Here is a 135,746-nt window from a genome sequence, read left to right on the forward strand (position 1 = left end):
AAGCTACTATTACGATTATCATGATAATATTATGTTATTGGCGCACACGCCTGTCAGCTGTGTGACTCTGGGCAAAATCACAACTTCTCTGGGCCTCAGTTCCCTCATCTGTAAAATGGGGATTAAGACCGTCAGCCCCACGCGGGACAATCTGATTACTCTGTATCTACCTCAGTGTTTAGAACGGCGCTCGGCACGTAGTAAGCGTTTAACAAATAGCATTATTATAATATAGCACAATGAGAAGACAGTAATGTCTTTACACTACAGAATGTGTTATAGAATAATAATGCTGATGGTATTACCTGGTGATCTTGTATTTGCCCCAGTGCTTAGAATAGTGCGTGGCACATAGTAAGGGCTTAAAAAAACCGTCGTTGTTATAATAATATAACACTAGAATGATAGTAATAGTAACGATAATAATCTCGTATTTACCCCGGTGCTTGGCACGTAGTAAGTGCTCAAAAATACCATTATTATGATTTAACATCATCATCATCGTCGTCTTGTATCGATCCCAGCGCTTAGAACAGTGCTGGGCACAGAGTGAGCGCTTAACAAATACCAACGTTATTATTTATAATTATTATTATAAGCATGTTAGAATGTATTAGAGTAAATATAATTAATAATGGAGTCAATACAAGATGATGACGATGATGTTAAATAATAACGGTATTTTTAAGCACTCACTCTGTGCCAAGCACTTACCGTGGGCAAATACAAGATGATTGTTATTATTATTATTATTCTAGTGTCATATTATAAGAAGCATTTTTTTTAAGCGCTTACTATGGGCCAGGCACCGTTCGAAATACATAAATAAATACGAGATCATCGGTGCTTAGAACGGTGCCTGGCCCATGGCGCTTAAAAAACATCCCATCCTCATCATGACGATGGTTAATACTGTCATTATATAGCACTAGAATGATAATAACGAGAGGAAGAATAATAATAACGAGAAGAAGGAGGAGAACGCCAGGGATGAAGAGTAAAGAAGAGGACGCCCGGGGGCGGCGATGCCGTCGCTGCGCCTTTAAGAAGGTCGAGGGGCGGGGTCGACAGGTGGCCACGCCCCCCGTGCGCGCCCATTGGCCGGAAAGGCCGTGGGCGGGGCGTCGGGGCCACGCCCCTCGGGCGGGGACGGCGGGGGCCTCCCATTGGTCGGCCGGGCCGTCTGTCACCGGCCGGAAGGCGGGCCAATGGGGGGGAGGGGGCGGGGCCTCCGATGAATGAAGTCGCCGGAAGCCGGAAGTCACTGAGCTCCGCCCCCCCTCCCCCCCCCACCCGCACACACACTGACACCCCCACACACACACTGACACACACTGACGGCCCGCAGGACAGGAGCTGCAGGTGAGAGGCCGGGGGCCTGGGGGCACGGGGGACAGGTGGGGCGGGGGGGGGAAGGGAAAAGAAGGGGGGGCACAAGGTGGGGGGGAGGGAAGGGGGGGCGCAGAGGAGGTGGAGGGGGCAAGTGGAGGAGGGAAAAGAAGAGGGGCTACAAGGTGGAGGGGAGGGGGCACGGGGAGGAGGTGGAGGGAAGAGAAGACGGGGCACGGGGGCGGGGAGGGGCACGAGGTGGAGGAGGAGGGGGCACGAGGAGGTGGAGGCAGGTGCACGGGGGAGGGGGGGAGGGGGCACGTGAAGGAGGTGGAGGGAAAAGGAGAGGGGCTACGAGGGGGAAGCGAGGGGGCACGTGGAGGGCAAAGAAGAGAGGGGAGGGGGCACGTGGAGGAAGGGGAGGGAAATGAAGAGGGGGCACGAGGGAGAGGCGGAGAGGTGTGAGGGGCACGAGGAGGAGGTAGGGGGTAAAAAAAGAAGGGGCGCGAGGAGGAGGCGGAGGGCAAAGTAGAGGGGGCACAAAGAGGAGGTGATGGGGGGGGAGGTGTGAGGGGCGCGAGGAGGAGGTAGAGGGTAAAAAGAAGGGGCGGGAGGGGGAGGGGAGGAAGGCGTGAAGGGCGCGAGGAGGAGGTGGGAAGGGGCACGAGGAGGAGGTAGAGGGTAAAAAGAAGGGGCGGGAGGAGGAGGGGGAGGGATGGGAGTTGGGGGGATAAAGAGGAGGCGGAGGGGGGAGGGAAGGGGGCGCGGGAGGAGGCGCAGGGGAGAAGGGGGGGCGGTGCCCCGCTCGCGGGAGCTCGTCCACGCGCGGGGTCCCGGGGGGGCCGCCGGGGAGGACCCGCCGGGAACGCTAGCTCCGGAAAGCGGTGCGGGAGGTGGGCGGTGACCCCCGACCCGGGCCCCGGGAGGCGCTCGGTACGGCGTCCCGTGCTCGCTCGATGGTATCCGTCGAGGGGTGCTTGGCGCGCGTCCGCGCCGGCACGTGTACCCGGGAGGGAGCCCTTAGGCGGAGAGGGGGCGTCGGGGCCGCCGGGGCCCCTCCCGTCACCGGCGTCGCGTCCCGCAGCGGACATGGCCCGGGCGGACGCCCAGTACGTCCTCCCCAATGACATCGGGGTGGCCGGCCTGGATTGCCGGGAGGCGTTCGCGCTGCTGTCCCCCGCGGAGCGGCTCTACGCCCACCACCTGTCGCGGGCGGCCTGGTACGGGGGCCTGGTGGTGCTGCTGCAGACCTCGCCCGAGGCCCCCCACATCTACGCCCTCCTCGGCCGCCTCTTCGAGGCCCGGGACCCCGAGCGGCTCCGACGGTCGGCCCTGCGGGAGGGGCTCACCGAGGATGAGTTTCAGGTACGCCCCGCCCCGCGGCCCGGGAGGCGGACCCCCTCCCCGGACCCCCCGCGCCCGCGCCGCCCGTCACCCGCCCGAAGCCCGTCCCTCTCCGGCCTCCCGCCCCCCGGTTTCGGCCGTCGCCTCCTTCCGTCGAGAGGCGGCGCGGCGGCGCCGGGACCCGGGGGTCGGGAGGCCCGCGGGCCCCGATCCCGGCTCGGCCGCCCGCTCGCGGGGTGACCCGGGGCGAGTCCCGTCGTCTCTCTGGGCCTCGGAGACCTTTTCTGGCAAATGGGGCCTGAGACCGTGAGCCCACCCGAGGTGGTGACGGGTGGACGTGGGGCTCACCGGTTAATCCCCGTTTTCCGGGTGAGGTCACCGAGAGGCCCGGTGTGGCCCCGCGGACAAGTCGTGATGATAACGTTGGTATCTGTTAAGCGCTTACTACGTGCAGAGCGCCGTTCTGGGCGCCGGGGGGGATACGGGGTCATCGGGTGGTCCCCCGGGAGGCTCACGGTCTCAAGCCCCGTTTTACAGATGAGGTAACTGAGGCCCAGAGAAGCGAAGTGACTCGCCCACAGTCACACAGCTGACGAGTGGCAGAGCCGGGATTCGAACCCCTGACCTCTGACTCCCAAGCCCGGGGACTGGGTCCAACCCGGTTCGCTTGTATCCGCCCCAGCGCTCAGTACGGCGGTTGGCCCGTAGTGAGCGCTTAACGGATGCTACGGTTATCGTTTCCCTCGCTGTTGTCGTCTGTCCCTCCCGTCCCGAGCGCACCCGGCCGCCCCCACCCCTCTTCCTTGGGGTTGGTAGAAGACGGGGGAGGGAGGGGGGCGGCCCGAGACCCATCCCCTCCCTCAGACCCCGGGGGTCTCGGGGCGCCGTGGCCGAAGCCCCGACTCGATCCCGGGCGCGACCGACGGCCGGGAGCCGGCCACGGAGCCCCCGGCCGTTCCTCCCGTCCGCTTCCCGGTCCTCCGGAGGTGGGGGGTGGGCCCCCGGGTGACCCCGGACCCCGTTCCGCGCCTCTTCCTCCGCCCCGGGTCGCCCCCCGGCCCCGGGTCTCCGACTCCGCCGCCCTTCCTCGTCCCCACAGGCCTTCCTGGTCTATGCCGCTGGCATCTACTCCAACATGGGCAACTACAAGTCCTTCGGCGACACCAAGTTCGTTCCCAACTTGCCCAAGGTGAGCCGGAGGGTCCGACGGGAGGCGTCGGGGGCGGTCGGGGAGGGGACTGGGGGAAGCCGCCCTCGTGGTTTCTGCGGGGAAGCGGGGAGGGGCTCGGAGAGCTCAGGCGGGACCTGGTTCGTGGGGCGGGGGTCGAGGGGAGGGATCGTGCGGGGGCGAAAGAGGAGAGTGGGGAGACGGGCTCCCTCGGTTCCTCCTCCCCTCCCAGCCCCGCGGCACGTATGTCCGTATCCGTCGTTTATCCGTCCGTGTCGATGCGTCTCTCCCCCGCCGGGGCCCGTAAGCTCCTCGCGTGCGGGGGACGCGTCTCTCCCGAGCGCTCAGTACGGTCCTCCGCGCGCGGTAAGCGTTGGGTAAATACGACTGGATGAGCGAATGACCGAAAGGGAGCGGCGCTCACCCCTCCGGGCCCCCTCTCTCCCCTTTCCGCCCCCCGAAGGAGAAGCTGGAGCGGCTGGTGCTGGGGAGTCAGGCGGCCCAAGAGCACCCTGAAGAAATCGGGGAGCTTTGGCGCACCTGCAGGGACCCCATGTTTTCCCTGGAACCCCGGCAGCGCCATCTGGGGCTGGGGGACGAGGTGAGGGTCCGGCCACGGAGCGGGAGGGGAATCGGTGGGCGGGAGGGGGCGTACAGAGGCGGAGGGATCGGCGAGGGGCGGAACGCGGAAGGAGTCCGGGGACCCGGGGCGACGCGGGGGTGGCCGGATGGGAACGAGAAGAGGCGGTGGGAGATTGAGGGGGGCGGTAAGGGGTAAACTGAGGAAAGCTGAGCCCAGGGGAGGACCGCAGGCCTAGCGGGAAGATCCGGGGCCCACTGGTGAAGGAGGGGGGTTAGGAACCGCATCGGACTGGGTTTGGGGGAGGGAGGGTAGACGGTGGGCGGCGGGGAGGAGCTATTGAGGGGGCACCCATCATAATAATAACTTTGGTGTTTGATGAGCCCTTACTGTGTGCCAGGCGCTCTTCTGAGCTTGGACACGCTCCCCGTCCGCCACGGGACTCACCTCTCAATCCCCATTTCTCGGATGAGGCAACCGAGGCCCAGAGAGGTGAAGCGACTCGCCCTCGGTCACCCGGCAGATACGTGGCGGAGCCGGGTCGGGAACCCGGGTCCCTCCGCCTCCCGGGGCTGGGCTCGAGCCACCGAACCCCGCTGCTTCACCGGTCTTCCTCCACCCCTCGTGTCTCCCCCGCACAGGGCATCACCACCTATTTCTCCGGAAACTGCACCCTGGAGGATGCCAAGCTGGCCCAGAGCTTCCTGGACGCCCAGGTGGGGACCCCTGGGTGGGAGGTGGGGAGGGGGCCGGGGAAGGGCCAAGAGGCCGCTGGGCAGCCCTCCCGAGCTCCGCCCGGCCCGCTCTCTTCCAGAATCTCAGCGCCTACAACACTCGGCTCTTCAAGGAGCTGGATGAGCAAGGGAAGCCCCGCTACGAGGTGCGGCTGGCCTCGGTGCTCGGCGGGGGTGAGTGGTCCGGGCCGCGGGGACGGGCCGAGGCCGGAGGGGCGGTGGGGCTCCCCCCCCCCGGCCCCTCGCGGGTCTTTGATTCGATCCGGTCGTGTGTGTCGAGCGCTTACTGTGCTCAGGGCACCGGGTGAAGTGCTCGGGAGAGGACGCTAGAACCGTAAGTGCCCACGGCGAGCTTACGGTCTAGAGCTTCGGCCCCCGGACGGCCGGGGGCGTGAGATGGTCTCCTCGCTGAGGGTGTTCGGAAGGTGGATAGGAGGCTACTGCGGAGTCCAGGCGGTCTTACCTATCGCGCATCTACCGCGCGTTGGGCACCGTGCCGGGGAAGCGGCAGGGGCCTGGCAGTCGGAAGGACCTGGGTTCTGATCCCGGCTTCACCGCCTGTCTGCTGTGTGACCTTGGGCGAGTCATTTCACTTCTCTGGGCCTCAGTTCCCCCAGCTGAAAAACGGGGATTAAGACCGTGAGCCCCTTGAGGGGCGGGGACCGTGTCCATCCTGATCAGCTCATTTCCACCCCGGCACTGAGTACGGTGCTTAGGGAGCGCGGAAGAAATACCTCATTATCATTAGCAGTATCACTAAGCACCCGGAGTGCGGGAGGAAGAGCAGGAGCCACCTCCGTGGCCTCAGGACTTTGAGCGTGGTTGCGGGGCGGCCGGGGGACGCCACCCTCTCCCTCCCAACCCGCTCCCAGATTCCGCTCCGGACTCCGACGTGACCCCGAAGCTGAAGAGCTCCGAGTTCAAGGGGAGCCACTTCCGGGTGACCCGAGGGGACTACGCTCCCATCCTGAAGAAGGTGGTGGAGCACCTGGAGAAGGCCAAGGTAGCCCGGCCGAGGAGGCCGGCCAGCCGGGGCCCGCCCCCCCCCCCCCCCCCCCCCCGGCCTCCCGGTCGTCCCTCCCTGAGCCCCCTCCCCGTGGAAGGAGGAGGGGGCCGGCCGGCGGCTCGAAGGGGGCCCGGGACGGCGCGGGACGGAGCCGCCCGGGGGTGGGGGGACCGCCTGTCCCCGGCTCCCCTCACCCGCCCTTGGCGTCAGTAGAGAAGCGGTGAGGCCTGGCGGATAGGGCACGGGCCCGGGAGTCGGAAGGACCTGGGTTCTAACGGGGCCCCCGCCCCGTGTCTGCCGCGTGACCTCGGGCGAGTCGCCTCGCTTCCCCGGACCTCAGTTGTCTCGTCTGTGATCCGGGGATCGAGACCGGGAGCCCTCGGAGGGACAGGGACTGCGTCCAACCTGATTATCGTGCATCCGCTCCGGCGCTCAGCACAGCGCCTGGCACGTAGTAAGGGCTTAACGGAGCGCCAGCTTCGGTCTCCCCCAACCCCGGACAGGCCTACGCAGCCAACGGCCACCAGGAGCGGATGCTGACCCAGTACATAGCGAGCTTTACCCACGGTTCCATCGAAGCGCACAAGGAGGGGTCAAGACACTGGATCCGGGACAAGGGGCCCATCGTGGAGAGGTGAGGACGGCTCCTCCTCCCCTTCCGCCCCAGCCCCGCCCTCCTCCGTCTCCCCCGTCCTCCCTCGGCGGCCCGGCCCGGCGGGAAGAGCCCGCGTCTGGGTCCCAGATTCCGGCTCCGCCGCGCGACCTCGGGCCAGCCGCCTCGCCCCCCCGGGCTTCGCTGACCGAAACGGGAAAGCGGCGGGGTCCGACGCCCGTTCTCCCTCCCCGCCTCGGATTGGAAACCCCGCGGGGGGACGGGGACCGACTCTCCCATCTCCCCCAGCGTTCGGGGCGCTCGACACGCGGGCGGCGCTTAACGGCCGTTATCGTTGCTGTCGTTACCCAGTTACATCGGCTTCATCGAGAGCTACCGTGACCCGTTTGGCTCCCGGGGAGAGTTCGAAGGTACCTTCGGTGGGCGGTGCGGATGGAGCGCTTCCCGCGGGCCGGGCACCGCGCGAAGGGCCGGGAGGGGACCGCACGACAGAGTCGGGACGCACGTCCCCTGCCCGTAACGAGCTTGACAGGCTAGGGGTCGGGACGGGACGGTTTTCTCGGGGCTGCCTCCGTTTCCCCGATCCTCAGCTTTCCCTGGACATTCCGTCCCCGTTTCCTCCCGGGGAGGATCTCTGGGTGGAGAGTCCGGGGGGGCGGGGGGGGGGGGGGTGGACGTGACGCGGGGAGAGGCGAGGAGAAAGCGATGGCTGGGTGTGGAGAGGCCGGGGAGGATTTTTGTTTTCTTTCTTACCCCCGCCCCGTCCCGGTCGGCCCCGTCAGGTTTCGTGGCGGTGGTGAACAGATCCATGAGCGCCAAGTTTGGGCAGCTGGTGGAGAGCGCGGAACAGCTGCTGAGGGAGCTGCCCTGGCCCCCTGCTTTCGAGAAGGACAAGTTCCTCACCCCCGACTTCACCTCCCTGGACGTCCTCGCCTTCGCCGGCTCCGGCATCCCCGCCGGCATCAACATCCCCAACTGTGAGTCCCTCCGTTCCGTCGTAGGTATCGAGCGCTTACCCTGTGCGGGGCACTGGACCGAGCGCCTGGGAGAGGACGGTACGACAGCAGACAGATACGTTCCCCGCCCGCGGCGAGCTTAGTTTCCCCTTCACCCCCGCCGCTGGGCGCCCCCGTCCGACTGCCTGCCGCTCCCTCCGTGCTCTTCTCGTTCCCAGCGTGTCAGAAGGATCTGGGTTCTGATCCTGGCTCTGCCACGTGTCTTCGGTGTGATCCCGGGCAAGTCGCTTCACTCCTCTGGGCCTCAGTTCCCTCATCTGTAAAATGGGGATCAAGACCGTGAGCCCCACGGGGGAAAGGGACGGTGTCCACCCTGCTTAACTTGTATCTGTCCGAGCGCTTGCGACAGTGTTTGGCACAGCGTAAACGCTTAACAAGAACTACTGTTGTTGTTATTATTATTGTCGTTCCCGGCATGCCTCTGCCAGTGAGCGGTCCACTACCCTATACCACCCCGCCCCCACCCCGCCCCTCACCCATCCTTGGCATCGATAATAAGGTTGGTATCTGTTCGGCGCTTACTATGTGCGGAGCGCTGTTCTAAGCGCTGGGGGAGATACGGGGTCATCAGGTTGACCCACGTGAGGCTCCCAGTTAATCCCCATTTTACAGATGAGGTCGCTGAGGCCCAGAGAGGCGAAGTGACTCGCCCACAGTCAGTCACACGGCTGACAAGCGGCAGAGCCGGGAGTCGAACCCATGACCTCCGACTCCGAAGCCCAGGCCCTTACCACTGAGCCAAACGATGACGTTGGTATTTGTTAAGCGCTTACTCTGTGCCGAGCACTGTTCTAAGCGCCGGGGTGGATACAGGATAATCAGATTGTCCCACGTGAGGCTCACGGTCTTCATCCCCATTTGACAGATGAGGGAACTGAGGCCCCGAGAAGTTCAGTGACTTGCCCACAGTCACCCAGCTGACAAGTGGCGGAGCCTGGATTCGAACCCATGACCTCGGACTCCCAAGCCCGGGCTCTTCCCACTGAGCCGCGCTGCTTCTCATCTCTAATCTGGGGATTGAGACCGGGAGCCCTTGGCGGGACGGGGCCGGCGTCCAACCTGATTATCGTGTATCTACACCAGTGCTTAGCACAGCGCCTGGCGCACAGTAAGGGCTTAACCAGTATCACTATTATTATTATTATTATTAATCAATAGCCCGGGTGGCCACACCACACCATCCTCTCCATCCCCACCCAAAGCCCCTCTTCCTTCCGGCCCCGACCCGGCCCTCCCGCCCTCTGATCCGGGCCCCTTGCCCTCCGCCTCCCCCAGATGACGACATCCGGCAGACCGACGGCTTCAAGAACGTCTCCCTGGGGAACGTGCTGGCCGTGGCCTATGCCACCAACCGGGAGAAGCTCACCTTCCTGGAAGAGGAGGACAAGGTGGGCGGGGCCCGGGTAGCAAGGGGGACCCCGGCGATCGATCGACTGGCTCTTCTGCCCTAATCTCTGCCCCCCGAGAGAACGGCCGTGGGGCAGACCGACGGCCCCAGTGTCCCCGTGCGCGACGACGACGGAGGGGAAGGTCGGGCGGGGGGCGGCCGGGGAGCGAGAAGCCAAGGGTCGGGCGGCTGGATCCGTCCCGAGCGGCCCGTCGGGGCCGTCCGTAAGTACGACGCCTGGCACGTGGTAAGCACGTAACAAATGCCGCAGTTGTTGTCATTTTGCCAGTCCCAGCTCTGCCAGTTCCTCGCTGTTTCATTTAACTTCTCTGGCCCTGTTTCCCCAACTGCCAAATGGGGATTAAGACGGTGAGCCCCATGTGGGACGTGGACTGGGTCCAACCTGATCGGCTTCTGTCTAGCCCATGGGAAGTAAGCACTTGATAAATACTATTTAAACAAAAACGCCAAAAAAAAACCCCCCCAGTAAAATGGGTATTAGATATCTCTTCCTCTTACTTAGCCTAGAGCACGGGCCTGGGAGTCAGAAGGACCGGTCTGCTGTGGGACCGTGGGCAGGGCACTTCACTTCTCTTGGCCTCAGTAACCTCGGCTGGGAAATGGGAATCGCGACCGAGGGCTCCGTGGGGGACGAGGACTCCGTCCAACCCGACTAGCTCGTATCTGTCCCGGCGCTTAGTACGGTCCCCGGCACGTAGTGAGCACTTTGCAGATGCCATTAACAAAACGGTATGGACTCAACTCTTGCGGTGGGCGGAGCCCTGTATTTAGCATCTGGGAGAGTCCAGTTGATGAAGAGGATACACTCCCTGCCTACAAAGAGCTCCCGATCTAATAATAGTAATAATAACTATGGGACTTAAGCACTTACTAAGTGCCGAGCGCTCTTCTAAGCACTGGGGTAGATACGAGTCACTTAGGTTGGGCAGAGTCCCTGTCCCACACGGGGCTCCCACTTTTAATCCCCATTTTGCAGAGGAGGTAACTGAGGCACAGAGAAGTGAAGCGACCCGAAGTCGCACGGCAGACGAGTGGCGGAATCAGGATCAGAAGCCAGGTCTTTTTGGCTCCCAGGCCTGGGGAGTCTGGCCAGTAAGCCGGAGGATGATGATGATGGTATTTGTTAAGCGCTTACTGTGTGCCCAAGACTGTTCCGAGCGCTGGGGTAGATACAAGGTCATCAGGTTGTCCCAGGTGGGGCTCGCAGTCTTCATCCCCGTTTTCCAGATGAGGGGACTGAGGCCCAGAGAAGCGAAGTGACTTGCCCAGGGTCACCCAGCTGAAAAACGGCGGAGCCGGGGTTAGAACCCACGACCTCCGACTCCCGAGCCCGCGTTCTCTCCGCTAAGCCCCGCTGCTCCCGGACCGCTTCTCCCATCTAACAGAGGAGATCATTCGAAGAGACGGGGGAGGTCCGGGGGAGGTCCGGGGGCGCCCCGAGGCGGGCGTGAAGGGGGTGGTGTGCGTGTGTGTCCCGGCAGGACCTCTACATCCGCTGGAAGGGGCCGTCTTTCGAGGTGCAGGTGGGCCTGCACGAGCTGCTCGGTCACGGCAGCGGGAAGCTCTTCGTGCAGGTGAGGAGGACCCCGCCCGCGGCGCCCAAAGGAGGGAGGGGGAACCCCGGGGAGAGGCCGTGACGGTCGTCCCCTGCCTGTTGCGGGCCGTTCCCGTCGGCCGGGCCGCCTCCACCTCGGAGTCGGTTTCCGGGCCTGGAGAACTCGGGTCCCGTGCCCCGATTTTATTTCTTTCTCATCTGTCAACTCACTGTGGGCAGGGGATACGTCTGTTATATGGATATTGCGTACTCTCCCAAGTGCTGAGTACGGCGCTCTGCACGCTGTAAGCGCTCAGGAAACACAGTGGACTGATTAGGATCCCCCGGCTCCGAATTGTGACTGCGGGAAGCTCCGCCCCGGTCACCTCCCCGCAGCCTCACCCGGCAGCCGATCCGACTCCCCCACTGCTCCCCGAGTTCGGGGGAGTGGGAGGTTCCCCCAAACCCTGGGGCTCCGGCTCCTTATCTCCCTCCCTCCCACCTCCAGGACGAGACGGGAGCGTTCAACTTTGACCGGGAGACGGTGATCAACCCTGAAACCGGAGAACGGGTGAGGACCGGGACGGGACGGGAGCGGGGAGGCGCAGGCGGGGAGAGACACCCCCACTGTTCCACCTCCAGAATGGGAGCAGGGGAATGAAGGAAGGAAGGAAGGAAGAAAACTGGACCCTCGGAAACCTCCCCCATCCCTTCTTCCTCCTGACTGTCAGCTCACCGTGGGCAGGAAATGTGTCTTTCTTTCTTTGAATCCTATTTCAGGAGCGCTAACTGTGCGCAGAGCACTGTACCGAGTGCTTGGGAGCGTACAGCACAGCAACAGGCACGCGCTCCATGCCCACGGCGAGCTCACGGCCTTGCCCGTTATCTAATAATAATAACAGCTGCGGTATCTGTAAAGCGCTTGCTGTGTGCCGGGCTGGATGGCTATGGGCGAATTAGAGAAGCAGCGTGGCTCAGTGGAAAGAGCACGGGCCTGGGAGCCAGAGGTCATGGGTTCGAATCCCGGCTCTGCCACCTGTCAGCGGTGTGGCTGGGGGGGGCAAGTCGCTTCGCTTCTCTGGGCCTCAGTGACCTCATCTGTAAAATGGGGATGAAGACTGTGAGCCTCGTGTGGGGCAACCTGATTCCCTCGTACACCCCAGCGCTTAGAACGGCGCCCTGCACGGAGTAAGCGCTTGACAGATACCTACATGATTCAATCGGGTTGGGCGCAGTCCCCCATCCCGCATGGGGCTCTCAGTCTTAATCCCCGATTTACAGAGAACCGAGGCCCAGAGAGGTGAAGCGTCTTGCCCAGGGTCACACGGCAGACGAGTGGCGGAGCTGGGATTAGAACCCATGACCTTCTGACTCTCAGGCCCGTGTTTTATCCACTGTCTTCCAAGAGGCCTTCCCTGACTAAGCCCTCCTCTCCTCTTCTCCCACTCCCTTCCGCGCTCCTTCATTCATCCTCCCTCCCATCCCCACAACACATATGTATATGGCCGTGTCTGTCTACGGTGTATTTATCTATATGAATGTCAGTCTCCCCCTCTAGACCGGGAGCTCGCTGGGGGGGCGGGAATGCGTCTTACACTGTACCCTCCCAAGCACGTAGAGAAGTGCTTTGCACCCAGTAAGCGCGCGATAAATACGATGGAAGAGCTGTAGCGTCGTCTCCCAAGCGCTCTGCCCGCCGCAGGTGCTCCATCCAGCCGACTGACCGCCCCTCCTCCGCCCTACAGATCGCCAGCTGGTACCGGAGCGGCGAGACCTGGGACAGCAAGTTCAGCACCATCGCGTCCAGCTACGAGGAGTGTCGGGCCGAGAGCGTGGGCCTCTACCTGGGCCTCAACCCCCAAGTGCTCCAGTAAGGGCCGGGGAGGGAGGGCGGGACGGGGACGGGGGCCTGAGGAGCAGGAAGGAGGAGGAGTCTCACGGGGTTTTGCTTGGAGGGGGCGACGACAGGCTGAGCGGCTCCATCTCCCCCTCCTCAGTCCTTGTCTTTGGGCAGGATCTTCGGGCTGGGGGGCCCCGAGGCCGAAGACGTGATCTACGTGAATTGGCTCAACATGGTGCGGGCGGGGCTGCTCGGCCTTGAGTTCTACACCCCTGAGACGTCCAGCTGGAGACAGGTAGGGGGAGGGGGCCCCTAGAGAGGAACAGGACCCCCCCCCCCCACCCTGCCCCTCCCCGGAGGGCAGGAGGACGGGGAGGAAGGGGGAGAAGATGATGATAATTTTAGGACTTGTTAAGCGCTCGCTCTGTGCCAAGCGCCGTTCTGAAACCCCGGGCCAGGTACAGGTTAGGTTGGACGCGGTCCCTGTCCCCGCGTGGGGTTCACGCTCTTAATCCCCATTTGGCAGATGAGGGAACCGAGGCCTAGCGAAGTCAGGTGACTCACCCAAGGTGGCACAGCGGACATGATAATAATGATGTGGGTATTTGTTAAGCGCTTACTACGTGCAGAGCACTGTTCTAGGCGCCGGAGTAGATACAGGGTCGTCGGGTTTGTCCCACGTGAGGCTCCCAGTCTTCATCCCCATTTTACAGATGGGCCAGAGAAGTGAAGTGACTTGCCCACAGTCACCCGGCTGCCAAGCGGCGGAGCCGGGATTCGAACCCGTGCCCTCTGACTCCCAAGCCCGGGCTCTTTCCACTGAGCCACGCTGCTTCTCTGTGAGAGAGCCGGGATTGGAACCCAGGTCCTCCCGACTCCCGGGCCCCGTGCTCGATCCACCAAGCCACGCCGATAAAATTGAGGACCCGGAACTCCCGCCGATTCTCAGCGGGGTATTCTTTCCGTTAATGATGACGGTGGGATTTGTGAAGCGCGTACCGTATCGAACACTGTACTGAGCGGTGGGAGTAGAGACGAGATGATTACACTGATGCCAGTTTACTGTTTCTTATGCCTGTCTCCCCCTTTCTACACCGTGAGCCCCTTGTGGGCAGGGATCGTCCCTATTTTTTGCCGAATGGTACTTCCCAAGCGCTTAGTACTGTGCTCTGCGCACAGTAAGCGCTCAATGAGTACGATCGAATGAATGAATCAGGTCAGACGCGGTCGCCGGCTCACGGTCTGAGCAGGAGGGAGAGCAGGTGTCAGATCCCCATTTTGCAGACGAGGAAGCCGAGGCGCGCGGGGAAGTGAAGCGATCGGCCCGAGGTCGCAGAGCTCGTTAACGAGATGTCCGTCCCCTTGATTCTGTTCATCGTGATTAAGTTGTCTTGTTTTTGTCCGTCTCCCTCCCCCCGATTAGACTGGGAGCCCGTCGGTGGGCAGGGATGGTCTCTATCTGTGGCCGGATTGTCCATTCCAAGCGCTTAGTCCGGTGCCCTGCACATAGTGAGCCCTCAAGAAATACTATTGAATGAATGAAAAGTGGTAGAGCTGGGATTAGGACCCAGGCCCTCCGACTCCCAGGCGCGGGCCCTTTCCACTAGGCCGCGTTGCTTCCCGGTACTTGGTACAGGGATCCGTGCAGAGGAACGCATTTGACGGACACTTGTTAGCAGGAGTCAGTCGCGTTTACTGAGTGCTTACTGCGTGCAGAGCACCGTACTGAGCACTTGGGAGAGCACAAAAGAGCAGTACAACAGATTCCCTGACACGGTGGGTTTCCAGTCTAGCAAGAGGTCAGGGCCTGCTGGCCACGGCCCCTCTCCTCCCTCCCCTCTCCGATCCCCTCCCTCGCCTTCGGGTTATCCCGTGAGCAAAGTGGGGAGCGAAGCAAAGCCTCCTCACCCCCTTCAAAGCCTTATTGATAATGTTGGTATCCGTTAAGCGCTTCCTGTGTGCAGAGCACTGTTCTAAGCGCTGAGAGAGATACAAGGTAATCGGGTTGTCCCACGTGAGACTCAGTCTTCGTCCCCGTTTTCCAGAGGAGGTCACTGAGGCCCAGAGAAGTGAAGTGACTGGCCCACGGTCACACAGCTGACCAGGGGCAGAGCCGGGATTCGAACCCATGACCTCTGGCCCCCAAGCCCGGGCTCTTTCCGCTGAGCCACGCTGCTCCTCTGTCCAAGCCCAGTCTCCTCCAAGAGGCCTTCCCAGACTCAGCCCCCCCTTTCCTCTTCTCCCACTCCCTTCTGCGTCACCCCGACTTGCTCCCTCTGTTCTCCCCACCCGCCCCCGGCCCCAGCCCCAAAGCATTTAAGTACATTTCTCATTTCTCTATCTGTATTGCTACCTGTCTCCCCCGCCTCTAGACTTTTAAGCTCATTGTGATCAGGGAATGTGTCTGTTGATTGTGGTAATGTACTCTCTCAAGCACTTAGTGCAGAGCCCTGCACACAGTTAAGCGCTCATTAGATCCGATAGAATTGAAGGAATGAAACATATCTACCGACCCTGCTTTATTGTACTCTCCCAAGCGCTTAGTACAGGGCTCTGTAGTAAAAAGAAGAAGAAGAAGAAGAAGAAATAATGCTGGCATTCGTTAAGCGCTTACTACGTGCAAAGCCCTGTTCTAAGCGCCGGGGAGGATACAAGGTGATCACGGGGGGCTCACAGTCTTAATGCCCATTTGACCGATGAGGTCACTGAGGCTCAGAGAAGGGAAGCGACTTGCCCAAAGTCACGCAGCCGACGAGCGGCAGAGCCGGGATCTGAACCCATGACCTCCGACTCCCCAGCCTGGGCTCTTTCCACCGAGCCACGCTGCTTCTCTGTACACAGAGAGCGCTCAATAAATACCATTGATTGAGGAGATAAAGGGCAACCAGGGCCTGGGAGGGAGGGCTGCTGAATGGTGTGGGGAGGAGAAAATAAAAATAAGCGCTTACTAGGTGCCAGCCGCTGCGTTCAGTCGTATTTACTCTACTGAGCGCTGCAGTGGATACAGGCAAGTCGCATTAAACGCGGCCCCCGTCCCACGTGGGGCTCACGTTCCTGACCCCCACTTGACAGATGAGGTAACTGAGGCCCAGAGAAGCGAAGTGACCTGCCTAAGGTCCCCCAGCAGACGAGTGGCGGAGCCGGGATGAGAACCCAGGACCTTCTGGTTCCCAGGCCTGTACTCTATGCGCTGCGCCAGGCTGCTTCTCACTAAGCGAGCCCTTCCCGTTGCCGCAGGCTCACATGCAGGCTCGATTTGTGATCCTGAGGGTCCTGCTGGAAGCCGGAGAGGGCCTCGTCAGCGTCGTCCCCACCGCCGGCTCCGACGGGCGCCCGGATGCCAGGGTCCGCCTGGATCGCAGCAAGATCCGCTCGGTGGGCAGGCCTGCCCTGGAACGCTTCCTTCGCCGACTCCAGGTAGAGAGGGCATCCCTCGAACCCCACCCCGGGCCCTCTTCCCCCGACATTTTTCCCCTGCCTCCCTCAACGGAACGCTTCCGTCGTCTCCCCTCAGTCCCCCAGGGAGGAACCGACAGGGAGAAAAATGGTCTAAAGGGTTTGGTGGTTTGGGCTCACCCCACCCCAACTCCTCTTCCACCCCTCTCAGCCCCCACCTCCTGGCGAGGGGGCCCGGCGGCCGCTGCCGCTGTGGATCGTGACCACTTTCGTCTCCGTGGAGCCGGGGCCGGCCGGCCCGGGACCGGCCGGCGTCCGAACGGCGCTCGGTACGGTGCTCTGCGCTCAGTAAGGGCTCGAGAGATGGGATCGATCGGAACGCCGGGCCGAAAATCGTACGACCCAACCGGTCCGGTGCCGTTTCCCGAAAATCGGTGATAAGTGACGGTGGTATTTGTTAGACGCTTAGTACGGTGCTCGGAAAACGCGATCGATGGAAAACGTCGGGCCGAAATAGCTCGACCTAACCGTTCCGATTCCTGCCGGGAGCCAGACGGGTGCTCCCCTTTATCGGGACCAGTACCGGGGTTGCCCCTCTGGCCGCCCCGTCTGGCGGTGGGGGAGTGTGACTTTCTCATCGCTGTAAACGGCACCACCGGCCTCCCCGTCTCCCAAACCCATCGACCGTGGCGTTCTCGACTCGGCGCTCCCACTCGACCCGCACGGTCGATCCGTCGCCAGATCCCGTCGGTTAAATCTTCACCGCGTCGCTCAAATCCTCCCTTTCCTCCCCATTCGAACAGCTACCACGTTAATCCAAGTACTTATCCTTATATCCCACCTTGATTAATAATAATAATAATAATAATAATAATGATGGCATTTGTTAAGCGCTCACTATGTGCAAAGCACTGTTCTAAGCGCTGGGGGGATACAAGGGGATCAGGCTGGCCCATGTGGGGCTCCCAGTCTTCATCCCCATTTTACAGATGAGGTCACTGAGGCTCAGGGAAGTGAAGTGACTTGCCCAAAGCCACACAGCTGACAAGTGGCCGAGCCGGGATTCGAACCCACGACCTCTGACTCCCAAGCCCGGGCTCTTTCCACTGAGCCACGCTGCTTCTCTTACTGTTCGCTGCCGACTACCGCTTCAGCCTCCCTGTCGACCTCCCTGCCTCCTTGTCTCCACTCCAGTCCACGCTTCCCTCTGCGGCCCGGATCACTTTTCTACAAAAACCTTCAGTCTGTGTGTCTCCACTCCTCGAGAACCTCCCCACATCAAAGGGAAACTCCTTGCCGTCGGCTTTAAGGCGCTCAGTCACCTCGCTCCCTCCTACCTCACCTCGCCGCCGCTGTCCTAATAATAATTGTATCCCTAACAATAATAGAGAAGCAGCGTGGCTCAGTGGAAAGAGCCCGGGCTTGGGAGTCCGAGGTCTTGAGTTCGAATCCCGGCTCTGCCACTTGTCAGCTGTGGGACTGTGGGCAAGTCACTTCACTTCTCTGGGCCTCAGTGACCTCATCTGTCGAATGGGGATTAACTGTGAGCTTCACGTGGGACAACCTGATGACCCTGTATCTACCCCAGCGCTTGGAACAGTGCTCGGCGCGTAGTAAGCGCCTAACGAATACCAACGTTATTACATTATTAGTAGTACTCATTAAGCGCTTCCTATGCGCCGAGCCCTTTTCTGAGCCCTGGGGGAGATAGGAGTTTATCAGGTCGTCCCACGTGGGGCTCCCAGTCTTCATCCCCATTTTACAGATGAGGTCACTGAGGCCCAGAGAAGTGAAGTGACTTGCCCAAAGTCCCACGGCTGACAAGTGGGAGAATCGGGGGTTAGAACCCCACGACCTCTTCCTCCCAAGCCGGCGTTCTTTCCACCCAGCCACGCCGCTTCTCTCCTTTTACAACCCAGCCCGCGCATTTTGCTCCGCGAACGCTAACCTGCTCTCTGTACCTCGATCTCATCCTTCTCACCACCGACTGCTCACCCACATCCTGCCTTTGGTCTAAAACGACGGCCTCCTTCTTCACGTCCGACAGACGATCCAAGAGGTCTTCCCCGACTGTCATCGTTTCCTCTTCTCCCGCTCCTTTCGGCGTCTCCCTTGCGTTTGGATTTACCCCCCCCCCCCTTTATATCAGCCCTCCCTTAGCCCCGCAGCACTTATGCCCCTATCCATCATTTATCGATATTAATGTCTGTCTCCCGCTCTAGACTGTCAGCTCGGCGCGGGCAGCGAGCCCGTCTGCCAACTCTGTCGTAACTGTACTCTCCCAAGCGCTTGCGATCTGCACCCCGGAAGCGCTCAGTAAATACGACCGATGGATTGACCGCGTGGGCTGGGGCTGGACCTTCTTCCCCTTCTTTCTCCCACCGTCAGGTGCTGAAGTCGACGGGCGACGTGGCCGGGGGACGAGAGCTGTACGAGGGCTACTCGGCCGTCACCGACGAGCCCCCCGAGCGCTTCCTCACCCTCAGGGACACCGTCCTGCTGCGCAAGGAGGCCCGCAAGCTCATCGTGCAGCCCAGCACCCGCCACGACGGTAACCCCGTTTGCCACCTCGATTCTTCCCCTGAGGATGATGACAATATTAATGACGATGGTATTTGTTAAGCGCCTCCTCTATGCCCAACACGGTTCTAAGCGCTGGGGTAGATAGAAGTTCGTCAGGTTGGCCGCAGTCCCTGTCTCCCGTGGGACTCACGCTCTTTTACAGATGAGGGAACTGAGACGCGGAGAAGTTGTGACTTCTTAATAATAGTAATGATAATAATAGTGACGGTCTGTGGCAAGCGCTCACTATCTGCCAGGCGCCGTAGGTACAAGTTAAGCAGGTTGGAACCGGTCCCTGTCCCCCACGGGGCTCACAGTCTTAATCCCCCTTTTACAGGTGAGGTAACTGAGGCCCAGAGAAGTGAGGTGACTTGCCCAAAGTCACCCAGCTGACAAGCGGCGGAGCTGGGATCAGAACCCATGACCTCTGACTTCCAAACCCGGGCTTTTCCCACCGAGCTACGCCGCTTCTCCAAGAAGAAGCTGCTGCCGAAGGCGAGGTGGGGCAGAGCCGTCCCTGCTGACGTCGATTTCTTCCTTCTCCCCCCTCCCAGGTTCAGAAGTCCAGCTGCTGGAGTACGAGCCCACCGCTGCCGGCCTCATCCGCTCCTTCTCCGAGCGCTTCCCCGAAGACAGGCGGGAGTTAGAGGAGATGCTCACGAGCCTGGCCCGAGCCGATGCCCACTTTTGGAAGTGCGGCGCGGAGACCGTGCCCGCCGATAAAGCCTGAGGACAGCTGCGTGGCCCCTTCCCCATTAAAGCAGTGCTGGCTGCCATTCTTGTCTGTCAGTTTTGTGGGTTCGGGTGTGGAAGCGAGGCCGCCAGATTGTGCCCGCGTCGTTCTTCTGCCAGCGTCGGCCCTCCGCGTGAATAATAACAAGGGAATTTGTGAAGCGCTTACTGTATGTACTGTACTAAGCGCTGGGCTGGATACAAACAGATCGGGTTAACAAATACCATCGTCGTCACCTTGGACAAGTGACTTGACTTCTCTGTGCCTCAGTGACCTCGTCTGTAAAATGGGGATTAAGACCCTGAGCCCCACGTGAGACAACCCGATGACCCTGTATCTACCCCAGCGCTTAGAACAGGGCCGGGCACCTAGTAAGCCCTTAACAAATACCATCATCATCATCATCACCTCGGACATGTCACTTTACTTCTCCGTGCCTCGTTTCCCTCATCTGTGCCACGTGGGGCTCTCAGTTTCAAGCCCCATCTTACAGATGAGGGAACTAAGGCCAGAGAAGTGAAGTGACTTATTCAAGGTCACACAGCAGCCAAGGGGTGGAGCCGGAATAATAATAATGCCGGTATTTAAGTGCTTACTGTGTGCCAAGCACTGTTCTAAGCGCTGGGGGAGATACAAGATAACGAGGTGGTCCCACGTGGGGTTCACAGTCTTAATCCCCCTTTTCCAGATGAGGTAACAGAGGCCCAGAGAAGTGGAGTGAGTTGCCCAAAGTCACACAGCTGACAAGCGGGCATTCATTCGGTCGTATTCATTGAGCGCTTGCTGTGTGCAGAGCACTGGACTAAGCGCCTGGAATGTACAGTTTGGCAGCAGATAGGGACAATCCCTGCCCAACAACAAGCTCACGGTCTGAAAGGGGAGACAGCAAAACACACAACAAGTAGGCATCGATACCATTGAAATGGATAAATCGAATTATAGACACGTCATTAATAAAATAGAGTAATAAATACATACAAATATACACAAGTGCTGTGGGGAGGGGAAGGGGGAAGAGCAGAGGGAGGGAGTAGGGGAATGGGGAGGGGCAGAGGCAAAGGGAGGGCTTAGTCCGGGAAGGCCTCCTGGAGGAGGTTGAGGTCCCAGTAGGGCGTTGAAGAGGGAAAGAGTTTGGTGGAGGTGAGGAGGGAGGGCGTTCCGGGACAGCGGGAGGACGTGGGCCGGGGGTCGACGGCGGGACGGGCGCGAACGGGGGACGGTGAGGTGAGCGGCGGAGGAGCGGAGCCTGCGGGGTGGGCAGTGGAAAGAGATAAGGAAGGAGAGGTAGGAGGGGGCAGAGTGACGGAGAGCCTTGAAGCCTACAGTGAGAGGTTTTTGTTTTGTGTGGAGGTTAACTTCTTTGTGCCTCAGTGACCTCATCTGTAAAGTGGGGATGAAGACTGTGAGCCCTATGGGCGACAACCTGATTGCCTTGTATCTACCCCAGCACTTAGAACAGTGCTTGGCACATAGGAAGCACTTAACAGATACCAATATCATCATCATGATTATCACCAAGGTTGTGGGCCTTGTGAGATGGAAGGATGGCAGTGCCATCCCTAGTGATGGGGAATGTGGCAGAGCTGGGATTGATAATAATAATAATAATAATAATGTTGGTATCTGTTAAGCGCTTACTATGTGCAGAGCACTGTTCTAAGCGCTGGGGGGAGATACTGGGTCATCAGGTTGTCCTGCATGAAGCTCCCGGTTAATCCCCATTTTCCAGATGAGGTCACTGAGGCCCAGAGAAGTGAAGTGACTTGCCCACAGTCACACAGCAGACAAGTGGCAGAGCCAGGATTCAAACCCATGACCTCTGACTCCCAAGCCCGGGCTCTTTCCACTGAGCCACGCTGCTTCTCTAATAATAATACTGGTATCTGTCAAGCCTACTATGTGCAGAGCACTGTACTAAGCGCTTGGAATGAACACCTTCGGCAACAGGTAGAGACAATCCCTGCACGTTGACGGGCTTACAGTCTAATCAAAATAATAAAATAATGTTGGTATTTGTTAAGCGCTTACTTTGTGCAGCGCACTGTTCGAAGCGCGGGGGGGAGATACAGGGTCATCAGGTTATCCCATGTGGGGCTCGTAGTTTTAATCCCCATTTTACAGATGAGGTCACTGAGGCCCAGAGAAGTGAAGTGACTCGCCCAAAGTCACCCAGCTGAGATGTACATCACCTTGGTTCTATTTATTTGCTATTGTTTTCATGAGATGTTCTTCCCCTTGACTCTATTTCTTGCCATTGTTCTCGTCTGTCCGTCTCCCCCGATTAGACCGTGAGCCCGTCAAAGGGCAGGGACCGTCTCTATCTGTTACCGACTTGTTCATTCCAAGCGCTTAGTCCAGTGCTCTGCACATAGTAAGCGCTCAATAAATACGATTGAATGAATGAATGAGAAGCATGGCTCAGTGGCAAGAGCCCGGGCTTGGGAGTCAGAGGTCGTGGGTTCGAATCCCCGCTCTGCCACTCGTCAGCTGTGTGATCGTGGGCAAGTCACTTTACTTCTCTGGGCCTCAGTCACCTCCTCTGTAAAATGGGGATTTACTGTGAGCCCCACGTGGAACAATCTGACGACTCTGTATCCCCCCCAGCGCTTAGAACAGTGCTCTGCACATAGTAAGCGCTTAACAAATACCACCATTATTATTGAATGAATGAATGGAAGTGGCGGAGGCGGGATTCGAACCCATGACCTCGGACACCCAAGGCGGCCATTGAGGGCAGCGCGTACCGGAAGTGACGTCCAGCGGGCGGGCAGCCCCACGGGGAGGAAGCCCCACGGGGAGGAAGCCCCACGGGGAGGAAGCCCCCCAGGGAGGCACCGGCCGGGCCTGGAAAAGAGGGAGCGGCGTGTCCGGCCGCCTCAAGGGGCGGCCCCAGAAGGGCCTCAGTTTCCCCGGGACGCGGAGGCGGGTTTCGAGGCCGGCGCCCGCCCTCGGGCCGCTCCCCTCGGCCTGCGGAACGTTGGGCAGCCGGAACCTTTATTCCCGCGCGCGAGAGGGACCCGTTAGGGTGGGACACCGCCCCCTTCCCCCTCCCCTCCCCCCCCGCGGCCTCCTCAGGCGGGAAAGACGCGCCGGTTGCCGTGGCGACGGCGGGAAGATGGCGGCCGAGGCCGCCTCAGGCTCCGGCGACGGCCGCGGGCTGAGGTGAAGCCGTTGCGGCGGCGGGAGGGGAGGCGACGGAGGGCGGGATCCCCTCAGGGCGAAAAGCTCGACCCGCCCTGGACCCCCCCTGGCCCGGGGGGAACCGCAAGTCCCCTTTCCCGGGGAAAATCATTCATTCATTCATGAATGAATGACAGCCACTTGTCAGCTGTGTGACTGGGGGCAAGTCACTTCTCTGGGCCTCAGTGACCTCATCTGGAAAATGGGGATTAATAATGTTGGTATTTGTTAAGCGCTTACTGTGTGCCGAGCACTGTTCTAAGCGCTGGGGGAGACACAGGGAAATCAGATTGTCCCACGTGGGGCTCCCAGTCTTCATCCCCATTTTACAGAGGAGGTCACTGAGGCCCAGAGAAGTGAAGTGACTTGCCCCCAGTCACACAGCTGACAAGTGGCAGATCTGGGATTCGAACCCATGACCTCTGACTCCCAAGCCCGGGCTCTTGCCACTGAGCCACGCTGCTTCTCCTGTGAGCCCCACGTGGGACATCCTGATTCCCCTGTGTCTCCCCCAGCGCTTAGAACAGTGCTCGGCACATAGTAAGCGCTTAACAAATACCAACGTTATTATTATTATTATTATTATTATTCATTCATTCAGTGGGATTTCTCCTGCGTGCAGAGCCCTGGACCAAGCGCTCGGAAAGTCCAACTGGGCAACAGATAGAGACCAGCCCTGCCCCACTATGGGCTGACCCTTCTAGAAGGGAGGAGAATAATAATAATGTTGGGATTTGTTAAGCGCTCACTACGTGCAGAGCGCTGTTCTAAGCGCTGGGGGAGCGACAGGGTCATCAGGTTGTCCCACGGGAGGTTCACAGTTAATCCCCATTTTACAGATGAGGGAACTGAGGCCCAGAGAAGTAGAGTGACTTGCCCAAGGTGATGAAGACGGTATTTGTTAAGGGCTTACTATGTGCCAAGCACTGTTCTAAACGCTGGAGTAGATACAAGGTAATCAGGTTGTCCCACGTGGGGCTCACGGTCTTAATCCCCATTTTACAGATGAGGGAACTGAGGCACAGAGAAGTAAAATCACTTGTCCAAGGTGGTGATGATGGTATTTGTTAAGCGCTTACTACGTGCCCAGCGCTGTTCTAAGCGCTGGGGTAGATACGAGGTCTTCAGGTTGTCCCACGTGGGGTTCACAGACTTAATCCCCATTTTACAGGTGAGGTACAGGTGAGACGTGAAGTGACTCGCCCAGAGTCACACAACCGACAAGCGGCGGAGTCGGGATTAGAACCCACGACTTTCGACTCCCAAGCCCGGGCTCTTGCCACTAAGACCCGCTGCTTCTCTGTGTCGCTCAGCAGACGAGCGGCAGAGCCGGGATTATAACGACGCTATTTAAGGTGTGCCACGCACTGTCCTAAGCGCTGGGGCGGTTAGCGGCAAATCAGGTTGGACACAGTCCCCGTCCCAAGGGGGGGGGGCTCCCAGTCGCTATTCCCATTTTATAGAAGAGGGAACTGAGGCCCACAGAAGTGAAGTGATTCGACCAGGGTGACCCGGCAGACAAGCGGCAGCGCTGGGATTAGAACCCATGACCTCCTGACTCCCAGCCACTACGCCGTGCCCCCCGACCCTGCGTTTTCAGGGGGTTCAGTCCCCATCCCCCTCCCCGCCGGCCTGAGGGTCCCCACTTTTCCCTGCTTCCAGCACCGAGGCCAACTCGAAATGGCTGGAGGCCCACTACGACCCCATGGCCAACATCCACACCTTCTCGGCCTGCCTAGGTGAGTGACCCGGGGACGGGCTCCTGGCTTCCGGGACAATAATAATGATAATAATAACGGTACTTGCTCATTCAGTCGCATTTATTAAGCGCTTACTCTCTGCAGAGCACTCTACTAAGCGCTTGGGCAAGTACAATCCAGCAAAAGAGTGACAATCCCTTCCCACAACGAGCTCACGGTCTGGGGTGGGAGACAGACATCAATAGAAATAAAGAAAATTAGAGCTATATATGTTAGTGCCGTGGGGCGGGGAGAGCAAAGGAAGCAGGTCAGGGCGGTGCAGAAGGAAGTGGGAGATGAGGAAAAGTGGTTGGGAGGCGCTTACTCTGTGCCACGCACTGTTATGATAATAATAATGTTGGTATTAAGCACTTACTATGTGCAGAGCACTGTTCTAAGCGCTGGGGTAGATACAGGGTAATAATAATGTTGGGTGACCTCCCTTCCTCCTCTCTCGCCCCGCTCCGGTCTATTCTTCACTCCGCTGCCCGGCTCATCTTCCCGCAGAAACGATCTGGGCATGTCACTCCCCTTCTCAAACAACTCCAGTGGTTGCCCATCGACCTCCGCTCCAAACAAAAACTCCTCACTCTAGGCTTCGAGGCTCTCCATCACCTTGCCCCTTCCTACCTCTCCTCCCTTCTCTCTTTCTACCGCCCACCCCGCACGCTCCGCTCCTCCGCCACCCACCTCCTCGCCATCCCTCGGTCTCGCCCATCCTGCCGTCGACCCCTGGGTCACGTCCTCCCGCGGTCCCGGAACGCCCTCCCTCCTCACCTCCGCCAAACTGATTCTCTTTCCCTCTTCAAAACCTTACTTAAAAATCACCTCCTCCAAGAGGCCTTCCCAGACTGAGCTCCTCTTCCCCCTCTACTCCCTCTGCCATCCCCCCTTTATGTCTCCGCAGCTAAAGCCTCATTTTCCCCTTTTCCTTCCGCTCCTCCACCTCTCCCTTCCCATCCCCACAGCACTGTACCCGTCCGCTCAACTGTATATATTTTCGTTACCCTATTTATTTTGTTAATGAATTGTACATCGCCTTGATTCTATTTAGTTGCCATCGGTTTTTATGAGATGTTCTTCCCCTTGACGCTGTTTAGTGCCATTGTTCTTGTCTGTCCGTCTCCCCCGATTAGACCGTAAGCCCGTCAAACGGCAGGGACCGTCTCTATCTGTTGCCGACTTGTTCATCCCAAGCGCTTAGTACAGTGCTCTGCACATAGTAAGCGCTCAATAAATACTATTGAATGAATGAATGAATGAATATTTGTTAAGCACTTACTATGTGCAAAGCACTGTTCTAAGCTCTGGGGAAGATACACGGTCATCAGGTCGTCCCACGTGAGGCTCACAGTTAATCCCCATTTTACAGATGCGGGAACTGAGGCCCAGAGAAGTGAAGTGACTTGCCCACAGTCACGCAGCTGACAAGCGGCAGAGCCAGGGATTCGAACCCACGACCTCTGACTCCCAAGCCCGGGCTCTTTTCACTGAGCCACGTTGCTTCTCTAAGCGCTGGGGTGGCTACAAGTTAATCGGGTTGGACCCAGTCCCTGTCCCAGATGGAGCGCTCTGTCTAAATCCCCATTTTCCAGATGAGGTCACTGAGGGAGAAGAGAAGCAGTGGCTCAGTGGAAAGAGCCCGGGCTTGGGAGTCAGAGGTCGTGGGTTCGAATCCCTGGCTCCGCCGCTTGTCTGCTCTGTGACCTTGGGCAAGCCACTTCACTTTTCTGGGCCTCAGTTCCCTCATCTGTAAAATGGGGATGAAGACTGTGAGCCTCATGTGGGACGACCTGATTACCCTGTACCTACCCCAGCGCTTAGAACAGTGCTCTGCACATAGTAAGCGCTTAACAAATACCAACATTGTTATTAAAGGAGTCGGAGGTCCAGGGATTTAATCCCGGCTCTGCCACTTTCATTCATTCATTCGATCGTATTTATTGAGCGCTTACTGTGTGCAGAGCACTGCACTAAGCGCTCAATAAGTACAATTGGCATCAGATAGAGACGATCCCGGCCCAACCACGGGCTCTGAGCAAGGCACTTGACTTCTCTGGGCCTCAGTGACCTCATCTGGAAAATGGGGATGAAGAATAGGAGCCGCGGGTGGGATCTGGATCGTGTCCCACCTGATTAGCTTCTATCTACTCCAGGACTTAGTACGGGGCCGGGCACACCTAGTAAACCCTTAATAAATGTCATTTTTTAAAAAAAGGGAATCAATCGATCGTATTTATTGAGCTTTTTGGGTGTGCAGAGCACTGACTAGACTCTAGACGGTAGGCTCATGTGGGCAGGGAATGTACCTGTATATTGTTATATTTTACTCTCCCAAGCGTTTAGTACAGTGCTCTGCACACAGTAAACACTCAATAAATACGACCGACTGACTACAAAGCGCTTGTGAGAGTACAGTATAAAACAGTAGAACAGACACAATCCCTGGCCCGTTAATGAGTTTGCGGTCTCGAGGGGGAGACAGACATTGATATAAATAAATAAGTTACAGTTATGGACAGGTGCTGTGGGGCTGAGGTGGGGGGAAGTGGAGGAATAATAATAGTAATAATAATAATTGTGGTGTTTGTTAAGCGCTTACTATGTGCCAAGCACTGTTCTAAGGGCTGGGGTAGATGCAGGGTAATCAGGTTGTCCCACGTGGGCTCCCAGTCTTCATCCCCATTTGACAGATGGGGGAACTGAGGCCCAGAGAAGGTGAATGACTTGCCTAAAGTCACATATATCCATATCCATAATTTATTTATTTCTAATAATAAGAAGAATGGTATTTGTTAAGTGCTTACTATGTGCCAAGCACTATTCTATTTCTAGTCATTCATTCATTCACTCGTATTTACTGAGCGCTTACTCTGTGCAGAGCACTGGACTAAGCGCTTGGAATGGACAGTTGGGCAACAGAGACCATCCCCGCCCGATGACGGGCTTACAGTCTAACCGATCATAGATGATCGATCGGGAGTCAGCGGTCATGGGTTCGAATCCTGGCTCTGCCGCCTGTCAGCTGCGTGACTGTGGGCAAGTCACTTCACTTCTCTGGGCCTCAGTTCCCGCATCTGGAAAATGGGGATGAAGACTGGGAGCCTCACGTGGGACCACCTGATCACCCTCTATCTACCCCAGTGCTTAACAAATACCAACATTATTATTATTATTAGTTTACAGTCTAATCTCTGTCTCCCTCTCTGTCAGCTCGATGTGGGCAGGGAACGTGTCTACGCCAGCTCGGTTTTAAGTGTCCTCTCCCCAGCGCTTAGTAGGGCGAGCGTTCCGTCGTACCGCCAGTCGACCGAGTGATCGAAGGAGTGGTCGGGTGGATTTCAGCCTCGGAGAAGCAGGTCGAATGCCACCCCGCCAGGGAGCTGCCCCTCGTAGGGGTGGGAGCCGAGGGTCGGGCTGGGGTAGTCGCCGACCCGCTTCTCCCCACCCACCCACACCACCTCTCTGTCTTCCAGCACTGTCTGATCTCCACGGGGATGGAGAGTTCAAGGTGAGTTCTTCTCCTGCGAGGAGAAGGGAGCTCGAGCTGGGCAGGATGGGGTGCTGTGGAATAAGAATAATAATAATGGCGTCGCTCAAGCGCCTACGACGTGCCGAGCACCGTTCTAAGCACCGGGGAGGAAACGAGGTGATCAGGTGGTCCCCCGTGGGGCTCCCAGCCGTCATCCCCATTTTCCAGATGGGGCCACTGAGGCCCAGAGAAGTGAAGCGACTTGCCCAAAGTCACACAGCTGACGAGCGGCGGAGCCGGCATTTGAACCCACGACCTCTGACTCCCAAGCCCGGGTTCTTTCCCCTGAGCCACGCTGCTTCTCGGGGCCTGCTCTCCCTCTTAATTAGACTGGGAGCCCCATGAAGGACAGGGACTGCGTCCAACCTGATCACCTTGGATCTTCCCCACGCTTCGAATGGCGCTTGACACATAGTACGTGCTTAATAAATACCAGAGTAGTAATGATAATAATAATAATAACAATAAACGGCACTGATTGATTTTGGTGAGGGATCCTAGTGAGGGGAGGGGGAGGACTTTTTTTCCGAGATCCCGGCGGGGGAGAAGGTCCAAAGGAGGAGCTAATTTCCAACCGGTAAACGGAGAGCGGGCTTCCGGAGGGTCTCCCCGAAGGCCGGGGAAGCCGGGCGGTAGGTCCGACCGACGGACCGGGACGACGCCAGCCCCTTCCCCACAGCTGGTGGTGGGGGACCTGGGGCCCGGGGCCCGCCAGCCCCGCCTCAGGGTGCTCAAGGGCCCGACGGTGGTGACGGAGAGCCCGCTGCCCGATCTCCCGGCCGCGGCCGTCGCCTTCCGCATGGACCCCCACGAGGCCCGGCCCCCGGCCCTGGCCCTGGCCTCGGGCCCCTGCGTCTACGTCTACAAGAACCTGCGGCCCTACTTCAAGTTCAGCCTGCCCCCGCTGCCCTGCAATCCCGTGGAGCGGGACCTCTGGAACCAGGCCAAGGAGGTAGCGGCCCGGGGCCGGGCGGACCGGGGGCGGGGCCGGGCCGGCCGCAACGGGCGGCGTGAGCGGGACGCGGCCGGGGGGGACCTCCGGACGAAAGAGCCATGTTGACACGGCGGGGGGGACGGCGGGGGAGACCCCCCCCAGGGAAGGGGGGCGGATTCTGGCCGTCGGAGGAGGGCCGAGGCGATGGGAAAAGAGGGAGAACTGTGGCCCCAGGTGGGGTTAGAGCTTTACCGTTTGCTGTTGTTTTAATGAGATGTTCATCCCCTCGATTCTGTTCATTGCCGTTGTTCTCGTCCGTCCGTCTCCCCCGATTAGACCGTGAGCCCGTCCGAGGGCAGGGACTGTCTCTATCTGTTACCGATTTGTAATTCCAAGCGCTTAGTGCAGTGCTCTGCACATAGTAAGCGCTCAGTAAATACTATTGAATGAGTGAGTAATCAAATACAAATTCAGCATTACCTTATTTATATCAATGCCCCTCTCCCCCGTCTAGACCGTAGAGCTCATTGTGGGCAGGGGGTGTGTCTACCGACTTGCTTATGTTGAGAAGCAGCATGGCTTAGTGGAAATAATAACGTTGGTATTTGTGAAGCGCTTACTATGTGCAGAGCACTGCTCTAAGCGCCGGGGTAGATACAGGGTCATCAGGGTGTCCCACGTGAGGCTCACCGTCCTCATCCCCATTTTACAGATGAGGTCGCTGGGGCACAGAGAAGTGAAGTGACTCGCCCACAGTCACACAGCTGCCGAGGGCCAGAGCCGGGATTCGAACCCATCACCTCTGACTCCCCCAGCCCGGGCTCTTTCCACTGAGGCACACTGCTTCTCCAAGAGCACTGTGTAATAATAATGTTGGTATCTGTTAAGCCCACTGTGTAATAATAAATGTTGGTATCTGTTAAGCACATGGTAAGCGCTTAACAGATACCAAACATTATTATTACACAGTAGTGCTCAATAAATACGATGGAATAAGCAAAGGGTCTTAGAGGGAATCGACCAGTGGTACTTACTGAACGTTTCCTGGTGTGCAGCGCCCTGGAGCAGGGAGGTGAGGACTTAGGCTCGGGAAGCTGGGGCCAAAGAGACGGCCCATCTGGGGTCGGAGTTCACCGAGTGCCGTCCCCCCCCCCCCCCGGTCCCCGCTCTTCCTTGTCTCATCCCAGGACCGGATTGACCCACTGACCCTGAAAGAAATGCTGGAGGGAATCCGGTGAGAAACAGAGGGGAGCCCCGCCTTTTCCTCGTCTCTTCCGTCTCCCCGCCGGGGTCATCTCGCAGCGTGCATCCCCAGCCTCTGACTCCCCCATCCGTCCGTCCCCTCCCCCACCCCCGCCGCGCCCTCCGTCCCGCTCCGACCCGCCACTGAAGCCCGCCTTGGTCATTCCGGTTCCAGGGAGAAGGCCGAGGTGCCTCTGTCCGTGAAGTCACTCAGGTAAGACCCTCCCTCAGCTCGCAGGGGGCCGAGCAGCAGAAAACCCTCTCTAGACTGGAAGCTCGCTGTGGGCAGGGAACGTGGCTGTTTTGTGTTGTAGCGGACTCTCCCAAGCGCTCAGTACACTGCTCTGCACACGGTAAGCGCCCAATAGATACAGTTGACTGGCTGACGGACAGAAAGGCTCGGGGAGAAACGGGGCCTGAGGGGGAGAGACCCCGCCGGGGACGGGGCTGGCTTCTTGGAGATGAACAGAGCCCGGGGAGAGACCCCTCTGCGCTGTAAGCTCGTTGTGGGCACGGAACGTGTCTACTAACTGTTATATTGGACTCTCCCAAACGCTTAATACGTTGCTGCTTAGAGAAACAGCGTGGCTCAGTGGAAAGAGCCCGGGCTTGGGAGTCAGAGGTCATGGGTTCGAATCCCAGCTCCGCCACTCGTCAGCTGTGTGACCGCGGGCACGTCACTTCACTTCTCTGGGCCTCAGTTCCCTCATCTGGAAGATGGGGATGAAGACTGTGAGCCTCACTTGGGACAACCTGATTACCCTGTATCTCCCCCAGCGCGTAGAACAGTGCTCTGCACACAGTAAGCGCTTAACAAATACCAACATTATTATTGTTGTTATTGCTCCGTGTAAAGTAAGCACTCCATAAATACCAGTGATAGATCGACCCCCCTCTAGACTCTAAGCTCGCCGCGGGCAGGGGATGTACCTACCAACTCTAACATATCGGACTCACCCAAGCGCTTAGTCCAGTGCTCTGCACTCAGGAAGCACTTAATAAATACCGTTGATGGATTAATTCATTGATTGAGTCCCCCTCTAGACGCCAAGCTCGCCGTGGGCAGGGGATGTGTCTACCAACCCTAACATATCGGACTCGCCCAAGCGCTTAGTCCAGTGCCCTGCACACAGTAAGCACTTAATAAATACCGTTGATTGATTCATTCATTGATTGATTTCCCCCTCTAGGCTGTCAGGTCCCTGTGGGCAGGGGATGCGTCTACCGACTCTAACGTATTGGACTCACCCAACTGCTTTAGCCGGTGCTCTGGGTTCATCGATTCATTCAGTCTTATTTATTGAGCGCTTACCGTGTGCAAAGCGCTGTACCGAGCGTCTACACAGTAAGCACTTAATACCCTCGGTCGATGGATTCTCCCTCTAAGCTCATTGCGGGCAGGGAACGTATTTACCAATTCTGTCATATTGGACTCTCCTAAACGCTTAGCCCAGGGCTCTCCGTGCAGCAAATACTCGGTAAATTCAATCGATTTGATTGTTTCCCCTCTAGACTGTAAGCTCACTGTGGGCAGGGAAGGCGACTTAGCGGATAGAGAGCAGGCCCGGGAGACAACGGGTCCTAATCCCCGCTCCACCACTCGTCTGCTGTGTGACCTTGGGCGAGTCACTTAACTTGCCTGTTTACTTGTTTCGACGTCTGTCTCCCCTTCTTCTAGACTGGAAGCCCGGTGTGGGCAGGGATGACCCCCCTTTGTCGCTGAACCGTGCTTTCCGAGCGCTTAGTACGGTCCTCCGCCCACAGTAAGCGCTCAATAAATACGACGGTGAATGAATGAATTCTCTGTGCCTCAGTTCCCTCACCCTTACCGTGGGGATTAAGCCTGTGAGCGGGACGTGGACTGTGTCCAACCTGATTATCTTGTATCTACCCCATCACTTAGTACAGTGCCTGGCACACAGTAAGCCCTAACGCATACCGTAAAAAAAAAAAAAAAGCGTGTATTAATTCTGTTCTGTTGTCGTCTTCCGAGCAACTAATCCAGTGCTCTGCGCCCAGTAAGCGCTCGATAAATAGGATGGACTGGTGGATCGGAGGGGAGTCGATCAATCAGCAGCGCACCCGGTGGGTCCGCTGCTCTACCGGACTCCCGGACGGGGTCTGAGAGGTTTCCCGTGTACAGGTTCTTGCAGTTGGAGCAGGGGGAGATGGAGAATTTCGTGGCTCAGCACAAGGCGAAGCCCATCAAACGGCAGGTGAAGCCCCCCCGCCCCGCCCCGTCCCCCACCCCTCTCCTGCTTCCTGCGGGTGTCCGGCGCCCCCGGGGTAAAGGGGTGCTTGCCTTTGCAGGCGGTGATCACCTCCATGACCGCCCTGAAGAAGAACCTCGCTGACGAGGAGGCCGCTTCCTGCCTGGTGCTGGGAACGGAGAACAAGGAGCTCCTCGTCCTCGATCCCGAGGCCTTCACGATCCTGGCCAAGGTCATTTCACTGACTCGTTCATTCAGTCGTATCTACTGGGCGCTTGCCGCGGGCAGAGCGCTGGACTTGGAGGGGGCACGATACAACACCAACGGACACGTTACCCGCCCACGGCGAGCTGACGGTCGGCGGGGCGGGGGTGGGGAGGCAGCTATTAATAGAAATTAATAAATGGCAGATACGGACGTGAGTGGCGTGGGGCTGGGAGGGGGGATAGAGCAAAGGGAGCGGGATGCAAAAGGGAGTGGGAGAAGAGGAAAGGAGGGCTTAGTCGGGGAAAGCCTCCCTAGGGCACCTACTGTACTAGTTTCCCCTCTCCCTCACCTAATAATAATAATAACTGTAGTATTGTTAAGCGCTTACTATGTGCTGAGCACTGTTCGCAGCACCTAGATACAAGGTAATCAGGTTGTCCCACACGGGGCTCCCCATCTTCACCCCCATTTTACAGATGAGGGAACCGCGGCTCAGAGAAGTGAAGTAACTCGCCCAGGGTCTCCCGGCAGATAGGTGGCAGAGCCGGGATCGGAACCCACATCCTCTGACTCCCACTAGTCCCCGCTGCTCCCTCATCCATTTTAATGTCCGTCTCCCACTGTGGACTGTACGGTCCGGTGGGCAGGGACTGCGCCGACCAACGTGGTCGGGTGGAAAGAGCCTAGAAATGGGAGTCGGAAGGACCTGGGTTCTAATCCCGGTTCCACCATTTGCTGCGCGGCCTTGGGTAAGTCACTTCACTTCTCCGGGCCTCAGTTACCTCATCCGTAAAATGGAGATTGGGACAGGGACTGGGCCAACTTGATTAGCTTGTCTCTATCCCAGTGTTTAGAACAGTTCTGGCACACGGTAGGCGCTTAACAGATAGCACAATTGTTATTATCCCCGCTGTCCTCCGCGAAGCGCTCAGCGCGGTGTCCCGCCCACAGCTGGCGCTCCCCAGATACTCTCCTTTGATCGCCCGCTCGCGGATCTCGTCCCCAGATGAACCTGCCCAGCGTCCCGGTGTTCCTGGATGGGATGGGGCAGTTCGACGTGGAATTCCGCCTCACTGCCGCCTGCCGGGACGGCAACGTCTACATCTTCAGACGGTAGGGGGGGGGGCCCGCCCCGGAGCCGGGGGGAACTGGAAGGGTTTTTGGGGAGGAGTGAGAAGTGCGTCTCGGACAGTCTGGGGGGATCTAGGAGGTTTCAGGGAGAAGGCAGAAGCGCCTCAGGTGAGGCCCTTCGGTTTGCAGAAGGCCCAGCGATAATCAGTCGAACGAAATAATTATAATAATGATTCCTGTGGTACCTGCTAAGCGCTGGCTACGTGGCAGGCACCGATCTAAGCGCTGGGGTAGGTAGAAGTGGATCGGGTTGGACACGGCCCTTGTCCCACGTGGGGCTCACACTCTTAATCTCTATTTTAATAATAATGATGTTGGTATTTGCTAAGCGCTTACTATGTGCCGAGCACTGTTCTAAGCGCTGGGGTAGATACAGGGTAATCGGGTTGTCCCACGTGAGGGTCACAGTCTTAATCCCCATTTTACAGATGAGGGAACTGAGGCCCAGAGAAGTGAAGTGACTCGCCCACAGTCACACAGCTGACGAGTGGCAGAGCCGGGATTCGAACCCATGAACTCTGACTCCCAAGCCCGGACTCTTTCCACCGAGCCATGCTGCTTCTCCATTTTACAGATGAGGGAACTGAGGCACAGAAAATAATGGTGGTAATTTGCTAAGCGCTTACTATGTGCAAAGCACCGTTCTTAGCGCTGGGGGGATGCAAGGAGATCAGGTTGTCCCACGTGGGGTTCCCAGTTTTAATCCCCATTTTCCAGATGAGGTCACCGAGGCCCAGAGAAGTGAAGCGACTTGCCCAAAGTCACGCCGCTGGCAAGCGGCGGAGTCGGGATTAGAACCCGTGACCTCTGACTCCCAAGCCCGGGCCGCGCTGCTTCTCGAGAAAAGTAAAAAGTGATTTACCCAGGGTCACACAGCAGACGTGGTGGAGCCTGGATTGGAACCTGTATTTATTGAGGATTTACTGCGTCTGATGGGGAGAGCCTAGGGGAGAGCTCGAGGGAGTGGAGCGTGCGGTGCTGGTTAGGATTACCGTTGTACCGTCGTCTCCGAAGTGCCTAGTACAGTGCTCTGCGTGCAGTAAGCGCTCAGTAAATACGACTGAATGAATGGGAAGGAATCGGGAACCCCATAAGGGGGTCTCGGAGGGCAGGAAACCTCCCTGGGCGGGGGGTGGGTGCACAGCGAGGGGAAGACTGGGTGGGGAGAGCCCCAAGGGTCCGGAAGGGAACCTGGGGCCGGGCTGGGGGGCTCCGACCTCCTGGCCCTCGCGATAATAAGAATAGTTACCCTATTTGTGGAGCGCTGATTCCGTATCCAGCACTGTTCTAAACACTGGCAGAGAGAAGACAGTGCTTGGCGCATAGTAAGCGCTTAACAGAGAAGCAGCGTGGCTCGGTGGAAAGAGCCCGGGCTCGGGAGTCAGAGGTCGGGGGTTCTGATCCCGGCTCTGCCACTTCTCTGCCGGGTCCCTTGGGGCAAGCGACTTAACTTCTCTGGGCCTCAGTGATCTCATCTGTCAAATGGGGGTGAAGACTGGGAGCCCCACTTGAGACAACCTGATTACTCTGCAACTATATCAGTGCTAAGAACAGAGTAAGCGCTTAACAAATCCCATCATTTATCACGAGAAGCAGCGAGGCTCAGTGGAAGGAGCCCGGGCTTGGGAGTCAGAGGTCATGGGTTTGAATCCCAGATCCACCACTTGTCAGCTGTGTGACTTTGGGCAAGTCACTTCTCTGGGCCTCAGTTACCTCCTCTGTAAAATGGGGATGAAGACCGTGAGCCCCACGTGGGACAACCTGATCGCCTCGTAGCCCCCCAGCGCTTAGAACGGTGCTTGGCACATAGTAAGCGCTTAACAAATACCATCATTATTATTAACAAATACCATCATTATTATAAAAGGTAATCAGATGGATCTTCCCCATCTGTCATCAAGATAATAATAACGATAATAATGATGGCGGTATTGATTAAGTGCTTACCATGCGGGCCAGGCGCTCTACTGAGCGCTGGGTTAGATACAAGACGATCAGGGTGGCCACAGTCCCTGCCCCACACGGGGCTCCCGGCCTTCGGCCCCATTTTACGTCCCATCCCCGTGAGGGAACGGAGGCTCAGAGAAGTGAAGTAGCTCGCCCGAGGTCACGCCCCGCAGACGGGAGGCAGAGGCGGGATCAGAACTCGGGTCCTCCCGGGGCCCTTTCCACTCAGGGACTCCACGCGCCCCAAGTACTGCATCGAGCTGAGCGCCCAGCCGGTGGGGCTCGTCCGCATCCACAGAACCCTGGTGGCGGGGAGCACCCGGGAGGCCCTTCACGCCTTCACGCAGAAGGTACCGGCTCCGGGGCCCCGGCCGGGTCCCCGGGGTCCTCCGACGCCCCCCGCCCCTACCCCGCGCCCCGGCCCGGAGCCGCCCGCCCCGTCGGCCCCACCCTCCCCGGTCCGCCCGACGGGACTCGGTCGCCCTCCCGGATCGGAGCCGGGCTCCCCGCCTCCGCCGACGCCCCCGTTGACCCGCAGGGGAAGAAGCTGTGGACGGTCCCCGTGCCGGCCCCCATCCTGACCGTGAGCCTCCTGGAGCAGCGGTCCAGGGGCCTGCAGGCCGTCATGGCCGGGCTCGCCAACGGGGAGGTGCGGCTCTACCGGGACAAGATCCTCCTCGACGTCATCGGCACCCCGGTGAGGCCCCCCCCCCCCCCGCCCCTCCGACTGGACGTCCCCTCTCCCCGGAGGATCCCTCCCCCGGACCCTCTTCAGCGCCTCTCGCCCTCAGGACGCGGCGACCGGCCTGTGCTTCGGCCGCTTCGGGAGGGAGGACGACACCCTGGTCGTGACCACCCGAGGTGAAAGAGCGTTCGCATTCGCACCCCCGCGGGGGCGGGGGGGGCGGGCGGGGCTGCGGAGGGCCGGGAAAGGGGAAGCGGGCCCAGACCGGGGCGTCGGGGCGGGATCGGGAGCCGAGGCCGCCAAGAGGGGGCCGAGATCCGGCCCCTCCACCCCTCCGCCTCCCCGCCAGGCGGGGGTCTGCTCATCAAGATCCTGAAGAGGACGGCGGTGTTTGGGGAGGGGGGAGGGGAGTCCGGCCCTCCCCCGGCCCAGGCCCTGCGCCTCAACGTCCCCCGCAAGACCCGGCTGTACGTGGACCAGACTCTGCGGGAGCGGGAGGCCGGCACAGGTGAGCCTCGCGGGCCGGCTCCCCTTCCGCTCCCCGGGCCGATTCCCTCCCAGCCCCCCGGCCCGGAGCCAGGGGCGGCCCGGCCGCCCCCCTCAGCGGAAACGTTTCCGCTCCCCGCCCCCCAGCCATGCACCGAGTCTTCCAGGCCGACCTGTACCTGCTCCGGCTCCGGGCCGCCCGAGCCTACGTGCGGGCCCTGGAGTCCAGCCTCAGCCCCGTGGCCGCCGCCCAGGGGGAGCCGCTCAAGCTGCACGCCGTGGTGAGCGGCCGCGAGCCCCGGGGGAGGCCACCGCGCCAAACCGAGGCGGGCGGCGGAGCGAGGGCGAGGGGCGCTGGGCGGCGGGAGCGCAGGGGGTCGGCGGGCGGAGAGTCTGGGAACCGTCGGGCTCTCGGCAGCCGGCGGAGAGCCACGGGAGCCCGAGGGTGGAGGGAGGACGGGGCGGGGGGGTGGGAGGAAGAGGGCTGCCCCGACCTCCCCCCCAGCCCCTCCTGCCAACGGCCCGTCTCAGGTTCAGGGCCTGGGCCCCACCTTCAAGCTGACGCTGCACCTCCAGAACACGTCGGCGGTGGCCCGCCCGGCCGTGGGGCTGCTGGTCTGCTTTCTGTACGACGAGGCCCTCTACGCCCTGCCCCGGGCCTTCTTCAAGGTACCGTCCCCCGTCCCGGGGGGGTCTCGGGGCGGGTCCCGGGCGGGGGAGCCCTTCCCCCAGCGGGGAGCCGGGCCGGAGAGGTGCCCCGGCCTGGGACCCGCTGCCCCTCTCCGTCCCCGCCAGCGCGATCCTGCGGGAACCCCGACCCCTGGGCCCCACGCTCTTCTCTCCCTCCGGTCCGAGGGCCCCGGACCCCGTCCCAGCCCACCGCGGGGTTTCCGCCCCCGCCGGCCCCCCGAGGGCCTCCTCCCGGCGCTGCCCTCCGACCGTCCGCTTGTATCCTAGGTGCCCCTGCTGGTTCCTGGGCTGAGTTATCCCCTGGAGACCACCGTGGAGTGTCTCAGCGACAAGGGCGTCTCAGACATCATCAAGGTGGGGGAACCTTCCCGGCCGCTCCTCCGGCAAAGGACGTGGCCGGCCCTGAGACCCCGGGCTCCGGGCGGGCCCTAGGTGCCGGCCGGCCCCCGACTCGGCCGCCCAACGGCCGGACGGCCGGAGGCGACCGCGGCCTCCGCCGGCCGGATTCGAGTCCCGAGCCCCGCGGTCGGGGCCGGGCGGGGCGGGGGGGGGGGGGCGAGCCGACGTCGGCCTCTCTCGCCCCCAGGTCCTGGTGCTGCGAGAGGGCCGGAGCGCCCCCCTGCTGAGCGCCCACCTCAACATGCCCGTCAGCGAGGGGCTGGCGGCCGCCTGAGCCGGCCGGGGCCGCCGGCCGGACGCGGGAGCCTAGTCGGAGGCAGAGAGCGGAGCCCGGCGCTCCCGTTGGAGGGCCGGCTGACCTGCGACCCTCTCCTCCGGCCAGCCTCCCCCTCCCCTGCCTGCTGTCTTGGAGGTCGGAGAGCGGGGGCTCCCCGCCGGGGCGGGCTCGAGGGAGTTGGGGTCCACCGCCGGCGGGGAACGTGAAGACTTGCCAAGTCCGGCTCCGAGCCCCCGCCCCAATAATGGTAGAGGGCCAGGCCCCCTCCCGCCTGTTTCTTCCCTGAGGAGACAGCGTCTGCCCCTCCCCCTCCCCACCGTGGACCGCCCCGGACCCGGAGCAGAGAAGCTGCGGCCGGGGGAGCTGTTCCGGGACACCGGCGATTCGAACTGGGCCTCTTCGACCCCGGCGGGGCACTGCTGCGGCCCTCTGGCTGCCCGCGCTGAGTTCTGGGCCTTCAAAACCGCCGCCCTCCCTCCGCGCCCCCGGAGAGCCAGCTCCTCGGCCCAGCTCTGCCCCCCACCTCCCGGGCACATCTGGCCGGGGGGCTTGGCCGCCCCGCACGTCGGTCTCCTCGTCTGAAAAATGGGGGTGAGATGGACCTGTGGGCCCCGCCTGCCCCGGGGACCCTGTCTGACCGGTAATGGATCCGCTGCCCGACGTGTAGTAAGCGCTTAATAAAAGCGGTACTTTAATACTGTAACGCGACGGAGCGTCTAGGAGGTGCGGTACCTCGGGCCGGGTCTCCCGGCGTAAGCCGCTTCGGCCTTTGACGGTCCAGTGGCCGCCGGGCCTCGGGTCGGCGAGAGCGGCCGGGCGGGGACCTCGGGGCCGGGGGGAGGGCGGCGAACAATTCATTCGTTCCGTCGTATTTATTGAGCGCTTACTGTGTGCGGAGCGCGGTACCAAGCGCCTGGAAAGTCCAATTCGGCAACAGATAGAGACGACCCCTGCCCGACGACGGGCTCGCAGCCTGGAAGAACGTGGCCGACCCTCAGATCGGGCGGACCCTAGGTCCCGGTCGGCCCCCGAACCGGCTAACGAACGGGGGGGGTCGGGGAAGGGGGACCGTGACCGCGGGCCACCTATAATAATGATAATGTTGGTATCTGTTAAGCGCTTACTACGTGCCGAGCACTGTTCTAAGCGCTGGGGTAGACACAGGGGAATCAGGATGTCCCATGTGGGGCTCACAGTCTTAATCATCATTTTACAGATGAGGTAACTGAGGCGCAGAGACGTTAAGTGACTTGCCCGCAGTCACACAGCTGACATTCGAACTCATGACCTCTGACTTATCAGTCTTATCACCTATCAGTCTTCCGGCATCCCGGGCCCCTCGGTCGGGCCCAGCCGGGGCGGGGGGCAAGCGGACGGCGGCCTCCCTCGCCAACCCCTTACCCACCTCTCTCGGTTGGGTGGCCCATCGCCCAACGTGACGTGGGAAGAGGGAGGTTAGTTCCCCACCATCCTCTCCGCTCTTGTCTCACCTCCGGGGTCACCGCAGAGACACTCTTGTGCCCGCTAACCGGCAGCGGAGAGGAGTTAATAACGATAATGTTGGTATTTGTTAAGCGCTTACTATGTGCAGAGCACTGTCCTGAGCACTGGGGGAGATTCAGGGTCATCGGGTTGTGCCACGTGAGGCTCACGGTCTTCATCCCCGTTTTACAGATGAGGTCATTGAGACCCAGAGAAGTGAAGTGACTTGCCCACAGTCCCGCGGCTGCCAAGCGGCAGAGCCGGGGATTCGAACCCATGACCGCCGACTCCCAAGCCCGGGCTCTTTCCACTGAGCCACGCTGCTTCTCCTCTTAAGTCCTGCCTCTCTTTCTCTCCTTCCTCATCTCACCCCCGCAGAGTAGACGCAGCGTGGCTCAGTGGAAGGAACCCGGGCTGGGGAGTCAGAGGTCGTGGGTTCGGATGCCGCCTCCGCCGCTTGTCAGCTCTGTGACTTTGGGCAGGTCACTTCCCTTCTCTGTGCTTCAGTGACCTCATCTGTAGAAACGGGGATGACGACGGTGAGCCCCACGGGGGGCAACCAGATCACCTTGTATCCTCCCCAGCGCTTAGAACGGTGCTTTGCACATAGTAAGTGCTTAACAAATGCCATCATCATCGTCATCCTCATCACCTTGAGCCGCACCCCCAAACCTGACTCTCTCAGAACTGCCGGACAAGCAGGAGAGCGTGGACGATTCCCGGACTCGCCTTCTCCGTGGGTTTCGTAGAAGTGGGGGAGCGAGGGAGCAGAGGACGGTGGAGAGAGAAGGAAGCGGCGTGGCACGGTGGACGGAGCGACGGCCCCGGGAGTCCGAAGGTCATGGGTTCTAATCCCCGCTCGGCCACTTGGCGCTGCGTGGCTTTGCGACTTCACTTCCGTGCGCCTCAGTTCCCTCATCTGGAACACGGGGATTAAGACCGCGAGCCCCACGCGGGACACGGTCCGCGTCCGAGCCGATTTGCTTGGATCCACCCCAGGGCTTAGAGTGCCTAGCACAAAGTAAGCGCTTAATTGCGCTAATCATCGTGGGGAAGCAGGGAGGAGGTGGGCAGTGCCAAGGGTCTAGAGTAGAAGAGCTGCCCAGGTAGCTCTCCGGCTGTCCGTCCCGCCGCACCCCAATTCTTCTTCTTCGGCCTGTCGGCCGAGGGAAGGGAAGACGGGGCAGAGGCCGGGATTGAAGAGGAGGCAGGGAGTCGGTAGGAAGCTTTATTCCAGATAAAAAGTGATACTCTCCCACTCCACGCCCTCACCTCCCGCCCCCTAAACCTCTCGCACGTGGCGGGGCCGGCCGGTCCCGACGGGCCCGAGGCCCCGCCCGGAGCCAGAGGTCCGGGGGCTCAGGGGCGGCGGGCCGACGGGAAGACGACCCCGTCCCCGGGCAGCGGCGAGTGGACGAAGGGCCAGAGCCAGACCAGGGCCCAGCGGGGCCCCAGGGCGGCCTGCAGGTTGTGCCGGGGGCCCAGGTCGTAGCCGCGCTGGCCCCGGGCCCACTCGCGGGTGGTCTGCCCTCGCAGAAGCAGCGCCCCGTGGAAGAGCAGTCCGGCCCCGCACAGCAGGGCGGACGCCACGCACGTGTCCGTCGCGAAGGCCAGGGCGAACTGGGCCGGAGACACGCTCCCTGAAGGAACCAAGCGGTGGGATTTATCAGTCGGTCCATCGACGGGAGTTACCGAGCGCTTACCGCGGGCGGGGCACTCGCCCAGGCGCTCGGGCGGGTTCCCCGCCCACGACGAGCACACCGCCTAGGGCTCTCACTGTACGCGGGGCGCCGTACTCAGCGCTTCAGGAATCAACTGTGTTTATTGAGCACTCGCAGAGTGCTGTACTAAGCGCTTGGGAGAGGACGATACAGCGGAATTAGCAGACATCTTCCCCGCCCATAACGAGCTTACAGTCTAGAGGAGGAGACTGACGCTAACGTGAATAAGTAGGTACTTTGTAATGTATCATTTTAAGATTAAAGAGAATAGTGATGACATCCGCTACGTGCCAGGCGCTGTACTAAGCACTGGGCGGGGGGGGGGGGCAAATACTACTACTACTAACGTTGGTATCTGTTAAGCGCTTCCTATGCGCAGAGCACCGTTCTAAGCGCTGGGGGAGGTACAGGGTCATCGGGTGGTCCCCCGGGGAGGCTCACGGTCTTCATCCCCATTTTACAGATGAAGTCGCTGAGGCCCAGAGAAGTGAAGCGACTTGCCCAGAGTCACCCGGCTGACGAGTGGCGGAGCAGGGATTCGAACCCACGACCTCTGACTCCCAAGCCCGGGCTCCTCCCCCCGAGCCACGCTGCTTCTCTGTAGAGCAGCGGATCGGGTCGGACACAGGTGGGACCGGGGGCTCGCGATCTCGATCCCCGTCTTCCAGATGAGGGAGCTGAGGGCCGGAGAAGCGAAGTGACTCGCCCGAGGTCACCCGGCGGACAAGTGGCGGAGCCGGGAGTAGAACGCGCGGGGCCTCCCGACTCCCAGGCCCCGGGAGGGCCCGGCCGCTTTAAGGAAGCGGGGCGGACGAGGACCGGGGTCGGGGGGGGGGATCCGTCGCGGGCCCCGCCCTTGCCCACCCCGCCGGCTGGTCCCAACTCCCCTCCCCGCCCTTCCCCGGGCCGGGCCGGGGTCCTCACCGGTCAGCAGCATCAGCCAGGGCGTGAGGAGGAGGGCGACGGCCCGCAGGGGCGTCTGGGCTCGCAGCAGGGCGGCCAGCGCCGGGCCCAGCAGGGCCGCGGCGTGGAGCGAGGCCCCGGCGCCGTGCAGCAGCAGACAGAGGAAGGGCCGGTAGTTGCGGAAGCCGACGCAGCGGCCCAGGAGGAGGCAGTGGTGGTCCTTGCGGAGGACGCAGACCCGGCAGGCGGTGCAGTGCCCGCTCCGCGGCGGCACCTGGCTCTGGCACCGGTGACAGTACCTGAGGCGGGAGGAGCGGGGGCGGGTCGGTCGGGCGGCGGGCGGCGCCGACCCACCCCTCGCTCCGTGTGCGGAGCTGGGGGGGCGGGGGGGGGGGGCAGTCGATCGAGCCGCGGTATTCCTCGAGCTCCGCGCCGAGCACTTGGGAGAGTACAGAGAGGCAGCGAGGCCCGGCGCGCAGCGCGCGGAGGACCTGGGGGCCGATCCGCTTAGGCGACAAGCGGCTCCGCTTCTCCGGGCCTCAGCTACCTCGCCGGGAGAGGGGGACGACGAGGCCGTGAGCCCCACGGAGGCCGGAGACGGTGTCCGCCCCGATCAGCCTGTAGCCTCCCCAGTGCTTAACGCGGTGCCCGGCACGCGGTACGAGCTAATCACACGCCGCGGTCGTCATTCTCGTTATTACGGTTTCGACGGAACGGAGTCGGCAGACGCGTCCCCCGCCCGCGACCGGGGAGGCCGTGGGTCCCCTTTCCTTCCCCTCGCCCACTCTTCGAAGCCAGTCTCCCCGCCAGTCGATCCTCTTCATTAATAACGGCGGTAGCCGTTAAGCGCTCCCCATGCGGCGAGCACCGTCCTGAGCGCCGGGGCCGGCGACGACGCCATCAGGGCGGACCCGGTCCCCGGCCCCCACGGGGCCGGCGGCCTCGATCCCCACCCGGGATCGGGCAGGCGAGGGAACCGAGGCCCGGAGAAGTGAAGCGACCGGCCCGAGGTCACGCGGCGGCGCGACCTCCGACTCCCCGGCCCGGCCGCGGCCGCCAGGCCGGGCCGCCTCTAACACCGGGCCGGGCCGCTTCGAGCGGGCGATGTCGGATATCGACCGAGCGCTTCCTAGGCGCGGGGCAGCGTGCTGAGCGTCGGGGAGAGTCCGATACGACGGAATTAGCCCAGACTGCTCCCCGCTCATCCCCCGCGGGTGGGGTCGGGGTCGGGGTCGGGGCCCGGCACTCACTCCCAGCCCCGGCCGAGGCCCCTCCCGGCCAGCACGACGCCCCGGATGCCCGGGTCGGAGCGTAGGAAGCGGCCCAGGTTGACCAGCAGGTTGAGCGCCTGGTAGAGGCCGAGCAGCAGGTGCAGGACCGGGGCCGGGGGGCCGGGGGTCGGGGGGCCGGGGCCCAGCGCCAGCACGTAGAGCAGCTCCAGGCCCACGGCCGTCACCAGCAGCCCCGTGAGCACCGGGGGCAGCCGAGGGGGGCCCTCCCCGCCCACGCACGCCCAGGGGGTCCCCATGACCCGGGCGGGGGGTGGGGGGGGGCGAGAGGGAGGGACCGGGGGGGGGGCTCGAGGAGGAGGAGGGGAAAGGGAGGAGGGGTCGAGGGTCTCTGGGGGGGTGGGAGGAAGGGGGGGAGGGGGAGGAGGAGGAGTCGGGGGGTCTCTGGGAGGGGGAAGGAGGAGGAGTCAGGGGTCTCTGGGAGGGGGTAGGGAGGAAAGGGGGGAGGGGGGTCTCTGGGAGGGGCGTGGGGAGAAGGAGGAGGAAGGGTTGAGGTCTCTGGGAGGGAGATGGGGAGGAGGAGGGGAAAGGAAGCAGGGGTCGAGGGTCTCTGGGGGGCAGGAGGGGGAGAGGAGGACGAGGAGGGGAAGGGGAGGACGAGGAGGAGGAAGGTTCGGGGGTCTCTGGGAGGGAGATGGGGAGGAGGAGGAGAAAGGGAGGAGGGGCGAGGGTCTCTGGGGGGGGTGGGAGGGGAAGGGGGGGAGGCGGAGGAGGTGGAAGGTTCGGGGGTCTCTGGGAGGGGGGTGAGGAGGGGAAGGAGGAAGAGGAGTCGGGGGTCTCTGGGAGGGGACGGGGGGGAGGAAGGGGGAAGAGGAGGAAGGGGGAGGAGGAGGAGGAGGAGGGGTCGAGGGTCTCTGGGAGGGAGATGGGGCGGAGGGGAAAGGGGAGGGGTCAGGGGTCGTTAGGAGGAAGAGGAGGGGGAGGAGGAGGGGAAGCGGTCTGGGGTCCGGAGGAGGTGCGGGGGGGGGTCCGCGGGGGGGGGGGAGGTCCGGGCCGGGCGCCGCGAGCAGCCGGCGGTGGTGGGGCCGGAGCGCGAGGGGAGGGGGAGGGGGAGGTGGTGGGGGAGGGGCGGGCCGCCGGGCCCGATCCCAGCCCCGCGCCGGGGACGGACGGCGCCCCGGACCAATGAGAGGGCGGCAGCGCCGGCCGAACCGGCCAATCGAGGCGGGGGCTCCCGAGCGCCGGGGGGGCGGGGCCTAACGCCCCAGACCGCCGCGCGCGCGCTGACGTCACCACGCCCGCCCCGCCCCCCGCTTCCGGGCGCCAACCGTGGGCGGTCTCACCCCCACGAGGGACCGGCTCGTTTTTCTGCTCACGACGAGCTGGCGGTCTCGAGGGGGAGGCGGATATTGATAGCAAGAAAGAAATGCCGGCTGTTGGAAAGAGCCCGGGCTTGGGAGTCAGAGGTCATGGGTTCGAATCCCGCCTCTGCCCCTGGTCGGCTGGGTGACCGTGGGCGAGTCACTTCGCGTCTCTGGGCCTCGGTTCCCTCAGCTGGAAAAGGGGATGAAGACTGGGAGCCTCACGGGGGACCACCTGATCACCCCGTATCTCCCCCAGCGCTTAGAACGGTGCCCTGCACATAGGAGGCGCTTAACATATACCGACATTATTATCATTATTATTATTATTATTAATAATAAGTGCTGTGGGGCCGGGAGGAAGGATGAATAAAGGAAGCACGGAGCAGTGTACTAAGCACTTGGGAGAGGACAACCCGACAGTAAACGGACACAGTCCCTGCCTACGACTAGCTTCCGGTCTACGGGGGAAACGGACATGAACGGAAAGCAAGAAATGACAGTTATGGACCCGAATGCCGCGGGGCCGGGAGCGGGAATGAATAAAGGGAGCGCTCACTGTGTGCAGAGCACCGGACTTAAACTTGGGAGAGTCTCGTCTGACGCCGTCGGGTCGTTTCCGACCCGTAGCGACACCGCGGACGCCTCTCTCCCGGCAGGCCCCGCTGTCCCATCTGCGATCCGGTAGTGGATCCAGAGCGTTTTCTTGGGAACAATCCGGAAGCCCATCGCCGCCTTCCACGCGGTAAACTCGAATCTCCGCCTCCGACCCTCTCCCGGGCCGCCGCGGCCCGGCCCGGGGGAGTTTTGACCGGTAGCGGACGGCCCGCCGCTCGCCAGCCGCTGCCCGAGCTGAGGATGGAATGGGCGGGGGGCGCCCGGGGCCCGGTCCCAGCGGAGAGTGGGGCACGAGGCGGTGTTTGGTCTCAACAGGAAGCCGGGGGTCTGGCGGCGGTCCCGGCCGGCCCGCCGGAGGAGCAGATGGTCGGCCTGCGGGCCGCCGGAACGGAGCGTCGTCAACTACGAGAGCAGCACGGACCGGCTGGAGGACGACGGACACGTGGGCAGGGAGGAGCGGGCACGGGGCCTTGGCGTGACAGCCCTGCCAACCTGCCGCCCCCTTCCCTCCCCGCAGCACATCCGTGCGGGCTGGGCGCGGCTGCTCCCCTCCATCGCCCCGCACCCTCGACGAGGTGGAGAACCGGGGGTCGACCCGCGACGCCAAGGGACGGAGCCAGGAACAGCTCAACGAGTTCCGCCCCTCCGGGTCGGGGCCGGGGCTGGGCCCCGAGCCGCGGGAACCCTGGGGCGGGGGAGGTGGGGGCTTGGGTTCTCCGGGGGGACCGGAGGGAGACCGGCGTCCCGGCTGGGTCCGGGAGTCTGGGGGCGGGCTGGGGGGTCGGGGGTTTGGGCTCTCCTGAGGGACCGGAGGGAGACCGGCGCCCCGGCCGACGTGGCCGGAAGCGGGAAGTTTAAAAACGACAAGTCTAGCGCTCGGATGATGCCCGGGTATCCCCCGCTACGCGCCCCCAGGCTGATCTAGGATAATAATGTTGGTATTTGTTAAGCGCTTACTATGTGCCGAGCACTGTTCTAAGCGCTGGGGTAGACACAGGTGAATCAGGTTGTCCCACGTGGGGCTCACAGTCTTCATCCCCATTTTACAGATGAGGTAACTGAGGCACCGAGAAGTGAAGTGACTTGCCCACAGTCACACAGCTGGCAAGTGGCCGAGCTGGGATTCGAACCCATGACCTCTGACTCCAAAGCCCATGCTCTTTCCACTGAGCCACGCTGCTTCTCTGGATAAGGATAAGCATTAGGGATCTGGAGGTGGAAAATTCAGGGGATTCACACCCGTAAGCGTTTCTTTTCCCTTTTGACCAAGAGTAGAGCTCTTTCCGGCAAGGAAAATATTATGTTGTCCTTGACCGTGACTTGATACGCCTAAGGGAAAGGATGTGGATCTGGGCGTCGGGAGGACTAAATTCTAGTCCCAGCTCTGCCGTTGGCTGGCGCTGAGGAATGGGCAGTGCCCGGGTTTAGGACTAGGGAGTGGGCCAGGGGCCTGGTTTCTCCTGGGTGAGCGGTGGGCGGGCACCCCGGCTGCGTGGCGAGGAAGGAATGGTGAACAGGTTCAGGGATCTGGGGATGGGATGGGGGGGGGGGGGGGATTTGGGTTCTCCTGAGGGATTTATTGATCCTATTTGATTCTCCTCGATTCTATTTATTGCCGTTGTTATTGCCGCCGTTCTTGTCTGTCTCCCCCGATTAGACCGTAAGCCCGTCAAAGGGCAGGGACTGTCCCTATCTGTTACCGATCTGTCCATTCCGAGCGCTTAGTCCAGTGCTCCGCACCCAGTAAGCGCTCGATAAATACTATTGAACGAGGGACCGAAGGGAGACCGACACACCGGTTGGGCCGTGAGGGGCGGGCGGTGGCCGGGTTCAGGGGCAGGCCGGGGGTGAGGCTTGGGTGGTCCTCGGGGACCGGAGGGAGGCCGGTGCCCCGGCCGGGCACCGAGGAAGGGGCGGGGGCCGGGTTCACGGACCTGGGGCTCTCCTGAGGGATCGAAGGGCGCCCCGACTAGGTGCCGAGGAACGGGCGGTGGCCGGCTTCAGGGGCCCGGGGGTGGGCCGACGTCGTCCGTGCCGCTCCCAGAGACGGAAGGGCGCCGCGGAGCCCGCCGACCTCCGAGCCTGCCTCATCTCCGCGGGCTATGACTCGGTGGGCGACTCCCCCGGGTCCGCCCTGCCAGTCCACCCCCGATCCCGGCTAACCCACCGCCCTCCCCGTCGGCCCCGACGCGGGCACGCCACCGCCGGTGCGGTCGGAGGTGGAGTCTGCCCGCGTCATGACCCCGGGGACCCTATCGAGGCCGGGGCCGTGACCTTCCAGGCCTCCGTCGACTACACGACGCGGGAGGTGGCCGAGCCGGTCGAGGCCTCGTTCGGGATCTTGGCGGGGGACGAGGTGGGTGTCGCGGCTCGGCTGGGGTGGTTGTGGGCGGGGAAGGGTGCGGATCTCGTCGCGTGTGTGTGTGTGTTTTGGGGGGGGGGGGTCTCTGTCAGGCCCCCCGCTCCCCAGAGCTACATCACGGCGGAAAAGCTGTCGCCGGAGCCGGCCAGATGCTACGGGTCGTGGGTTCTAATCCTGGCTCCGCCACTTATCGACTGTGTGACTTTGGGCAAGTCTCTTCACTTCTCTGGGCCTCATCTGTAAAACGGGGATGAAGACTGTGAGCCCCACGTGGGACGACCTGATTAGCTTGTATCTACCCCAGGGCTTAGAACAGTGCTCGGGACCTGGTAAGTGCTTAACGAATACCTTTTTTTTTTTTTTTAAACATCTGCTACATGGGCCCCTTGACTTCAAGGCCTTCTCCAGCACCAATCTTTGGCGAGAGCAACCTCTGACTGCCCGCCCACCCCCCCTTGCCCCTTCCAGCCCGAGGACGACCTCGGACCCTCCCTTCCTCCCCAGCTTGGGGTCCTCTGGACCTTGGCTGGGCTCCTCTCTTCACTAAAATAGGTGAAGCAGCATGGCTCAGTGGGTAGAGCACGGGCCTGGGAGTCAGAAGGTCACGCGTTCTGATCCCAGCCCCGCCCCTCATAACAATAATAATAATGTTGGTTTTTGTTAAGCACTTACTATGTGCCCAGCACTGTTCTAAGCACTGGGGGGGATACAAGATCGTCAGGTTGTCCCTGGGGGGCTCACGGTCTTCGTCCCCATTCTACAGAGGAGGGAACTGAGGCCCGGAGAAAGGAAGCCACTTGCCCAAGGCCACACACCCGGCTCTGCCGCTTGTCAGCTGTGGCCTTGGGCAAGTCACTTCCCTTCTCCGGGCCTCGGTTCCCTCCTCTGTAAAATGGGGGTTAAGACTGTGAGCCCTATGTGGGACAGGGACTGTGTTGAGCCCCATTTGCCTGTATCCTCCCCAGTGCTTAGTACAGTGCCTGGCACCCAGTAAGCACTTAAATACCATCATAATAATAAGTGCTTAACAAATACCAACATAATAATCATGCTAAGTGCTTAAATACCCTCCTAATAATGATTATCATCATTATTACGAATCGAGCGGCCCCAGCTACTCGGTCCCGCCTCCAAGTCCTTATGAGCCACAGCACGAAGGAGCCGGTCCCTCCTCTGCCGGCCCGGCCCTGGCCCGGGGAAGCCGGAATCTGGAGGCGGAATCGGGGTGGGGGTCGGGGGTGTGTGAGAGAGAGAGGCGCGCCGGGGAGGGAGCGGTCAGCGAGCCTGGCGACTCTAGACTTGCGTCCCCACCTCGTGACCGCGGATCACCCGCCGCCCTGGCCCTCTGCCCCACTGAGTCAGCGCCGCGGTCTCGGCTCTCCTCTCCCCCCGGCTCCCGCGCTGACGGCGGTCACCGGGTCGGGGGTAGCCGGGGGGGGCGGGGGACGGGGGCGGCGGGGCAGGCCTATTCCCGTTCCGCCCCGTCCACCTCCCCTGCCTCCTGGCGCCAGGACGATCCTCCCACCCCGGGGGAGACGCTCACCTCTGCGCCGCAGAGGAAGGAATTGGATGAACAACAGCCTTTATTGAGTGCCGCGGCGGGGGGGGGGGCCGGGGGCCCGGAGGGCTCTGCCAAGCACTTAGCAGGGAACGACAGAGGTAAAAGACCCATCTCTGCCCTCAAGGAGCCTACAGTCTACTCCAGGAAAAAGAAAAAGTTACTTCTAAGAGGAAGACAGAGTTTAGGATGGGGGCCACCCCCTTCTCCTCCCCAGAGAACAGAGATTCTGTCCCCAGCCCGTGCGCTCAAAGCGGGTGGCTTCACCCTTCCCTCCCCGCGCCCAATTCCCACCTGGGCCCCGCTGCCGCTCTCCTCGTCTCCTCCCGCCTCCGGCTTTCTGCTCCGACCCCGCTCCCTTCGCTCCGGGACCGGGGCCGGTCACCCCCCCCGTCCCCCGTCGGCCGATCGAGGTGTTTACGGGGCGCGCGCCGTGCACTTGACGCTCGGCTCCGGCCCCGGGAGGGGGAAGGGGCAGGATCCCACCGGTGAGGTGAGGGTCTTCTACTTAACCGAGGGCCAAGTGGCGGGGGCGGGGGGGTGGGCGTAGCGAGGTCGGGCGGGCCCCCCGCCGGGCCGGAAGGGGCCGTGGACCATCCCCGGTAGGCGACGGAGACGGCGGCGGCCCAGGCGGGCCTCTAGTCCACCACAGCCGAGCTGGCCATGGTACTGACGCCGCAGGCTCGGGCCCCTCGGTACAAATAGTAGTAGCCCTGCGGGGGGACGGAGAGGGACGGGAGCGACGGGGACCCGGGGGGGGCCGCGCGGGGACGGACCCGGGGGGGAGCGACCGGTGCCCGGGGGAGCCGCCCGGACGGGCCGCAGGGGGGCGGGCCGGGAGAGGGGTGACGGGGGGGAGTGGGATGGGGAGGCTGCGGGGGGGGGGGACGGACCGGGAGGGGAGCGACCGGTGGCCCGGGGGGGACGGACCGGGAGGGGAGTGCCGAATGGAGAGGCTGCGGGGCGATGGACTGGGAGGGGAGGGACCGGGGGAGCCCGACGGAGAGGTCCCGCTGGGATCAGAAGCGGATCGGCACTCACCTCCTCTCCCCAGTCAGCGCCCCAGCTGTTCTTGATGGCCCAGAAGGGGATGCCGGAGCCTGGCGGGGAAGGGAAGGACAGACAGACAGAGAGAGAGACGCACACAACCTACTGAGCGGGGCCAGCGGGAGGCCGAAGAGACCCGACTGATTGGGGTGGACGGGGAGGGGAGGAAAGGGGGCCTTAGTGAGGTGGGCAAGGGGAGGGGAAGGAAGAGAGTCTAGTGGGGTGGGGGAGAAAGAGAGTCCAGTGAGGGGGTGGGGGGAGGGAGTCTAAGAGGGGACAGGGGAGGAAAGAGGGTCTAGTGAGGTGGGCGGGGAGAGGAAAGTGTCAAGTTGCGGGGAGGGGAGGAAAGAGAGCCTAGTGAGGCGGGGGGGGGGGGGGGATGATAATCATCACAGTCGTATTTGTTAAGCGCTTACTATGTGCCAAGCACCCTGGGGAGGGCTCTGCCCTGCTGAGTGGTTGGCCCCCACCCCCGACCAAGACAGCAACCCCCCGGTTCCAGGCATACCGCGTCTAACTGCCCCCCGCCCCCCCACCCCCAGGGCCCTGCTCCGCCCTGGCCCGGGCCGGCCTGGCCCGGGTCGGGACTCACGGTTGCCGTAGCCCACGAGCAGCACCGCGTGGTCGATGAGCCAGGAGGTGCACAGCGGCCGGAAGGGGTGGGAGACCCCGCCACGGTAGAACTGGAGGGAGGGAGAGAGGGAAGTCAGCGTGGGGCTCAAGGGGTGGCCGCCCCCTCTCCCCCCGGGCCCCCGAGGCCAAGGAGAGTTGGCGGCGGTGGGTCGGGGGAGGCGCGGGGAAGACCCGGGCCGGAGGGCCGGGGGTAGGGGCGGCGGGGAGGGGGCGGGCACCGCGGCGGCGAGGCTCACCTGCATGGCGAAGGCGTTGAGGGCGACGGACACGGGGCCGTTCTCGGCCAGCCAGGCCGCGAGCTCTGAGGCGGGGGGGAAGCGAGGGCGGACCGGGGCCCGGGGGCCGTTGGGTCGGCCCCAGGCTCAGGGCGGGCGTCCCGTGCCCTCCCTCCCCCTCCCCGGTTTCCACCCGTTCCAGCCCCCGGCCCCCACCCGTTCCAACCCCCGGCCCCCCGCTCACCCGCCTCATCCCGGCTCAGTTCCACCGAGCTGTTGATGTAGACGGTGGCCTTGTCCGGGGAGAAGCCGCAACGCTGCCGACGGCCCCGGTAGCTGTAGTCGCTCTCTGTCTCCAGGCCCCCTGGGCGGGGGCGGGGGCAGGGTCCGGGGTCGGAGGGAGGAAGACGAGTGGACTCCATCCTTTCTTCTCCTTCCCCCAGTCTGCCCCTCCGCACCTCTCCCGGGCGCGCCCGCACGCGCTCTTACCGAGGGTCTCGATCGCCGTGTAGGCGTTGGAGGGGAGGCCCCCCCCACAGGCCTGGTCGAGCGTGTCACAGTCCACCAGCTCTGCCACGGGAGCAAGAGGACGTGAGGGGACGTGAGGGGGGAGGCGGCACGCGTCCACCTTCCGGGTGGGAGAGGGCGGCAGCCGGAGGGGGGGGTCGGGCTGGAGCCCCGGGGGCCCCGGGGGACCCCTTACCCTGCTCGGAGAGAGACAGCAGCGTCCCCCGCTTCAGGAACCACTGGCCTTCCACGTTGCCCGTGACAGAGAAGGCCCAGCACGACCCGCACATGCCCTGGGAATAGACGGGAACACGGGGGTTGGGGAGAAGCGGAGACCCCCCCCACCCGCTCCCCCTCCCCCCAGGCCAAATCATTTCTCCACCCAGCGGCCGTGGCCGGCCTGTCTCGCATTTACCTCGGCGCTCGATACGTAATAATGGTCGATAATCATGGTGCTTGTTAAGCGACTACTCTGTGCCAAGCACTGTTCTGAGCGCCGGGGGAGATGATTGGGTCGGACGCGGTCCCGGTTCCCCGGGGGGCTCGTGCTCCCAATCCCCATTTTACAGATGAGGCCCAGAGGAGCGAAGCGACCTGCCGAAGGTCACCCAGCGGACCCGGGGCCGAGCCGGGACTAGAACCCAGGTCTTTCTGACTGCCAGGCCCGGGCTTTGGCCACTAAGCCACGGCTTAGTGAAAAGAGCCTGGGCTTGGGAGTCGGAAATCGTGGGTTCTTATCCCGGCTCCGCCGCTTGTCAGCTGTGTGACCTTGGGCAAGTCTCTTAACTTCTCCAGAGAGGCAGAGAACTGCTGCTTAACTTGTAGAGAAGCAGCGTGGCTCAGGGGAAAGAGCCCGGGCTGGGGAGTCAGAGGTCATGGGTTCGAATTCCGGCTCTGCCACTCGTCAGCTGGGTGACTGTGGGCGAGTCACTTCACTTCTCTGGGCCTCAGTGCCTCCTCTGTAAAATGGGGATTAAGACCGTGAGCCTCACGTGGGACAACCCGATGACCCTGTATCTCCCCCAGCGCTCAGAACGGTGCTCTGCACATAGTAAGCGCTTAACAAATACCAACATTATTATTATTTTCTGGGTCTCAGTTACCTCATCTGTAAAACGGGGATGAAGACTGTGAGCCCTACGTGGGACAACATGATTACTTTGCATCTGCCCCAGCGCTTAGAACAGTGCTTGGCACACTTAGAGAAGCAGCGTGGCTCAGTGGAAAGAGGGGCTTGGGAATCAGAGGTCATGGGTTCGTATCCCGGCTCCGCCACTCGTCAGCTGGGTGACTGTGGGCGAGTCACTTCACTTCTCTGGGCCTCAGTGACCTCATCTGGAAAATGGGGATGAAGACTGGGAGCCCCATGTGGGACAACCTGATTACCTGTATCTACCCCAGCGCTTAGAACAGTGCTCTGCACATAGGAAGCACAACAAATACCAACATTATTAGTAGTAGTAGTAGTAAGCGCTTAACAAATACCAACATTATTATTATCATTATCATAATGATGGAGGGTCCCGACCTGCTCCCCCGTCCCCTCCCCGCCTCGCCCCGCCCCCGGCCCCTCACCTGATCTTTGACGCTGGTAACAGCCCCGTGCTCCCTCCAGTCCCACGCCGGGGGTGCGGGCCCAGCGGCGGGCGGGGCCGGGCGCAGCGGGCGGCCGGGGACACGGCTCAGCACCGGGTTTAGGTAGAAGGTCCGAAACTCCTCCTCTGAGAGGGAGCCAGCCAGCCAGTCAGTCAGTCGAGCGTGTTTAAGGAGCGCTTACTGTGTGCAGAGCACCGTTCTAAGCGCTTGGGAGAGTACGATACGGCCCACACATTCCCCGCTCGCAACTTCATCCACTCATCCAATCGTATTTATCGAGCACTTAGCGTGTGCAGAGCACTGGACTGAGTGTTATACGAGAACCGTATAACAGACACGTTCCCCGTTCGCGACTTCATTCGTCCAGTGAAGTGTTTACGGAGCGCTTACTGTGTGCAAAGGGTCGTGCTAAACGCTTGGGGGAGTATGCTTGGGAGTCAGAGGTCATGGGTTCGAATGCCGGCTCTGCCACTTGTCAGCTGTGTGACTGTGGGCAGGTCACTTGGCTTCTCTGTGCCTCAGTGACCTCAACTGTAAAATGGGGATGAAAACTGTGAGCCCTACGTGGGACAACCTGATCACCCTGATCCCAGCGCTTAGAACAGTGCTCTGCACTTAGTAAGCGCTTAACAAATACCAACATTATTATCATTATTACAACAGAACAATAAAAGAGACACATTCCCTGCCCTCAATGAGTTTACAGTCCAGAGGGGGAGACGGACGTTAACAGGAATAAATAAATGACAGATGTGGACATGAGTGCCGTGGGGCCGGATAAAGGGAGCAGGTCAGGGTGACGCAGGGGGAGTGGGAGAAGAGGGGCTTAGTCGGGGAAGGCCTCTTGGAGGAGGCGGGCCCTCGGGAAGGGGGAGAGGAAGAAGGGGGCCGACGGGAGGGCCGATAAGAGGGCTGACAAGAGGCTTGGCAAGAGGCCTGACGAGAGGCCTGACGAGAGGCTTGACAAGAGGGCTTGACAAGAGGCCTGACAAGAGGGCTTGATAAAGAAGGCTTGACAAGAGGGCCTGACAAGATGGTTGACCGGAGGGCTGACCGGCACCGAAGGGAACAGCCGGAGATACCACCCAGCCCACAGAGGGGGACGGGGGCAAGCGTGACTCAGTGGAAAGAGCCCGGGCTTGGGAGGCAGAGGTCACGGGCTCTAATCCCGGCTCCGCCGCCGGTCAGCCGGGTGACTTGGGGCAAGTCCCTTCGCTTCTCTGGGCCTCGGTCACCTCATCCGGAAAAGGGGATGAAGACTGGGAGCCCCGGGGGGGACAATCTGATCACCTCGTATCACCCCCCCCCCCCAGCGCACAGAAGAGTGCTTCGCACATAGCGCTTAACAAATACCATCGTTATTAGGATCTCAAAAAGGGAGGGGCCCAAACCTGCCTCTCTCAGTTCAGGGAGGCCCAAGCCAGGTCAGTCTCTTCACACTGGCCTGACACCAATGGGAACGGGTTTTTGCCCTTTTTAGGCGGGGGTGGGAACCGGAGCCCCCTGTCCTGCCCGGCGATGGCATGTCTCACCTCCCCACCCCCCGCCCCACCCGTTATCCCCCTCCAGACTGGAAGCTCCTTATGGGTAGAGAATGTGCCTGCTAATTCTGGGGCGTTATGATAATATTACTACCACTGTTGATAATAATAATGCTATTTGGTAAGCACTTTCTATCTGTCAAGCGCCGTACTAAGCGTTGTACATTCCAAGCGCTTAGTACGGCGCTCTGCACAGAGTAAGCGCTCGATAAACGCGACTGAACGAATGAATACACGCTAAGCGGGTGGGGCACGGGCCCCGTCCCACGTGGGGCTCGCGGTCTTCGGCCCCATTTTCCAGATGAGGTCGCTGAGGCCCGGAGAAGTGAACTGAGCTCCCCGAGGTCACCCAGCAAACAAGTGGCGGAGCCGGCGCTAGAACCCAGGTCCGCCCGTACTCTCTCCACGAGGCCACGCTGCTTGTACCCTCTCAAGCACAGTGCTCTGCGCATAGCAAGCGCTCAATAAACACCACCGATCGATCGATGGGTGCGTCGGGAGAGCACGCCCCGCCTCCCACCCCCACCCCCCGTCCGGAGCATCTCCTACCTGTGAGGTCACTGAACTTGGTGACTCCATATCGGGCTGAACCCTGGTCCAGCTCCTGGATCCTTCGGGCCCGTTCCAGGTTGTGGGCGAAGATGCCAAGACGTCGCTGAGTCTCTGCGGACCACAGGCGGGGAGAACAGGAGTGGCCGCGACGGGGGGAAGGGTGTTGTTTGGTGGGGGTGGGTGGGGGGAGGTTAAGTGCCAGGCTGGGACCCTGCCAATCTCCCTGGGTTGTTTTGGGGGTGAAGAGGAGTGGTCGGGGCGACTGGGGGAACAGGCCGAGCATCTCTGAGGCCGGATAATAATAAGGATGGAATCCGTTAAGCGCCTACTATGTGCCGGGCACTCTGCTAAGCGCTGGGGTGGGTACAGACAGGTCGGGCTGGACTCAGTTCCTGGCCCACGGGGGGCTCCCACTCTCAATCCCCATTTTCCAGCTGAGGGAAATGAGGCCCAGAGAAGTGAAGTGATTCGTCCAAGGCCACACAGCAGACAAGAGGCGGAGCCGGGATCAGAACCCCTGGACAGGTCCGGGCTCCGTCCGCAACGCCACGCTGCTTCTCGGGCAACGGGGCGGGCACGTCGCCCGCGGGTCGGGCGCCCACCCTGCCGCGGAGGGCGGAGGCTCCGCCGGATGGGACGGACCGCTCCATCCCGGGAGTTGGAAACACAGGAGCGGACACACTGGTCTGACCGGCGCGATGTGGGGAGTGACTTCTGGGCGCTAATTGTCGGCGAATCCATAACCAGACCGGTAATTGCAGTTTCCTTTCTTAGAGGACCGGGAGGCATTACTGGTCTGACAGGGGTTTGGGGATGGGATGGGGGAGCGGGGTGGGGGGGGACAGGAGGCAGAGTGATGGGGGTTAGGGGGGAGGAGGAGCGTGGCTCAGTGGCAAGAGCCCGGGTTGGGGAGTCAGAGGTCGCGGGTTCTAATCCCGGCTCTGCCGCTGATCGGCTGTGTGATTTTGGGCAAGTCACTTCACATCTCTGTGCCTCAGTTCCCTCATCTGTAAAATGGGGATGAAGACTGGGAGCCCCAGGTGGGACGACCTGATCACCTTGTATCTCCCCCCAGCATTTAAAACAGTGCTTGGCACATAGTAAGCGCTTCACAGATATACCATCATCATTATTATTATCTGGGGTCCCCTCCTCGGCCTTTCCCGCCATTCCTCCGCCTGTGGGCTCTCCCGGCCCGCCTCACCTGTGGCATTGGCGTAGCTCCGACTGTAGGTGGTGAGGAATTCCTTGAAGAGGGAGATCACCTCCACCGAGTGACCCTGGAAGGTGCAAGGGAGGTGACGCTTCCCAACATCCCCACGGCCACCACCGGGGAACCCCGACGCGTCCACTCGTATTTATTAAGCGCTTACTGGGTGCGGAGCACTGTTCTGAGCGCTCGGGAAAGTACAAAACAACAACAAAGAGTGACATTCCCTGCCCCCAGCGAGCTCGCAGTCTAGGGGGTGGAGACAGACAGCAATACAAATAAATAAAATGACAGATATGGACATAAGCGCGGCGGGGCTGGGTTGGCAGGAGGGAAGAGCAGAGAGAGCGAGTCAGGGTGCCGCGGAAGGGAGTGGGAGAGGAGGAAACGTGGGGCTCAGGCTGGAAAGGCCTCTTGGAAGAGGTGTATCCCTTCCTGCTTCAGGAAGGGGTGAGGCCACCGATCAGTCATTCCATCGTGTTTACCGAGCGCTTACTGCGCGCGAAGCACTCTACTAAGTGCTTGGGCAAGGACCATAGACCAACAGACCCATTCCCTGCCCACGGTGAGCTCACGGCCAATCTGGCGGATCTATCGAGCGCCGACTGCGTGCCGAGCACTGTACTAAGCGCTTGGGAGAGTACGATAGAGTTAGGAGACACCCATCCCCGCCCTTGAAGAGCTTACGATCTAGCAGGGGGAGGCAGACATTAAGATAAAAATGACAGGTAAAAGAAAATTCAAATGACAGGTCGTAGAAGCGACCGAGTATAAGGATATGTACGGAAATCACAGTGATGGTATTTGTTAAGCGCTCACTGTGTGCCCGGCACTGTACCGGGCGCCGGGGTAGATAGAAGCAAATCGAGCGGGATACGGTCCCGGTCCCAGGTGGGGCTAACAGTCTCAACCCCCATTTTAGAGATGAGATGACAGAGGCCCAGAGAAAGAAAGCGACTTGCCCAAGGCCACTCGGCCGACAAGCGGTGGAGCCGGGATTGGAACCCATGACCTTCCAACTCCCAGGCCCCCGCTCTATCCACGACACCCTGCTGCAGGGGCGGTGTGGGTACTAAAGAGCTTAGGGAGTACAGGCTTAATCAATTAATGGACCGTAAACTGCCTGTGGGGAGAGATTGCATTTTTCAACTCTCTCGTGTTGCTCTCGCTCCGCGAAATGCTCAATAAATACCGCCCAGTGAGCACTTTCTGTGTGCGGAGCGCTGAACTAAGCACTTGGGAAACTGCAGTACGATAGAGCTGAGAGACGTGATCCCTGCCCATAAGAACACGGTCTGGGGGGAGAGGCAGACCCAGGGTAAATTAGGGATATGGACATCAGTGCTGTAGGGCAGTGGTATTTATTGAGCGCTACTCTCTGCGGAGCGCTGTTTAAAGCACTCGGGAAAGTACAATATAATAGAGTTGGTAGATGTGATCCCTGCCCACAGCCAGCTTATAGTCTACAAGCTGAGGCAGACATTAAAATAAATTACGGGGACGGGAGGAAAATCGAGTATACGGATATTTCCGTAAGTGCTGTGGGGATGGGAGGGGGGAGTATAAAAGTGCTTATTAATAATAACGCTACTTGCGAAGCGCTTACGGTGTGCCCAGCCCCGTTCTGAACACTGGGGTAGATCCCAGTTAGGTTGGACAGTCCCTGTCCCACTTGGGGCTCACATTCTTCATCCCCATTTTCCAGACAAAGGAACTGAGGCCCAGAGAAATGCTGCGACGCGCCGAAGGCGGACAGGGGAGGTGTGTGAGGGCTTGCTGAGGATACCAAGTGTTCAAAGGGGACGTTTCCAAATGCACAGGTGTCGCAGAAGGAAGGGGGAGGAGGGAAACCGAGGGCTTAGTCAGGGAAGGCTTTAGAAATGTAAAATATAAGGATATTAAATGCGGAAGCAGCACGGAGTTGGGGGGAGCAGCATTGCGTAATGGAGAGATCACGGGCCTGGGAGTCAGAAGGTCATGAGTGCTAATCCCGGCTCCACCACTCGTCTGCTGCGTGGCCTTGGGCAACTCGCTTAATTTCTCTGGACCTCAGTTCCCTCATCTATAAAATGGGGATTAAGACGGTGAGCCCCGGGTGGGACAGGGACTGTGTCCAACCCCATTTGCTTATAACCAGCCCAGCGCCGAGAACAGTGCCAGGTATAAAGTAAGCGCTTAACAAATACCATTATTATTATTATTATTAATAATAGGTGAGGTAGAATGGAGGGAAAATAAAGCGGGGAAATAAATGAGGATTAGTCAGGGAAGGTTGCCCCGATCCTGTCGCTCTGTCTCGCTCCCTTCCTTCACGCTTCCCTCCCCCAGGCCCAAAGCACTTTTAATAATCATAATAATAATAACAATAATGTTGGTATTTGTTAAGCGCTTACGCTATGCAGAGCACTGTTCTAAGCGCTGGGGTAGACACAGGGTCATCAGGTTGTCCCACATGAGGCTCACAGTCGTAATCCCCATTTTACAGACGAGGTAACTGAGGCACAGAGAAGTTAAGTGACTCGCCCACAGTCACACAGCTGACAAGCGGCAGAGCCGGGATTCGAACCCATGACCTCTGACTCCCAAGCCCATGCCCTTTCCACTTTTGTCCTTATCCGTGATGTATCTATTTCTATTCATGCCCGTCTCTCCCTCTAGACTGTACGTTTATTGTCGGCAGGGAATACGTCCGTTATATTTTCGCGCCGCACTCCCCCGGACGCTTCGTCCGGTGCTCCGCGCACAGTAAGCGCTCCATAAATATCGCCGATTGGGGTGAGGGGGGAAAGACGCCACCTTCTCGCCCTGTCTAACCAGGGTCCTCACCTGGGTGGGATCTTCCTGGGGCAGCGGTTGACGGTGGTCCAGATTCCTGGGCTCATCCGGGGTCTCTAGACAGGACACATGAAGTTCGGTTACCTGCCCCCCACCCCCATAATAATAGCCGTGGTATTTCTTAAGCGCTCACAATGTGCCAGGCACCGTACTAAGCGCTGGGGGTGGATACCAGGTAACCGGCTTGGACACGGTCCCTGTCCCACGGTGGGCTCGCCGTCTCAATCCCCGTTTTACAGAGGAGGTAACCGAGGGAAGGGAGGTGGCCTCGCTCAAGGCCGCACGACGGACAAGCGGCGGGGCCGGGATTAGAACCCGTGACCTTCTGACTCCCAGGCCTCGGCTCTATCCTTTTTGCCGCGCCGCTTCCAACCGTCACCCCCTCCAGAGCCCTGGGGAGAAAGAGGGGACCGCGGAGTCCCCCCGCCATGGACCCCTTGGACTTTTCTCACCTGCCGGGCCGCAACCTCGTTTCAGCGGCATTCGCTCGTCCAGCTGCGGCCAGTCCAGGACTTGAGAGTCACAAGGCTGAAGGGAGAAAAGAGGAGAGGGGCTCCGTCCGAGGTCCCCACGTGGCCCCGTGACTCGGGGAGTTGAGGCAGCCACGTCATTCGGTCGAGATGTGTTTATTGGATCCCGATCGTGGGTAGAGCGCCGTACTAAGCGCTTGGGAGAGAACGACGCCACAGACGCATTCCCTGCCCACAAGGAGCTGACGGTCTAGACGGGCAGACGGACGTTAAGAGAAAGAAATAAACGACAGATATGGACGGAGGCGGTGCGGGGCCGGGGAGGGGTGAATAATAATCATGTTGATATCTGTTAAGCGCTTACTCTGTGCAGGGCACTGTTCTAAGCGCTGGGGTAGATACAGGGTCATCGGGTCGTCCCCCGGGAGACTCACAGTTGATCCCCATTTTACAGATGAGGGAACTGAGGCCCAGAGAAGTGACGTGAGTCGCCCACGGTCACCCAGCTGACGTGGCAGAGCGGGGATTCGAACCCATGACCTCCGACTCCCAAGCCCGGGCTCTTTCCACTGAGCCGCGCTGCTTCTCTAGGGAGCAAGTCAGGGTGACGCAGAAGGGAGTGGGAGAAGAGGGTTTAGTCAGGGAAGGCCTCTCGGAGGAGATGGGCCTTTGAGAAGAAAAGGACTCCTGCCCGGAAGCCAGGCAGCGGTTAGTGTTCCAGGCGCTTAATACAGTGCGCTGCACACAGTAAGCGCTCAATACATAGGACGGAATGAACGACTGAAGGAATGATCCCCAAGGATGGTCTCGGTCATCTGACTGACACATTTCCCCCAGAGCCACCAGGCAGCTGGCTGCTGCCTCGGCTCATCTGGGCTTGAGACCACTAATAATAATAATAATAATAATAATAATAATGGTATTTGTTCAGTCCTTACTGTGTGCCAGGCACTGTCCTAAGCACTGGGGTGGATGCATGAAAATCAGGTGGGACACAGTCCCTGCTCCACATGGGGCTTGCAGCCTCAATCCCCATCAAAGAAGCAGCGTGGCTCAGTGGAAAGAGCACAGGCTGGGGAATCAGAGGTCATGGGTTCCAATCCCGGCTCTGGGTGACCTTGGGCAAGTCACTTCACTTCTCTGGGCCTCAGTTCCCTCCTCTGTAAAATGGGGATGAAGACTGGGCGCCCCACGTGGGACAACCTGATCACCTTGTATCCTTCCCAAGGCTTAGAACGGTGCTTTGCACATAATAAGTGCTTAACAGATGTCATTCTTATGATCATTATATTTTGAGGATGAGGGAACTGAGGCCCAGAGAAGCGAAGGGACTAGCCCTAGGTCATCCGGCAGGCAGGTGCCGGGATTAGAACCCATGACCTTCTGACTCCCCGGTGGGGGGCCGAGGTATTCCCGGGGCCCGGACCGGCGCCGTCTCCCCCCGCTCGTTGTGTGGCCGTATCTCCTCCCGAGCGCTTGGCGCAGGGTTCGGCACGTAGCGCGCGCCGCAGAAACAGTCCCGCCGGAGAGAAGCAGCGCAGCGTGAGAGAGCCCGGGCTTGGGAGTCGGAGGTCATGGGTTCTAATCCCGGCTCCGCTCCTTGTCAGCCGGGCGACCCGGGGCGAGTCACTTCACTTCTCCGGACCTCAGCGACCTCATCTGGGAAATGGTGACTGAGACCGGGAGCCTCCCGGGAGCGACCCGATCATCTCGTATCCCCTCCCCGGCGCTCAGAGCAGTGCTCGGCGCGTAGTAAGCGCTTAACCGATACCACCATCGTTATGATTACGATTATTATCGGGCTGACGGCCGCCCACACCGAGCGGGGCGGCGGGGGGCTGCGAGAGGAGGGGTCCAGCCCCGTCGCCGCCAGGGACGAGAGGGTCCCTCCGGCCGCCCATCGCCCGACGGGCGGACGGGCGGACGGGCAGGCGGAGAGATGGGCAGACAGGCGGATGGACGGGCAGACGGACAGACGGATAGGTGGACGGACAGGCAGACGGATGGACAGACAGGCGGACGGACAGGGAGACGGACGGATAGGCGGACGGACAGGGAGACGGACGGACAGGCAGACGGATAGACAGACAGGCGGACAGACAGACGGACAGGCGGACAGACGGACGGATGGGCGGACGGACAGGGAGACGGACAGACAGACAGTTAGGCGGACGGACAGGCAGACGGATGGACGGACAGGCGGGTAGATGGATAGACAGACAGGCGGACAGACAGACGGACAGGCAGACGGACGGATAGGCGGACGGACAGGCAGACGGACGGACGGATAGGTGGACGGACAGGCAGACGGATGGACAGACAGGCGGACGGACAGGGAGACGGACGGATAGGCGGACGGACAGGCAGACGGACGGACGGATAGGTGGACGGACAGGCAGACGGATGGACAGACAGGCGGACGGACAGGGAGACGGACGGATAGGCGGACGGACAGGGAGACGGACGGACAGGCAGACGGATAGACAGACAGGCGGACAGACAGACGGACAGGCGGACAGACGGACGGATGGGCGGACGGACAGGGAGACGGACAGACAGACAGTTAGGCGGACGGACAGGCAGACGGATGGACGGACAGGCGGGTAGACGGATAGACAGACAGGCGGACAGACAGACGGACAGGCAGACGGACGGATAGGCGGACGGACAGGCAGACGGACGGACGGATAGGTGGACGGACAGGCAGACGGATGGACAGACAGGCGGGCGGACGGGTGGACAGACAGGCGGACAGGCAGACAGATGGACGGAGAGGCAGATAGACGGCCAGGCGGGCGGCCAGGCGGCCGGACAGACGGCCAGGCGGCCGGCCGGGCAGACAGGCCGAGGGCGGGCAGGACGGGCAGAGGTCACCTGCGGGCCCCGGGGCGGGCGGAGCGGCGCTGGCGGGCCTTGCTGGCGGTGGCGGGGTTGCGTCCGGAGGGCCGGGCGGGCGGCGTCCGGCGGCGCGGGGGGTCGGGGGGCGTCGGGGGCGGGCAGCGGCCGCGGTTGCCCCGGGCCCGGCGACGCCAGCAGCAGCAGCAGCAGCAGCAGCGGCGGCGGCGGCAGCGGCGGCGGCAGCAACGGCGGCAGAGGCCCCGCGACGGACACCCCCCGTCCCCGTCCCCGTCCCCGTCCCCCTCCGGGCCCGGGCCTCCTCCGCTCCATCGCCGCCCGGCCTGTCCGTCCCGTCCCCGGGAGGACTGGGCGGGACTTCTCCCAGGGAGCTCTTTCAGGGGCCGGGCCTCGGGGGCGGGACGATGCCGACACTAACGCTGCTGGCTTGAGCGCCGACGCCTTTCCCGGCGCCGGGGGAGACGCGAGGTCGTCGGCCCGGCCCACGTGGGCTTCCCGCTTCTAATCCCCGTTTTACAGACGAGGTGAACTGAGGCGCGGATCTAGGATAACGACCCCGCCGGGATCGATCAAGCGGAAGCCTCCTCCGGGAGGCCTTCCCAGCCCGAGCCCCGCTTCTGGAAGGGGCTCGGCTTCGGAGTCAGAGGTCACGAGTTCGAATCCCGGCGCGGCCACTTGTCGGCCGGGTGACCGTGGGCAAGGCACTTCACTTCTCTGGGCCTCGGTGACCTCGTCTGTAAAATGGGGATGAAGACCGGGAGCCCCGCGTGGGACCACCTGATTCCCCTACGTCTCCCCCAGCGCTTAGAACGGCGCTCGGCACCTAGTAGGCGCTTAACAAATGCCAACGTTATTATTTATTATTATTATTCTCCTTCCCCTTCCCCGCTCTCCCGCCCTCTGCTCCTCCCCCATCGCTCATCGATAGGATGATAATAACGTCGGTATTTGCTAAACGCTTACTAGGTGCCGGGCGCCGTTCTAAGCGCCGGGGGAGATCCGGGGTCATCGGGTCGCCCCGCGCGAGGCTCCCGGTTAATCCCCGTTTTACGGAAGAGGTCGCCGAGGCCCAGAGAAGTGACTCGCCCGACACATATTATTTATTACCCTGTTCATTTTGTCACTGAGGCGGACGTCTCCTCGATTCTATTTATAATAATAATAATGTTGGTATTTGTTAAGCGCTTACTATGTGCCGAGCACTGTTCTAAGCGCTGGGGTAGACAGAGGGGGAATCAGGTCGTCCCACGTGGGGCTCCCAGTCTTAATCCCCATTTTACAGATGAGGGAACTGAGGCACAGAGAAGTTAAGTGACTCGCCCACAGTCACACAGCCGACAAGTGGCAGAGCTGGGATTCGAACTCATGAGCCCTGACTTCAAAGCCCGTGCTCTTTCCACTGAGCCACGCTGCTTCTCACGCTGCTGTTTATCTTGATGATGCTGTCCGGTGTCGCGCTGTTCCGTTTTGCTTCGCCGCCTTTCTCCCCCGTTTAGGCCGTGAGCCCGTCATTGGGCGGGTTCGTCTCTTTCCGTTGCCCGATTGTCTCTGTCTGTTGCCGAATTGTCCATGCCAAGCGCTTAGTACAGTGACCTGCACATAGTAAGCGCTCCGTAAACGCTAGTGAATGAATGAGATTCCAAGCGCTTAATACGGTGTTGTGCACATAACAATAATAACGTTGGTATTTGTTAAGCGCTTACTGTGTGCCGAGCACCGTTCTAAGCGCTGGGGTAGATAGATACAGGGTCATCGGGTTGTCCCACGTGAGGCTCGCAGTTAATCCCCATTTGACAGATGAGGTCACTGAGGCACAGAGAAGTGAAGTGACTTGCCCACCGTCACACGGCTGACAAGCGGCAGAGCCGGGATTCGAACTCATGACCTCTGACTCCGAAGCCCGTGCTCTTTCCACTGAGCCACGATAAATACGATTGGATGAACGAATACAAGGGGGTGAGGGTGTCCGCCGTGGGGCTCCCGGTCTCCATCCCCGTTTTCCAGATGAGGTCACTGAGGCCCAGAGAAGCGAAGTGACTGGCCCCAAAGTCGCACAGCTGACCGGGGGCGGAGTTGGGATTCGAACCCCTGACTCCTGACTCCCAAGCCCGGGCTCTTTCCACCGAGCCACGCTGTTCTCCCCTAGGGGCGGGACTTCTCAAGGGGACGGGACCTTTAGGTGCGGGTCTGTTCGTAGGGGGCGTGACCTCTCATAATAATAAAAAATAATATTGCCATTTGTTAATCGCTTACTATGTGCCAAGCCCTGTTCTAAGCCCTGGGTCGGGGGGATACAAGGTGATCAGGTCGTCCCACGTGGGGCTCCCAGTCTTCATCCCCATTTTCCAGATGAGGTCACTGAGGCCCAGAGAAGGGAAGTGACTTGCCCAAAGTCACACATCTGGCAAGCGGCTGAACTAGGATTAGAACCCATAACCTCTGACTCCCCAGGCCGGGCTCTTTAGAGAAGTGGCGCGGCTCAGTGGAAAGAGTCCGGGTTGGGGAGTCAAAGGTCATGCGTTCGAATCCTGCCTCCGCCACTTGTCGGCTGGGTGACTGTGGGTCACTTCACTTCTCCGTGCTTCAGTTCCGTCATCTGTCAAATGGGGATGAAGACCGGGAGCCTCACGTGGGACGACCTGATGAACCTGTATCTCCCCCAGCGCTTAGAACAGGGCTCTGCACAGAGTAAGTGCTTAGAGAAGCAGCGTGGCTCAGTGGAAAGAGCCCGGGCTTGGGAGTCAGAGGTCATGAGTTCGAATGCCGGCTCTGCCACTTGTCAGTTGTGTGACCGTGGGCAAGTCACTTCTCTGGGCCTCAGTGACCTCATCTGTAAAATGGGGATTAACTGTGAGCCTCACGTGGGACCACCTGATGACCCTGGATCTCCCCCAGCGCTTAGAACAGTGCTCGGCACATAATAAGCGCTTAACAAATACCAACATTATTATTATTATTATTATTATTATTCTTGTTTTTCCACTGGGCCACGCTGCTTCTCATAGGGTGGGGCTCCTCCGAGGGACGGAGCCTAATCTCCCCCGATTAGACCGTGAGCCCGTCGAAGGGCAGGGACCGTCTCTATCTGTTGCCGATTTGTTCATTCCAAGCGCTTAGTCCAGTGCTCTGCACGTAGTAAGCGCTCCATAAATACTCCTGAACGAATGAGAAGCCCCACCCTAGGATTCATTCATTCATTCAATAGTATTTATGGAGCGCTTATTATGTGCATAACATAAGCATTGTGGCTCAGTGGAAAGCACCTGGGCTTCGGAGTCAGAGGTCATGAGTTCGACTCCCGGCTCTGCCACTTGTCAGCTGTGGGACTGTGGGCGAGTCACTTCACTTCTCTGGGCCTCAGTTCCCTCATCTGTAAAATGGGGATTAAAAGTGTGTGAGCCCCACGGGGGACAACCCGATGACCCTGTATCTCCCCCAGCGCTTAGAACAGTGCTCTGCACATAGTAAGCGCTTAACAAATACCAACATTATCATTATTATTGTTATTAAAATGGGGCTGAAGACTGTGAGCCCCACGTGGGACAACCTGATTCCCCTGTTTCTCCCCCAGCGCTTAGAACAGTGCTCTGCACATAGAGAAGCAGCGTGGCTAGAGAAGCAGCGTGGCTCAGTGGAAAGAGCACGGGCTTGGAAGTCAGAGGTCATGGGTTCGAATCCCTCCTCTGCCATTTGCCAGCTGTGGGACCGTGGGCAAGTCACTTCACTTCTCTGGGCCTCAGTGACCTCATCTGGAAAATGGGGATGAAGACTGGGAGCCCTACGTGGGACAATCTGATTCCCCTGTGTCTACCCCAGCGCTTAGAACAGTGCTCGGCACATAGTAAGCGCTTAACAAATACCAACATTATTATTATTATTGTTCTCTGTGCCTCAGTGACCCCATCTGTAAAATGGGGATGAAGACTGTGAGCCTCACGGGGGACAACCTGATGACCCTGTATCTCCCCCAGCGCTTAGAACAGTGCTCTGCGCATAGTAGGCGCTTAACAAATACCAACATTATTATTATTATTATTCTCTGTGCCTCAGTGACCTCATCTGTAAAATGGGGATGAAGACTGTGAACCTCACGGGGGACAACCTGATGACCCTGTATCTCCCCCAGCGCTTAGAACAGTGCTCTGCGCATAGTAAGCGCTTAACAAATACCAACATTATTATTAGTAAGCGCTTAACAAATACCAGCATTAATGTGCAGAGCACTGGACCAGGCGCTTGGTAGGACGCGGCCTTCCCTGGAGGGCGGGGCTCCTCATTGGTTGGGACCCGTCAGGGGGCGGGGCCTCCGCGTGGGCGGGGCCAGACGAGCTGGTCCAATGGGCTGAGAGCCTTTGGGGATTACGTCATAGGCCCGCCTGCGCCTGCGCCCTTTCGCTCTTTCAGCCCGGCACGTGCGGCCTGAGCAGAGGGGTCGCGCAGTGGGCAGCACAGCGTCGGTCTCCGCCCGGAGACGCCACCACTTGGGCCAGTCACTTCCCCTCCTCAGTGCCCTCATCCGGAAAAGGGGGATGGGGACACCGGGGCCAGCCCCATGTGCTTGTAATAATAATCTTAATGTTGGGCTTTGTTAAGCGCTTACTACTAATATTCAATAGTATTTATTTATTGAGCGCTTACTATGTGCAGAGCACTGGACTAAGCGCTTGGAATGAACAAGTCGGCAACAGATAGAGACGGTCCCTGCCGTTTGACGGGCTTACAAGTCTGATCGATACTAATGATAATGTTGGTATTGGTTAAGCGCTTCTCGACTCTATTTATCTCGACTCTATTGCCATCGTTCTCGTCCGTCCGTCCCCCCCGATTAGACCGTAAGCCCGTCAAACGGCAGGGACCGTCTCTATCTGTTGCCGACTTGTTCATCCCAAGCGCTTAGTACAGTGCTCTGCACATAGTAAGTGCTCAATAAATACTATTGAATGAATGAATGAACTATGTGCAGAGCACCGTTCTAAGCGCTGGAGTAGATAGAGGGTCATCTGGGTGTCCCACGTGAGGCTCACAGTCAATCCCCCATTTTACAGATGAGGGAACTGAGGCACCGAGAAGTGAAGTGACTCGCCCACAGTCCCACAGCTGACAAGTGGCGGAGCTGGGTTTCGAACCCATGACCTCTGACTCCCAAGCCTGGGCTCTTTCCACTGAGCCACGCTGCTTCTCTATGTGCAGAGCGCTGTTCTAAGCGCTGGGGGAGATAGAGGGTCATCAGGTTGTCCCACGTGAGGCTCACGGTCTTCATCCCCATTTTCCGGATGAGGGAACTGAGGCCCGGAGAAGTGAAGTGATGTGCCCACAGTCACACGGCTAAGTGGCAGATCCGGGATTTGAACCCATGACCTCTGACTCCCAAGCCCGGGCTCTTTCCACTGAGCTACGCTTCTTGTGTCCGCCCTAGCGCTTAGTACAGTTCCTGGCACATAGCGCTCAACAAATACCGTCGTTTTCATTATTATTAACTCTCCCAAACGCTTAGTACAATGCTCTGCCCATAGTAAACTCTCAGTAAAGGGAAGCTGGGCGGCCCAGCGGATAAAGCCCAGGCTGGGAGTCGGAAGGACTTGGGTTCTAATGCCGCTTCTGCCACTTGCCCGCTGAGTGACCTTGGACAAGTCACTTCACTTCTCGGGGGCCTCGGCTACCTCATCTGTAACATGGGGATTAAGACCGGGAGCCCGTTTTGTACATTCCGAGCGCTTAGTACAGTGCTCTGCACATAGTGAGTGCTCAATAAATACTTTTGAGTGAGAGAGTTTGGGACAGGGACCCTGTCCTACCGAATTATCTTGTAATTTAGTGTCGGTTGGCTCTTTGTAAATCCTTAACAAATACCACTCTCCCACGGCCCCCCCGATTGTAAACCCGTTGTGGGCAGGGAATGTGTCTGTTTATTGTCTTATGGTCTCCATAGCGCTTAGTACAGTGCTCTGCACGCAGCACTCAATAAATACAATTGAATGGATAAATGCTATTGCTTGATTGATGACCTAGGAAAGAAGGTTTTTGCTAGATTCCTTGGGGTTGGGACCCGAAATACTTCCGATAAATTGGATGCCCCGAGAGCTGGAACAATTTCCAGGGTCGGGGTGACCCAGTAGAGGTAGCGTGGCTCAGTGGAAAGAGCCCGGGCTTGGGAGTCAGGGGTTGTGGGTTCTAATCCCGGCTCTGCTGCTTGTCAGCTGGGTGACTTTGGGCAAGTCACTTCACTTCCCTGGGTCTCGATGACCTCATCTGGAAAATGGGGATGAAGACTGGGAGCCCCCCCCCGTGGGACAACCTGATCGCCTTGTGTTCCCCCCCCCCGCCCCCGGTGCTTAGAACAGTGCTCGGCACGTAGTGAGCGCTTACCAAATATCATCATTATTAAATCTCCTTTAATCATCTGGCCAGTGAATCAAAGTCTCATGAGGGTTGTTAGGAAAGGGCTCCATCACCCAGGAATTTTTATAGAATCTGGTGTCAGCTCAGTTCAGGAAAGAGCAAAGAACCTGAGGCAACCAGATCCAATACAGGACCTTCGACGCTAGTGACCATATCCCTCCAACACTTAATCATTGGGTCCAAACGTATCTGGACCCGATTTCCTATCTACCCCAGCGCTTAGTACAGCGCCTGGCACCAAGTAAGCGCTTAACGAATACCATCATTAAGTGCTTCCTATGTGCGGAGTGCTGTACAGAGCGCTTGGGCGCTGTATCTCCAATATTAATAATGATGGCATTTGTTAAGCGCTTATTCTGTGCAAAGCGCTGTTCTAAGCGCTGGAGAGGATACAAGGTGATCAGGTTGTCCCACGCGGGGCTCACAGTCTTCATCCCCATTTTCTAGATGAAGTCACCGAGGCACAGAGAAGCTAAGTGACTGGCCTCAAGTTGCACAGCTGACAAGCGGCTGAGCCGGGATTTGAACCCATGAGCTTTCATTCAATAGTATTTATTGAGCGCTTACTACGTGCAGAGCACTGGACTAAGCGCTTGGAATGAACAAGTCGGCAACAGATAGAGACAGTCCCTGCCGTTTGACGGGCTTACGGTCTAATCGGGGGAGACGGACAGACGAGAACGATGGCGATAGAGTCAAGGGAAAGAACGTCTCGTAAAAACAATGGCAACTAAATAGAATCGAGGCGATGTACGATTCATTAACAAAATAGGGTAATGGAAATATACACAGTTGAGCGGACGAGTACGATGCTGAGGGGAGGGGAAGGGAGAGGGGGAGGAGCAGAGGGAAAGGGAGAAAAGAGGGTTTAGCTGCGGAGAGGTGAAGGGGGGGTGGCAGAGGGAGTAGAGGAAGAGGAGCTCGGTCTAGGAAGGCCTCTCGGAGGAGGTGAGTTTTAAGTAGGGTTTCGAAGAGGGGAAGAGAATCGGTTTGGCGGAGGTGAGGAGGGAGGGCGTTCCGGGACCGCGGGAGGACGCGGCCCGGGGGTCGATGAGGTGACGGAGAGCCTCGAAGCCTAGAGTGAGGAGTTTTTGTTTGGAGCGGAGGTCGATAGGCAACCACTGGAGTTAAGAAGGGGAGTGACACGCCCAGATCGTCTCTGCGGGAAGATGAGCCGGGCGGCGGAGCGAAGGATAGACCGGAGCGGGGCGAGAGAGGAGGAAGGGAGGTCGGAGAGAAGGCCGACGCGGTAGTCTAGCCGGGATATGACTAGAGCCCGTAGCGGTAAGGTAGCCGTCTGGGTGGAGAGGAGAGGGCGGATCTCGGCGATATCGTAAAGGTGAAACCGGCAGGTCTCGGTAACGGATAGGATGCGTGGGGTGAACGAGAGAGACGAGTCGAGGATGACACCGAGATCGCGGGCCCGAGAGACGGGAAGGATGGTCGTGCCATCCACGGTGATAGAGAAGTCTGGGAGAGGACCGGGTTTGGGACCTCTGACTCCCAAGCCCGGGCTCTTTCCACTGAGCCCCGCTGCTTCTCTATTACTGTTTATTGAGCACCTATGTAATGAAGGCTGACTGGGCAGTACCCAGTCAGCACTCTACAGATTCCATTGATTGATGGATCGATTCATTCAGTCGTATTTATTGAGCACTTACTGTGTGCAGAGCACTGTACTAGGCGTTTGGGAAAGTACACTAAGACCGTAAAGTGACAGTCCCTGCCCACAACCAGCTCAGGGTCTAAGAGGCTGGCCACGTTAGTACGATTTACGGCGTGCCGTTTTGGCAAATGAATACCCGAAGCCCTTGAGAGGTACAAAATCTTCCCCTGGCTCCCAGTCCCATAGCGCTTCCGTACCTATCTATAATTTATTTATAGTAACGTCCGTCTCCCCAGCTCTGGACCGTAAACTCGCTGTGGGTAGGGGACGTTTACTGTCGATTCGTACTCCCCCGAGCGCTCAGGACAGTGCTCTGCACGCCGTAAGCGCTCAATAAATACGACAGAGTGAATGAAGAAGGGACGTTTTCCCTACCCACAAGGGGTTTGCGCTCTGTGGGGGGGTGGAGGGGAGGGATGGACACAGCAGCAGGAGAGGTAGGGCACCAGTTTGGAGGGGGTCCGATAGAGCGTGTGCTCGGTTGGTCTGACGAGGACAACTGTCTTTCCGGGAGAAGGGGCGGGTGTCTCGTTTGGGCCGAAGGTGGAAGCGACCTAAGAGAGCTCAGTGGCTCCCGAGAGGGTCGTGAGCGGGAGGACGACTTCACAGGTGTAGCTTCGGTTCGCCGCGAGGTTCTCGACGGGGATGAACTGTCAAGAATCTGCCCTCGGTTTCGCTGGTGCGAGCCAGAGAAACGGCGACGCACGGGAGGCCCGGGTCGCGAGTGAGGCAGGGCGCGTCGGGGTGACTCGGCGGACGGGTCGCTAGCGAATGGATCGGTCGGGCGGTCGGTCTGCGGGCGAGAGGTACGACCCCTTTCTAGAGGAGCCTCCCTCCGGCTCGTCCCGGGGAGCCCCGGGGGGCCGGCTTTAGGGTTCGCCCCTGAACCTAGCCACGTCAAACAGGGCCCGATCGAGGCCTAGGGAGAGATTGCTGAATCTGAAGCCGTGGATGCTCTTGCCTCGGTTCTTTGTCCTTTTTTTGCCCTCCCTCCCGCGGAACGTCTCTCCCCGACGTCTACTCTCCGACTGGACGAACGCCGCCCCCCGCCAACCCGGGGAGACGGTGCGGCTCACGGACCGGCGGGGCGGAGGGGAGAGGCGGTCCACGCGGCCAAGAAAGTAACGAGGCTCTCGTTTCCATCTCGGCTCTAGGCTCCTTCAATCAGTGGGGAGCGGGGTTCCTGGGGGGAAGGTGGGGCTCCCGCTGGGAAGAGGGGGTTCCCGCTTCCGAATCCAGAGGAGGTGGAAATCCGTGGAGAATCGGCGGGGCGGGTGAAGGTCCGCGCCCCGGGGGCAGGCCGGAGGCGGGGAGGCGTCCCCGCTCTTCTTACCCAACGGAGCCCGGCGGGCCTCGGGGTTCTCGGGGCGCCGGATCCCTCCCGGAGGCGGAGCCGGCCGCGGGGGGCGGAGGGGGCGCCTAGAAACCCGGGGTAGGCGAGGGGGAGGCCGACCTCGGGGACCCCGGGGGCCGGGGGCCGGGCGCCCCGACTAGGGGTCGCAGCCGGGCACGCAGGGGCCCGTGGACCAGGTCTCCGGCCCGCCGCTCCTGCTGCAGCCAGTACAGCATCTCCACTCTGTCCCGCTTCATCTTGTCCAGGTAGGGCCGCCCCCTGAGGGTGACGGGCTCCCCGAAGGTCACCTGGATCTCCTCCAGGAGGCGGCCCAGGGGCCCTTCGGCCTTGGCCACCCGCTTGTGCAGGAAGGCCCGGACCCGGGCCTCCTGGGGCCGGCCGCCGGGCCGGCCCTCCCCCGACAGGAAGAAGCGGTTGGGGTCGGAGGCGCGCATCTCGAAGCGCTCCAGCCGGGCCAGGGCCGTCTCCCGCTCCTGGATGGGCCGGATGGCCCGCTCCCACGCGTCCACCAGGTAGGGCAGCTGGCCCAGGTGGGCGTCGGAGCTGTACTTGATGGCCATGTCCAGCCGCTTGGGCTCGGGCACCTGCAGGACGGACCACACCCGCTCCAGGCGCCTCTGCAAGAGGGGCAGCGGCGTCTCCCCCGGCAGCCGCCGGGCCCCCAGCCCCTGGACCGGCACCGTGCCGGGGTCCCACAGGCCCCGCACGAAGGCCGCGGGGCCCCCTCTCCCCGTCCTCGTCCTCGTCGCCCTCCCGCCGTCGTCCGGGCCCAGCGGCGGGGGGCACCGGCGGCAGCATCAGCGGGTCGGCCTTCGGGGCCGGGGGCTCCTCCTCGGGGGGCTCCTCCAGGTAGAGGCGGTAGATGACCCAGAGGAAGTCGCCGTCCTGGGCGGCCAGGAACCTGAAGTAGTCGTCCGAGTCGGGCGGGGCCCTCCGGTCGGGGGGCGAGGTGGGGCTGAAGCGCGGGCTCCGCTGGCCGGGACTCCTCCCGCGGCACCCGATCCCCTTCAGTTGGGGGTTCAGGGTGCTCCGGCTGCCCGGGCGGAGGCTCGGGCGGAGGCTCGGGGCGGAGCCGGCCCCGTCCGCCTCGGAGGCCGGCTCCACCAGCGGGCCCCGCTCGAAGCCCAGGTGGTCGGCGGACAGGCAGCCCAGCAGCTCCTCGTACACGTCCCACATGGCCCGGCCGGACCAGAGCGGGGCGTCCAGGCCGGCGACCAGCTCGGGGCCCAGCTCGCCCGTCAGGTGGTTGTAGAGGACCCGGGCGCAGGGCACGCGCAGGGCCACCGACAGGGCCCGCACGGGGAGGCGCCGGGCCGCGGCCCGCACCGTCCGGCCCCTCAGCTCCAGGGTGTCGGCGGCGGGCTGGGGATGGAGCGGCCCGGGCCCCGGCGGGCGGCGATCCCGCCGGGCCCGCCGCTCCTCGGCCCGCAGGGCCTCCAAGGCCTCGCGCAGCTTCTCCGTCCGGGCCACTGCGGCCGGGGGCCGGGTCAGGGCTCCCAGCAGAGGGTCCGGGCCGGAGGAGGAGGACGAGGCGGCGGCGGCGGGGCCGGGTGGGGTGGTGGCGATGGCCGCCGGCCGCCGTCGCCCGGCCGGGACCCTCGGGGGGACCCGGCCCCGCCTCAGCAGCAGCCGCAGGTCCTCGGCCCCGGCCCCGGGGGAGGCGGGGGCCTCCCCGACGGGGGTCGGGGGCCCGTCCCGGCCGAGGACCAGCGGGGTGAGGGGCCGGGGGGCCGGCGGGGGGAGGCACAGCTCGTCGGCCAGCATCCAGCCCCGGCGCAGGCTGGGCAGGGACCGGCCCCGCCGGGGCGGGAGGCCGTCCGAGGCCCGGGCCCGGGGGCCGGAGGCGGCGGCAGGAGGAGGAGGGGGACCCCTGGGGCTGCTCTCCGGCGGCGGGGCCGGGGAGGCGGGGGGCCGGCAGCCCCGGGGGCGCCCGGGGCCGGGCGAGGGGAGGACGGGCCGGTCCCGCGGGGCGTCGGGGCGGCTCGGCGGGCCGAGGTAGTCCACGGTCAAGTTGGAGCGGCGGGGCCGGGCGGGGTCCGCGGGCCGGGCCGACGCCCGGCCGCCGTTGGGGCCCCGCCGGGCGCCTCCTCCTGCCGCCGGGCCTTCGAGCCGGCCACCGGCCCAGGGGAGCCGGTGGGGCGGCGGGCTGGGTGTCCCGGGGGGGGCGGGCGGCGCAGGGGGCGGCGGGCCCCGGAGGTCGGCGTCGAGCGGCCCGGGGGGCTCCGGCCGCCGGCGGGCCTGCAGCAGCTCGGCCACGACCTGGCCGGCCGACGGGGCCCGGCCCCCGCCCCGCTCCGCCCCGCGGCCGCCCGGCGAGGACGGAGGGCTCCCCGGAGGCGACCCCCGGCGCACCGCCAACGCCGGGAACAGGGACAGCGGCTCCAGGAGTCGCTGGTACAGCCGGTGCAGCGCCGGACCCTCCGCCTCCTGCCCCGGCTCCATCGTCCTCCCGGCGGCGTGGCGACCGACGCCTGGGCAACCGTCGCCGTGGCGACCGACGCCTCGGCAACCGACGCCTCGGCAACCGACGTAGAAGGGAGGGGGCGGGGCCCGCGAGGGCGCTCGGCTCCAGCTCCTGCCCCTCCCCTCATTCATTCATTCATTCGTTCATTCATTCATTCAACGGTATTTCTTAACGTTGGTATTTGTTAAGCGCTTACTATGTGCCAAGCACTGTTCTAAACGCTGGGGTAGACACAGGGTCATCAGGTTGTCCCACGTGGGGCTCACGGTCTTAATCCCCATTTTACAGATGAGGGAACTGAGGCACCGAGAAGTGAAGTGACTTGCCCAAAGTCACACAGCTGACAAGTGGCCGAGCGGGGATTCGAACCCATGACCTCTGACTCCAAAGCCCGGGCTCTTTCCACAGAGTATTTCTTGAGCGCTTACTGCACGCACAGCACTGGACTAAACGCTCGGAAAGTCCAATTGGACAACAGATAGAGACCATCCCTGCCCCACAACGGGCTCGCAGTCTAAAAGAGGGAGACAGCAAAAAGAACCAAGTAGGCAGGCGTCCTCTCCTGGTTCTCCTCTTACCTCTCTGGCCGATCATTCTCGGTCTCCTCCTCCGGAGCCTCCTCCCCCTCCCATCCTTTAACTGTTGGAGTTCCTCAAGGGTCAGTTCTTGGGCCTCTTCTGTTCTCCATTTACACTCACTCCCTCGGTGAACTCATCCGCTCTCACGGCTTTGACTACCATCTCTACGCAGATGACACGCAGATCTCCATCTCCGCCCCCGTCCTCTCCCCCTCCCTTCGGGCTCGCGTCTCCTCCCGCCTCCAGGACGTCTCCACCTGGATGTCGGCCCGCCGCCTAAAACTCAACCTGAGCAAGACTGAGCTCCTCATCTTCCCTCCCAAACCCGGTCCTCTCCCAGACTTCTCTATCACCGTGGATGGCACGACCATCCTTCCCGTCCCGCAGGCCCGCAATCTCGGTGTCATCCTTGACTCGTCCCTCTCGTTCACCCCACACATCCTATCCGTTACCAAGACCTGCCGGTTTCACCTCTACGATATCGCCGAGATCCGCCCTTTCCTCTCCACCCAAACGGCTACCTTACTATTACGGGCTCTCGTTATATCCCGGCTAGACTACCGCGTCGGCTTTCTCTCCGACCTCCCTTCCTCCTCTCTCGCCCCGCTCCGGTCTATTCTTCACTCCGCCGCCCGGCTCATCTTCCCGCAGAAACGATCTGGGCCTGTCACTCCCCTTCTTAAACAACTCCAGTGGTTGCCCATCGACCTCCGCTCCAAACAAAAACTCCTCACTCTAGGCTTCGAGGCTCTCCGTCACCTCGCCCCTTCCTACCTCTCCTCCCTTCTCTCTTTCTACCGCCCACCCCGCACGCTCCGCTCCTCCGCCGCCCGCCTCCTCGCCGTCCCCCGGTCTCGCCCATCCCGCCGTCGACCCCCGGGTCGCGTCCTCCCGCGGTCCCGGAGCGCCCTCCCTCCTCACCTCCGCCAAACTGATTCTCTTTCTCTCTTTAAAACCCTATTTAAAAATCACCTCCTCCAAGAGGCGTTCCCAGACTGAGCTCCTCTTCCCCCTCTACTCCCTCTGCCATCCCCCCTTCACCTCTCCGCAGCTAAAGCCTCATTTTCCCCTTTTCCCTCTGCTCCTCCACCTCTCCCTTCCCATCCCCACAGCACTGTACTCGTCCGCTCAACTGTATATATTTCCGTTACCCTATTTATTTTGTTAATGAATTGTACATCGCCTCGATTCTATTTAGTTGCCATCGGTTTTTACGAGATGTTCTTCCCCTCGACGCTGTTTATTGCCATTGTTCTCGTCTGTCCGTCTCCCCCGATTAGACCGTAAGCCCGTCAAACGGCAGGGACCGTCTCTATCTGTTGCCAACTTGTTCATCCCAAGCGCTTAGTACAGTGCTCTGCACATAGTAAGCGCTCAATAAATACTATTGAAAGTGAAAGATACCATCAAAATAAATAGAATCATAAATAATCATAATGATATTTGTTAATAATAACGTTGGTATTCGTTAAGCGCTTACTAGGGGCAGAGCACTGTTCTAAGCGCTGGGGGAGATACAGGGTCATCAGGTTGTCCCTCGTGAGGCTCCCAGTCTTCATCCCCATTTTATAGAAGGCCTAAAGAAGTGAAGTGACTGGCCCACAGTCACCCAGCTGACAAGGGGCAGAGCCGGGATTCGAACCCATGACCTCTGACTCCCAAGCCTGTGCCCTTTCCACTGAACCACGCTGCTTAAGCCCTTATTATGTGCAAAGCACTGTTCTAAGCACTGGGGGGATACAAGGTCAAGTTGTCCCACGTGGGGCTCCCAGTCTTCATCCCCATTTGACAGATGAGGGAACTGAGGCCCAGAGAAGTGAAGTGACTGGCCCAAAGTCACCCAGCTGACAAGTGGCAGAGGTGGGATTAGAACCCATGACATCTGACTCCCAAGCCCGGGCTCATGCCATTAAACCACGCTGCTTCTCTTATACACATTATGAATAAGATAGAGTAATAAATAATTTAGACAAAAAGGCACAAATGCTGTGGGGAGGGGAAGGGGGTAGAGCAGAGGGAGTGAGTAGGGGGAATGGGGTGGGGGCCAAGGGAAAAGGAGAAAGTTTATATCACTAATTGAAGCAGCGTGGCTCAGTGGAAAGAGCGCGAGCTTGGGAGTCAGAGGTCACGGGTTCTAATCCCGGCTCCGCCGCTAGTCAGCTGTGTGACCTTGGGCAAGTCACTTCACTTCTCTGTGTTTCAGTGACCTCATCTGTCCAATGGAGATTAAAAAACTTTGAGCCCCACGTGGGACAACCTGATCACCTTGTATCCCCCAGCGCTTAGAACAGTGCTTTGCACATAGTAAGCGCTTAACAAATACCACAGTTTATTAATTCTGTTTATTTCCATTGATGCTATTAATGCTTTTTTAATTTGTTTCGTGGTCCGTCTCCCCCTTTCTAGACCGTGAGCCCGTTGCGGGCAGGGATCGTCTCTATTGCTGAACGGTACTTTCCAAGCGCTTAGTACAGTGATCTGCACACAGTAAAGTGCTCAATAAATACGATTAATAATAATAATGATGACATTTGTTAAGCGCTTACCATGTGTTCTCGAAAAAAATAACAACCTAAAAGTGTCAGAGTGAAGATCGGCAATTCCAATCAGAGGGTTCGATCATCCCCGGTGGTGATATCGATTATCGTTAGAAAGACTCTGAGACAGGAATCGGGATAGCGCAGAAAAGAAGGGAAGTGGCTACACGTCTGTTCATCCCGGTGGGATACGAGTGGGGTACAGCCCCGAACCCCTGAATTGCTGTCTTTATTGAGTCTGAATTGTCTTTTATCGAGTCATGGCTCCAAGATACATTCATTAGTTCCCATGGGAAACTTCCATTTTCCCCCTCCCTGGTTTTTGTTCAACATGAGTGGCCAATCTGGGGTCACCTCGTCATGTTTTTCTTTATTTGGTTATCTTTCTTACCTGGGGGTCGACAGTTTCACAAACTGGAGGGGATCATAAAATTGGAGGGAAGTCCCGGAGTCACTAAAATGGAGTCCTTCTTGTCCTCTCAGTTCTGTTCCATAGGTCTGGCTGCCGGTCGGTTGCTCCATTCAATAGTATTTATTCAAGAGTATTTATTGAGCGCTTACTATGTGCAGAGCACTGGACTAAGCGCTTGGAATGGACAATTTGGCAACAGATAGAGACAATCCCTGCCCAGTGACGGGCTCACAGTCAAAACGGGGGAGACAGACGGCAAAGCAAAACAGAACAAAACAAAACAAGACATCATCGTGAAGATAAATAGAATCAAGGAGATGTACACCTCAGTAACAAAATAAATAGGGCAATAAATAATATATACGAATGAGCACAGTGCTGAGGGGAGGGGAAGGGGAAAGAACAGAGGGTGGGAAGGGGAGAGGGGAGGGGGAACAGGAGGAGAGGGGAGGGGGAGCAGAGGGAAAGGGAGGGCTCAGTCTGGGAAGGCCTCCTGGAGGAGGTGAGCTCTGCTTCTCCACTACCTCTGGTTCTGGTTCTTAGGGACAACACAATTTAACAATTTTTCCAATTACTGTCCTTCTGTTGCTTTCTTGGGATATGACTAAACCTTCCCAGTCCCTTAAAAGGAAACAATCCTAGGGACAAAGTAGACTTCCAGATTTTTACATATATATGATACTGAATAACATCCATCTGCTCTTAGCCCCCTTAGCTAGGCTATAACAGAGACAACACACATACCTTGTGTTATTAACCCTCATCCTAATGGAGATTTTATATTAAAGACCCCTTGAACCAGTTTAATGAGCAAGGATGAACAGATAAACCCCATTTTTAGTACATTCAATTTGTAATATTCAGCAATTAAATCTGTACTTTGCACGCAACTGTCCCCTTATGAGACTCCTTAAGATCAAGAGAAGCACCGTGGCTCAGTGGAAAGAGCCCGGGCTTGGGAATCAGAGGTCATGGGTTCTAATCCCGGCTCCGCCGCTTGTCAGGTGTGTGACTTTGGGCAAGTCACTTCACTTCTCTGGGCCTCAGTTCCCTTCTCTGTAAAATGGGGATTAAGACTGTGAGCCCCACCCGGGACAACCTAATCACCTTGTATCCCCCCAGCGTTTAGAACAGCTTTGACATTGTAAGCGCTCAACAAATGCCATTAATTATTATTATCAATGGCTGACAAAGTTTTTCAGCCTAACCCCATTTTAGTTAACTTCTTAAAAATCCATTTAAGAAGAGGAAACTCCAGATTCAATTATCATTCCAAGTTTTCCTTTCCAATCTTTCCACCTTTTCCCCACCGATATTTCTTTATACCATCCAGATATATATTTCAAATATGTCAAGGTGACTTTTTGTATTTGATTCGCTTATATACCTTTTACCGATTTAGCAAAATTTAATCCAGTAGAATTTCGGACATGATGATTAAATCACCGCCCCTACAGTTATTCCTAGGCTGGGAGAACAGTGGCAAATTCACACCCAATTACCACCATTGTAGTTTCTAGAGGGAGGTGCTTTAGATTGAGGAGGGCAACCATTCCCTGGAGGGAGGCAACTCTTTGCTAGAGGGAGATGCCTTCGAGGGGGAAATTCCTTTCTAATCTTCCAAATTGATAGCTCTTGCCCTGAAGGCAATTTAGTTAAGTTTCCTACCCCCATGCCCGACTGCAACTTTCTTCCAAGTACCTGGGTGATTTTGCGGATAGCTGAGAGAAGGGAGAATTGAAATTCCAGGCCAATAAGATAATAATAATAATGTTAGTTTTTGTTAAGCGCTTACTATGTGCAGAGCACTGTTTTAAGCGCTGGGGTAGATACAGGGTGATCAGGTTGTCCCACGTGGGGCTCCCAGTTTTAACCCCCATTTTACAGATGAGGTAACTGAGGCACTGAGAAGCGAAGTGACTTGCCTACAGTCACACAGCTGACAAGTGGAGGAGCCGGGATTCGAACCCATGACCTCTGGCTCCCAAGCCCCTGCTCTTTCCACTGAGCCACACTCTCGCTCTGCGTCGCTACCCCTATTCAGCTAGGAATTCCTCTGCAGTGATCAATAAACGTTTTCCCCAAACGGGCCAATTAAAACATAACTCATCCTAAACACACTTTTACACCGTCACGGGGGTAAAGCCAGTTCCTCCCCCCATCAAACAAGATATCAATTTCCGCCCACTTCGGGACAAAATGCCTAAATCCATCTTTGTTCTTGCTCACCCACATCCATAGACGTAATCTTTCTAGAGGCATCACCTCAAATCTCAACTATTTGGCTTTCCCAGAACGTCCTCCGCACAAAATCCGAGGGGGACACGTTCATACCATCATTTCAACTCTTACCAATAACAAAGTTCAACTGGCCGAGACTGACTGATAAGGTCTTGGAGTTGCTGGAGGGTTGGGAGATCAAAAGTCCCTCCTTCGGGCCACAAGTAGGGGGAGAGAACCCCAAATCGCTAACCCATGTAACCTGGGCGCTCCAAATTCACCAGCCCTTGAAGAGGAGAAGGGGAGACCCGGATCCTAAAAGCGGATCCTTTACTTAGAGTTCTGCTGCACGCAGGGCCTACCGTTCCCACCTCCAAGGGCTGCCTCTATCCGCATCACCGCACTTCGTGGTCGCCAAAAACTGTTCTCGAAAAATCATAATAACCTAAAAGTGTCAGAGTGAAGATCGGCAATTCCGATCATGGGGTTCGATTACCCCAGGTGGTGCTATAGAAAGACTCTGAGACAGGAGTCGGGATAGCGCAGAAAAGGAGGGAAGTGGCTACACATTCATTCATTCATTCATTCATTCATTCGTATTTATTGAGCGCTTACTTTGTGCAGAGCACTGTACTAAGCGCTTGGGATGAACAAGTCGGCAACAGATAGAGACAGTCCCTGCCGTTTGACGGGCTTACGGTCTAATCGGGGGAGACGGACAGACAAGAACAATGGCAATAAATAGAGTCGAGGGGAAGAACATCTCGAAAAACAATGGCAACTAAATAGAATCAAGGCGATGTACAATTCATTAACATTATTTATTAATTATTAATGAGAAGCAGCATGGCTCACTGGAAAGAGCACGGGCTTTGGAGTCAGAGGTCATGGGTTCAAACCCCGGCTCTGCCACTTGCCAGCTGTGTGACTTTGGGCAAGTCACTTAACTTCTCGGTGCCTCAGTTCCCTCATCTGTAAAATGGGGATTAAGACTGTGAGTCCCACGTGGGACAACCTGATTCCCCTGTGTCTACCCCAGCGCTTAGAACAGTGCTCGGCACATAGTAAGCGCTTAACAAATACCAACATTATTATTATTATTATTATTAACAAAATAAATAGGGCAACGGAAATATATACAGTTGAGCGGACGAGTACAGTGCTGTGGGGATGGGAAGGGAGAGGTGGAGGAGCAGAGGGAAAAGGGGAAAAAGAGGGTTAAGATGCGGAGAGGTAAAGGGGGGATGGCAGAGGGAGTAGAGGGAGAAGAGGAGCTCAGTCTGGGAACGCCTCTCAGAGGAGGTGAGTTTTAAGTAGGGTTTTGAAGAGGGAAAGAGAATCGGTTTGGCGGAGGTGAGGAGGGAGGGCGTTCCGGGACCGCGGGAGGACGTGACCCGGGGGTCGACGGCGGGACGGGCGAGACCGAGGGACGGCGAGGAGGTGGGCGGCGGAGGAGCGGAGCGTGCGGGGTGGGTGGTGGAAAGAGAGAAGGGAGGAGAGGTGGGAAGGGGCGAGGTGATGTAGAGCCTCGAAGCCTAGAGTGAGGAGTTTTTGTTTGGAGCGGAGGTCGATGGGCAACCACTGGAGTTGTTTAAGAAGGGGAGTGACAGGCCCAGATCGTTTCTGCGGGAAGATGAGCCGGGCGGCGGAGTGAAGAATAGACCGGAGCGGGGCGAGAGAGGAGGAAGGGAGGTCGGAGAGAAGGCCGACACGGTAGTCTAGCCGGGATATAACGAGAGCCCGTAATAGTAAGGTAGCCGTTTGGGTGGAGAGGAAAGGGCGGATCTCGGCGATATCGTAGAGGTGAAACCGGCAGGTCTCGGTAACGGATAGGATGCGTGGGGTGAACGAGAGAGACGAGTCAAGGACGACACCGAGATCGCGGGCCCGAGAGACGGGAAGGACGGTCGTGCCATCCACGGTGATAGAGAAGTCTGGGAGAGGACTGGGTTCGGGAGGGAAGATGAGGAGCTCGGTCTCGCTCACGTCGAGTTTTAGGCGGCGGGCCGACATCCAGGCGGAGACGTCCCGGAGGCGGGAGGAGACGTGAGCCCGAAGGGAGGGGGAGAGGATGGGGGCGGAGATGGAGATCCGCGTGTCATCCGCGTAGAGATGGTAGTCGAAGCCGTGAGAGCGGATGAGTTCACCGAGGGAGTGAGTGTAAATGGAGAACAGAAGAGGGCCAAGAACTGACCCTCGAGGAACTCCAACAGTTAAAGGATGGGAGGGGGAGGAGGCTCCGGCGAAGGAGACCGAGAATGACCGGCCAGAGGTAAGAGGAGAACCGGGAGAGGACAGAGTCCGAGAAGCCGAGGTGAGATAAGGTATGGAGGAGGAGGGGATGGTCGACAGTGTCAAAGGCAGCAGAGAGGTCAAGGAGGATTAGAATGGAGTAGGAGCCATTGGATTTGGAAAGAAGGAGGTCATGGGTGACCTTAGAGAGAGCAGTCTCGGTAGAGTGGAGGGGACGGAAGCGTTCATCCCAATGGGATAGAAGGGGGGTGCAGCCCCGAACCCCTGAATTGCTGCGTCTTTTATTGAGCCACGCCTCCATGCCTCCAGGTTACATTCATTAGTTCCCACCGCTCCAGGTCGGCTCTTATGGACAACACTATGTGCCAAGCACCATTCCGTCACCAACACCTGCCGGTCTCACCTTCACGACATCACCGACATCCGCCCTTTCCAAATCGCTACCTTGCTCGATTAGACTGTAAGCCCGTCAAAGGGCAGGGACTGTCTCTATCTGTTGCCGATTTGTACAATCCAAGCGCTAAGTACAGTGCTCTGCACATAGTAAGCGCTCAATAAATACTATTGAATGAATGGTACAAGCTCTCATAATATCCCGGCTGGATTATTGTGTCAGCCTCCTCTCTGATCTCCCGTTCTCCCGTCTCTCCCCGTTCCAGTCTATTTTTCACCCCACTGCCCAGATCATCTTGCTACAGAAACACTCTGGGCATGTCACTCCCCTCCTCAGAAACCTCCAGTGGTTGCCTCTCAGACTTGGCATAAAACGAAAACTCCTCACTCTTGGCTTCGAAGCCCCCCAACCCCTGGCCCTCTCCTACCTCACCTCCCTTCTCTCCTCGTCCAGCCCAGCCCGCACGCTCCGCTCCTCTGCCGCCGCTCACCTCCTCATTGGACCTCGTTTGTGCCTAACCCACCGTCGACCCCCGGCTCACGTCCTCCCGCTGTCCCGGAACGTCTTCCCTCCTCACCTCCGCCAAACTAACTCTCTTCCCCTCTTCAAAGCCCTACTGAGAGCTCACCTCCTCCAGGAGGCCTTCCCAGACTGAGCCCTCCCTTTCCCTCTGCCCCTCCTGCCCCCCATCGCCCCTTCTCCCACCCTCTGCTCTGCCTCCTTACCCTCCCCACAGCACTTGTGCCTATTTATATGTATTATTTATTACTCTATTTATTTTGTTAATGAAATGTCTCTATGATTCTATAGATAGAAATCATAATCATATATCAAAATATAGATATCTATGATTCAGAAGCAGCTTGGTACAGTGGAAAGAGCCCGGGCTTGGGAGTCAGAGTTCATGGGTTCGAATCCCGGCTTCGCCGCTTGCCAGCTGTGTGACTTTGGGCAAGTCACTTAACTTCTCTGTGCCTCAGTTACCTCATCTGTAAAATGGGGATTAAAAGTGTGAGCCCACGTGGGACAACCTGATCACCTTGTATCCCCCAGCGCTTAGAACAGTGCTTTGCTCATAGTAAGCACTTAACAAATGCCACCATTTTATTTTTATTTATCTTGATGATATTGACGCCAGACTACTTGTTGTTGTGTTCTGTTTCTATCTCCCCTGTTTAGCCTGTGAGCCCATTGTTAGGCAGGGATTCTCTCTATCTGTTGCCCATTTGTCCATTCCAAGCGCTTACTCCAGTGGTCAGCACCGAGTAGTGTGGCTCAGTGGAAAGAGCCGGGGCTTAGAAGCCAGAGGTCATGGGTTCTAATTTTGACTCTGCCACCTTTTTTTTTGCATTTTTTACGTGCAAAGCACTGTTTTAAGCGCTGGGGGAGATACAAGGTCATCAGGTTGTCCCCCGTGGGACTCCCAGTCTTCATCCCCATTTGACAGCTGAGGGAACTGAGGCCCAGAGAAGTGAAGTGACTGGCCCAAAGTCACCCAGCTGACAAATGGCAGAGCTGGGATTTGAACCCACGACCTCTGAGTCCCCACCCCATGCTCTTTCCACTGTCTGCTGTGTGACTTTGGGCCAGTCACTTCCCTTCTCTGGGCCTCAGTTCCCTCATCTGTCAAATGTTCTTCCCCTCGACTCTATTTATTGCCATTGTTCTCATTTGCCCGTCTCCCCCGATTAGACCGTGCGCCCGTCAAACGGCAGGGACCGTCTCTATCTGTTGCCGACTTGTTCATTCCAAGCGCTTAGTCCAGTGCTCTGCACATAGTAAGCGCTCAATAAATACGATTGAATGAATGAATGAAGGTCAAATGGGGATGAAGACTGGGAGCCCCACGGGGAACCCCCTCATCACCTTCTATCCTCCCCAGCGCTTAGAACAGTGTTGGGCACATAGCGAGCGCTTAGCAAATGCCAACATTATTAGTAGTAGTAGTGGCCAGCGCTCAGTAAGTATGATTGAATGAATGAATGACCGAGTGAATGAATGATTGTTTCTCCGGCCCCCTCAGCGCCCCTCCGTCGCCATAGCAACCGCGGGCGGAAGCGGAAGTTCCCGGCTCGCGCCTCCTCCCCGGCGGGTTCTCCGCCCCCAGCGCGCGCGGCGGGGGGGGGAGGGGGGGGGCGGGGCCTAGCCGGTCGCCGTGGCAACCGACGCCGGAAGCGGAAGTGCGGCCCGTCGTCGTCCTTCTCCTCAGTCGTCAGGATGGCGGCGGCGGCGACGACGGCCTGCACGGTGAGGGCGCCGCGCCCGCGGGGATTCCCTCCTGTCACTTAGGACCAGAACGCCATCGTGGGGCACTGACCTCCCCCTTTATTAATAATAATAATGTTGGTATTGGTTAAGCGCTTACTATGTGCAGAGCACTGTTCTAAGCGCTGGGGGAGAGACAGGGTCATCAGGTGGGCCCACGTGAGGCTCCCAGTCTTCATCCCCATTTGACAGATGAGGTCACTGAGGCCCAGTGAAGTGACTTGCCCACAGTCCCCCAGCTGACAAGTGGCAGAGTTGGGATAATAATAATAATGTTGGTATTGGTTAAGCCCTTACTATGTGCCGAGCACTGTTCTAAGCGCTGGAGGAGACACAGGGGAATCAGGTTGTCCCACGTGGGGCTCACAGTCTTAATCCCCATTTTACAGATGAGGGAACTGAGGCACCGAGAAGTGAAGTGACTTGCCCAAAGTCACACAGCTGACAAGTGGCCGAGCCGGGATTCGAACCCATGACCTCTGACTCCAAAGCCCGGGCTCTTTCCAGTGAGCCACGCTGCTTCCCTTCCCTGCTTGGGATTCGAACTCATGAACTCCCCCGGCTCTTAGAACAGTGCTCTGCACAGAGTAAGCGCTTAACAGATACTTTGCATCCGCCCCAGCGCTTAGAACAGTGCTTGGCACACTTAGAGAAGCAGCGTGGCTCAGTGGAAAGAGCATGGGCTTGGGAGTCGGAGGTCATGAGTTAGAATCCCAGCTCTGCCACTTGGCAGCTGGGGGACTGTGGGCAAGTCACTTCACTTCTCTGGGCCTCAGTTCCCTCATCTGTAAAATGGGGATGAAGACTGGGAGCCCCACGTGGGACAACCTGATTCCCCTGTGTCTACCCCAGCGCTTAGAACAGTGCTCTGCACATAGTAAGCGCTTAACAAATACCGACATTAAATGCCAACATTATTATTATTATTATTATCACGAACTCTGACTCCCAAGCCCGGCCTCTTGCCACTGAACCACGCTTTATTGCTGGATGGACCTCTCCCAACCGCTTAGCACAGTGCTCTGCACGCAGTAAGTGCTTAATAATAATAATGACGCTCTTTGTTAAGCGCTTACTATGTGCCAAGCCCTGTTCTACGCTCTGGGGGGATACAAGATCATCAGGTTGTCCCTCGTGGGGTTCCCCGTCCCAATCCACTTTTAACTGAGGAGGCCCAGGGAAGTGACTTGCCCAAAGCCGCCCAGCTGACAGGTGGTCGGGATTCGAACCCACCACCTCTGACTCTCCAGCTCGGGCATTTTCCACTGAGCCACTCTGCTTAATAAATAATAATAATAATAATGTTGGTATTTGTTAAGCGCTTACTAGGTGCAGAGCACCGTTCTAAGCGCTGGGGGAGATACAGGGTCATCAGGTTGGCCCCCGTGAGGCTCACAGTTAATCCCCATTTTCCAGATGAGGTCACTGAGGCCCAGAGAAGTGAAGTGACTTGCCCGCAGTCACACAGCTGACAAGTGGCAGAGCTGGGAGTCAAACCCATGACCTCTCACTCCCGAGCCCAGCCTCTTTCCACTGAGCCACGCTGCTTCCTTAATACCAAAATACGATTGAATGAATGAATACAGGTGGGGGATGCAAGGATCTGTCCTCGCCCTCCTTCCCACTTCAGTCGTATTTGGTGAGCGCTTACTGTGTGCACATCACTGTACTGAGCGCTTGGAAAGTCCAGGTCAGCAAATAGAGAGAGATGGTCTAGAAGGGGGGGAGACAGACATCAAAACAAATAAACAGGCATCCATATACATAAACAGAATTATAGATAGATACACATCCAAACAAGTAGACGGGCACCAGCATAAATAGAATTATAGATAGATACACATCACAAGAAATAAACGGGCACTAGTATAAACAATCATAGAGAGATACACATCAAAACAAGTAAACGGGCACCAGTATAAATAGAATTATAGATAGATGCACATCAAAACGAATAACGGGCACCAGTATAAATAGAATTATAGATACACATCAAATCAAGTAAACGGGCACTAGTATCAATAGAATTATAGATCGATACACATCAACAGAAGTGAACGGGCACCAGGATAAATTGAATTATAGATAGATACACATCCAAACAAACGGGCACCAGTATCAATAGAATTATAGATAGATACACATCAAAAGAAGTAAACAGGCACTAGTCTAAATAGAATTATAGATAGATACACATCAAAACAAGTAAACGGGCATTAGTATAAATCAGATTATAGATACACATCAAAAGAAGTAAACAGGCACCAGTATAAATCGTATTAAAGATCTGTACGTGTCTACACAAGTGCTGGGGGGCGGGGACAAGGGAGGGAAGAGCAAAAGGGGAGCTGAGGTAAAGGGGGTTTAGCCTGGGAAGGCTTCATGGAGGAGGTGCGCCTTCAGTAGGGGTTCGAAGGGGGGAAGAGTCATTGTGGGATTTGAGGAGGAAGGGCATTTGTGCCAAGGTGGAGCGGGGCACCGGCCACTCCGAGGGCAAAATGCCTTCACTCTCCACTTGTCTGCTCTGTGACCTCGGGCAAGTCACTTAACTTCTCTGTGCCTCAGTGACCTCATCTGTAAAATGGGGATGAAGACTGGGAGCCTCACGTGGGGCAACCCGATTACCTTGTATCTATCTACCCCAGAGCTTAGAACAGTGCTCGGCAGGCACACAGTAAGCGCTTAACAAATACCAATTATTACCTGTGATGTAAGTTCTGTGGCCAGAGGGGGTGGGGCGGAAAGAGAGTTGCCCCTCACCTCCGGCCCCACCCAATAAGGTGTGGAGGGTGGGTTGAAAGGGACGCTGATTGAGCAGGACGGGAGTTGGGACCACCCAGGCCACAGGACATAAATACCTGTCGCCTCTGCCGCTCTGGTCTCTGCCCAGAGGACCAACGCACGGAGACAGGGCCGCGGGACGGGTGAGTGTGTCGCACATGGTGGGAGCTAGCTGCCTCCCCGTAAGTGGGTAACGCACAAGTGGCTTTAATGCAGAAGTGGGTAATAACCAAACCACCAATAATATTATATTATTATAAGTGGGCTTAAGAAGCAGCGTGGCTCAGCGGAAAGAGCCCGGGCTGGGGAGTCAGAGGTCATGGGTTCGAATCCCAGCTCTGCCACTTGTCAGCTGTGGGACTGTGGGCAAGTCACTTCACTTCTCTGGGCCTCAGTGACCTCTGTGAAATGGAGATTAAGACTGTGAGCCTCATATGGGACAACCTGATTATCCTGTATACCCCAGCGCTTAGAACAGTGCTCTGCACATAGTAAGCGCTTAACAAATACCAACATTATTAAGTGGATAATGCATAAGTCCCCCCTGTTCCTCCGCCTCCCCCATCCCTCACCCCCAACGACCTGGCCACCTACTTCATCACGAAAATTAACACCATCAGGTCTGAGCTCCCCAAAGTCACCCCTCCCCCTTCTCCATCCCCGTCCTCCCAACCCTCCCCCCTACTTTCCCCTCCTTCCCTGCAGTATCCTCAGAGGAGACCTCCTCCCTCCTCGCAAGTGCCACCCCCTCCACCTGTGCCTCGGACCCCATTCCTGCTCACCTTATCAAAACCATTGCCCCTGCCCTTCTCCCCTCCTTAACTGCTGTCTTTAACCGCTCACTCTCCAGTGGCTTCTTCCCCTCTGCCTTCAAACATGCCCATGTCTCCCCATCCTAAAAAAAACCCCTCTCGACCCCACTTCCCCTTCCAGTTATCACCCTATCTCCTTCCTGCCCTGCCTTTCCAAAATCCTAGAACGAGTCGCCTACACTCGCTGCCTTGAATTCCTCAACTCCAACCCTCCCCTAGCCCCCCCTCCGATCTGGCTTCCGTCCCCTCCACTCCACCGACACTGCCCTAAGGTCACCCGTGACCTCTTTCTCGCCAAATCCAATGGCTCCTACTCTATCCTAATCCTCCTTGACCTCTCAGCTGCCTTTGACACTGTCGACCACCCCCTTCTCCTCCACACTTGGCTGCAGGGACTCCTTCCTCTCCTCGTTCTCCTCTTGTCTTTCTGGCCATTCATCCTCTTTTCGCGGGCTCCTCCTTCCCCTCCCATCCTCTAACTGTAGGGGTTCCTCAAAGGTCAGTTTTTGGGCCTCTTCTGTTCTCCATTTATACTCACTCCCTCAGTGAACTCATTCACTCCCAGGGCTTCAATTATCATCTCTATGCAGGTGACACCCAAATCTACATCTCCTCCCCTGTTTTCTCCCCCTCCCTCCAGGCTCCTATCTCCTCTTGCCTCCAGGACATCTCCACCTGGATGTGTGCCCGCCACCTAAAACTCAACATGTCTAAAACTGAGCTCCTTATCTTCCCTCTCAAACCCTTTCCCCTCCCTGACTTCCCCATCTCACAGGCTTGCAACCTTGGTGTCGGTCCTTGACTACTGAATGAATGAAAAGTGGGTCTAACGCCCAAGTGGATTCCTCCCGAGTGGGCGCGCACATGGTGGGAGCTGAGTAAATCATAAGTGAGATCCACCTGGGTGGGCCCGGCTGCTCTGCCATGCGCGTAACGTACGAGTCTATTCCTCCCGCTAGGGAAGGTCGATTTGTTGCATCTGAATAACCAAGTAATTCAGTTGGCCCCACGGAATAAATTATATAGAAAACTCAGGCTTTTCCATCCCCGGCCTCTCTCCCCTCTCTCGCCGCGCCGATTCCGAATGAACCCGTCCCCGGCGACGGGTGACATAAATGGCGACGAGGAGGGGACGAGAGAGGGCCTCTTGGAGGAGGGGAGCCTTCAGTAGGGCTTTGAAGGGGGGAAGAGTGATGGTTTGGCGGATTTGAGGAGGAAGGGCCGTCCAGGCCAGAGGCAGGATGTGGGCCAGGGGTCGACGGCGGGTCAGGCGAGATGGAGGTCCAGGGAGAAGGTTAGTACCAGAGGAGCGGAGTGTGCTCCTCTCCTTTCTCTCCTAACCATCAATCAGTGGCATTTATTGAATGGTTACCGGGTGCAGAGCGCTGGAGTAAACGCTTGGGAGAGCACAGCACAGCAGAATCATCAGATACATTCCCTGCCCACAATGAGCTTACAATTTAGAGGTGTAGAGGAGCACGGGGTCGAGCCGGGGGTGACTCACTCTGCAAGAATCTGACCTCTCTCCTCTCTCTTCTTCCTCCCCACTTCCTCTCATTCCCTTTCCCCTCAGTCAGTCAAAATGGCAGTTATTGAGCGCCTACCGTGTGCGGAGCACTGTAGTGGACTCTTGGGAGAGTACACTAACAACAGAGTTGGTGAACACCGACTGCCCACCACTGTAGAGACAGACAGATGTTAAAATACGCTACGGACGTGGACAGATGTGGCGCGGGGCTGAGGGTGGGGTGAATGGCAAGTGCTTGAAGGGGGCAGATCCGGCAACGGAAGGGGAAATGAGGAGGCCGATGCAGTTGTCAAGGAGGGGTGGGGAAGCGCTTGGATCAGCCTCCCCTACTTTCTGCTTTCCTCTTCTCTCCTCTCTCCCCCCTCCTCATTTTTGGAGGACAGGCCCTCCCCGCCTCCCGAGGCCCACCTGACTCCCCCTGCCCTGTTTCCCCCCAGCTGGAGTTTGCCGTGCAGATGAGCTGTGAGAGCTGCGTGGACGCCGTCCAGAAGTCGTTACAGGATGTAGCAGGTATGGCGAACCCCTCAACTTCCCCAGCTCGTGGGCCCCCCGCCCCCACCCCCGATCCAAGGATCGTCCTGGAGGGAGCGTTGTGGGCACCGTGCCCCACCTCGGCTCTCCCCGAGACGGCGCTTCCCGGAAGATGGGAGGCTGGTTTATTGGGACCGCGAAGGAACGGCTCGGTGCAGCGGATAGAACACGGGCCTGCGAGTCGGGTCGTGAGTTCCAATTCCGGTCTGTCACGTGTCTGCCTGTGACCTTGGGCAAGTCATTTCACTTCTGGGCCTCAGTTACCTCCTCTGTAAAATGGGGATTGAGACTGCGAGCCCCGTGTGGGACAGGGACTGGGTCCAACCCCGATTTGCTCGTCTCCACCCTGGCACTTAGTACAGTGCCTGGCACATAGTAAGCATTTGACAAAAACCATAATAGTCCTTATCGTTATTAACACGTGCAATATTTACAAAAGATCAGAATGGATAAAGACCGATGCCCCAGAAAGCCTTCTTCAGGACATCTGTAAACTCTGCCCTGACGTGATACAACTCTGCACAAATACGGGATGTTTGGTGTGATTATCTTTATCCTGAGATGACTCTGGTACAGGACACACTATAGGTAAAAAAATTATTATAGTCTACCCCCAGCACAGTAATAGCATGCCTCCCTTCTAGGACTTTACCTGATAAAAGAGGAGATCACAGGAAGGCAAGAAGCCTTTTTTTCTCTTCTTCAACTGTCCTAAATGTCAGTGCTAAATGAGAGCGTGGGTGTTAAGAGTTCCGTTCTTCCCTCTGGAAGAAAGCGACAGCTTCCTCTCTCATTCATCTACGGTAGTGGCAGGAAAGGTATTTTCTTTCATTAAGCTCCCAGAAACCGAACAAAGTGCTAGGGAAAATATAATAGAAGCCAGAGATTTGTTCCCTGCGCACAAGGACCTTTCATTTCACCGAGGGGAGATGGACATTCAAATACTGACAGATCAAGGACTCTGAGTAAATAAAATGACTATAGAGTTGGTCTCACACACAGACATCCAGTCATATTTATTGAGCTTTTACCGTGCTGCAGAGCGCTGTATCATCGGTGGGATTTATGGTACATAAGTACCATTGATTTATCGAGCGCTTATTTTGTGCAGAACACTATACTAAGCTCGTGGGAGAGGGCAATACAGCAGAGTTGGCAGATGTGTTCCCAAGGCACTATGAATTGTGTAATCTTCCAGGAAAGTCTCCTGAGATGATCTGGTCTGGGGTGAGATTGTTTCCTTGGTGCTTTGAGTTTGTCAGAAGTGGGGGGGTGGGGAGAAGGGAAAGAAAAAGATATGGATGTGTGGACTGTGGCGCGGTGGATCGAGCCCGGGCTTGGGAGTCAAGGTCATGGCTTCTAATCCCGGCTCCGCCACTTTTCTGCTGTGTGGCCTTGGGCAAGTCGCGTCACTTCTCTGGGCCTCAGTGACCTCCTCTGTAAAATGGGGATTGAGACCGAGCCCCACGTGGGGCCGGGACTGTGTCCAACCCGATTTGCTTGCATCCACCCCAATCTTAGTACAGTGCCTGGCACATAGTAAGTGCTTAACAAATACCATATTATTATCAGGGTTGATCAACTTCTTTCCTGGCAGGTGGTAGATCTGAGTGAAGGGAGCATTTTACCATTCTCCTCATCTGATAGGACTGTGATATGAGGGGCTACCTGTCTCCTGTATTCACCGAGTGCTCATTCGGGAGAAATTAGTTGCCCTTTATCCCCCTCCGTCCTCTTACCTGCCTCCTCGCGTCATCACGACGATGGTCCTGGCCCGGAGGGTAGCGTATCTGTGCAAAGAGTCTTTCGGTCAAGAAGGATCTGTCTCTATTTGATAAGTTTGGGGGGACGGGGCGGGGGGAGAGGCTGGCTAGGCCCCTATTTCTTGTTACTGGCCCAAAGAATGTAAACAGTGTCTAAACAGATACTACGTGCTAAGCACTGGGGTAGAAACAGGATAATCCAATCAGACAGTCTTGCTTGCGCCTTGTCTAAGGGGGAGGGAGAACAGGTATTCATTCAATAGTATTTATTGAGCGCTTACTATGTGCAGGGCACTGTACTAAGCGCTTGGGATGAACAGGTCGGCAACAGATAGAGACAGTCCCTGCCGTTTGACGGGCTTACGGTCTAATCGGGGGAGACGGACAGACGAGAACAATGGCACTAAACAGCGTCGAGGGGAAGAACATCTCGTAAAAACAATGGCAACTAAATAAAATCAAGGCGATGTACAATTCATTAACAAAATAAATAGGGTAACGGAAATATATACAGTTGAGCGGACGAGTACAGTGCTGTGGGGAGGGGAAGGGAGAGGTGGAGGAGCAGAGGGAAAGGGGGAAAAGAGGGTTTAGCTGCGGAGAGGTGAAGGGGGGGTTGCCAGAGGGAGTAGAGGGAGAAGGGAGCTCAGTCTGGGAAGGCCTCTTGGAGAAGGTGAGTTTTAAGTAGGGTTTCGAAGAGGGGAAGAGAATCAGTTTGGCGGAGGTGAGGAGGGAGGGCGTTCCGAGACCACGGGAGGACGTGGCCCGGGGGTCGACGGCGGGACGGGTGAGACTGGGGGACGGCGAGGAGGCGGGCGGCGGAGGAGCGGAGCGTGCGGGGTGGGTGGTAGAAAGAGAGAAGGGAGGAGAGGTAGGAAGGGGCAAGGTGACGGAGAACCTCGAAGCCTAGAGTGAGGAGCTTTTGTTTGGAGCGGAGGTTGATAGGCAACCACTGGAGTTGTTTAAGGAGGGGAGTGACACGCCCAGATCGTCTCTGCGGGAAGATGAGCCGGGCAGCGGAGTGAAGAATAGACCGGAGCCGGGCGAGAGAGGAGGAAGGGAGGTCGGAGAGAAGGCCGACACGGTAGTCTAGCCGGGATATAATGAGAGCCCGTAGCAGTAGGGTAGCCGTTTGGGTGGAGAGGAAAGGGCGGATCTTGGCGATATTGTAGAGGTGAAACCGGCAGGTCTTGGTAACGGATAGGATATATGGGGTGATTGAGAGACGAGTCAAGGATGACACCGAGATTGCGGGCCCGAGAGACGGGAAGGACGGTCGTGCCATCCACAGTGATAGAGAAGTCTGGGAGAGGACCGGGTTTGGGAGGGAAGATGAGGAGCTCAGTCTCGCTCAGGTTGAGTTTTAGGTGGCGGGCTCGACATCCAGGTGGAGACATCCCGGAGGCAGGAGGAGATGCGAGCCTGAAGGGAGGGGGAGAGGACGGGGGCGGAGATGGAGATCTGCGTGTCATCTGCGTAGAGATGGTAGTCAAAGCCATAAGAGCTTTGGTGGTGGGGTATTCTCACCCCATTTTAGGGACAAGGGAACGGAGACCCCGAGAGGCGAAGCGCCTTGCCCAAGGTCACACAGCAGGCACGGGGCAGAGTCAGGATTAGAACCCAGGTCCTTCGGCACCCAGGCCGGGGGGAGGGGGTCTATCCGTTAAACCGCACCGCTTCTCATCACCCCTGCTTGTCGGTCAGGGGCGAGTTTCATCCCCTGACTGACTCCCCTCTGCCTCGTTCCAGGTGTCCAGGGAGTGGAGGTGGATCTGATGGCCCAGAGCGTCCTGGTGAAGACCACCCTGCCCAGCACCCAGGTGCAGGCCCTGTTGGAGAGCACGGGCCGCCAGGCCATCCTCAAGGGCATGGGGAACAGTCTGCTGCGTGAGAAGCGGGGGGCTTGGGTTCGGGGTGCTGGTGGGGCGGGGGGAGGACACCCCAGGATCTCAGGCAGGGAGGGCTGCCTTCATAGGGGACAGCCGGCCTGGTTAGGAAAGGGTGAAGAGGTAAGATCCATCGATCGATCAGTTAACCAGTGGTATGTTTTGAGTGCTCACACTCTGCAGAGCACTGGACTAAGCTCTTGGGAGAGGACAGTATAACAAAATGAGCAGACACGTCCCCTGCCCACAAGAAGCTGATCGTCTAGAGGGGGAGACGGACCTTAAATGAATGACGGACGTGGACATAGGTGCTGTGGGGGTGAGGTATGGGTCGAAAGAGGGAACAAATCCAATCAATCGAATTTATTGAGCGCTCACTGTGTGCAGAGCACCGCATTAAGCGCTTGGGAGAGGATAGTGCAGCGGAATTAGCAGGCCTGTTCCCTGCCCACGGGGAGCTGACAGTCTAGAGGGAGAGACAGACGTCAATAGAATTAAATCAATGCCACAGAGGTGAGGGAGGGAGCAAATCCAATCACTCAGTCACTCATGATTATTGGGCACTTACTGTGTGTCGAATTTGGGTTTAGGAGTCAGAGGTCGTGGGTTCTAATCCCGGTTCCTCCGCCTGTCTGCTGTGTGACTTTGGGGAAATCACTTCTCTGGGCCTCAGCGACCTCATCTGTAAAACTTTTTCTTGTCTGTCCCCCGATTAGACCGTAAGCCCGTCAGAGGGCAGGGACTGTCTCTATCTGTTACCGATTTGTACATTCCAAGCGCTTAGTCCAGTGCTCTGCACATAGTAAGCGCTCAATAAATACTATTGAATGAATGAATAAAACGGAGATTGAGACGGTGAGCCCCACATGGGACAACCCGATTACCTTGTATTGAACCCTTCGCTTAGAACATACTTGGCACATAGCGCTTAACACATGCCATAATTATTAGTAGTATTAGAAGACTGGACTAAGCACTTGAGAAAACACAATGCAGCGGTGGGTGCATTCCCCGCCCACGGGAAACTTCCAGAAGTGACGGATGAGGAGTGCCGTGCGGGTGAGGGAGGGGACGAAAAGAGGGAGCAGATCCAATCAATGAGTGCTATTTATTGAGCACCGACTAGGCGCAGAGCACTGGATTAAGTGCTTGGGCCGTCCTGGGACGTTAGAGGCGGGTAGAACTCCCCGTTTAGGCCACGGGGGAGACTTCCAGAGGGACCGGGGGGAGCCCTAACCCGGCCGGCCGGCGGCGGGGGCTCCGGGAAGGGCTCCCCCGGCCAGGTAGGCGAGAGTGCGAGCCACGGCGGGGGCGTCTCCCCACTGCAGGGAACCTGGGGGCGGCCGTGGCCATGATGGGGGGCACCGGGCCGGTGCAGGGCGTGGTGCGCTTCCTGCAGGTGTCCCCCGACTGCTGCCTCATCGAGGGGACCATCGACGGGCTGGAGCCTGGGCCTCACGGCCTCCACGTGCACCAGTACGGAGATGTCACCCAAAACTGTGCCAGGTGGGTGGCGGTCGTCATCCTGATAACAGCGGTCCTCTCGAAGCGCTCGCTCTGGGCCAGGCACCGTGCCGAGCGCCGGGGTGGCTACAGGCCGATCGGGTTGGACGCAGTGTCCGTCCCACCTGGGGCTCGAGGTCTCAGTCCCCATTTTGCCGACGAGGGAACCGAGGCCCAGGGAAGTGAAGTGCCTTGCCCCAGGTCGCCCAGCGGGCAAGTGGGGGAACCGGGATTAGAACCCCCGACCTCGTGCCTCCCGGGCCCAGGCTGCATCCACTCCGCCGTGCTGCTTCTCAGAGCTGTGTAGCTTCCCTTGAAAAGGCCCCGCCCTCACCCCCTGCCTTTGCCTTTCAGCTGTGGGGAGCACTTCAACCCCACTGGAGCTTCGCACGGGGGACCCCGGGACCCGCAGAGGGTAAGTTCGGGGCCCCGCAGAGAGGCGGGCCGGCGGGTGGGCAGGTGGGACGGGGATCCCCTTGCCACCCCCATTGTGATCCGAACAGTCGGCCCTGGCTCGCTCAGTGGCGGCGACGGGCTGCCTGTGCCCTCTCCCCTGCTCTACTTCCACTCTCTTTCCCTCATCTCCCCCTTCTCCCTCCCCACTCACTTCCTTCCCCCCTCCCCTCCTTCCCCCTCTTCCCCTTCCTCTCCCCCCCTCCTTCCTGTCCTCCTTTCCTCTTCCCCTCCTCCTTCCCCCTCCATTCCTCTTCCCTTCCTCCCGTCCCCCTCCTCCTTCCTTTCTTTTCTACCTGCCCTCTTCATTTCCCTTCCTCCTGTCCTCCCTCTTCTTTTTCTTGGCCCCTCCCTTCTTCCTATCCCCCATTTTCATCCCCCCTTCTCTTTCCTCTCCCTCTTCCCCTCCTTTGCGCCCCCCCCCCCCCATCCCACTGCTTCTCTCCTTCGGTAAATAAAAGTGAAGTTAAGCGCTGAGGAACAACCATCGATCGATTTGTTCTGTGACAAACCTGTGTGAGTGTTTGTGGCCGCCACGGGTAGGGAGCGGTCCTGGTGAGTCTGGCCCTGCCTAGTCTCCCCTCCCCAGCCTAGGGCTCCGGGAGCCGTCCTCCCGGCTCTCCGCGATCTGGGCCCGCCCGGCTCCGGAGCGGGATCCAGGGGAGAATAATAATAATAATGTTATTTATTAAGCGCTTACTATGTGCAGAGCACTGTTCTAAGTGCTGGAGAAGCGGGACCTGGGGCGGAGGCCTGCAGCCTCTACCTGCGAAGCCAGTTTCAGCCTGGCGCTGAGCTCAGGGAAGGAAGAGTACGTGAGAGAAGCCATTTCTGGCAATGCCAGGACAGCGAGTAGTTGGGTCTGGATGAAGAGGCTGAGATGATGCATGGCCTAGTGGATTGAGCCCAGGCCTGGGAGTCAGGAGGGCTTGGGTTCCAATCCCGGCTCTTCCATTTGTCTGCTGTGTGACCTTGGGCAAGTTGCTTCAGGTCTCTGGGCCTCACTTACCTCATCTGGAAAATGGGGATTAAGACCGTGAGCCCCATGGGAGACGTGGACTGCCGCTGTATTTCTTAATCGCGTACAGTGTTGCCGAGCACTGGGGTGGCTAGAAGGTAATCGAGTGGGACATAGTCCCTGTCTCCCATGGGGCTCACAGTCTAAGCAGAAGGGAGAACGGGTCTCCATTGCCGTTTTACAGACGAGGAAACCCCAAAAAGTCGAGCGACTCCCCCAAGGTCACACAGCCAGTAAGTAGCAGAGGTGGAATTAGAACCCAGGTCCTCTGACTCCCAGGTCCGGGCTCGTTCCACTGGACCACGCTGCTTCCGAATAATCCGGAGAGGGTGGGGGCTCCATTGAAAGCTAGTAGAACCGCATAATTAATGACTAACAAATAGCACAGTTGTCATAATCCACTTGGAATATTTCCAGTTCAAACCAGCTGATTTTTTAAACCAGCCCTACACTCTCCCTGACTACCCATTGCTCCTCCTCACACTAATAACGAAGGTATTTGTTAAGCGCTTACTGTGTGCCGAGCACTCTTTTAAGGGCTGGGGTAGATACAGGGCAATCCGGTTGTCCCACGTGGGGCTTACAGTTTTAACCCCCATTTTACAGATGAGATAACTGAGGTGAAGTCACACAACAGACGAGTGGTGGAGCCGGGATTAGAACCCACGTCCTCTGACCCCCAAGCCCGAGCTCTTTCCGCTAAAGCCACGCTGCTTCTCTGGCAAGTTCTGAGTAAACCAGAGCTTCCTTTTATACACATTCATTCATATTTCTTGAGCGCCTACTGTGTGCAGAGCACTGTTCTAAGCCCTTGGAATGGAAAATTCGGGAACAGATAGAGACCGTCCCTGCCCAACAACGGGCTCACAGCCTAGGAGAGGGGAGAGAGGCAGCGAAACGAAACAAGTAGACAGCATCTAAATTTCATTGAAGTACAATACAGGATAAAGACATCAGGGTGGGCAGCAACACCCCTCGGTTGGAGTTTCCTACCTTGTTCTCGAGGTAATTAGACCTAATTAAACCTACTCAACCCCACCAAAGGAGTGGCTTCATTTTATTTTCAGCTACTCCTACAAAACAAAAGTGAAGATACAAAAGTGAAGATGTGCCGTGAACTAGATTGCCTTGGTAACCGGAGGCAGGCCTGCAGCAGAGAAGGGAAAGGGGGCTAATAATAATAATCATGATAATAATGAGACAGGCAGGCATTAATAGAGAAGCAGCGTGGCTCAGTGGAAAGAGCCCCGGCTTGAGAGTCAGAGGTCAGGGGTTCGAATCCCGGCTCTGCCACCTGTCAGACGGGTGACTTTGAACAAGTCACTTCACTTCTCAGTGACCTCGTGACCTCATCTGGAAAATGGGGATGAAGACGGTGAGCCTCACGTGGGCCAACCTGATGCCCCTGTATCTCCCCCAGCGCTTAGAACAGTGCTCGGCACCTAGTAAGCGCTTAACAACTACCAATATTATCGTTAAATAAAACGACAGCTAGAGATGAAGTGCCTTGCCGCAGGCCCCCACGGCAGGCCCGTGGCCGAGCCGGGATTAGAACCCAAGTGCTCTGCGGCCCGGGCCCGGGCGCCTTCGGGTGGGGAAGACCGGCTCGGGGGTCTGGCCCGCCGTAACGGCCTTCTCTGCCCTGCCTCAGCACCTCGGGGACCTGGGCAACGTCTACGCCGACGCCCAGGGGAGAGCCGTCTTCAGGATGGAGGATGAGCAGCTCAAGGTGAGCGCGTCCGGCCTGCGGGGTGGTGGTCGTCGGGGGGAGCCGGGGACGGGGGTCCGGGGCCCCGAGCGGAGCCTCAGCGCCGTGAATGTCCCCCGCCTCCAAGCCTTATCGAAGGCCCGTCTCCTCCAAGAGGCCTTCCCCGACGGAGCCCCCTTTCCCTCTTCTCCCGCTCCCTTTATTCATCGCAGGCCCACGGCACTTACGTCCAGACTTACCTTTAGACTGTAAGCTCGTCGTGGGCAGGGAACGGGTCTGTTTAGCGTTCTGTCTTGCCCGCCCAAGAGTTTCGAATGGTGCCCTGCACGCAGTAAGCGCTCAATAAATAGGACTGAATGAACGAATGACGTGTCCCGCCTTAGCTGTGGGACGTGATCGGCCGCAGCCTGGTCGTGGACGCCGGTGAAGACGACCTGGGCCGCGGAGGACACCCCCTCTCCAAGATCTCGGGGAACTCGGGGGAGAGGTGAGTCCCGGCCCCTTCCCCGCCTCTGGAGACACCCTCGCCCGGCCCCCTTCCTCAGGGAGGCAGCGTGGCTGAGTGGCTAGAGCCCGGGCCTGCGAGTCAGGAGGTCATGGGTTCTAATGCCGGCCCCGCCACCCGTTTGCCGTGTGGTCGCAAGCGTGGTCCCTTCACTTCTGTGCCTGTTACCTCAACTGTAAAATGGGGATGAAGACTCTTGGGTCCGCCGGGAGAAGGGACTGAGCCCAACCCGGTTTGCTTGTATCCACCCCAGCGCTTAGTACAGTGCCCGCCACGATTCTTCTCGGACTTTTCCCGCCTCTCCCCGCACAGGTTGGCCTGCGGCATCATCGCTCGCTCTGCCGGCCTCTTCCAGAACCCCAAGCAGATCTGCACCTGCGACGGGCTCACCATGTGGGAAGAACGGCACCGACCTGCCGCCGGGGAGGGGCGGAAGAAGCCCGCCCAGCCCCCCGCCCAGCCCCCCGCCCAGCCCCCCGCCCATCTCTGACCGGCTCCTCTTCACTAAAGGGTCTCCCAGCCCCCTGCCCACCTCCAACCTGCCGTTAATCTTGGATAAAGGGTCTCCCGGCCCCCTTCCCGGCCCCCTTCCCGACGCCCGATGCCCTTCCGACCTGCACTTCATCTTCAATAAAGGGTCTCCCGGCCCCTTAGGACCGGCCCGCCTAGGAGGAGACTAGCCGAGAGCCGCCTGACTGTTGTATCGTTCGTTAATTGAAGCCAAGCGGGAGCAGACTGCCGCTAGCTTTCCGGAGGGGGCGGGAAAGATGGCGGCGGGATGGCGGTAGCCTTGCTGTAGAGCATTCCCAGATGCCTCATCTCAGTTTTCTCTGCAAATTAATTAAAGATTTATTTTCCTACTGAACTCTGTTTTATCTCCATCCCTCCCCCCCCCAACCTACCAAAAAAGGGGTCATCCTCACCTGGCTTGCCATCCATCCGTCCATGGGATTTATTGAGAGCTGACTCTGCGCACAGGATTGTAGAGAAGCAGCGTGGCTCAGTGGAAAGAGCCCGGGCTTGGGAGTCAGAAGTCGTGAGTTCAAATCCCGGCTCTGCCACTTGTCAGCTGTGTGACTGCGGGCAAGTCACTTCACTTTTCTATGCCTCAGTGGCCTCATCTGTAAAATGGGGATTAAGACCGAGCCTCACGTGGGACGACCCGATGGCCCTGTATCTCCCCCAGCGCTTAGAACAGTGCTCTGCACCTAGTAAGCGCTTAACAAATACCAACGTTATTATTATTACTAAAGGCTCAGAAGAAGATAGTACAGGAGAGTTGGTAGTCTGATCCCCATCCTCCGGGAGCTTACAGCCGAGTGGGGAGTGGAGGTCGGGGGCGGTACAGACATTAAGATAAATTAGAGGATGATGGTATTGAGCGCTTACTATGTGCCAAGCACTGTTCTAAGCACCCGGGTAGATACAAGGTAATCAGGTTGCCCCACGTGGGGCTCGCAGCCTTAATCTCCGTTTTACAGCCAACCGAGGCCCAGAGAAGGGAAGCGATTTGCCCAAAGTCACCCCGCTGACAAGTGGCGGGGATTAGAACCCACGACCTGTGACTCCCGAGCCCGAGATTTCCACGGAGCCAAGCTGCTTCCCTGATTAGATGAAGAAGCAACAGCGTATAAGAAGATGTAACAGTGCTGTGCCGGGAGGGGTGCAGACCCTTAATGATGTCTGTCACTCCCTCTAGACTACCTTTTTTTGAAAATGGTATTAAGCGCTTACTATGTGCCAGGCACTGTTGTAAGCACTGGGGAGGTACAGAGTCATCCGTTTGGACAGGCCACGAATCATGTCCACCTTCTCTAATAATTTGGGTATTTGTTAAGCGCTTACTCTGTGCTGAGCACTGTTCCAAGCGCTGGGGTAGATACAGAGAAGCAGCGTGGCTCAATTAATTTAATTAAGCGCTTAATTAATTAATTGCTCAATAAATACGATTGACTGAATAAATTGGGCGCTCATTGTGTGCAGAGCACTGGACTAAGCCCTTGGAAAGTACAATCCAGCAACAAATAGAGGCAATCCCTGCCCCCAACGGGCTCCACCCCCAGCGCTCAGTACAATGCCTGGCGCGTAGTAAGCGCTTAACCAATACCACCATTCGCTATTATTTAATAAACAATATATAATAATGATAGGACAAGGGTTTCCGGTCCCACCTATTATATATGTACGATGAATAATATATGATTATATCATAATATGATCGATATGAATAATAAGGATTTTCCCGCTCCAGCCGTGGGGGCCCCGGCCCGCATGCCCGCGTCCGTCCCTCCCGAGCTGGGGGGGAGCGGGGAGGGAGGCGAGGCCTCTGATTGGTCCCCGGCTCAGGGCGGGACGGGGCGAGGCCTCTGATTGGTCCCCGGTTCAGGGCGGGACGGGGGAGAGGTCTCTGATTGGTCTTCGGCGCAGGGGGGGGCGGGGTGAAGGAGGTGAGGCCTCTGATTGGTTTCTGGTGCGGGGCGGGGCCTCTGGTCGATTCCCCGATGCGGGGAGGGGCGGGGTGAAGGAGGCGAGTCCTCTGATTGGTCTCTGGCGCAGGGCGGGGCAGGGACGAGGCCTCCGATTGGTCCGCGGGGCAGGGAGGGGCGGGGTGAGGAAGGAGAGGCATCCGATTGGTCTCTGGTGCAGGGCGGGGCAGGGACGACGCCTCCGATTGGCCCTTGGGGCATGGCGGGACGGGGCTTGGGAGATGAGGCCTCTGATTGGTCTTTGGCGCAGGGAGGGGCGGGGTGAGGGGGCGAGGCCTCTGATTGGTCCCTGGGGCGGCGTGAGGACTCTGATTGGTCTCTGGGGCGGGGCCTCTGATTGGCCTCTGGCGCGGGGCGGGACGGAGGGGAGGGCGGTGGCGAGGCCTCTGATTGGTCCCTGCCGGAGGGCGGGGGCTGGGTGTGAGGGGGCGAGTCCTCCGATTGGTGCCCGTCTCAGAGCGGGGCGGGGTCACCCTTGGTTACGGAGCGCGGGAGCGCGCGCGCCCTTCCGGGGGCGGTTGTGTGTCCCCGCCCCCCGCCCGCCGGCGCCCAGCCATTGGCCCGCGCGGCCCCTTCCCGCCCTGCGGATTGGCCGCCGGGGGCGCGCGGCGGCGGCCGCCATTGGCCGGGCCCGGCGCGCCTGCGCGGAGGGGGCCCCGCCGCCGCGGCCGCCGCCATCCATCGGCGGCGCGGGCGCGGGCGCGGGCGCAGGGACCGGCCTCGGCCGGGGCGGCGGGGCCATGAAGGTGTTCGTGGGCAACGTGGACGGGTCGGACACGACGCCGGAGGAGCTGGCGGCGCTCTTCTCGCGCTTCGGCACCGTCATGAGCTGCGCCGTCATGAAGCAGTTCGCCTTCGTGCACGTGCGCGAGGCGGCCGGCGCGCTGCGCGCCATCGAGGCCCTGCACGGCCACGAGCTGCGGCCGGGCCGCGCGCTGGTGGTGGAGATGTCCCGCCCGCGGCCCCTCAACACCTGGAAGATCTTCGTGGGCAACGTGTCGGCGGCCTGCACCAGCCAGGAGCTGCGCGGCCTCTTCGAGCGCCACGGGCCCGTCATCGAGTGCGACGTCGTCAAAGGTAACGCGGGGGCGCGCGCGGAGGCCCCGCGGGGGCGCGCGCCGCTCGCCCCTCCCCCCCCCGGCCGCTTCCGGTGGCGCCGGGGGGTGGGGGGAGGGGCGGGCCTCGGCCCGTTTCCCTCCTTTTCCTCGGAGCGGGGGGAGGGGCGGCGTCTGGCCTGCGTCTCTCCCCGCCCCCCGCCTGCATCCATCCCCTCCTACCGCCCTGAGCCCCGGCCGGGTGCGGAGCAATAATCATCATCACGTTGTTATTTGGGAAGCGCTTACTAGGGTGCCGAGCACTGTTCTAAGCGCTGGGGGGGAAGTCACAGGGTCATCAGGTGGGGCTCCCGGTCTTCAGCCCCCTTTTCCGGATGAGGTCACTGAGGCCCAGAGAAGCGACGTGCCCCCAGCCGACGAGCGGCAGAGCCGGGATTCGAACTCATGACCTCGGACTCCCCAGCCCGGGCTGTCTGCACTGGGCAGCAGAGAGGCTCACGCTGGAAGCGCAGGCCCAGAGCGCGGTTCTAAGCGCTGGGGGAGAGACGGGGTCATCAGGTGGGCCCCCGTGAGGCTCCCAGTTAATCCCCGTTTTAATAATAATAATAATAATGTTGGTGTTAAGCGCTTACTGTGTGCAGAGCACTGTTCTAAGCGCGGGGGTAGACACGGGGTCATCAGGTGGTCCCCCATGAGGCTCCCAGTTAATCCCCCTTTTAATAATAATAATAATAATGTTGGTGTTAAGGGCTTACTATGTGCAGAGCATTGTTCTGAGCGCAGGGGGAGAGACGGGGTCATCAGGTGGTCCCCCGTGAGGCTCCCAGTCAATCCCCGTTTTAATAATAATAATAATGTTGGTATTAAGCGCTTACTAGGTGCAGAGCACCGTTCTAAGCGCTGGGGGAGAGACAGGGTCATCAGGTGGTCCCCTGGGAGGCTCCCAGTTAATCCCCGTTTTAATAATAATAATAATGTTGGTGTTAAGCGCTTACTATGTGCCGAGCACTGTTCTAAGCGCGGGGGGAGAGACGGGGTCATCAGGTGGTCCCCCGTGAGGCTCCCAGTTAATCCCCGTTTTAATAATAATAATAATTATAATGTTGGTGTTAAGCGCTTACTAGGTGCAGAGCACTGTTCTAAGCACTGGGGGAGAGACGGGGGTCATCAGGTGGTCCCCCGTGAGGCTCCCTGTTAATCCCCATTTTAATAATGTTGGTATTTGTTAAGCGCTTGCTCTGTGCAGAGCACTGTTCTAAGCGCTGGGGGAGAGACAGGGTCATCAGGTTGGCCCCCGTGAGGCTCCCAGTTAATCCCCATTTTAATAATAATAATAGTGTTGATATTTGTTAAGCGCTTACTCTGTGCAGAGCACTGTTCTAAGCGCTGGGGGAGATACAGGGTCATCAGGTGGTCCCAAGCGAGGCCCACAGTTAATCCCCATTTTACAGATGAGGGAACAGAGGCACAGAGAGGTGACTTGCCCACAGTCCCACAGCTGACAAGTGGCAGAGCTGGGAGTCGAACCCATGACCTCTGACTCCCAAGCCCGGGCTCTTTCCACTGAGCTACACTGCTTCCTCAACAACTTCAGGTTGTAGGAATAATAATAATAATAATGCTGACACTTGATAAGCACCTACTATGGGGCTTCAGCACAGAGAGAAGGAACCGTATTTCTCCCCCCAACAACTTGAGATTTAAAGAATAATAATTATGATGATACTTGATGAGCGCTTAATATGGGGCTTCAGCACAGAGAGAAGGAACCGTATTCCCCCCACCCACAACTTCAGGTTGTAGGAATAATAATAATAATAATAATAATGCTGACACTTGATAAGCGTTTATTATGGGGCTTCAACACAGAGAGAAGGAACCATATTTTTCCCCTCAACAACTTTAGGTTGTAGGAATAATAATAATGACAGTTGATAAACTCGTACTGTGGGCCTTCAGCACAGAGAGAGGGAACCATATTCCCCCCACCAACAACCTCAGGTTGTAGGAATAATAATAATGATGACACTTGATAAGCGTTTATTATGGGGCTTCAGCACAGAGAGATGGAACCGTATTTTTCCCCCCAATAACTTTAGGTTTAAGGAATAGTAATAATAATAATGACACTTGATAAGCTCGTACTATGGGGCTTCAGCACAGAGAGATGGAACCGTATTTCCCCCCCAACCAACAACTTCAGGTTGTAGGAATAATAATAATAATTAATAATACTTGATAAGCGCTTACCATGGGGCTTCAGCACAGAGAGAAGGAACCATATTTCTCCCCCCAACAACTTTAGGTTTAAGGAAGAATAATAATAAAAATGACACTTGATAAACTCGTACTATGGGGCTTCAGCACAGAGAGAAGGAACCGTATTCTCCCCCCACTCACAACTTCAGGTTGTAGGAATAATAATAATAATAATAATAATAATAATGACACTTGATAAACGCATGCTATGGGGCTTCTGCATAGAGAGAAGGAAAGGTATTTCTCTCCCCCCACCCACCACAACCAACTTTAGGTTTAAGGAATAATAATAATAATGACACGTAATAAGCGCTTATTATGGGGCTTCAGCAGAGAGAGAAGGAACTGTATTTCTCCCCCCCCCGCCCCCAACAACAACTTCAGGTTTAAGGAATAATAATAATACTTGATAAGCACGTCGTATGGGGCTTCAGCAAAGAGAGAAGGAACCATGTTTCTCCCCCCCTCCCCCCCCCAAACAACTTCAGGTTTAAGGAATGATAATAATACTTGGTAAACACTTACTATGGCACTTCAGCAGAAAGAAGGAACCGTATTTTTTCCCCCAACAACTTCAGGTTGTAGGAATAATAATAATAATGACACTTGATAAGCACGTGGTATGGGGCTTCAGCACAGAAGAAACCGTGTTTCTCCCCCCCCACCCCGCAACAACTTCAGGTTTAAGGAATAATAATAATAATAATAATAGAACTTGATAAGCACATAGTATGGGGCTTCAGCACAGAGAGAAGGAACCGTATTTTTCCCCCCAACAACTTCAGGTTGTAGGAATAATAATAATAATAATGACCCTTGGCAAGCTCTTACTAAGGGCCTTCAGCATAGAGAGAAGGAACTGTATTTCTCCCCGCACCCAAGAACTTCAAGTTGTAGGAAGAATAATAATAATAATAATGACACTTGGCAAGCTCGTACTATGGGGCTTCAGCACAGAGAGAAGGAACCGTATTTCTCCCCGCACCCAACAACTTCAGGTTGTAGAAATAATAATAATAACACATGATAAGCACGGAGTATGGGGCTTCAGCACAGAGAGAAGGAACCGTATATGCCCCCCCGCCCCCCCAACAACTTCAGGTTGTAGGAATAATAATAATGACACTTGATAAATGCTTCTTATGGGGCTTCAGCACAGAGAGAAGGAACCGTATTTCTTCCCCCAACAACTCCAGGTTGTAGGAATAATAATAATGCTGACACTTGGTAAGCACATACTATGGGGCTTCAGCACTGAGAGAAGGAACCGTATTTCCCCCCTGCAACAACTTCAGGTTGTAAGAACAATAATAAAAATGTCACTTGATGAGCACTTATTATGGGTTTCCTGCCCAGAGAGAAGGAACCGTATTTCTCCCCCCTTAACAACTTCAGATTTTAAGAATAATATTAATACTTGATAAGCACATACTGAGGGGCTTCAGCACAGAAAGAACCATATTTCTACCCCCCAACAACTTCAGGTTTAAGAAATAATAATAATACTTGATAAGCACGTACTGTGGTGCTTCAGCACAGAGAGAAGGAACCATATTTCTCCCCCACCCCACCCCCCGCAATTTCAGGTTATAGGAATAATAATAATGACACTTGATAAGTGCTTCTTATGGGGCTCCTGCACAGAGAGAAGGAACTGTATTTCTCCCCCCACAATTTAACGTTTTAGGAATAATAGTGATACATGGTAAGCGCTTATTGTGGGGCTCCTGCGCAGAGAGAAGGCACCCTGTTCTCCCTTCCTCCCCTCATCCCCCCCAACAATTTCAGGTTTAAGGAATAATAACACTTGACCAGCGCGTACTATGGGGCTTCAGCACAGAGAGAACCACTGTATTTCTTCCCTCGCCTCCACCCCCCACCCCCACAACTTTACGTTTTCGGAATAATAATAATGGTACGTGATAAGCGCTCATCATGGGGCTCCTGCACAGAGAGAAGGAACCCCGTTTTCCCTTCCTTCCCTCACCATCCCCCCAACAACTTCAGGTTTAAGAAATAATAATACCACCACTTGATAAGCACATACTACGGGGCTTCAGAAGGATACCTCTTTCCACCGCCCCCACCCAGCAACTTCAGGTTTTAGGACTAATAGTAATGGTACTCGATAAGCGCTTTACTATGGGCCAAGCACTGTTCTAAGCGCTGGGGCTAGATAGAAGATAATCGGGTTGGACACAGTCCCACATGGGGTTCACACTCTTAATCTCCATTTTACAGATGAGGGAACTGAGGCCCAGAGAAGGCATTTGACTTGCCCAGGGTCACACAGGAGACAAGGGGCGGATCCGGGTTTAGAACCCAGGTCTTTCTGCCTTCCAGGCCCTACCTGCTAAGCCATACTGGTTTTCACTGGAATTGGGGGAGGTGCTGGGAGGGGAGTTGGGGAAGGGGCTTGACCTTGAATAAGTGGCTTCTAGGCCCAGGTCAGCGCCATGGGGTTGGGATTTGAGAAGTAGTATGGTGTAGTGGATAGAGCACAGGCCTGGGAGTCAGAGGGTGGTGGGTTCTAATCCTTTGCTCTGCCACTTGTCCGCTGTGTGGCCTCGGCCAAGTCACTTCGCTTCTCCGGGCCTCAGTTCCCTCCTCTATAAAATGGGGATTGTGAGCCCCATGCGGGACAAGGACCGTGTCCAACCCCATTCGTGTGTACCCACCCCAGTGCTCAGTACGGTGCCCGGCACATAGTGAGCCCCTAACAAATACCACAACTATTATTTGAAAGGCGAGGCAGGAAGGAGGCGGGCGGCCCGCCGTTGCGATTTCCCTCGAAAATAATAACGATGCTGGTATCCGTTAAGCGCTTACTGTGTGCCAAGCACTGTTCTAAGCGCCGGAGCTCCCAGCCGCTCAACTGCGGGCCTGCTGAGGCCCGGGAGCTGGATTTGGAGGGAGGGAAGAGGTAGAGGGGATGGGTCCAGCTGGGTCACAGTCTCCGATTCCCCGAGGGTCCACCCTTTAGCCCCTTCCGAGGCTTTGTCCGCGTGTCAGTGGTCACGCCTGCCGCTTTCCCCAAGCGGGGGTGGAGAGAGCAAGTGGTTTTTCGTCCCGGCTTCCCTTCCGCAGCTGGAGTGGAAGCAGCCCCCTCCTCCCGCATTCATCTCACGTTTCATTTTCCTCGACCCAGGTGGCGGAAGTCAAGGAAACGGGGGGCGCCCGGGCTCCCCCCCGCCAGCTTCTCCGTTCGCGCCCTCGACGGGAGGGCGGGGCGCCGGACCCCGTCCCCGGGTCGCGGCTCCGTTGGGTTGTCCGTGTTTGCCAACTGAAGCTCCCCTCCCCGCCGGTTACCCCAGAAGGGGGAAAGCCGGCCCTCGGCGGGGTCGGTGGCCCTCGGCGGGGTCGGTAGCCCCCCGGGAGTCCACGTCGGTGGGAGCGCGTGCCGCGGAGCGGCCTCCCTCCGGGGTGAAGGGGGAAAGCGTACATCCACTTCGATCCCGGGCTTGCTCGACACGGTCGATCCGCTCAGGGAGGCGGGGGATCTCAGTGGGCTTTTGACCGGCCACCGTACGCGTCCACGAGGGTCCGGTTGGCGTGAGGGCACGGGGGTGTCTGTAGAGGGGCTCCGTGAATGAACGCCGAGAGAGGGAGGGCTCTCGGGGGAAGGAAGCCGCCGGCGGACGGCACGCCCCGTGGGGTGTGGCCGTTTTTATGGGACCCGGGTTCGTCAGAAGGCTGTCCGGAGGTGACAGCCGGGGGGAGGCCAGAGACCATAAATCTTCTCTGGTGGTCTTGAGGGAAAGGGAAATCTGGGGTCGGGCAGGCGGGCAGTCGTTCTCGACACCCTTCTGCTGCAAGACTGGACGGAGGATCCGGTGACCAAAGTGCACGCGAGGTTTCTCGCCTCCAGAGTGAAAGCTTTCCTCCAAACTCTGAAAGCTTTCCTCCAAACTCCCTGACTTCGGACCGACTGACCGGAACCCCGTAGGTCGTCAGGGCCGGGGCTGATCTTCCCGCCGCAAAGTACCGCCCTCGTTGTCCCCTGCCAGTCCCTGGTCCCACCGCCCTGCCTCTCGCCGGCAGCCGGGTGGCCGGGCAGGTGAAAACCGGTGCGCCGGGCGCCCTTGGGGCCTGGGCACCCTGCCTTGGCTAAGAAGCGAAGGGCAGGGAGGGTTTTTTGGAGCGGAGCAGAGCGGCGGCCCCCCTGCGTGGGTGAAACTCCTCTGTCTGGGGGTCGGGGTTATGCCGTGCTCGTTTGAACGCCTCCCTTTGGGCCTTCCCCTGAGGGGGGTGAGGAGAGGCTGGAGGCCTCGGGGCGTTCGGGAAACGCGTGCGCGCGCAGCTCGTCCCCGCTGGGGTTTGGGCAGACCCCAAACTCTGCCTCAAGTAGTGGTATTCATTGATCGCTCACTCTCTGCAGAGCACCGGACTGAGCGCATGGCTTGCAGGCTTTTTTCGACCTTTCACACTGGCAGTGCCGCTCTCCCCACCCGTGCGGTCCGCTCTGGAGAGCTAGGCCAAAGCTAGGACAAAAATCTGCTCTCCCTTCGGAAATAGCCTAAGGGGCACTCGGGCTCCAGAGAGTCAAAAAGTGAACCAAAACAACCTAAAAACCAGTCACCTGAGCATCTGCGACATGCCGAACACTTTACGAAGCACTCGGGAGAGTACAGTAGAGGTACAGGACGTGATCCTTGCCCTCGAGGAGCTGACCATCTTATTTAAAAACAGTGATTTATTTTTTTTTTAAGATCTTTAAAGCGGTTTAATTACGCGATCACCCCGCTCACGCGGCTCCTCTAACACTGACCTTCTCACGGTACCTAGTTCTTGGTTTTCCCGCCGCCGACCGCTCGCCCACGTCCTCCCTCTGGCCCGGGACTCTCTCCCCCTTCGTATCCGACAGACCACCCCTCTCCCCGTCTTTAAAGCCCTCCTGAAAATCCCACCTCTCCCAAGAGGCCTTCCCCGATCAAACCCTCACTTCCCTGTCTAAGCTCCCGCTTCAGCGTCCCTTATGCACTTCGGTCTGTTCTCCGCGACCGCTTCGATATTCACTCTTCCTCCGGCTCCTCAGCGCTTATCCCTCTGTAATTTACTTTAACGTCTGGCCCCCTCTCTAGACTGTAAGCTCCTTGAGAGCAGGGCTCTTTTTTTTTTTTTAACCATCTCTTTCGTTTCGTACTTTCCCACGCACTTAGTTCAGTGCCCTGCACACAGTAAGCACTCGCTAAATACCGTTGATCGATTGGTCCGCTAGCAAAGTAAATCTTTACGGATAACTGACAGCTCTGAATTAGGTTTTGGGTTTTTTTTCTTATCGTAACCCCCCGTCCTCCCCGGCGTACATCTGTCAATCCAGTATTGCATCTCGGCTTGTCGTCTCTCACATCCTATTCGGCACCGAGGCCCCTGGGGTTAACGGATCTGCCGGCACCCACGGAACAAGATCGAGAAGGTTTTCTAAACCTTAGGCGGAACTGGGCTTTGAATCGCCGCTCGCGAGTCCGTCCAGTTGCGTTCCGACGGGGAGAAACGGGGGCGTCCTTGGGAGTCCGCGGGGTCTGCCCAGCCGAGGAGAAGGCATACGTCCCCCCCCGTGCTCCGCCCCGTACCCCCAAGCTGCAAGTCAGGCGGGCCCCGGTCGATCCACGGGACCCACGTCTGTCGGTCCTTGCTGCTTTCAGGGAGCAACCGGGCTCCTCTCTGTTGTTTTTGCTGCACCACAGACTCCAGGCTCCCCCTCGAGCCAGGAGGGGCCAAGGACACGGCCAATCAGCAGATCTGGGTTGACAGTAGCTCGCCGTACGGTCTCTGGCGGCAAATGTCTCGAACGCAAGTGGGGGAAAAAACAACTAGGGGCCGCGATTCTGGCTCGCGGGCTCAGAGACCGTTTTCAGCCTTGCCAATCCAGTGAGTATTTCGCGGCTCCAGGACGGGGTCGGACGAGGACCCCGTTTCTCTTTCCGTTCGAAACCTCCCCGGAGTGTCGCCTGGGAACCTTTCCTCCTGAAGCAGGTGGGCCCCTCCGACCGGGGTGGGGAAAGCGGCAGGGCCTAGTGGACAGGACCTGGGAGTCCGAGGACCTGGGTTCTAATCGCCGCTCCGCCCCTTGTCTGCTGAGCGACCTCGGGCGAGTCGCTTCACTCTTTTTAGACTCTTTCCTCATCTGTACAGTGGGCATTGGGTGCCCGATCTCCCTCCTGTTTAGACTGTGAGCCCCATAAGGGACAGGGGCCGTCTGCGACCTGATGATCTCGCCACTGCCCCAGCGCTTAGCCCAGCGCCGGGTGCCGAGTAAGTGCTTCACGAGTGCCGCGGTCGTTCTCGCGCTCATTTAGAACCTCAACTTTGGCCGTCCCTTTCTCCGAGCCGGATGGGCCGGCCCCTCTCAGGTGGCGGAGGGGGCGGTCGGTCCGGTCTCGGCCGCCGCCAGAGCCCCCTCCTCCTCTCCTCACGCCGCCGGCGCCGTCGCCGGCCCAGTCCCACCACGGGTGGGGTCAGAGGGCAGAGGTGCGGCTGCCGGCTGGGGCGGGAGCGCGAAGGCCGTAGTCCGGCCGCCGGGCGGATTCCGGCTCGGCCCGAGAGGCGGAAGGCATCGGCTCCGGTTTGCTTCGCATCCCTTTCTCCCGGCGCGGGCGAGGAGGAAGCCGGAGGCCGGAGGGCAGAGCGCAGGGTCGAGCGGGTGGCAGATCTCCAGGGATCTGGCGGTGGAGCAGGGCGTGAGAATCGTAAGGGGTTGGACTGGGTAGGGTAGGCTTCTCACCTTCCACCGAGTTTCAGCCGTGGTGTGGAGGGGCTCGTCCCTTGGAGCGGCAGAGAGGGGCGCCGCCATCTCATCTCCCCGGCCCCCCGGCCCCCCACCCCCCCGGGCAAGCACGGAGACCGTAGCGTGGCCTTCGTCGAGCCCGTCGGCTCGTCCTCTAGACTGTGAGCTCACGGTGGGCAGGGAACACGTCTGCCAACTCAGTTGTCCCGAACTCTCCCCAGCGCTCAGTACAGTGCTCCGCGCACAGTTGGCCCTCAGTAAATGCCACCGATGACGATTCTGAGATCCGAAGAACCAGCCGGCCCCCAGCCGGCCGGGGACCCTCGGAGGATCGAGCCCGTGTAACTCGCCTCCTTGCCGGCGACCTTCGAGTCGAAGCCCCGTGGCCCAGCGCCTGGGCGGAGTCCTCAGGTAGCCCCCTGGTCCCCGGGAGAAATCTCCCGGCCGTCAGGAGGTGGAGGAGGAGGAAGGTAGAGGGGCTTGGGCCGACTCCCAGAGAAAGAGCTCTGAGCAGAGCTGGTCACAGCAGCGCGTCGCACCCGTTTTTCGTTTTGTTGTATTTAAGCGCTTATTACGTGCCAGGAACTGTACCAAGTGCCGGGGCAGCTACAAGGTTGGACGCGGTCCCTGTCCCACAGGGGGCTCTCAGTCGATCGGTTGTATTTATCGAGCGCTTATCGTGTGCAGAGCACTGTACTCTCCCAAGCACTATGAGAGGTCAACGGACACATCCCTTGCCCACGACGAGCTTAGAGTCTAGAGGGGAAGTCTTAAACCCTGCTGTACAGATGAGGTCCGGTTGAAGTAACCGAGGCCCAGAGGAGCGAAGTGACTCGCCCGAGGCCGCACAGCAGATGAGTGGCGGAGCTGGGATTGGAACCCAGGTCCCCGGACTCCCGGGCTCCCCGCGGTTCTTCAGCGCCCGAGCCTGTAGTGACCGGGGGGCGATCTGCGCCCTCGGCGGAGGCCAGATGCGGTTGGAAAGATCGGCTCGTTGGCCCCGGCGGGAGGCGGCGAGGGCTCGGAGGGCAGATCCCCGGCAGCCTCCCCGCCCCTGGGTCCGAGACGGCGCAAGGGGGACGGGTCGGGGGCCGCCGTCGGCCCGCTCCGGGCGCTCCCCTCCCACCCCCGCCCGCCGGGGAAGCCGGTGGCCTCGGTCAGGGCCGGCCCCTCGGCGGCGGTCCCCCCGCTCGGTCCGTCGGTCGTCCCTCCGGTTCCCGGAGCGCGAGGCGGTTCGGTTCGGTTCGGGGCGCCGGCGGGCCGGTCGCCCGGCGAGCCCCGATCGGCACGTCCCCGCGGGAGAACCCGGCCGTCCCGACGGAGAGCGGGGAGCCCGAGGAGGTCGGTCGGGTCGTCCGGCCTCCCGGGATCGTTTCCGAACGGAAGAGGCGGAGAGCGGAAGAGCCTCCGGGTCGGCGCCCTGGGAGTCCGGGGCCCGCGCCGGAGGCGGGGGGGCGGGTGGGGTCGGTCCCCGCAGCCGCGGCGGACCGTCCCGCGGCCCCCGGCCGCCTTCCCGCCGGGGCGGGGGCCGGGTCCGGCCCGGAGGCCCGGAGGCCCGGAGGCCCGGAGGCGGGCGGCGGGCCGGGACCCGGCCGGGCCGTCCCGGGGCCGGGCCCGCCCTCGGCCGACCGGCCCGGCCCCCCCTAACCGCTAACCCTCTGTCTACTGCTTTATCAGACTACGCGTTTGTTCACATGGAGAAGGAAGCGGATGCCAAAGCCGCCATCGAGCAGCTCAACGGCAAGGAGGTGAAGGGCAAGCGCATCAACGTGGAGCTCTCGACCAAAGGCCAGAAGAAGGGGCCCGGCCTGGCCGCCCCGCCCGGGGACAAGACCAAGAAACCGGGGGCTGGCGACGCCGCCTTCCCCGGGGCGGGCGGCTTCTCGGCCCCCTTCGATTACCAGCAGGCCTTCGGCAACAGCGGCGGCGGGCCGGACGGGCGGCCCCGGCAGCCCTCCCCGTCCTTCTTCGGGCGGGACCGCAGCCCCCTGCGCCGTTCGCCGCCCCGGGCCTCCTACGTGGCCCCGCTGACGGCCCAGCCGGCCGCCTACCGGGCCCAGCCCTCGGTCTCGCTCGGGGCGGCCTACCGGGCCCAGCCCTCGGCCTCCCTGGGCGTGGCCTTCCGGACCCAGCCCGGGACGGCTCAGGCGGCCTCCTACCGGGCCCAGCCCTCGGTCTCCCTGGGGGCCCCGTACCGGGCCCAGCTGGCGGCCGCCGCCGCCGCCGCCGCCTCCTCCCTGACTAGCCCCGGCTCCCAGCCCAACGCGAATTCCTCGCTGGGCTCCTACGGGGGGGCGCAGCCGTCGGCCCCGGCCCTCTCCTCCTACGGGGGCGCCCAGCCCTCTTCCGCCGCCGCCGTCGCCGCCGCCGCCTCGTCCCTGGCGTCGTACGGGGCCCAGGCCTCCTCCCTGGCCTCCTACGGGGCCCAGGCCGCCGCCGCCGCCGCCTCCTACGGGGCCCAGGCCGCCGCCGCCTCCTCCCTGACCTCGTACGGGGCCCAGGCGGCTTCTTACGGGGCCCAGGCCTCGGCCTACGGGGCCCAGGCGGCCTCCTACGGCGCCCAGGCCGGCGCCGCCTCCTACGGGGCCCAGCCGGCGGCGGCCGCCTACGGCGCCCAGGCCGCCCCGTACGCGGCGCAGGCCGCGGCCTCCTACTCGGCCCAGCCGGCCGCCTACGCCGCCCAGTCGGCCTACGCGGCCCAGCCCGCCGTGGCCGCCGCCTACGCCGCCCAGGCGGCCGCCCCCGCGGCCGGCTCCTACGGGGCCCAGCCGGTGGCGGCCGGCCAGCTGGGCGCCTACGGGGCTCAGGCCGCCTCGGGCCTGGCCGGCTCCTACGGGGCCCAGCCGGCGGCGGCCACGGGCTCCTACGGGGCCGCGGCCGCCTACGGGGCCCAGCCGGCGGCCGCCCCGGCCGCCCCCTACCGGGGCCAGATGGCCGCCCCCTACCGCGCCCAGGCCTCGGCCCAGCTGGCGTCGTCCTACGCCGCCCAGCAGCAGCCGCAGCAGCAGCAGCCGCAGCCGCCGCCGCAGCCCCAGGCCGCCGCTTACCGGGGCCAGCCGGGCGCTGCCTACGACGGGACGGGCCAGCCCGCCGCCGCCGCCTACCTGTCCCTGTCCCAGGGGGCCCTGGCCGGCGCCGCCACCAGCACCCCGCCGCCCTACGAGCGCACCCGCCTCTCCCCACCCCGCGCCGGCTACGACGACCCCTACAAAAAGGTCTCCAACCTGGCGAAAAGGTACCGTACGCCCCTCGGCTCCGGCCCGCCCCCGGGGCCTCGGGGGCGGGGCTGAGGCCCGGGGCCGGGGCGGGGGGCGGGGAGGGCGGCCCCGGCCGCCGGCCCCGCCTCGGCCTCCCGCCCCTCGGGCCCCGGGGACGGGGCGCGGGCCGCCGCCCGGGCCCTTTCGGCCTCCTCCCCGGACCGTGGGGTGGGCGGGGGGGCGGGGGGACGCTCCCCGGCCGGGGCGGGGAGCGGAGCCGCCCCCGAGGGCCGGGGCCCGGCACGTCGGGGATCCTCCGCCGAGGGCGGCGCTCGGGCCGGGGGACCCGAAGGAGAGAGGGCGGAACTTGACCGGTTCCCGGCGGGCGGCGGGGGGGGCGCCGGGGGCCGTCTACGCTGCGCCCGCTCTGGGGGAACGCCGGGAGGCGGGGCGGGCGTGTCGCGCGCCGGGATCCGCCGTTCCGAAGCGTCCGAGTCCGGCTCTCCGTCCCGGCCTTCTCCCGACGGGCCCTGGGGACGGCGTCGGGGGGCCGAGGCGGGGGGGACGACGGGGTGGTGGGGGGGACGCGGCGATCTGGGAACGTCACGCGAGCCCCGACGGCGGACGCCGGTCCCGGGTGGGAGGTGCCGAGCGACGAGGCCGTCGACGGGGCTCGGCCCCCACCCTCCTCCGCGAACCCGAGACCGACTCTTGTCCCGGACCGGCGTCCCTAGGCGAGGAGACCGCTCGGAGACCCGCCGGACCGCCCCCGCCCGGGCCCCCTCTGGACGGCTCCCCCCGCCGCCCCTCCGGCCCCCCGGCCCCGCCCCCGGCCCCCGCCATTGACAAACTGTCTTCTTCTCTCGACCAGGTATGGTTCCGACCGGCGTTTAGCCGAGCTCTCTGATTACCGCCGTTTATCAGACTCGCAGCTTGCGTTCCGCCGCTCGCCGACAAAGTCCTCGCTGGATTACCGTCGCCTGCCCGATGCCCATTCCGATTACGCCCGCTACTCGGGCTCCTATAACGAGTACCTGCGGGCGGCTCAGATGCACTCTGGCTACCAGCGCCGCATGTAGGGGCCGGGCCGGGGGCCCGGCGGGGCAGGGCCGGGGGGGCGGGGACGAGGACGGCGGGGTGGGGGACGAGGGGAGCTGGGTCCCTCGGGCGGCGCCCGGCGCCATCCCGCCCCCGACCGGTGTGCGTTCAGTCCTTCCCCGCTGCCGTCCCCTTAGGCGACGCTCTCCCCTCCCGCCTCCCTCCGCAGCGCTCCGGCAGTAACCCCTGATCTCGTCCTGGCGTCCCTGCAGTGAGCCCCCCCCCCCAATTCCGACCGCCTCCCCTCACCCGTATCCCCCCCCGATCTCCCCAACCTCCCAGCCCTCCCGAAAGCCGGGGGGAGGGTCCTCGTCTCTTCCGCTTGTCCGAACACCTTTTTATTTCTGTGCGCGCGACGTTTAAGGTCGTCCGGATGGATGGGAAGCGGCTCGCGGCTGCGGTCGGCGTCGCCTTCTCTTTTTAGACGCGGCGGCGGCGGGGGGTTGGGTCGGGGTGGGGTGGGGGTCGAGAGGATCGCGGGGACGGTCGGAGGGCGGGGGGGTGGTCAGCACCTCAGGTCCCCGGGCTCCCGGCTGTTCCGGTAATCCCGGGCTCCGCCCCGGATCCCCCCCGACCTTCCCGCGCTGAGACCGGATTCGTTTCGTGAGGGTAGTTGGCCCGTCTCCGGATTCCCGGTAGTTGGCAGCTCCTCCTCCCTCCCTTTCCCCTCCGCCCCCCCGTCACCTCTCCGCCATCCCTCCCTCCCCCCCATCCCCTCCACAGAGTAGGTGGTATTAGGAACCTCAGTTTTTTTTTTTTCCTCCTCCCCTTTTGTACGGACGACAAATAAAACTCGGGGCGATTTGCAGTTTGGAAATATGGTTGTCGTTGTCTTGATTGCACTCACAGCTACGGAGGACCCAGTTCTGCCACTCGGGAAGACGTAACGATGGAAGGGGCGGTCGCCTGGCGCCTTGGCTCTGGAGATCCGGGGGGGAATGGACGGATGGAAATCGAGTTGTTTTTCTCCCCCGTCTTCGCCTCCTCCCCTCCCCTCCCTCCCTCCCTCCTCCCCCTCAACCCCGAGGGACACCCCCCCCCCCCCGGGGAAGCAGGTGCCGATCGATCCTCCCCCCGCTCCGCTCCCTCCGGAGGGATTGTCCGTGGCGGGGGGGCGCTTGGTGCGGGTGCCGCGCCGGACCTGGGAGGACTTGGGGGCCGCGGGGCGCCGACCGTCCTTTACTTGGCATCGACCGACAGACTCTGGACGGGCTCGGGCCGGACGCGGCCGGTGTAGCGGACGGACCCAAGGGGACGAGGATCCCGCCCGGAAGCGCGGCGTCCGACGGGGCGGCGGGACGGGACGGGGCGGGCTGGACAGGGGAGCTTGGCCGTTCTGCCGGAGGTCGGGGGGGAAGAGAGGCGATCGGGAGGCGAGTCCCCCGCTTACCTCCCCCCCAAAATGCGGTGCTTCGCCTCAGGATCTCCTGCGGGGCTTCCTCGAAGCCCTGCCGCCCTGCCTCCCTGTCACCGCCGTCCCCCCCGCGCCTGCCTCCCGGCTCCCTGTCGGTCCGGGCGAGTTATGCGGGAGGGGGCCCGGTGGGTCCGGCGGATCGGGCGGGGGCGGCGCCGAGACCAGCGTGGGGGCCCGCGGGCGGACCGCGGGGCCGAGGCGGAGCCGGCAGGGAGGGGGAGGTGTTGGGACCGGACCGACGGACGGGCGGACGGAGGGCGCCAGTCACTGCAGAGGAGGGAGGCTTTGGGTTTGAACCGAGAGCGGGGAGGGCGAGAAGTTGCGGGTGAGCCAACGGGAGGGAAGCAGCGGGGCCAGGGCCCGGCAGTCAGAAGACCCGGATGCCTATCCCGGCCATGCCGGCTTGCCCGCCGTGCGACCCAGGGCAGGTCACTTCCGTACCTCGGTTGTCGCATCTGTAGAAAGGGGATTAAATCCCCTCCCCCCTCCCACTTAGATCGTGAGCTCTACGCGGGACAGGGGCTGTCCGACCTCGTTATCTCGTATCTACCGTGCTTAGTTCGTTGGCCTGGCAGATGGGTTGCACTTAACGAGTAACGTTTAAAACAATCCAAACTCTCAGTGCCTGGGCAGAGGGGTCTGTGGCCTCCGAGACCACCACGTCCAATGTCGGGGCCGGGAGGGAGACCGGGCCGCCGCAGCCGCGGGCTCCGTTGCCTCTGTGGCTCCGCCCGGGCCTCGATCGGGTGGCCTCGCCCAGGGTCGTGCCCGCCGAGCCGACTTCCGATGCCACGGCACATCCCCCGGACACCCGTTCTGGTGTTCCGGGGAGAAGGGTGAGCGTATCTCTCTCTCCCTCTCTTCCTCCGTCTCCTTCCCTCTCCCTTCCTCAGCATCGGACGGTCGCGTCGCTCCGCGTCGCCAAGAACCCCTCAACCGCACGATAAAAGTCGGGGCAGGCGGACGGGCCTCGCGTTCCCGGCTCGCGGGTCGGCGGGCTTCCTCCCCCTCCCGGGACCCGTCTCTGGGCCGCCGTGACCCGTCCAACTCGTCGGAAGAGGGCAAGCAGGGCGAGGGCTGAGATTCGGATGGGTCGATCTTGGAGAGCCTCGGAAGGGATTGGGGTTGGGTCCAGGACTCGGGTCTGGGTTTTCGAATCGGGCCGCTTCGCCCCCCCCGGAGAACCGAAAGCTGGCTGGGGCACTGGGTGGTGATTCTCATTCTCTCTGTCTCTTTCTCTCTGTCTCTGTCTGTCTCTGCCGATGTGTATCCTCCTTTCTTTTTGTCTACCTCCCGTCCCTCGGTCCCTTCCTCCAGCCGGCTCCCCGCTCCCAGAGTTCCCATTTAGGAAGACCCAGTCGCCGTGAGGTGCCGGAGCCGTGCCGAGAAAGAGCTCCTTGTCCTCGGCCAGGACCCCCGGCCGGTCTCGGAGCGGTAACCTGCTGGGCGGGAGTCTCTGCGGGGCGTTCCCCGGAGAGGGTTCCCTTGGGCCGGGGCCGGCCTGGCTCTCGGCCGGGTGTCACGCGGCCGGCGGATGGCGAGGTCTTCCTGGCTGACCTGGGCTTGGGCTCTAGAGTGTGAGCTCGTTGTGGGCGGGGAACGTGACTGCGGAGGGTGTTCTCCTTGTCACCCCCCCCAAGCGCTCGGTCCGGTGTCCGCGCACGGTAAGCGCACGCCGATTTCCGTGGATTGATTGATTGGATTCCGGTCGGAGAGGAGAGGCTCGCACGGGTTGCTCCGAGGGAGGAATGGTGGGGAACCCAGCCCTGCCGGGCGGAGCCCCGGGAATGGTGCAGACAGAAGGCGCTGCCGGCCTCTCGGGGAGGGGGAGGGGGCGGGCACCTGGGGGTCGGGCACCAGGGTCGGGGTGCGCGGTCACGGTTTCGAGCCTCTGAGGGCAGGGTCCGTGAGGAGCCCCGAGTTGGAAACGTGGAAACCTTGGGAGGAGGGCGGACGGGGCCTGCGTCCTGGAACCGGTCGGCGGGCCCCAGCCGGGTGCCCACGCCCCCTTGGAAAGACGGTAGTAGGTGGCGGGGAGGGAGGAAGGGCGTCCTGCCTCTAGGACGTCTCCACCTGGATGTCTGCCTGCCACCTAAAACTCAACGTGTCCAAAACTGAGCTCCTTATCTTCCCTCCCAAACCCTGTCCTCTTCCTGCCTTCCCCGTCACCGTGGACGGTACGACCATCCTTCCCGTCTCTCAAGCCCGCGACCTCGGTGTCATCCTTGACTCGGCTCTCTCGTTCACCCCGCACATCCGATCCGTCACCGAGGCCTGCCGGTCTCGCCTTTATAATATCGCCAAGATCCGCCCTTCCTCTCCACCCAAACGGCTATCTTGCCGGTGCGGGCTCTCATATTATCCCGGCTGGAGTACTGTGTCAGCCTCCTCTCCGATCTCCCTTCCTCCTGTCTGTCCCCGCTCCGGTCTATTCTCCATTCCGCTGCCCGGCTCATCTTCCCGCAGAAACGCTCTGGGCATGTCACTCCCCTCCTCAAAAACCTCCAGTGGTTGCCCATCGACCTCTGCACGAAACAAAAACTTCTCACTCTAGGCTTCGAGGTTCTCCATCCCCTTGCCCCCTCCTACCTCTCCTCCCTTCTCTCTTTCTACCGCCCACCCGGCACGCTCCGCTCCTCCGCCGCCCGCCTCCTCACCGTCCCCCGTTCTCGCCCGTCCCGCCGTCGACCCCCGGCCCACGTCCTCCCGCGGTCCCGGAACGCCCTCCCTCCTCACCTCAGCCAAACTCACTCTCTTCCCCTCTTCAAAGCCCTCAGAGAGGTCACCTCCTCCAAGAGGCTTTCCCAGGCTGAGCTTCCCCTTTTCCCTCTGCTCCCTCTCTGCCCCCCCACCTCCCCTCAGTTAAGCCCCCTTCCCGCCCTTTCCCTCTGCTCCTCCCCCTCTCCCTTCCCCTCCCCTCAACACTCTGCTCATCCGCTCATTTGTCTGTATTTTTATTACCCTATTTATTTTGTTAATGAAGTGTACATCCCTTTGATCCTATGTATTGCTATTGTTCTTGTCTGTCTGTCTCCCCCGATTAGACTGTAAGCCTGTCAGTGGGCAGGGACTGTCTCTATCTGTTGCCGAATTGTCCATTCCAAGCGCTTAGTACAGTGCTCTGCACATAGCGCTCAGTAAATACTAATGAATGAACGAATGCTGAGGGAAAAGAGGAGTGTGTTCGGCTCAGATACACCCATTTCCCACTTCCTGCCCATTCATTCATTCATCGGTTTTATTTATCGAGGGCTTGCCGTGTGCAGAGCACTGGACTACAGGACTTAGAACTCCACTGTACTAAGCGCTTGGGAGAGTACAGTACAACAGTAAGCAGGCACATTCCCATTCCCTACCCACAGTCTCCCCCACCCCCTTGGGGAGACCGGGAGAGGGGGCAGCAGGTGACGGGAGGGGAGGCTGCGGGGCAGGAGGGGTGTGCTCGAGTAGATGATGCTCCCATCTTCCCAGTCCCGACCCAATCCCTGCTCTGCCTCCAGGACCATAACGCTTCTGGGAGACTCGAGGTAGAGTTGGGGCCGCCGGGGCCCCTCCAGAGGAGGGGTGTGGTGTCGGAGGGGCGGGGGTCAACCGGGGGCCGTGCCGGACCCACGGGGCTCCTGGAGCCCGGTGGGCCTGCCGACCACCAAATCCAGTTAGTGAGTGGCAGCCACGGAAATCGCACCTCGGGGACCCCAATCCGGATGGCCGAATGGGGTCCCCGGCAGTCCCGTCGGCGGGGAAGCTCCAGAGGGAGAGACAGAGACCCGGTCCCCTCCCCCTCAGGGAGCCTCCGCCGTAACATAGACACGGCCCAGAAAAAATGGATTGGTTTTGGACTAAGCGCTGTTGGAGCTGAAACACAGCAGAGAGCACTGGGCGGGGTGGGGACTAATCTCCCCCTCTCCCACCCCCGGTGTCCACCTGTTGAGGGGGGGAGGCGATCTGTCCGTCAGCCCCGGGGCTGGAGTCTCTGGTTAGGGGGTCTCCAGGGGCGGAGGGCAGCCCCACACGGAAACACCACCGGCTCGCGGCGGGCCGGAGCACGAGGAGATTCATCACCGCAGGAAATGACCCACACTGAAAATACCCCGAGGCCCACCGAGTCCGTCCTTGGATCGCAGATTATTCGAACGGTGATGTCTTTCGAGCCGCTATGCGTCGAGGTCTGGCACTTAGTGAGCGCTGTCTCCGTGCAGAGCACCGATAGAAGCGTTCGGGAGAGTCCCGTACCGTAGAGTTGGTGGAAACGTTCCCTCCCCGTAAGGAGCTTAACAGGCCAGAGCAGGAGACCGACGTTAAAATATATTAACGGTCGTGGCTTTAGTTGTGTGGCCGAAGGTGAGGCGAATAGCAAGCGCTTAAAGGGGGCAGATCCAAGCGCGGCGATGACGCAGAAGGGAGAGGGAGTAAGAGGGAAGGAGGGCTTAGCGTGAAGCCCCGCGCGGACGGGGACTTGCGTCTGACCTGATCGTCTCATCCGCCCCAGTGCTCAGGACAGCGCTTGGATGTAGTAAGTGCTTAACAAATGCCAAAGTTACTCTTACTGTTATATGTGCAGCGGGGCTCAGCGGAAAAAGCCCGGGCTGGGGAGTCGGAGGTCGCGGGTTCTAATTCCGGCTCCGCCACTTGTCGTCTGTGTGACTTTGGGCAAGTCGCTTCGCTTCTCTGGGCCTCGGTGACCTCATCTGTAAAGGGGGGATGAAGACTGGGAGCCCCGCGTGGGACAACCTGATGACTTTGTATCTACCCCAGTGCTTTGCACATAGTAAGCGCTTAACAAAGACCACCGTTATTACGTGCAGAGCATTGTACTAAGCACTCGGGGGAGAGAACAGCAGAATGAGGAGACACCATCTCAGCTTCAGAAGCGCTTACGGTACTAGCGGGAAAGGGAAGTGAATGATGGAGAGGAGAGCAGTCACTATCAACTGATGATATTTACGGAGTGCTTGGCACGTAGTAAGCGCTCAGTAAATGCGATTGAATTAAGCAACTGGGAAAATATAGTTCAATAGTCCGTAGACCACGCCGCCCGCCCGCAAGGAGTTGACAGGCTTGTCTCCGACCCCCGGCGACTCCCCGGACACATCTCTCCCAGTTGGCCCCGCTCGCCGTCTGCCATCGTTCTGGTAGTGGATCCGTAGAGCTTTCTCGATCCAAATCCAGAAACGGTCTCCCGCCGCCTTCTTCCGCGCCGTAAACTCGAGTCCCCGCCCTCGACTCTCCCCCGGGCCGCTGCTGCCCAGCACGGGTGAGCTTTGCCACGTAGCCGCCGGCCTGCCGCTCGCTAGCCGCCGGCCAAGCTAGGAACGGAACGGACGGGCCTCCGCTTGACCCTCCCTCCCGTAGCCGAGACTGGTAGAGGACTGGAAACTCTCCGGCTGCCATCCCGAGGAGGGGAGAAAGTACTGTTTCCCCACTCTGTAATTTATGTTAGAGAAGGCTAGGGACATAAGTGCCGTGGGGCTGGGGGAGGACGAAAAGGCGTAAGGAGTCCCCGGCCGTGAGAGAGATGTAGGGTACGTGTGATTGGCCACCCTCGGCCCTTCCAACCACAAAAGACTGTGCCAATCAATCAGCGGTATCTATTGATCGCCGTACTGAGCGCTTGGGAGAGCACAGCGCACCGGAGTTGTGAGACTAGTTGGTAGCGTAGCGCTCGGCGAGTTTGATCTACGGACATGGAAAAAATTAGGGACGTTAGGGTGCTGAGTGTATCCATCCCCGCTCGAATGATTGTCGAGGAAATGCATCGACTCGGTTATAGTGTGGTCTCCCAAGAGCTTAGAACAGTGCTCTGCTTAAATATCCTCGGTCGATTCACATGCACGTTGGTTTTGTTTTTAAAGATATTGGTGCCGCTGTCAGGGATTGGGTGGGAACATTGGTTCGTGTATTCCAGACCACCCCTCCCTCCACCTTCAAAGCCGTATTAAGATCACGTCTCCTCCAAGAGGCCTTCCCCGATTAAGTTCCCTTTTCTCCCCAACTCCCTCTCCCTTCTGCATCCCCTGCGTGCTTGGATCTGTCCTCTTTAAGCCCTTGGTGTTCGCCCCGCCCTCGGCCCCACGGAGCCGTAAATTAATCATTTTTATCAATGTCTCTCTCCCCTCTAGACGGTCAGCTCCCCGTGGGCAGGGAACGTGTCTCCCAACCTCCGTTGCATTGTGCTCTCCGAAGTGCTTCGTCAGTGCTCTGCACAGAATAGGTGCTCCATAATCCGATGGGATTCTTATACTCGGTCGATTGAACTGCAGTAAGCGCTCCGGAAATAGCTTGGATGGATGGATCGGTCCGACCCGGGATTGGCGTTGCCTGGGATCGAATCTGGATCCGCAGTATTTGCTGAGCGCCTTCAGTGTGCAGTTTGGCGAAAGACAGCAAAGAGGTGATCCTCTTGAGAAGCCGAGTGGGGGGGAAAAACCCGGGGCCGGGAGCCGGAGGACCCGGGTCCCAAGCCCGGCCCTGCCACTTTCCTGCTCTGTGGCCTTGGGTAAGTCACTTCACGCCTCCGGGAGACGCGAAGAAGAAGCAGTGTGGCTCAGCGGATAGAGCAAGGGCCCGGAAGTCAGAAGGACCTGGGTTCTAATCCCGGCTCGGCCACGTGTCTGCTGTGTGATCTCGGGCAAGTCATTTTACTTCTCTGTGCCTCGGTCGCCTCACCTGCAAAATGGGGCTTAAGACCGCGAGCCCGGGGTGGGACAGGGACCGTGTCCAACCCAATTACCTTGTATCTACTCCAGCAATTAGTACAGTGCCTGTACCTAGTGAAGTATTTAACAGATACCAAAATTATTATTATTATCTGGGCCTCAGTTCCCTTATCTGTGAAACGGGGATTCAGTACGTGCTTTCCCTCCTCCTCAGACCGTGAGCCCCACGTAAGATAGGGATGATGTCTGATCTGATGGGCTTGTATCTTCCCCGCCGTTTATTACGGTGCTCAGCACCCACTAAGCGCTTAACGAAGACCGCACTGTATATCATTACTGTTATGATCCTGCCCGTAAACCTTCCGATCAGACGAGGCAGCAGATGTCAGCGTGGCTCGGTGGAAAGAGCCCGGGCTTGGGAGTCAGAGGTCATGGGTTCGAATCCCTGCTCCGCCACTTATCAGCTGGGTGGCTGTGGGCAAGTCACTTCACTTCTCTGGGCCTCGGTGACCTCATCTGGAAAATGGGGATTAACTGTGAGCCTCACGGGGGACAATCTGATGACCCTGTGTCTACCTCAGCACTTAGAACAGTGCTCTGCACATAGTAAGCGCTTAACAAATACCAACATTATTATTACGTACATCGATGCACACAGGATAATTAAGGATAAGCATATTTAAAGCATTCCATCACCTTGCTACTCTCCTCCTCCAACCCAGCCCACATACTTGGTTCCTCTAATGTCAACCTTCTCACTGACCCTCCATCTCTTCTCTGTGGCCGCCGACCCCTGGCCCACATCCTGCCTCTGGCCTGGAACGCCCTCCCTCCTCCAATCCCACAGATATTTACTCTCCCTTGGAGGCCGTCCATGACTGACCCCCCTCCTTCGAGAAGCAGCGTGGCCCAGTGGCAAGAGCCCGGGCTTGGGAGTCAGAGGTCGTGGGTTCTAATCCCGCTCGGCCGCTTGTCAGCTGTGTGACTTTGGGCAAGTCCCTCTGCTTCTCTGGGCCTCCGTTACCTCACCTGTAAAATGGGGATTAAGATTGTGAGCCTCACGTGGGACAAGCTGATGTGACCCTGCTGTATCTACCCCAGCGCTTAGAACAGTGCTCTGCACATAGCGCTTAACAAATACCAACGTTATTATTACCTTGAATCTGTTGCCGAATTGTACATTCCAAGAGCTTAGTACAGTGCTGCGCACATAGTAAGTGCTCAATAAATACTATTGAATGAATACCCCAGCGCTTAGAACAGTGCTTGGCACAAAGTAAGCACTTAACAGAGAAGCAGCGTGGCTCAGTGGAAAGAGCCTGGGCTTGGGAGTCAGGTCAGGGGTTCAAGTCCCGGCCCTGCCACTTGTCAGCTGGGTGACTGTGGGCAAGTCACTTCACTTCTCTGGGCCTCAGTGACCTCAGCTGTAAAATGAGGATTAAGACTGTGAGCCTCACGTGGGACAGCCTGATTACCCTGTAGCTACCCCGGCACTTAGAACAGTGCTATGCTCATAGTAAGCGCTTAACAAATACCACCATTTTTCTTTTTTAACAGATACCATCTTTTTTTTTTTCTCCCACTCCCTTTGCTTCTCCCTGACTTGCTCCCTTTGTTCTTCCCCCTCTCCCAGCCCCATAGCCCTTATGTCCATATCTGTCATTTATTTCTATTAATGTCTGTCTCCTCCCATCTAGACTGGAAACTCACTGTGGGCAGGGAATGTGTTTGTTGTTGTATTTTCCTCTCCAAAGCGCTTAGTACGGTGCTCTACACACAGTAAGCGCTCAGTAAATGCAAATTGAACGAATGAATGTGTATTAAGTCAACGTGAGTCAATAAAAATAGCCAGACCAGAGTGAAAGGTTGTCATGGAATGGCCTGACTGGGGAGGAGGCAAGTAATCTGGGAGTGCTGCTTGGAGGAGGCAATCATTTAGGAGTCAGTCGGTGATATTGAGTGGTTTACAGTGTGCAGAGCACTGCACTTAAATGCTTGGGAGAGTACAGTCAATCAATCAGTGGTATTTTTTGAGTGCTGTGTGCAGAGCACTGTACCAAGCGCTTCGGGGAGTAATAATAATGTTGGTATTTGTCAAGCGCTTACTATGTGCCCAGTACTGTTCTAAGTGCTGGAGCAGATACAAGGTCATCAGGTTGTCCCATGTGGGGCTCACGATCTTCCTCCCCCTTTTACAGCCGAGGCCACTGCGGCCCAGAGAAGTTAAGCGACTTGCCTAAGGTCACGCAGCTGATGCAGAGTCAGAATTAGAATCCATGACCTCTGACTCCCAAGCCCGCGGTCTTTCCACTGAGCTGCGCTGCTTCTCTGCAGTATAAGAGACTGGGTAGACAAGTTCCTTGCCCACAGTGAGTTTGTAGCCTAAACCTATAGTTGGAAGACACCTTCCCTGCCCTCAAGGAGTTTATAATTTAGTGGAGGGCTTTGAAAGGGGAAGAGATGAAGCAGTCTCACCCACTCCTGCCCCTTTCCGAAAAATTGTGGTATTAAGCGCTGGCTTGGATGCAGAGATGTTTGGGTCCCTTAAGGGGCTCCCGGTCCAAGGTGAAGGGAGAACAGGGATTATCCGCAATTTACAGATGACGAAACAGGCACAGTGAAGTGGCTCGCCCAAGTCACACCACGTGCACGTGCTGACTGTGTGCAGAGCACTGTACTGAGCGTTTGGGAGGGGACAATGGAAGCAGCGTGGCTCAGTGGAAAGAGCGCGGGCTTGGGAGTCAGAGGTCATGGGTTCGAATCCCAGCTCTGCCACTTTTCAGCTTTGTGACTGTGGGCCAGTCACTTCACTTCTCTGGGCCTCAGTGACCTCATCTGGAAAATGGGGATTAACTGTGAGCCTCACGTGGGGCAACCTGATTACCCTGTATCTCCCCCAGCGCTTAGAACGGTGCCCTGCATGTAGTAAGCGCTTAAATACCAACATTATTATTATTAACAATAAACGGACACATTCTCCGCCCACAACGAGCTTAGGATCTAGAGGGGTTGTGCCTTCCCAGAGGAAGAGTTAGAAGGAAAGCCGGAAAACTCTTCCCTTCCTCGCCTCGGCTGCGGTAAATCCTAGCGATTTTTATTGCCGTCGTTACATGCCAAAGGGGCGGGGCCGGGTTGGCGGGACTCTGCCTCGGTGACCCCCGGATCGCTCCTTCTCTCAGAGAAGCGGCATGGCTCCGTGGCTACAGCCCGAGCCTGGGAGTCAGAAGGTCGTGGGTTCCAATCCCGGCTCTGCCGCTTGTCTGCCACTTCACTTTTCTGGGCCTCGTCTGTAAAACGGGGTTTGAGACTGCGAGCCCCTTGTGGGGCAGGGACGGTGTCCAGCGTGATTCGCTTTCGTATCCACGTGGATGAAGACGCAGATCCTCTGACTCCCAGGCCCCAGGCTCTTTCCACTATGTGCTTAGAACAGTGCTTGGCACATAGTAAGCGCTTAGCAAGTCCCATAATTATTATTATTATGCGATGCCGCTCCTCCTTGGGCTTGCTTTCTGGGGGTGATAGGCGGAACAGGGGTGTGTTTGGGGGGGTCACGGAGGGGAGGGTCTTCGAAGCAGCGTTATGTCCGGGTGTATCGGGGTGTATCGGGTGTATTGGAGAAGCAGCGTGGCTCAGTGGAAAGAGCACGGGCTTTGGAGTCAGGGCTCATGAGTTCGAATCCCGGCTCTGCCACTTGTCGGCTGTGTGACTGTGGGCAAGTCACTTAACTTCTCTGTGCCTCAGTTCCCTCATCTGTAAAATGGGGATTAAGACTGTGAGCCCCGCGTGGGACAACCTGATTCCCCTATGTCTACCCCAGCGCTTAGAACAGTGCTCGGCACATAGTAAGCGCTTAACAAATACCAACATTATTATCGAGAAGCAGCGTGGCGCAGTGGAAAGAGCACGGGCTTTGGAGTCAGGGCTCATGAGTTCGAATCCCAGCTCTGCCACTTGTCAGCTGTGTGACCGTGGGCAAGTCACTTAACTTCTCTGTGCCTCAGTTCCCTCATCTGTAAAATGGGGATTAAGACTGTGAGCCCCACGTGGGGTAACCTGATTTCCCTGTGTTTACCCCAGCGCTTAGAACAGTGCTCTGCACATAGTAAGCGCTTAACAAATACCAACATTATTATTATTATTATTATTATTATTATTATCGGGGAGCGAATTGCCGGTGGGGGGCATCTGTTGGTTTTCTGCTGTATTTTCATCTGTCTTACTGCTTGTGGGCAAGGACTCTGTCTACCGATTGTCATATCGTACTTTCCCACATACTCAGTACGGTGTCCCGCACCCGGCGTGTGCTTAATAAATACCACCGTTTGGTTGAATCCCTGCTCTGTAATTGATTTATTTATTTAATCTATTTGTATTCAGGTGTGTCTCCCCCTCTAGACTGTGAGCTCATCGTGGGCAGGAAGGTGTCTTGTGTGTTGTATATTGTCCTCTCCCAGTCGCTTAATCCAGTGCTCTGCACACGGTAAGTGCTCAATAAATACGAAAATGAGGGCAGGAAAACCCACGAATGAGTCCCCAACTTCCCTCCTGGCAGAGAAGCCAGCGTGGAGGCCGTAGGCTCAACTCCCCGAGCCGGTTTCGTGTTCCTCTCCCCAGGGAGCCTCCTTGCTCTGGCCAGAGGTTTCTCCGGGCAGGCTTCCGAACACCTCCGACTCACGTTGCAAAACCCTTGCAGGAGGCCAGAGGGTTGACAGTTCTAATCTGCGTTGGGTCTCCGAGCCACTAACCCGGAATCCGGCGCGTGGCACCCGCTGGACCCTCAGTATAGGTCGTGAGCGCGACTGGCGTGTGGTTATTTTTTTTTTGCCTAACTCCCTACCTGGGTCGGGAGTGCGGTCCCAGTCAAAAAACCCGGACAGTCGCCTCTGCGCTTTTCTGCGAGGAGGAGTTGAGAGGTCGACCCGTGTGACGCGGGTCTCCGGGGGCCGAGTATCGGGGATCGGCTCCCCGGGGCCGACCAGAGACCCCCAGCTTGGAAACGGCCCCGCCTCCTCCCGCCTGCGATGCCGCTCGTTCTCGGGCCTCGCCTTTGCAGGGGCTGAGCTGGGGCCGGGCTCTCTGAGGAGCCGGGGTTCAGGGAGGCCCGGGGATCCCCCCGGATCCTTCTAGATCCCTCTAGGATTTACAGTGTCAGGGGACGACGGTAGCGCGGCCTTTGCGATCTCCCCCGCTGGCCCGGTGGCCCCGCGGTGCGCAACCTTGGCACGGTCCTCCCCTCGTTCTCTCCTCGCCACCCCCGCTAAACGCCCTCAGACCCACCCCCTGCCCCGCGGGACATTCCGGTTTCCGCCCGTTCTCCTCCTTCCCCAAACCCCCGTCGTCGCGGCTCTCTCGGGCCGGAGCCGCTCGTCCGGCCTCCGGCGGGGCCCCGGCCGTCACCGGACCAGACTTAACGTCCGTCCGTCCGTCCCGAAAGCCCCCCGTCTCCCCGGCCCGCGTCTTTGCTGCCGACGCGCCACTCACTCTGTCTGCTCCTTGTCTTGTTGCTTTTTATGCTTTAAGGCCACTTGTCCTTCCACCTGCTCCTTTCCGTTGACCTTCTTCAAAGCTACCGCAGCGAGGCTGTGTCCCGACTCGAGGGTAAGATCGCTCCGGGGACGAAGAGGAGACGGGAAGACACCGAGAGACGGCTCCCGGACCCCCGTCCGCACGGGACCCCGAAGCGGCGGCTGGTTTCTCTGGGATTCGGAAAGCGGCTCTCTCTCGTCTTGTTTCTGGCCGACTGTGAGCCGGCTCCCTGCCCCGGGCGGCCGGCACCGCACCTTCGTGTCCCGTGCGGTGCCGGGCACAGGCAGAGTCCAATAAAAGTTGAAGAAGAACGCTCTGCTCCGTGAATTTCTTGGGGGGGATGTGTCCTCTCCCTCCTCTCCCCCATTCCCGCCCTTCTCCAACCTCCAGAAGGCAGGGCCCCAGTAGCCGCCCCTCGGTCCGCACGCCTCTCGTGTCCCCGCTTTTGCCTCCCCGCCACCCCGGCCCGCAGGGGAACGGCCCAGTGGCCCCGGCTCGGCCACTTCTCTGCTTTTTGACCTTAGGCCAGTCACTTCCCTCCTCGGGGCCTCAGTTACCCCGACTGTAAAATGGGGATTAAGACGGGGAGCCCCCCTGTGGGACAGAGACTCTGTCCAACCCGATCTGCTTGCACCCACCCCGGTGCTTAGTACAGCGCCCGGCACATAGAAAGTGCTTAACAAATACCATCATTATTATTATAATTATTACCCCCAGGGCTCCCCGGGGGTTTGGTGATCAGGACCCTTGAGCGGATCTTAATACCGTCCCACGGGGGCAGCTCGGATGGGGGAATGGATTGACAGCGGTGAATTGGCGCTGGACTGGCCCAGAATGTTGGCCATGGGGAGACAGGATGCTGATTTTGGGTCCATTCATTCAATAGTATTTATTGAGCGCTTACTGTGTGCAGAGCACTGTACTAAGCGCTTGGGATGAACAAGTCGTCAACAGATAGAGACGGTCCCTGCCGTTTGACGGGCTTACGGTCTAATTGGGGGAGACGGACAGATGAGAACAATGGCAATAAACAGAGTCGAGGGGAAGAACATCTCGTAAAAACCGATGGCAACTAAATAGAATCGAGGCGATGTACGATTCATTAACAAAATAAATAGGGTAACGAAAATATATACAGTTGAGCGGACGAGTACAGTGCTGTGGGGAGGGGAAGGGAGAGGTGGAGGAGCAGAGGGAAAGGGGGAAAAGAGGGTTTAGCTGCGGAGAGGTGAAGGGGGGATGGCAGAGGGAGTAGAGGGAGAAGAGGAGCTCAGTCTGGGAAGGCCTCTCGGAGGAGGTGAGTTTTAAGTAGGGTTTTGAAGAGGGAAAGAGAATCGGTTTGGCGGAGGTGAGGAGGGAGGGCGTTCCGGGACCGCGGGAGGACGCGACCCGGGGGTCGACGGCGAGACGGGCGAGACCGAGGGACGGTGAGGAGGTGGGCGGCGGAGGAGCGGAGCGTGCGGGGTGGGCGGTAGAAAGAGAGAAGGGAGGAGAGGTAGGAAGGGGCGAGGTGACGGAGAGCCTCGAAGCCTAGAGTGAGGAGTTTTTGTTTGGAGCGGAGGTTGATAGGCAACCACTGGAGTTGTTTAAGAAGGGGAGTGACAGGCCCAGATCGTTTCTGCGGGAAGATGAGCCGGGCGGCGGAGTGAAGAATAGACCGGAGCGGGGCGAGAGAGGAGGAAGGGAGGTCGGAGAGAAGGCCGACGCGGTAGTCTAGCCGGGATATGACGAGAGCCCGTAACGGTAAGGTAGGCGTTTGGGTGGAGAGGAAAGGGCGGATCTCGGCGATATCGTAGAGGTGAAACCGGCAGGTCTCGGTAACGGATAGGACGCGTGGGGTGAACGAGAGAGACAAGTCAAGGATGACACCGAGATCGCGGGCCCGAGAGATGGGAAGGACGGTCGTGCCATCGACGGTGATAGAAAAGTCTGGGAGAGGACCGGGTTCGGGAGGGAAGACGAGGAGCTCAGTCTCGCTCACGTCGAGTTTTAGGTGGCGGGCCGACATCCAGGTGGAGACGTCCCGGAGGCGGGAGGAGACGCGAGCCCGAAGGGAGGGGGAGAGGACGGGGGCGGAGATGGAGATCTGCGTGTCATCTGCGTAGAGATGGTAGTCAAAGCCGTGAGAGCGGATGAGTTCACCGAGGGAGTGAGTGTAAATGGAGAACAGAAGAGGGCCAAGAACTGACCCTTGAGGAACTCCAACAGTTAAAGGATGGGAGGGGGAGGAGGCTCCGGCGAAGGAGACCGAGAATGACCGGCCAGAGAGGTAAGAGGAGAACCGGGAGAGGACAGAGTCTGTGAAGCCGAGGTGAGATAAGGTACGGAGGAGGAGGGGATGGTCGACAGTGTCAGAGGCAGCAGAGAGGTCAAGGAGGATCAGAATGGAGTAGGAGCCATTGGATTTGGAAAGAAGGAGGTCACGGGGTGACCTTAGAGAGAGCAGTCTCGGTAGAGCGGAGGGGACGGAAGCCAGATCGGAGGGGATCTGGGAGAGAATGGGAGTTAAGGAATTCTAAGCATCGATCGTAGACGACTCGTTCTAGGATTTTGGAAAGGAAGGATAGTAGGGAGATAGGGCGATAACTGGAGGGGGAAGTGGGGTCGAGAGCGGGTTTTTTTAGGATGGGGGAGACGTGGGCGTGTTTGAAGGCAGAGGGGAAGGAGCCCTTGGAGATCGAGTGGTTAAAAATAGAAGTTAAGGAAGGTAGGAGGGCAGGGGCGACGGTTTTAAGAAGGTGAGAGGGAATGGGGTCCGAGGCGCAGGCGGAGGGGGTGGCACTTGCGAGGAGGGAGGAGGTCTCCTCTGAGGATACTGCAGGGAAGGATGGGAAAGTAGGGGAGGGGGTCGGTGGGGGGGAGGGGAGAGGCGGAGGGGTGACTTTGGGGAGCTCAGACCTGATCGTGTTGATTTTCGTGAGGAAATAGGTGGCCAGATCATTGGGGGTGAGAGATGGGGGAGGGGGAGGAACAGGGGGCCTAAGGAGAGAGTTAAAGGTCCGGAACAATCGGCGGGGGTGACGGGCATGGGTGTCGATGAGGGAGGAGAAGAAGCTTTGCCTGGCGGAGGAGAGGGCAGAGTTAAGGCACCGAGGCCCTCCGTGAGAAGGCCTGCCGGGGGTAACTGTTTGGGGGAATGGAGGTCCGTCTTGTAATGAACCTGAACTCTGGGAGAGGCCACTCACCTCCGGTAAGTTTAGCCCCCCGGGGATCCTTCCGGCCTCGCTCTGGCCTTTCCTCCAAGGTGAGGGAGAGAAGCGGCATGATGTGGTGGCTAGAGCCCGGGCCCGGGAGTCAGGGGGTCAGGGGTTGGAATCCCGGCTCTGCCACCTGTCTGCCGTGTGACCTGGGGCAAGCCTCTTCACTTCTCTGGGCCTCAGTCACCTCATCTGTAAAATGGGGATGGAGACTGAGCACCACCTGGGACAGGCAATGTATCCAACCCGACTTGCTCGTATCCAACCCAGTGCTTAGTAAAGTGCCCAGTGTAGAGTGCTTAAAAAATACCGTAATTATAATTTTTATTATTACAAACCCTGATGGCTATTGCAGACTCAATCCTATTTATTGAGCACTTAACTGTGTGCTGAGTACTGTACTAAGTGTTTGAAAGAGGACAAGAGAACAATGTAACAGACACACCCCCTGCCCACGAGTTTACAGACTAGAGGGGAAGATATTCATTCAATCATTTATTATTGAGTGCTCACTATGTGCAGAGCACTGTACTAAGCACTTGGAATGTACAATTCAGCAACAGATAGACAATCCCTGCCCAATAATGGGCTCACAGTCTAAACGGAGACAGCAAAGCAAAACAGAACAAAACAAAACAAGTATTCATTCATTCATTCAGTAGTATTTATTGAGCGCTTACTATGTGCAGAGCACTGGACTAAGCGCTTGGGATGAACAAGTCGGCAACAGATAGAGACAGTCCCTGCCGTTTGACGGGCTTACAGTCTAATCGGGGGAGACGGGCAGACAAGAACAGTGGCAATAAATAGTCAAGGGGAAGAACATCTCATAAAAACAATGGCAAATAGAATCAGGGTGATGTACATCTCATTAAACAAAATAAACAAAATAGGGTGATGAAGACATACAGTCGAGCGGATGAGTACAGTGCTGAGGGGATGGGATGGGAGAGGGGGAGGAGCAGAGGGAAAGGGGGAAGAAGAGGGTTTAGCTGCGAAGAGGTGAAGGGGCAGGGTAGAGGGGGCAGAGGGAAAAAGGGGGGAGGTCAGTCTGGGAAGGCCTCTTGGAGGAGGTGAGCTTTGAAGAGGGGAAGAGAATTAGATTGACGGAGGTGAGGAGGGAGGGCGTTCCAGGACCGTGGGAGGACGTGGCCCGGGGGTCGACGGCGGGATAGGCGAGAACTGGGGACGGCGAGGAGGTGGGCGGTGGAGGAGTGGAACGTGCGGGGTGGGTGGTAGAAAGAAGGGAGGAGAGGTAGGAAGGGGCAAGGTGATGTAGAGCCTCGAAGACTAGAGTGAGGAGTTTTTGTTTGGAGCGGAGGTCGATAGGCAACCACTGGAGGTTTTTAAGAAGGGGAGTGACAGGCCCAGAGCGTTTCTGCAGGAAGATGAGCCGGGCAGCGGAGTGAAGAATAGACCGGAGCGGGGCGAGAGAGGAGGAAGGGAGATGGGAGAGAAGGCCGACGCGGTAGTCTAGCCGGGATATAACGAGAGCCCGTAGCGGTAAGGTAGCCGTTTGGGTGGAGAGGAAAGGGCGGATCTTGGCATCTGGTGAAAAAAAACCTAATGATGGTATTTGTCAAGCGCTTATTTTGTGCCAGGCACTGTACTCAGCGCTGGGTTAGACACAAGCAAATCGAGTTGGACACAGTCCCTGTTCCATGTGGGGCTCACATTCTCAATCCTCATTTTACAGATGAGGTAACTGAGGCACAGAGATGTCAGGCAACCCTCTGACCCCCCAGGCCCTTGTTCTATCCACTATACCATGGTGGCTCAGTGAAAAGAGCCTGGGCTGGGGAGTCAAAGGTCATGGGTTCTAATCCCTGCTCCGCCACTTGTCAGCTGGGTGACTTTGGGCAAGTCACTTCACTTCTCTGGGCCTCGGTTACCTCATCTGTAAAATGGGGATGAAGACTGTGAGCCCCACATGGGGCAACCTGATCACCTTGTATCCCCCCAGCGCTTAGAACGGTGCTTTGCACATAGTAAGCGCTTAACAAATACCAACATTATTATGCCATGCTGCTTCTTGGACAGACAAGGGCCCAACTTTGCGGGCCTCAGCACACACCTGCAGCACACACTGCAGCAGGTGGCTGAGAAGCAGCATGACGTAGTGGCTAGAGCTCGTGCCTGAGAGTCAGAAGGTCATGGGTTCTAATCCCTGGGGATTCCCCCTGGATCATGGGGAAGCACCGTGGCTTAGTGGAAAGAGCCCAGGCTTGGGAGTCAGAGGACATGGGTCCTAATCCCTGCTCCGCCACTTGTCTGCTGTGTGACCTTGGGCAAGCCACTTCACTTCTCCGTGCCTCAGTGACCTCATCCATACAGTGGAGATGAAGACTGTGAACCCTACATGGGACAACCTGATACCTTGTACCTACCCAGCGCTTAAAACAGTGCTTGGCACATAGTAAGTGCTTAACAAATACCAACCTTATTATTACTATTGTCTGGGCCTCAGTTTTAAAACTGTGAGC

The 135,746-nt window shown here is 59.2% G+C and overlaps 7 protein-coding genes across 8 annotated transcripts; 4 read left to right on the forward strand and 3 right to left on the reverse strand.

The window, feature by feature from the left end:
- Window positions 1–1,289: 1,289 nt before the first annotated feature.
- On the forward strand, window positions 1,290–19,306 carry DPP3 (dipeptidyl peptidase 3). Its single transcript, XM_029060139.1, has 18 exons — window positions 1,290–1,362; window positions 2,414–2,694; window positions 3,773–3,862; window positions 4,305–4,442; window positions 5,063–5,137; window positions 5,236–5,329; window positions 6,028–6,158; window positions 6,665–6,795; window positions 7,126–7,184; window positions 7,557–7,751; window positions 9,066–9,178; window positions 10,680–10,772; window positions 11,241–11,303; window positions 12,478–12,602; window positions 12,747–12,867; window positions 15,810–15,989; window positions 18,357–18,519; window positions 19,085–19,306. Exons 2-18 carry the CDS (start codon window positions 2,419–2,421, stop codon window positions 19,258–19,260), a joined length of 2,223 nt encoding a protein of 740 aa, XP_028915972.1. The 5' UTR covers window positions 1,290–1,362; window positions 2,414–2,418; the 3' UTR covers window positions 19,261–19,306.
- A 2,761-nt stretch (window positions 19,307–22,067) lies between these two features.
- Window positions 22,068–38,625, forward strand: BBS1 (Bardet-Biedl syndrome 1). Of its 2 annotated transcripts, none has more exons than XM_029060141.2 (17): window positions 22,068–22,425; window positions 24,106–24,182; window positions 27,659–27,693; window positions 28,394–28,666; window positions 29,836–29,882; window positions 30,066–30,104; window positions 32,034–32,106; window positions 32,201–32,332; window positions 33,314–33,420; window positions 35,615–35,735; window positions 35,924–36,082; window positions 36,177–36,246; window positions 36,420–36,578; window positions 36,704–36,837; window positions 37,088–37,225; window positions 37,514–37,600; window positions 37,833–38,625. In XM_029060141.2, exons 1-17 carry the CDS (start codon window positions 22,379–22,381, stop codon window positions 37,917–37,919), a joined length of 1,785 nt encoding a protein of 594 aa, XP_028915974.1. In that variant the 5' UTR covers window positions 22,068–22,378; the 3' UTR covers window positions 37,920–38,625. The 2 variants fall into 2 exon arrangements, with proteins under 2 accessions (XP_028915974.1, XP_028915976.1); XM_029060143.1 differs by lacking the exon at window positions 22,068–22,425 and adding an exon at window positions 27,396–27,541 and having other exon boundaries at window positions 24,126–24,182.
- Window positions 38,626–40,618: 1,993 nt separating this feature from the next.
- Window positions 40,619–43,587, reverse strand: ZDHHC24 (zinc finger DHHC-type containing 24). Its single transcript, XM_029060150.2, has 3 exons — window positions 43,279–43,587; window positions 42,050–42,327; window positions 40,619–41,044 (listed from the first exon to the last, which is right to left on the reverse strand). Exons 1-3 carry the CDS (start codon window positions 43,554–43,556, stop codon window positions 40,764–40,766), a joined length of 837 nt encoding a protein of 278 aa, XP_028915983.1. The 5' UTR covers window positions 43,557–43,587; the 3' UTR covers window positions 40,619–40,763.
- Window positions 43,588–49,163: 5,576 nt separating this feature from the next.
- Window positions 49,164–63,131, reverse strand: CTSF (cathepsin F). Its single transcript, XM_029060146.2, has 13 exons — window positions 62,637–63,131; window positions 59,745–59,820; window positions 59,284–59,348; window positions 56,452–56,527; window positions 55,245–55,358; window positions 53,134–53,279; window positions 51,755–51,851; window positions 51,541–51,621; window positions 51,296–51,415; window positions 51,073–51,137; window positions 50,796–50,886; window positions 50,198–50,256; window positions 49,164–49,869 (listed from the first exon to the last, which is right to left on the reverse strand). Exons 1-13 carry the CDS (start codon window positions 62,928–62,930, stop codon window positions 49,795–49,797), a joined length of 1,359 nt encoding a protein of 452 aa, XP_028915979.1. The 5' UTR covers window positions 62,931–63,131; the 3' UTR covers window positions 49,164–49,794.
- An 8,876-nt stretch (window positions 63,132–72,007) lies between these two features.
- On the reverse strand, window positions 72,008–74,479 carry CCDC87 (coiled-coil domain containing 87). Its single transcript, XM_029061662.1, is given in 3 exon segments — window positions 72,008–72,823; window positions 72,825–73,860; window positions 73,906–74,479. Coding segments are annotated over 3 exon segments (2,331 nt in total). The 3' UTR covers window positions 72,008–72,102.
- A 10,571-nt stretch (window positions 74,480–85,050) lies between these two features.
- Window positions 85,051–100,513, forward strand: CCS (copper chaperone for superoxide dismutase). Its single transcript, XM_029059079.2, has 8 exons — window positions 85,051–85,142; window positions 90,719–90,791; window positions 94,325–94,462; window positions 95,790–95,967; window positions 96,319–96,379; window positions 99,087–99,164; window positions 99,527–99,630; window positions 99,961–100,513. Exons 1-8 carry the CDS (start codon window positions 85,113–85,115, stop codon window positions 100,136–100,138), a joined length of 840 nt encoding a protein of 279 aa, XP_028914912.1. The 5' UTR covers window positions 85,051–85,112; the 3' UTR covers window positions 100,139–100,513.
- A 2,296-nt stretch (window positions 100,514–102,809) lies between these two features.
- On the forward strand, window positions 102,810–116,451 carry RBM14 (RNA binding motif protein 14). Its single transcript, XM_029061702.2, has 3 exons — window positions 102,810–103,211; window positions 113,853–115,410; window positions 116,244–116,451. The coding sequence occupies exons 1-3, from the start codon at window positions 102,875–102,877 to the stop codon at window positions 116,449–116,451; spliced, it is 2,103 nt and encodes a 700-aa protein (XP_028917535.1). The 5' UTR covers window positions 102,810–102,874.
- Window positions 116,452–135,746: the final 19,295 nt, after the last annotated feature.

The sequence above is a fragment of the Ornithorhynchus anatinus genome, chromosome 3 (genome assembly GCF_004115215.2).
Source record: "Ornithorhynchus anatinus isolate Pmale09 chromosome 3, mOrnAna1.pri.v4, whole genome shotgun sequence".
NCBI lineage: Eukaryota > Metazoa > Chordata > Mammalia > Monotremata > Ornithorhynchidae > Ornithorhynchus > Ornithorhynchus anatinus.

What these genes read in the sequence shown, in the direction of transcription:
- DPP3 (XM_029060139.1), top strand. Translation starts at nt 2,419, where the DNA reads ATGGCCCGGGCGGACGCCCAGTACGTCCTCCCCAATGACATCGGGGTG. An exon ending in CGGCATCAACATCCCCAACT is followed by an intron (nt 7,752 to 9,065) that starts GTGAGTCCCTCC and finishes CGCCTCCCCCAG; the next exon opens with ATGACGACATCCGGCAGACC. An exon ending in AGACGTCCAGCTGGAGACAG is followed by an intron (nt 12,868 to 15,809) that starts GTAGGGGGAGGG and finishes CCGTTGCCGCAG; the next exon opens with GCTCACATGCAGGCTCGATT.
- BBS1 (XM_029060141.2), top strand. Translation starts at nt 22,379, where the DNA reads ATGGCGGCCGAGGCCGCCTCAGGCTCCGGCGACGGCCGCGGGCTGAG. An exon ending in TCTGGAACCAGGCCAAGGAG is followed by an intron (nt 28,667 to 29,835) that starts GTAGCGGCCCGG and finishes GTCTCATCCCAG; the next exon opens with GACCGGATTGACCCACTGAC. An exon ending in GGAGCGGGAGGCCGGCACAG is followed by an intron (nt 36,579 to 36,703) that starts GTGAGCCTCGCG and finishes CCCGCCCCCCAG; the next exon opens with CCATGCACCGAGTCTTCCAG.
- ZDHHC24 (XM_029060150.2), bottom strand. Translation starts at nt 43,556, where the DNA reads ATGGGGACCCCCTGGGCGTGCGTGGGCGGGGAGGGCCCCCCTCGGCTG. An exon ending in GGCCTCGGCCGGGGCTGGGA is followed by an intron (nt 42,328 to 43,278) that starts GTGAGTGCCGGG and finishes CTCCCGCCTCAG; the next exon opens with GTACTGTCACCGGTGCCAGA. An exon ending in CTGGCTGATGCTGCTGACCG is followed by an intron (nt 41,045 to 42,049) that starts GTGAGGACCCCG and finishes TGGTTCCTTCAG; the next exon opens with GGAGCGTGTCTCCGGCCCAG.
- CTSF (XM_029060146.2), bottom strand. Translation starts at nt 62,930, where the DNA reads ATGGAGCGGAGGAGGCCCGGGCCCGGAGGGGGACGGGGACGGGGACGG. An exon ending in GCTGTCTCTCTCCGAGCAGG is followed by an intron (nt 51,622 to 51,754) that starts GTAAGGGGTCCC and finishes CTCCCGTGGCAG; the next exon opens with AGCTGGTGGACTGTGACACG. An exon ending in GCGCTGACTGGGGAGAGGAG is followed by an intron (nt 49,870 to 50,197) that starts GTGAGTGCCGAT and finishes GTCCCCCCGCAG; the next exon opens with GGCTACTACTATTTGTACCG.
- CCS (XM_029059079.2), top strand. Translation starts at nt 85,113, where the DNA reads ATGGCGGCGGCGGCGACGACGGCCTGCACG. An exon ending in CGGCGACGACGGCCTGCACG is followed by an intron (nt 85,143 to 90,718) that starts GTGAGGGCGCCG and finishes GTTTCCCCCCAG; the next exon opens with CTGGAGTTTGCCGTGCAGAT. An exon ending in GTCGTTACAGGATGTAGCAG is followed by an intron (nt 90,792 to 94,324) that starts GTATGGCGAACC and finishes GCCTCGTTCCAG; the next exon opens with GTGTCCAGGGAGTGGAGGTG.
- RBM14 (XM_029061702.2), top strand. Translation starts at nt 102,875, where the DNA reads ATGAAGGTGTTCGTGGGCAACGTGGACGGGTCGGACACGACGCCGGAG. An exon ending in CGAGTGCGACGTCGTCAAAG is followed by an intron (nt 103,212 to 113,852) that starts GTAACGCGGGGG and finishes CTGCTTTATCAG; the next exon opens with ACTACGCGTTTGTTCACATG. An exon ending in GTCTCCAACCTGGCGAAAAG is followed by an intron (nt 115,411 to 116,243) that starts GTACCGTACGCC and finishes TCTCTCGACCAG; the next exon opens with GTATGGTTCCGACCGGCGTT.